General features: G+C 37.0%; 2 protein-coding genes across 10 annotated transcripts; both read left to right on the plus strand.

The window, feature by feature from the left end:
• Positions 1-7,620: 7,620 nt before the first annotated feature.
• LOC128865020 (protein rolling stone) lies at positions 7,621-28,708 on the plus strand. 5 transcript variants are annotated; one of them, XM_054104883.1, is made up of 5 exons: positions 7,621-7,896; positions 8,006-8,530; positions 24,585-24,945; positions 27,845-28,028; positions 28,172-28,708. In XM_054104883.1, exons 2-5 carry the CDS (start codon positions 8,429-8,431, stop codon positions 28,359-28,361), a joined length of 837 nt encoding a protein of 278 aa, XP_053960858.1. In that variant the 5' UTR covers positions 7,621-7,896; positions 8,006-8,428; the 3' UTR covers positions 28,362-28,708. The 5 variants fall into 5 exon arrangements, with proteins under 5 accessions (XP_053960858.1, XP_053960857.1, XP_053960855.1 ...); XM_054104882.1 differs by having other exon boundaries at positions 7,621-7,861; XM_054104880.1 differs by lacking the exons at positions 7,621-7,896; positions 8,006-8,530 and adding exons at positions 10,921-11,065; positions 11,229-11,722.
• A 23,262-nt stretch (positions 28,709-51,970) lies between these two features.
• On the plus strand, positions 51,971-115,720 carry LOC128862877 (protein rolling stone). 5 transcript variants are annotated; one of them, XM_054101659.1, is made up of 8 exons: positions 51,971-52,063; positions 52,448-52,646; positions 98,692-98,796; positions 98,851-98,964; positions 107,912-108,140; positions 108,237-108,356; positions 114,969-115,152; positions 115,215-115,720. In XM_054101659.1, the coding sequence occupies exons 3-8, from the start codon at positions 98,782-98,784 to the stop codon at positions 115,534-115,536; spliced, it is 984 nt and encodes a 327-aa protein (XP_053957634.1). In that variant the 5' UTR covers positions 51,971-52,063; positions 52,448-52,646; positions 98,692-98,781; the 3' UTR covers positions 115,537-115,720. The 5 variants fall into 5 exon arrangements, with proteins under 5 accessions (XP_053957634.1, XP_053957636.1, XP_053957633.1 ...); XM_054101661.1 differs by having other exon boundaries at positions 52,574-52,646; XM_054101658.1 differs by having other exon boundaries at positions 51,979-52,158; positions 52,445-52,646.
• The last annotated feature ends 28,459 nt before the right edge of the window (positions 115,721-144,179 follow it).

The raw sequence follows: 144,179 nt of genomic DNA on the forward strand, positions 1-144,179 counted from the left end.
AATGCTGACAAAAAAAACAATCAAAAAATATATATACATATATAAAATAATATCTTTCACTTGAAAAATTTGTAATAACACATTTGTTTTTTAATATAATGGCTTGGCTATAATAATGCTTTTTATTAAGAAATATCTAATTTCAATTCATTTCAATAATATCAATTTTTATGAAATTTAACAGGGGGCATTCAACAACAATTGATGGAAAAAGTTCTTTCTAATAGCGGCCCCCCTTCGGCAGACGATAGAAAACCTCCAAGTGTATTGCTGCCATGCTGTAGCTCGTCCTAAAAGAATCATCTGCCTTTCGGACTCGGCATAAAACTTTTAAACGTCTGTTGAACAAAATACAACACCATAAATTGGAGGGGAAGCTTAGATAGGGAAATATTTAGTATAATGCAACCTGTTTTGAAAAACAAGGATCTAGAAACTTTAAAACTGAAAACCGCACCCTCCGGAGTTTTTAAGTAATTTATTGTTAAAGTTCTGTAATTGAGCGAAAAGTTGGTGCTGCCAGACACCGCAAGCAGGATGTTTGTAAACCTGCAGTATTTTTTGCTTTTGTTTAGTATTGAGAAACATTAATGAAAATACATATAAACATTGATATTTATGGAAAAAGGCGTCGCAGGAGGAATAAAAAGCGCGCGATTGTCTGGCTTTTGTTTTACACGTATATAACTCTTCGAAACTTGAAAAGAATGATTTTAAAAGTTATTACAAAAAATAGTTAAGTAATTAAAAATAAAAAAGCACAGTTTATAAGTGTATTGCATTGCTTCAATAAGCTTTACAAATGGGTCTTTATTAAATAGAACTCTTTCTCGTCTGGGCGGCCTTCGGGCTCGTTTAAAAAAACCCTCATCAGTCCGGCTACGCCATCTATGATATTTTTGCGTAGAACTCCTTTCCGCGTTAAAACCATTAAGCGAAAAGTTAAAACGTCATATAGGTGTGTGGTGTAAAGGCGAAAATACAAACCAGGCCTCTGAAATTGCTAAGGGTGTTTATGGTACCGATACTGTAACAACTAATTACGTGCAATTTTGGTTTCGTCGATTCCGTCCAGGCATTTTTGCTGCTAAAAAAATGTCGATAAAATCACAGAAATAATCGAAGTTGACCGGCATGTTGGTCGTGGCATCGCCTAGGAGCTAAAGATCGACCATAAAACAGTTTTAACAGGCACGTATATCCAAGGGGTCGGGCTTAGTATAGTATATTGCGACATGGGTAATTTTAGGCTATGTATAATGACTCATTTAATGAAACTTTGTGGAGATATTAGGAGGTGATTCAGGAAGTACCTTCACAACTCCCAATATTCCGAAAATAATAGTTTTGCAATTATTTTCCTTTAAGGAGCCTTCGGGAACTTCACTATACTAGTAGTTTGGCACATTATAATAAAGGGTGGTTAAATTTCAATTGCCGATGTTGAATGTGAACCACACCCAAACGTCAAGTTTTTTTCTGCATTTCATTTGACATTTTTCAATTTGAGATATGGAAATATACACAATCAAGCAAAGCGTTAAAGTTATTCAGGCTTATTATGAAAACGGGCGTTCAAATCAAAATGCATATCACGCACTTCGTGATTCAGTGATGAGGCACATTTTCACCTCAGTGGATTCGTCAATAAGCAGAATTGCCGCATTTGGGCGAATGATAATCCAAGAGTGATTGCCAAAAAACCAATGCACCCACAAAGAGTGACTGTTTGGTGTGGTTTATGGGCCGGCGGCATCATTGGGCCGTATTTTTTCCAAAATGAGGCCGGTCAGGCAGTTACTGTGAATAGTGTTCGCTATCGTGAGATAATAATGAACTTTTTATGGCCCGAATTGGAAGATATGGATGTGGACGATATGTGGTTTCAACAGGACGAATTAATGGCTCCTTTGCGCGAAAAATTTGATGGCCGAATAATCTCGCGTCGCGCCGATGTCAATTGACCGCCGAGATCATGTGATTTGACACCGTTGGACTTCATTATTTGGAGTTATTTGAAAGAAAAGGTATTCGTCGATAAGCCAGCAATAATTCAAGAGCTAAAGGATGAGATAATTCGGCACATTAACGGCATAGAACCTCAATTATTCCTCAGCGTCATCGAAAATTTGGACCATCGGATGGAGGTGTGCCGCCGATATTTTGTTCCATACGTAATTCAGCTATACCAATATCATCATAATAAAGAGAAATGACAATAATTTCCTAAAAGAATTGTATTTTATTCAAAATCAACATCGGCCTTAAAAGTTAACCACCCTTTATAAAGCACAAGCCGCGTATCGTGGCTTTGCAAAATCTCGTGACTGACATTTGCGCCAAAAACGCGATTTGCCCACCGGAAGCTCCTGATACATTCATTCATAAAAAAATATTTTTCAAAAGTAGCCTAAAATGAGTTTTAGTTATATAAATAAAAGAGGGAACCATTCTGAAACAATATAGTTTTTAAGTTCTTCTGTAAAATTTATACATACTTGGGTGTGCATTATCTTCATGCGGTTTTTTGTATTTTAAGCGACGATATATACATAAGTATCTACATATAGTTGAATAGACAATAGATTTTAAATAATAAAATGTAAAATAGTTCTTAATAGAAAAAGGTGAGCGCATGCATAAATGTAATTAATGCATGGGTAATAAATATCAAATAAGTCATTAACAGTTTCTTATTATACTACGAATATGATATATGCATGAGCTAATTTACGCGATGACTTTTCACCCTGGGTTTTTTGCACATTTTTTTTTAAAGAAGTCTTCAAAAATTTCCGAGTCACCAGACACGATGACGCTTGTTGGCAGATTTCCTTTCATGTTTTTGATGTTTAAGCGGACAATTTCCTTTGGTCGTTCGTTCGCTGAGAGCGAGCCCAAAATGCACTTGCATAAAAATACGAAAAGAACATTTCCAACCAGTGTTAAAAGCCATCGTGTAAATTGGTAATACAGTGTGAGTTTTCTCGAAGAATGCTACTTCTTACGATCGCTACTCACACTTCATGCTTGCGTCTAAGTAGTATTTCAATTCAAATCTAACATGAATATTTTATAATTCACAATTTAAGCTTTAAGATTTACAATGAAACATTTTTAGGGCAACTGTGTTTTGGAAATACATAAAACTTGATATACAATTAATTGCTTTATATTGTAATTTTTGTCCTTGGGTGGTGAAATTTTTTAGTCGGTCTTGATACTTGTTAAAGAGTGAGAATTCGTTAAATGGCCCCGAAAAGTTTACTATCTTTACTTTTTTATTAAAATGCTGATAAAAGAAGAACATAGCAAAGGAAAAGTGCCCATCGCAGATTCCCGTACAATTCATTGTTTTGAGACTATTATTGATATGAAATATCGAGACTAATATATTAACTTCATTTTAAAAATTTTATGAGAACTTATCGAGTGTGGAAATAAGTTTCTGTCCTTTCTTAGCCAAAGTTACGAATTATTTAAATAATGCATCATATTATGAGAAGAAAGTGTCATTGGAAGCTATAACTTTACTTCATCTTTCAGGCAGCAATCGGATGCCTCTAACGAAAAATTCGAGTTCTTTTGACTTGATGCTCTCTTAAGAAGTGAACCGCACTCCTATAAGGGCTGACTGCATTGGTCAGAACAGATAGTAATCCGAAGGTGCAACGTCTGGGTAATTCGGCGGCTGGGGCAAGATTTCCCAATTCAGTCCCTCTAAATATTTCTGGACCGATTTAGCAACGTGTAGTCTGGCGTTGTCATGCATCAAAATCAGTTTGTCATGCCTACCGTTCCATTCCGACAGCTTTTCTTTTAGAGCTTGATTCAAACGCGTTAGCTGCAGTCGGTAACGATCGCCAGAGATGGTTTCAGATGGTTTAAGGAGTTCATAATAGATGACACCCTTCTGATCCCACCAGATGAACAACATAACCTTTGAAGCATGAGTTTTTTTTTTGGCGTCGATGGACCTGGTTCATCTGGCAGGCTTCAACATTTTCGACGCGTAGGGTTATTATAATAGATCAATTTTCCAACGCCAGTGACGATGCGATGGAGAAAACCTTTTCTTTTCTACCGTTCAAGAAGCATCTCACACGTCCCCAAACGTCTCTCGATATCTCTCTCCTTCAATTGATGTGGCACCCAGTTACCTGCTTTCTGGACAATCCTGTATAAACGTTTACCGACTGTTGATCTGTCAACATCCAACTCTTTAGATCAATCGTCAAGGGTTCGACATGAGTCTTAATCCAATAATTGTTATAGTTCAGTACCTTCGAATTTTTTCGGTGCCCCTTCGCGATCTTTATCACACACGTCGAAATTGCTACTTTGGAAGCGTCGAAACCACTCTTTACAAATTGTATTTGACGGAGCATGACTACCGTAAATATGGACCGACACGTTTCAGCTGCACTTTTCTTTAAAAGGTAAAAATGAAGCAGGACTTCCTGCAAATGCTGTTTTTTCGCGACGAATGTATACATTTTTGACGTCACATAAAGATATTTACACTTAAAACGAATATCAACTACTGACGTCGAGACCTCTCATATACACCATCAAATCACCAGTGAGTGAACACAAAAATAGTATTAGCAGCGACACCTCTTTTACGAGGACGGAAACTTATTTCTATACCCAATAATTCATTGAAAATAGATATTCAATTAAATTTCTAAAACATTCTGTTACTTTATCGTATGTTAGGTGGCCTAAAAGTGCGTGAAATATCATAAATGGAACCTTTTGACTATAGTTCTCTTGAGCAAATTTTCATCGACGATGTTTTTTATTACATCAAATTAAATACAGAAAATAAATGGAATTTAAATTAATTGAGTCAATTCAAATGAAACCTTATCTTTTCGATAAAAGCTTTAAAGAGTAGTATAGTAGTATATATTAGGGCGGGTCGATTTAAAAATCGCTCATTGCTCTGTGAAAATCGTATTCTAGAGATCAAAATGAGAAACTTTGCCGAAGGAACCATACCTCTAAAACGAATTCTGATGCCCCCCAATTTGGGTCGAACGAAAAATCCCACTTTGACCCATTTAGAGTGCTCCAATCGAGTCCAAATGTATGACCGACCCCCAACTAACTTTGGACGGCCGATCCACCCATGCCAGTGGCACACGCCCTGGAACTCACCTGGGGGGTTCTCCATACAATCATTTCAAAATATCACCATTTTTGGCCTTTACATGAGAAAAGAAACTAAAAAGTTCGACCCAAATTGGGGGACATCAGAATTCGTTTTAGAGGTATTGTTCGGTAAGTTTCGGCAAAGTTTCTTATTTTGATCCCTAGAATATGATTTTCACAGAGCAATGGGCGATTTTTTTGCCTCCCTACAAATCGACCCGGCCTAATGTATATTTATAAAAATGGGGGATCAGGCCCAAGATTTTGATTTATTAAATCATTTCTATCAAACCTAAAATTTGGGATCAAAATTCACATATTCAAAAATACATTCACTAAAAAATTGTAAGTTCTCCATTACCAGTGTCCTTTTCCAAATTGCTTTAACTAAAGTAGTAAAATTATTGTTAAGCCCAAAACTAAAAAAATTACATTTGCCGCAAACAAAAATAATTCATATCCCTATTAACAACTTTGAAAATAAAAACGCAAGTTATAAATTCTTGGATTAACATTTACAAGTAGATATCATTGGAAAGAAAATTATATAGAATTAAAGAAATCTTTGAATAGAAGATCTAATTTAATTTGCTACCTCTTTCGAAGAAGCCATATCCACATAAATGCTTTAAGGCGTTATACACCTTGTGTTGGGCTAAAAAATCAAAAAAAATTTTATGGCATATTCTAAAAGTACACCATTTTAAAAATACGAGTATAAATTCAAAAAATCATAAAGATCGGAGCACTAGAATGAAAGTTACAGACCGTGGAAGCGCGCGACCCTTCTTGGAACGAGAAGTGCACGCAAAACTTTAGACGCGATTATCTCGAAGTCGTGTTTTTCGAAAATTACTGTCGCGGTGATCATTATTTATCAAAAACTATTTGACCGATTTGCATAAACTTTTTTTTAATTATTCCGTTCAGATTCACTAAAAACATTTTACTACAATAATCATTTAATTTTTTTGATTTCAGTTGAGCTGCTCATGCGCTACTGTGATCACCGCAAGCCTCTTCAAAAAACAGCGTTTCGTGGGAGGGGCGATATCAACAATAACGAATAACATTTTTTAAAATAAAAACACCAAAATGTATTCTTCGAGAGTTACCCTTCAGTGTGATATATGCCTCATTTGAATAAAAGTTCTAAAGCATATTTAAAAAAAATTATGACAATCGCCCATTTTTTCAGGCGCACAAGGTATATAACCCCTTAATGCTCTTAACTAACACGCTGGAAATGGAGTTGGAAAGGCCACGCTCTTAGAAAACCGCTCACAGTATTCCAAGGATGGCATACATACGATTTATAAGTTAATATCCACATTAAAAATCGTCATCTAATAGAAACATACTTCTAGTGTTAAGTAAAGAACTTTGCATTCACAACTTCGCCTTTTTCCATACTTATATACATACATACATACTTATATACACACATAGATCACAAGCAAATTTTAAAAATGAGCTGACGGCCTTGCAGCCCTGCTCATGTACACTCTCTTAAATTTTTAATTTATTATAAGTTTAATAAATAAAAATAATATAATATTTAACACACGTTTGCATGAAGGGGCTTGTACTCACGGAGAAGCGAAGAGCACACTGGGCAGATGGGCGTATGCCTTCTGGTCAAGTGACTAAATGTAACGGGTGTTATTTTAGAGGAATACTTTTGTTTTAAGAAATACTCACAGAATTACAGTATCCAATATTTTTATTCCTTAGTATAATTTTATGCACTTAGTTTCTATAAATAATTTAAAAATCAATAAAAAAGGATGACGGCACCTGTAGGATCCGGTATAACTAGGAACTAAATGATCTTACTCTGAGCGAGACAGATGTGCGATTTGCTGACTGTACCGTCTGTGGGGCACTAAAATATGAAGAATGTGATTTACGTATAATTTACATACTTGTAGCGTTCATCATTAATGTTAATATTGGCTCCATCTCCAAGTTTTAAAAACGTAAAGCCAATGGCGCGCGCCAACCGGATAAGGAGCATGACCTTCGCAAGGCAAAATTTAAATTCATAATTATAAGGCACACGGAATATAAATTTTGTCATTAAATTTCCACGATTTGTTGTTGCGGTTGCCTTTGTTTTATAATTTGCCAGAGAATATTGAATAGATATATAGAAATCATGTGTTTACTTGGACAGCTTTTTTAAGGAAAGATTTCGCGTATCTATCTTCACACCCGTTCCATTGTTGTAGCTTGGTAGGGGGAAGCAATGGGAGACCATTTCGTGCTGATATTGGCATTGCGAAAGGCCAGAGGTTTTGACGATCACTGCAGTGTCGTTGTGCAATGCTGAAATGTGACACGAGACTAACTGTTGCGGATCGCACGAAAAATACACTGCACGAGGGGTAAAAGCTAAACGTAATTAGACACTAATAACAAATTGAGCCTACCACTATTACTGTAGTATTTTTCTCATTTTATGAGTTTTTTTCTTTGGATGTGCTTCTCTTTAATTAAATTAGAACACTACACCGTGATCAATTACATATAATAAAAAGTCAATATAAATATTTCGCATTTCACGTTCGAACAGTGATGCGATCGTTTAGCTCGTCTTGAAGAAGAACAGAAAGCAAGAAGATAAAGAGTCGTTCGGAGCTGTTGGTGCGCGCCGTGAATTGTTGGAATAGTGAACAACAGAAATTGTTGAGCTACAAAGCAAGTAAATTTTGTGAAATTATTAAATTTCAAATAAAAGTAAAATTAAAGAAAAGTTAAAAAAAAAATTATATAAAATTATTACATTGTGCATTTCTTGCGCTGTCTCATTTCCCTTATCAATTTTGAATTTTACATTATTTTGTAGATATTTATGCCAACTGTGCAAAAAATTCATTCTCGTTGGGCTCTTCAAAAATACTAGCCTCCTCGCCAGCTCAATAAACAAATGTGCTTTACAAGATCGTTGCGAATGTAAATTTCCTACATACATACAAACATATTTTTGTATACTGCTAAAATACAAACGGTTTATTTGGAAGTAGCCCAAAACGCTCAGTTCGACTCGCGTAGCTATCCCGTACCCGAGGAAAATTTTGCATTGTCTACGAATATTTTGACAACTCGGTGTAGTTTGGCTCGGTTGCTGCTCGCAGTTTATTATTGTTGTTAACGCAACGTAATACATACTACGTCATTGTTTGCGCGCCTCATTTGCGTTAACGCGTGCCTCTCAAGTGCGGTCAACAAAAATTAAGCAAAAGGAAAAAAGTTGTGCAATTAAATAAAAATGCGAATAAAGCAGAGTTTTGCCCGCAGCTTTTTGAATGAATTTAAATTGAGAAAATTTGGCTTCAACTACAACCATTTGGATCAGTTTTATCGATCACAGGTAAATATGTATACATACATGTGTGTTCACAGGTTTGATTTGCAATAAAATTTTCCTAACCTAGAGTAACAGAAAAACGTGTCTTTGGTTGAATTCCTCGCAAGAACATTAAAAACTAGAGTGATCGTGAAAATTTAGAACTTTTGTGAATACGAAATTGTTTTCAGTGTTCATGAGGTAAATTCCGTTGCAAATAGTATTGTGTGCTATTTTTGATTAGGAAAAATGCGTAAACAAATGCAAATGCTCCCAAAATAAGCGATAATTGCATTTAGTGTGTACTCGCTTGGCTAAAAAAAAAGTTTTGTGAAAAAGTTTAAAAAGGTGTATCTAATTTAAGCCAATATAGTAGTGCGCGCCAACCGGGCAAGGAATATAAATTTCGTAAGGCCAAATTTAAATTCGCAAGGCACACGGAATATTTGCCATTAAATTTCCACGATTTGTTGTTCTGGGGGTTGATTCTCGTTCTGTGTAAACGTGAAATTAAAAGAAACGTCAAAATGTTTTCATAAGAAAATTTTATTTCACTTACAATTTGTGTATGAAAAAATGACGAAAGAGATCCGTGGCAAGCGTGCAAGTGCGAGTATAGTTGCATGTTGTTTAAAAAATTCAAGAATTTGATAACATTTTAGGCCGTTTTTTTAACTTGCACAAAGCTTTAAGCTAGGATTTATATTTTTATTGATGTAGAATGAACTCTAATTTTATAAAAGTCAATATCAGGTTAATATCAAGTCGCATTCTTGATCTCCTTGTGTTTGCGACTAGATTTTTAAGTTGTTAAATTAAACTTCCTTTTTTATATTAAAAATTATTTTTTCTGTATTTATTTGAAAAACTGTCACAGCTTTTATGATGTTTTTTAAAACCGTTTTGCAGATTTTTATAGTTCAAAATCACTGTCAAGGTCTATTTTTCCGAACAGCTTTTCGGGTTGTGTACCACTTGTGTAACAACATCAAGAGGTACACCACAAATAGCAGGAGGAGCTCGGCCAAACACTCAAAAAGGGTGTACGTGCCAATTATATATATATTTCTGGTTATGTTCTAGCTTTAACATGAGGAAAATAGTTTGTGGGCGTATGCGTTTGTTGTTTGTAGTTTTTTAAGGGAGTGTCAACTAATATATTAACTTAAACAATTAACGAAAAAACAACTTTACACAAAAAATGTAGTAAATATTGTAAAACTGAGCACTGGACCACTTTGTGTGGGATCCACTGTATGCAACTGTGAATAATTAATGTTTATGATTAATATTTCTTACCAAAGAAAAAGAGATTATTTCAAGTATTTTTAATTGAAGCTTAAGCCTTTTTGTATAATTGAATTACATTTAAAAAATAGTTTCAAACAAATGTAGCTTATGAACAAACGGTTTTGCTAAAAACGAATGAAAAACATAAACGAATGTGAATAAATTTGTAATTGAATGTTATTGGTAAAATCGTCTTCCACTATTTGCAGAAGTTGCCTTTTTGCAATGTTCAAAACATCACGATTTCAAATAATTGTATTCCTGAAAGTCCTTTAAATAAACCTCATCGTTGATGGATTCCGTCCATCGCGAAGTGGCGTCTCAGTACTATCAACAAATTCCTATAAATATTAAATTATTTTCAAAATATGATTAAATTTACTAAAACTTGTTATCTTACCTTTCCTCATTACGAACTCTTTGCTCCAAATCAAGCAAAATAATTATTTGCGACATATTTTCTTTAAATTTACTCTTGCTTTAAACCAAATTTCATTTGTAATTTGAACATCACACTTGCAAAAGCTTGATGGTTACAATGGAAACGGAACATGAATGGCACAAACGAGAATCGCAAAATAATAGTTTGTGAAAAGACAGAGTGAAAAGTGTCTGTGAAAACGAAAATGAAAACTTTTTCTCACTTTACGTTTACACAGAACGAAAATTGACGCCCTGGCTGCCTTTGTATTACAATGCGCCAGAGTATACTGGATAGATATATCGAAATCATGTGTTTACTTGAACAACTTGTTTCAGGAAAGATTTCGCGTATCTATCTTCACACCCGTTCCATAGCTGTAGCTTGGTAGGGGGAAGCAATGGGAGACCATTTCGTGCTGATATTGGCATTGCGAAAGGCCAGAGGTTTAACGATCGCTGCAGCGTCGCTGTGCAATGCTGAAATGTGACACGAGACTATCTGTGCGGATCGCACGAAAAATACACTGCACGAGGGGTAAAAGCCAAACGTAATTAGACACTAATAACAAAATGAACCTACCACTATTACTGTAGTATTTTTCTCATTTTATTGAATACTTCAGAGTCTTTTTCATTGGATGTGCTTCTCTTTAATTAAAATAGAACACTAGACCGTGATCAATTACATATAATAAAAAGTCAATATAAATATTTCGCATTTCACGTTCGAACAGTGATGCGATCGTTTAGCTCGTCTTGAAGAAGAACAGAAAGCAAGAAGATAAAGAGTCGTTCGGAGCTGTTGGTGCGCGCCGTGAATTGTTGGAATAGTGAATAACAGAAATTGTTGAGTAAAATTTTGAGAAATAATAAAATTTTAATTAAAAGCAAATTCATAGAAAAGTTCAAAAAAAAAAAGACTATATAGATATATTAAAGTTATTACATTGCGCATTTCTTGTGTTGCCTCATTTCCCTTATCAATTTTGAATTTTACATTATTTTGTAGATATTTATGCCAACTGTGCAAAAAATTTATTCTCGTTGGGCTCTTCAAACATATTAGCCTTCTCGCCAGCTCAATAAACAAATGTGCTTTACAAGATCGTTGCGATTGTAAATTTGAAACATACATACAAATGTATTTTGAAAGTAACCAAAAGCGTTCGGCTTGTCTCGCGTAAATGTTCCGTACCCGAGGGAAATTTTGCATTAGCTACGAATATTTTGACAACTCAGTGCAGTTTGGCTCGGTTGCTGCTCGCAGTTTATTATTGTTGTTAACGCAACGTAATACATACTACGTCATTGTTCGCGCGCCTTATTTGCGTTAACGCGTGCCTCTCAAGTGCGGTCAACAAAAATTAAGCAAAAGGAAAAAAGTTGTGCAATTAAATAAAAATGCAAATGAAGCAGAGTTTCGCCCGCAGCTTTTTGAATGAATTTAAATTGAGAAAATTTGGCTTCAATTACAATTATTTGGATCAGTTTTATCGATCACAGGTAAAAATATATCCATGCGTTCATACATACATACGAGTATAAAATTTTCCTAACCTAGAGTAACAGAAAAAAACGTGTCTCTGTTTAAATTGATTGCAAAAACATTGAAATCTAGAGTGATCGTGAAAATTTAGAATTACTGTGCATACGAAAATATTTTCAGTATACGTGAGGTAAATTCCGTTACGAAATAGTATTCAGTGCTATTTTTGAGTAAGGAAAAGTTCTAAACGAATGCAATAATCCCAAATAAAAAAAAAGTTGTTTGACCTTTGTTGCATCAGAGTGAGCGGTAATAAATAAATAAACTTTATTGTGCGCGCATTCAACTCAAAATCAAAGTAAAATACATATCGACATATGTATTATATAATTAACAGTTATAACAAGAAATATTTGTATGAATCCTTTTTGGCAGGTAAAACAAACTGCATATTTGGAAATAAAATTACAGTTCTACTGTAATATCGAGTGGTTTTTTAAGAGATTGAGAAATTAAAATGATAAACAAAGCAGAAATGTTGTTGAAACAGATTTTTTTGTTGCTCTCTGGTCAAAATAATGAGACACGTATTTTTTTGTTCGCCCGAAACAATTTTTTTCCAAGATTTATTGGCAATATTGCTGTCAGTTGCTCATAACTTTGTCAAAAATGAACCGATTTTAATGATTCTGGGCTCAAAATGATCGTCGTTACTTGCACGAGCGACTTCATGTACATACAATAGCAAAAAAGTAGTTGAAAATTTTTTATTTTGCAAAAAAAAAAAGGTGCGTAATTTTTTCGAAATTCAATATTTCATAAAGTGTATTTTTATTTTTAACTTTTTCCAAATCAAGAGAACCCCTCAAACTTCAATTGAGCTGAATGCCCAGTTGCTAAAATCAGTTGTTTTTGAGAAAGGCATTTCTGAGTAAAAAACCTGTTTCGCAATGAAACCAACTGCACTCGTTATTATATCTGATGCGATAGAGACTATTTTCTTCTCGTACTAGACTCAGTATTCTTCTTTCCGATATGATTACATTATAGAAAATTTATTTGCGTTTATCATTTGATTGATAGGCCAGAGCTATTTTTAACTCGACTTATAGATCTAATGTCGAAAGAAGTATATTTTGTCAAGAGCCTACAGAGTTCATTTGTTTGGCACATACTGTCCTAAACAAGCTTATAATATTTTATAAACGTGACAATTTTTTTCGTGGGATTATAAATTAATTAAGGATATAGCTAAATTGAGATTGAAGTAGATGAAAAGCTTTGTTCACAGGGCAGCATACTTGACCTCGCCTGCAGAAACGTGATATTCACGGAATTTTCGGCACAAATTTTGAACAGACGGAGTAATTAATTACTACTTGATTACTTCTTGAATAAACAAAAAACAATAATTATATCAATAGGTTAATCAATTATATTTGTTGATGTCGTTTCGCCAAAAATCGCCTGGTCTGGTGTCAAAGAATTTGTTGAACCAGTTTTTAAGGACCTCTTTGTTATCGAAGGTAAGGCCCTTCATATGATTTAACAGGCGGCGGAAAAGATGGTAATCGGTCGGTGAAAGGTCCGGAGAATATGGCGGATGCTTAAGGATCTCCCATTCGAGCTCTTGGAGTGCAGCTTTGACGACTTGTGCAACATGGGCGTTGTCGTGAAGGAGTATGGTTTGACCATATCGATTAGGTCTTTTCAGTTGAATGTCCTCTTTCATGCGGTGTTGCTGGGCAATGTAGAGCTCCTTGTTAACCGTGTCATTCTTTTGGAGCATTTCCCAGTGCACCATGCTCCAAACACATATCACAATCTTCTTTGGATGAAGATCCGGCTTGACTCTCGGCTTTGGCGTGTCTCCTGGAGCTACCAACTCGTTTCTTTGCTTCATATGAAGGAGTATGGGCATCATTTCTCAACACCCGTGACGATTCGGTACAAAAAGCTTTGTTTATGACCGCGTGTTGTTTAATGGCGGGCGAGGTGCAGAGAAGCAATTTGAAGGTGACTTTCTGTGATTTTTCGTTGAGCTCGTGAGACACCTAGGCTCCGATTTTTTCGGTAAATCCCATTGAATGAAAGTGATTGAGAATCATTTTATGATCCCAGTTCATTGCTTTCGCCAATTCACGACTGGTTTGGCGACCGTTCTCCTTCAAAAGTGATTTGAGACGTTTTTCATCGAATTCAGAAAGTCTTCCGCTGCGGGACGTGTCATCGAAGTCAAAGTCACCATTTTTGAGCTTTGCAAACCATTTCCGTGCTGTAGGCCCGCCTATGACTTCTTCTCCATAAATGTCGCGGGATGCTTCGGCAGCTTTTTGACCTCGATGAAAAGCAAAGAAGGACTGGTGTCGAAAAAGCTGATTTTTGCCCCTCTGGGTATTCCATTTCAAAGTCTCAAAACTAATAAAAAATTAAATAACTTAAAAATACAATTAACATAGTTTTGTAGAGCAGAAAGGGTTCTATCGAATGAATACTTACCCTTTACCAAACAGTAAACAAATCGTTATAAAATAAAGAAAATATAAAAACGGTATGAACTTATTACTCAACCCAATATATATGTATGTACATATTATATGTATACTATTATAGTTATTTAGCTCACGGAGGATAAAATTGGTTTCATTCTTCACCCTTTAAAATTTGACTCTTCACTATGAAGGAAATAGTGCAGTTGATTTCATTTGCGGTTCCTTAAAAGGATGAGTGGAAGCATGTCACCATTGACTTTCCTTCTGTACGGATTTTTTCTTCTCCTTGATTATGATGGAGCTAACGATATTGCTCGACATCATTTTGCACAGACGTATTAGTTGTGTGGGGATACCAAATTCAGACATCGTGGCATTCATGGAGCTCTTTTAGTGCTATGGAAATCAACTTTAAAATCAACGAAGAGATGGTGTTTGTCGATTCTCTTTTCACGGGTTGTTTTCACAAACTTGGTGGATTGTGAATATTTGATAGATGGTGGATTTTCCAGGTCTAATGCCACACTGATACTCGTAAAGTCCAATCACTTGGTTGAAAATAGGTTTCAGCTTTTTGCACAGCCCGCTCGATGGAACTTTTTATGCGATGTTTACTATACCGTTGTAGTTGGCGCAGTTTGCAGTAGTACCCTTCTTGTAGATTGGGCAAAGCACACTTAAATTCCAATCGGCAGGCCTGATTTCATCCGACCATATTTTGCATAAGGTCCGATGCACAGACTTTTCAACTTTAATTCTACTAATTTGTTCTTAATTTTCTAAAATCTCACTTTTTAAAAGCCCAATAATTCAATTATTTTTTTAATTTATCAAACTCTACACTGATTTTCCTTTGGTTAATTTCAGGATCCACGTAATATTCTCCTCAGAATAGACAGAAAAACAAAAACGGTTTGCTTCAAAGTGTAAGGTTTAATTAAAATTATTTAAATCTTGCCATCTATGGTATTTCCATTAACTTTTCCAATTTAAGGCAAGTTCCAGGTAACTAAACGAATGCATCTACTGCTTAAGTTTACAATGTAAGCTGACAGTGAAATTCTCATGTAACGGTGCTCAGTGTCAGCGCATTTATGGGGATACCCTATTTCAATGGAAACGGAGTACATAACGCGGTATATTTTATTTGAATGTGAATATCTTGAACCAAAAGCATCGTAAAGCTATTTAGTAACGTAATTTTTCTTCTTACCTGCTCTCCTGGCAAGCTGCAGGTGTGTTTTTAGTGGCTATAAGGTGTTTTGGTTAGTGTATTGGTGTTTTTGCTTAAGTGCGTTGGTGCGATGAAGCGGGTTTTCGTTATACCATTTTTAATTTTTCATCCTTTAAATTTATCGTTTGGATATTGTAACTAAAATGCGAGTTATGGAATAAAATGCATTCGATGTGATAATAACTCCGCAGCGTTTCTCATATCTCTTCAGACAAACCTGGTGCGTAGGTTATATTCCTTAGCAAGGGAAATTACATATCTTCTTCTTCTCCTCAATTTTGTTTCAAGTCTTACATACACACGCACATGTCTTAGATAAATAAAAAATGCATATTGAAAAAAAAAACGCTTACTATTGCCAGAGAATCAGTGGGAATCAATTTCCAGCAACACTCTCCAAAGTGCAAGTAATGACGCTTTGGTTACTTTTCCTTTCTGAATATTCAAGTCGATGTACCCCTTGAAATATTTGAAACTAATTTCCTTCTTCACGGTTGTTTTGTTTACATTTGAGGCTACTTAAATTCAAGTATTTCAAAGTTCATACTTAATTAATACCTCATCCAAGTTTCCATAGAAAAACAGTTTATTTTTATCAAGTCTGTTGGGGACTGGGTTTTCTCAAATTTTATTTCAAATTATAGTTGGGGTAGAGCCATATTTTTGCTACGAAATTTGTATTCAAGGGCGGATGTTAACAAAATATTTACTGAATTTCAAGCAGGTTTTCGGAGAGGATACTCAACAATAGATAATCGTTTTAATCTGTGCTCAATTGTCCATCTAAACTTTAAGGCTAAGAAGACAAATTTCCATTTTGTCAAGTCAACATCTCAAGTATATTCGATACTATTCACGAGTTACATATGTTTTTTTATAACCTTGCATCGTATGACCTTTCGAGCCATATAATCGAAATTCAAAAACTTTTTTACAAAGATACAAAAAACCAGATTTGGCTGCAAGAAGAACTCTCCCCCTCACTTTTTGTTAAATCAAGGAGTTAGACAAGGTAGGCTGTTAAGACAGATCTTGTTTTCCTTGTAATAGGACTATGAATAAGTTCGTGCGGTTTTTTTTCGAAATTTGAAACTTTATTGACGTAAAATGGTTACAAATTTAATATTCAAAATATTGTCCATCGCTTACTACTACTTTTTCCCATCTTTCTGGCAATTCACGGATTCCCTTTGTGAAAAATTCGGTCGGTTTTGCCGCAATCCACGAATCGATCCATTTTTTGACTTCATCGTAATTACGGAAGTGCTGGTCAGCCAGGCCATGTTGCATCGATCGGAAGAGATAGTAATCGGATGGCGCAAGGTCTGGACTATACGGCGGGTGGGGTAGGACATCCCATTTGAGCGTTTCTAAGTATGTTTTGACCACTTGTGCAACATGTGGCCGAGCATTGTCATGTTGCAAAATAACTTTGTCGTGACTATCGGCGTATTGCGGCCGTTTTTCTCGCAGTGCTCGGCTCAAACGCATCAATTGTCGTCGGTAGACATCCCCCGTAATCGTTTCATTCGGTTTCAGTAGCTCATAATACACAACACCCAGCTGGTCCCACCAGATACACAGCATAACCTTCAGGCCATGAATATTCTGCGCCGACGTCGATGTTGAAGCATGGCCAGGGTATCCATACGTTGCCCGACGTTTTGGATTGTCGTAATGGACCCACTTTTCATCGCCAGTCACAATTCGATGCAAAAAACCCTTTCTTTTGTGCCGTTGAAGCAGTTGTTCGCATGCCATAAAACGGCGTTCAACGTCTCTTGGCTTCAATTCATACGGCACCCAATGGCCTACCTTTCGGATCATTCCCATGGCTTTTAAACGTTTGGAAATGGTTGATTGATCAACTCCCAAAGTTTTTGCAACCTCTTCTTGCGTTTGAGCCGGATCTTGATCGAGCAATTCCTCCAATTCGGTATCCATGAACTTTGGCGGCGCACCCTCGCGTTCTTCGTCTTCCAAGCCAAAATCACCACTTTTAAAGCGTGCAAACCACTTCTGGCACGTTCGCTCAGATAGAGCATGCTCACCATAAACTTCCACCAAGATACGATGACTTTCGGCTGCTTTTTTCTTCATATTAAAATAATGAAGAAGAATTCCCCGCAAAAACACATTATTTGGCACGAAATTCGACATTTTCAAGTGTGGTAAAAATATTGTTGTTTACGCTTCAAATAAAAAACTTATACTGACGTTTGTGCCTTACGACAGTAGCTCTCCAATGAATGTTTGGAAATGTGGATCGATGGAATAATAATCAAGTTACGCCATCTGTTGTAAAACCGCACGAACTTATTCATAGTCCTATTACTTAAATGACTTAAACGAATTCCTACCGTGTGGAATAAATGTGTCTAAATGTTGCATTAAACTTCTAATGTACGCTGAAGTCTTAGTGCTTCTTGTGGAGTCTCCGACCGACCTACAGGACCTATGGTCAATGCAATACGAGATTATAGCTTTCAATGGGGTTTTAAAGTTAATTTGCCTAAGTCCCCAGAATTCTCGCTTCATACTGTTGGAAGTTTGGAGAATGACTATGACTATTAATGAATATAAATATCTTGGCATATTGATTAACTACAAACTGTCTTACACGAAGTGGAATTAAAGCTTGCCGACTCTAAAACAGCAATAAATGCTACATGGCTAAAAAACTTATATGTATATAAATAACCCTCAGATTTCCATTTCTAAAAAAACTAAAATTTTTTAATGCGTTCTCAAGATCGATTCTGTTTTATGATGACCAGGTCTGGGGTGTAAAAAAATATGAGCCAGTAGAGAGACTTCTCTTAAAAAAACTGATCTTTTTACCTGCAAACACTTCCAATTACATGACCCACATTGAAACCAATCTATTTCCGCAATATTTGCATATTCTTAGAGCTCATATGTATTACGTTTTGCACTGTTTTTCTTTGCCAAGTGACAGACTTCACCATATCCCAGTGCGCCTTGGTGTACACTGGGCAAAAAAATGGAAAGATTTATCGCAAGCATTGAATATGGAGCCTCAAAATGTCTTTTCCTCTGCTTCCTTGAGGACTTATATTCCGGAGTTTATAAAAAAAATAAATGTCAAAGAATACTCGGTATTTTTAAACACAGTCAAAAAATCTACATCTCACGATTTGTATCCTGGTCTATCACTTACAAACATCAGCTATTTCAGTGGCGACTTGTCTGCTTATGCTATAAATTTGATATGTGGAGAGTTACTTAATCTGAACGCAATGCCTTTTAAAAAATTAACTTCTACCTCTTGTTCAATTTGTAATTTGGAAGTCCCAGAAAATATTCAGCATGTCATTGGTTCCTGTCCTGTCTACACAAAAATTACGTTGTGAACATTTTGGACATTGGATATCTTAAATATATGTAAACATGATTTTGAACGGTAGGGATTATAAAGCTCTGTACAAATTCGTATATAGCTGCCTCAAATAAAGGGAGCTTATTCTTAATTCGGCCGCCGTAGCCAAATGGGCTGGTGCGTGACTACTATGCGAAATTCGGAGTACGTTGGTTCGAATCTCCGTGAAACACCAAATGAAGAAAAAGTTTTTCCTAATAGCGGTCGCCCCTCGGCAGGCAATGGCAAATCTCCATATGTATTTCTGCCAAAAAAAAGTTCCTCATAAAACATATCTGCCGTTCGGAGTCGGCTTAAAACTGTAGGTCCTTCCATTTGTGGAACAACAACCAGATGAACGTCATAAAATGGGAGGAGGAGCTTGGCCAAACACCCAAAAAGGATGTAAGCGCCATGAATTATATTCTTAATGAATTCTCGTAATCTTGTTATTTGCTGTGTACTGATTAATTATTTAATTTATATATTTGTTTTTTAATTTTATTATTAGTTTTGTTTTTTTAAAATTGAACAAAAAAAATGACTATGTGCCAAAATAATATTTTTCTTTATAATACTCCCGACTGACAACTTTCGTCAAAGTCGTACGTTCTGTTATTTATTATTATGCCATTGTAAGTTAATATGAAATAAACAACACCAACAAATATACTACCTGTTACGTCGAAAGTCTATAAGTATTTTAATTTTGCTATGAAAATAAGTAATAGTTAAATACAGCGAACAGGCAATGGAATCTGTACACTCTGATTACAACGTGATGTGGAAAAATACAAAGTATTTTAAATGTCAGTCATTCAGAGTATGAGATTAACTTGTTACAATGTGCTTGTGAATATGATTGCATTCCCAGTTAATTAAAAAAAAAGATAATAATCATTAGTATTACGCTTTATTAAATAATTTTTTTAAATTTTAGTGTTTGTGTTATTACGTAAAAAAATAGTATCAGTAAAATGAAATATCAATAAAATAAACTTTAAACTAATATTGATTAGCCGGTCAATAGAGTATGGAATACGTCAGCGATACAAAAATCGACGTTTCCTGCAAAAATATTAGCAATAACAGGAAAATATTTCGAGGATGCTACAGAATCACACCCAATAAGAAAATGCCGCGCTAGAAGACTATCGAATTAAACTTGGTGAACCACATCGTGGGCAGTTCGACATGTATAAAGGGCATTGATAACTCAAACTAAAGGTGTGCGTAAATATTAACAAAATTAAACTTCACTCGCTGCTGTATTTGCTGAAGCTGATGACATTTCATGAAGCATGCATTCAATATCATCTCCGAAGAAATTTCCTCTGCCTTGTACATATTTAGTATTCCTTGTTACAAGATATTGGAGGTAATATCACGTGTCATTCAAGATCATATATCGTTTTTTTTTTTGGGAGTGAGATGGGCACTCAGGCCACTTTTGCATTGAAAATGCTTCAGAACATTCTGGTTTATGTAACTACATTTGAATTCCTTTTCAAATACTCATAAAATTTAATACTACCAAGGCTCTATTTGTATTCTAATGACTTTTCTGGAAATGTTGCAGCCCACTTTTGTTTGCAATAATAGACATCAACTCGTTTATTTGAGAATTTGTGAGGAAAGCCAAATTCCTAGGCTTTGCAATTTTGATATCGTCATTCTGGAAGTTTCTTCCATAGACTGAGAATCATTATCTTCTAATAAAAAAAATCGAGTCTGAGTCTAAGTTTACCTCCCAAGTCTTTTTGGAACTATGTAAAATCTAAGAAATCGTAAGTTGAGTAGTTTCATTATTTGAAGCTTCTTTTTTTAGCGTGTGTTACATTCTTCTTCTTCTACAGTCTTCTGAGGGGTCGCTCTAATTATGTTAACCATTCGGAAACTTCTAGGTGTTACTTCCCGGCTGTTGATTCTATTATTAACTTTGAAGCTCTTGTAGTTGATGGCTTTGGAGCTGGCGTAGTCGATGATATTTTGCACATCAAATTGGCTTTGCAGACTGATGCAAATGGCTTATAGTTCTAGCTACTTAAGAACTATTCGACCCTTGCAAACTCCTATTAGACCTTAAAAAAATAACTGGAGTGTCGAATATATCGATGCCCGAGAGGTAATCTTCCATTACCATTATCAGACCTATCCTCCTTTACGGAAATACGGTGGACGGCTCTCAACAAGACTACGATTAGAAACAGGCTTCAGAAAGTTCAACGTATGCCGCTTATATGTATTAGCGGCGCTCTTAGAACCTCTAATGCTCTGAAAGCTCTTTACTTCTTACCTCCCCTAGATATAGTTGGCAAACAGAATGCAGAATGCAGAACCACTGCTTGCCGCAATTTAGGCGTTGGACATTCGGTCATAATAAACCATACTTTAATAGGTTATTTAGTACTAGAATTCCAGCTAAACATGTGGGGGTTGACAAAGCTTAACGATAACGTTGCCTTTGTCTGCTGTAAGAAGCCAAAAGTAAGCGTTTCGGCTCGTCTGCCTAATAACTGTAGCGTAGGTATTTCTAGCAGAAATTGTAGCCGTTAAGAAAATAGTTGTCTGGTTATGCAAAAATTCGACTACCTTTAGAGAGGTCTTTATTCTGATAGCCAAGCGGCGATTAAATCACGTTGCTAACTAAAGGCCTATCGCCAAGTTGTCAACTGTAAATTTTATTTTGGGCCCTTGTTGGGCCTATCTTCGGGCCCGTTAAAATTTTAAGATATTGGTAGGGATATTTCAGAACTCAGAAAAGTAATTTTTCTTCATTATTAATTGAAAACCTTTATGTTTTTCTTTCACTTATATTCAGTAATATTTTTGGATTTTTCGGTTGTATACTTTTATTAGGTTGTATACTAGGGGCGCCAGTCCCCATGTCACGACATCCAGGTGTTTTTCAGATACCGTAAGTCCCGCGCTTAGTTTGTATTAATCTCGGCATTTCGTAAAATTTTAAATATCGCATTGAAAGAAGTCAAAATTTGTCTAATACAAATTTTATTACAATAAAATATTTCCAATTCTAAGAAACTTATTTTCATTTATATAGGGGAACATTATTTGAACTGAAAATTGCGTCACTAATACTTATCTAAAAATAAATTAATTCTTTTAGTTGAATGGAATAAGCTTTTGTTGCCTGCAATTTTATACAAGTCGAGCTAAAGCAGGTCTTAATTAGCAGTCCATGATTAGAAGACTCCACTTTAATTGCTTTACTGTAGTTACGTGCACATTTTGCATGCAATAATAGTATTTAATTTGGTTTTTTTTAAATACAACAATACATACGATTACTTATACAAGGTGGCACAAAATTAATCATCCAATTTTGTTTTTGAACAACTTTTTATTAAATGAAAAAAAAAATTATAGAGTAATGCAAATCTTTATTTTGATCTTTACACGCTGCATTTATTGTATATTAGTTTGAAGAAAAAGAAATCCATTATTTTGGCGTAAAATTCAAAACTTTATTTAAGATGTTTCGGATTATCCGATTAGGTCAAAAATGCACCGTTTTGTTGCATAATTTGCTGCTATTTTAAAGATAGCCCATCTCATAGAAGCCTTGTTCCTTATGGGCGACATATCGATTTTCTAGTAATCGATTTTCACAATCTTCTCTTGAGCCCACTTTCTTATCACTCAGGAAGTTTTGCAATGGGAGAAAAAGGTGGTATTCGTTATGTGCTAAGTCCGAACTACATATATGGCACATGCATTAAAACTTCCCAACCAAGCTCCCGGAGCTATTGGCGAGCCACTACAGATTTTGTCGTATGTGACCCATTTCTTATTCCCAGCCACCATTCATTTAAGAAATTGGTCGATTTCATTCCATTTGGTCAAGGCTTAGCAGATGGAAATTTGATCCATTAGGTTTTTGGTGTTAATTGGTGTGACCTCCAAACATAAAGCATTTTTCTGAATCCAGCTTTGCGCAAATAGTTTAACACTATATTATGGACGATTTTTAGCTCCTGGGCGATGCTACGGCTTCTAACATTCCGGTCAACTTCGACTATTTCTGTGATTTTGTCGACATTTTCAACACTTTTTTTAACATCAAAAATGCCTGAACGGAATCAACGAAATCAAAATTGCACGTAATTAGTTGTTACAGTATCGGTACCATAAACACCATTTACAATTTCAGCCTGGTTTGTATATATTTTCACCTTTATCAAAGAAAAACTGTAAAATGTGCCAAATTTTCTTTTTGTTGACTTCCGTTGTTAACACCCTATAACTCACAACTGAACGGAACAAATAAAAAACAGCAAAAGATTTTTTTAGTGTGAAATGTTACCTTGACAACGAGCATAAACTTGACTACAACCATCTACCGAGAAAATAATGGATATCTTTTTCGCTAAACTAAAGGGTTTTCCAAAAACATGTGTTATTTTGAATGACAGGGGCAATTTCGAGAGATGATTAACGATTTTTCATGGCCGGAATTGGATGGTATTAATCTGGACAACGTTTATTTTCAACAAGACGGCGCTACGTGCCAAACAGGCAACGAAACCATTGATCTTTTACGGGAAAAGCTTCCGAAACATGTTATCTCTCGAAGAAGTGATCTCAATTGGCCACCGAGAACTTGGGATTTAACACCTTGTGGCTTTTTTCTTTGGTGCCACGTGAAAGAGAAGGTATGCGCCAACAGCGTCAGGAAAAGGATATTGCCTTGTAAGCGTGGTCATGGTGGTCATTTGCCTCATGTTATTTTCCACTATTAACGGCATACCTTCCTAATTATATTGAAATAAACATCCGATCATTTATATTAAAAAATAGCATTTTTTCTGTCTAGTTCATAAGTGTCAAATATGATTGAAGTGTCAAAAATTATACTTCTTTCGATAGGGTGATTAATTTTTGAGCCAACTTGTATTTTTGTTTTATACAGTAGAATAAATGTGTTAAGTTCTTTTGTTTTTGTATATTTTTTAAAGGTTTCTTTAATGTTATTTTTATATTAATTTCAAGAGTACCTGTATTTCCATTCTATTTTAAAGTCCGCTGGCATACGCAGGAATTAGCAATAAATCCACAAAAATTAGTCTACCCGTTTATATTACAATATATTTGGCAGATTAGCTGCAAAATTGACAATCAGCTGTCAAGACTGGTTTGAAAGGTTTTTCTTTATAGAAATTGGTTTGGTGTAACATTCGTGTGTTTGGTTTGTTTAATTTTTTTTAACGATATGACATCAACAGCAAGTTATCGACCAAGATTCAGCGCTAGCGAGATGGTCATAGAGATGTATGTTATTTATGTCAGTTGCTTCATCTATTCACCACACGCTTACGGATGGCGAATAAAGGAGGACTACACATACATACATACATACATACATACATTCATGTATCAAATATAATGTTGTTAGCGAATTTGAAATCATTTAGGTCAAACTGCAGTTCAATAGGATAACTTTACAAAACATCTTAATAACATAAATATATATTAATTACCTATTCGCTTATGTTGCTTTTAATTTTGTATCTCAACTGATAGGTAACGATTTTTAACAGCGATCGCCACACGGCAAGCTAGTGAGGGTACTAGTATTTCTGCCATTAAAAAGCTTCTTATAAAACTTAAATGTCGCTCAGAGACGACATGAAACTGTCTCTCCACTTGTAGGACAATATCAAAAATATCACATATTTAATAATTATAATGCTTTAGAAATTATATACATGCATATGTAAGAGTGTGTAATTACTGTTTTTGCTTTTATTTTGCAGTGGCAAAGCAAAGAGCGTAGCGTCTACTTTTTGCTGTACAAATGGATTTGGGCGTGCTTCTTTATTTCTGTATTCACAGCATCCTTGGTTTTGCAATTATCAGGTGGCAAACTCTTTATCTTCTTGACAAACTGGGGCATAATTCTGTGCCTTTTGACACAGATAAGCGGTGCTGTACTCGCGACACGATGGCATTTCAATTCGGGCGGTGCACGCAGCGTGGTGATTGAGGCGCGCACTCTAAAAGAGCCACCGCGCACGCCGAAGCTGGTGCAGTTCTACTGGTGGTGTCATGGCGTAGGTTTGTCGTTGGCACTCATTATTACGACAGTTTATTGGATTTTCTTGCATGGGAAAATGAGTAAGTAATGACAAATGGCAAAAATCTATTAATTAGTTTATTATTAATTAGACTATTAAAATACTGCAGTAAAGAATTAGACAAAATTGAGAAAATTCCAGAGCTGCGTGTTTATAGAACAAAATATTGTGCTGAAATAAAACAAATTGAGACGACTTGCTTGTTCATCTGTTCACGATTCTTTCTATGATCTGTGAGCCAAGTCGGGTGTAGTTTGTTCTGTTTACAGCCAGTGAAAATCGTATCAATATTGATTGATATTACTTACCAATTGGACTAAAGGTTTCTTACAAGCCTCAATTTTCAAAAGAGACCTTTGCAACAAATTTCTTTGTACACCCAATGCCGTATCCTTACATACATACATACATACCTCATCGTTTTAAGGTTCAGGCAATCATTTCTCTTTTAGCCTCTCCCCAGGGCACGAATAGCGTAGAATATTCGTATTGGGTGTCCGGTGGCAGAGTTATGTTTTAAATTTCAATGTTTACGTGAAGCTCCAACTGAATATTTCATTCGTTCATGGGTGCAAAGGCTCGGAGCACACAGCCGAAGTTCGGTGGCAAACAGCCCATGGCCACGGCAGAGCCTGACATCGAGGAGAAATTAAAATAATGAAATAGTCGCAACAAGTTTTCCCAATAATCTAAATCAGTACGTGTACAAGAGAGCGGCTACCCTAAGACTTCGAAAAACTATTATGCATTAATATTCAGAAGGATATTGGACTTTATTCCTCCAAAATTTAAATCGTGCAGGCGCTTAAACCTAATGATTACAATTTTCGTAAGCATTCCTGTAGTGTTGAACCCTCACTTTCATGTAAATGGCAGTTTAGATAAGAAAAATTGCCGTTACTGGTCACCCAATGAACAGAACCCACTATTAAAACATAAACAGCCAAATCACAATCACAGAGTGACTGTTTAGTGTGTATTGTCAAGCATTGGAGTAATTCGAAAGTATTTTTAAGAAAAACGTCGGAAGCAAGCAATTTATGTGAACGTCGTCTCTTATCGGCGCATGCTGAACGATTACATACTTTCCGTTAATAATGAGAGAACATCCTTCCTTCAATACACACACATGGTTTCGGCAAGATGGCGCCATGTCGCACACGGCTAGAGATACCAAGGCGATACTGGATGATTTCTTCTCCAACAAACTGAAAAGTCGTTTCGGTGACATACCCTGGCGTCTGATCTCTCCATCTACAATCCGCGATTCGTAGGTATTTTGAGGAGATTGCAGTCTTGATTGAACCCAGTGGTGTGAGTGCCGATTCTGCAGGAATGTTATACATGATAGATCCACCTTTTGCCAGTTTGTCTGCTTTTTCGCTTTCTTCAATATTGCGATACCGCGAGACCCAGATTAAGGCAACGCTATGCTTTTCGCGCAAATTGGTAAGCTATTTCTACTTTATTCCACCAGGTTAGAGGTTGTTGTGGCCGAATCCAGTGCCTTGATTGCGGCTTGGCCATCTGAAAGAGTTGCGATATTGCCTTTATAAGAAAAGTCTGCGATTAGTAACCTACAAGCTTCCCCTAATGCCAATACTTCCATCTGGAAACACTTCAGGTATTAGGAAGACGCACAGATTTTTCAATTCTAAGTCTATGGGAATATATACATACCTACTCCAATGCCACAACTCATTTTTGAGCCATATATATAGACTGCATGATCGAAATTGTTTAGTGAAAGTCCCTTACTCCATTCCTCCTGAAATGGAAAGAGAATGGCAAAATTCCTAATGAATGTCACCGTTGGGACGATATAATCAGTCCTCCGTGAGATGTACTGAGTGAGTTAGTCGCAATTGTTGACTGGCCATAAGCTGACATGATGCACTCATGGTAGCTGTTTTCTTGATGTACAGATCTATTGGAATAACGTGTCTCAGTGCATTATGAGCCTCCCTAGGACATAATCTGATTGCACCGGCCGTTATTGCGCAGGTTGATCTTTCTATTCTAATAAGTAATTTGACGTTGTAATCTCTTCCTACGCAGCCGAATGGGTGGTTGCGTGACTACCATTCGGTTGTGCGTAAGTTTAAATCTTCGCGCATTAACATCAAATAATAGAACCAGTTTTTTCTAATAACGGTTGCCCCTCGGCAACCAATGGTAAACCACCGAGCGTATTTCTGCCATGAAAAAGCTCCTAATAGAAACCATTTGCCGTTCGAAGTCGACTTAAAACTGTAGGTCCCTCCATTTTTAGATCACAAACAGGAGGAGCTCAGCCAAACTCCTAACAGAAGTGCAGGCGCCAATTATTTATTTCATTTTTCATCTCTTCCTAGAGCTTTCCACCAATCTGCCGATCCGTGTGATAAAATTGGTCGTAGAACCGCTTTATACAACTTCTTCAATGTTCAGTTTCTAGCTAAGTTTGGAGTCCAAGATTACCCGTAAGTACTTTGCGCTGGGTGAACTTGAGAGAGTTTGCCCATTAATAAGTGGCATTACCGAATCTTACGGTAGTGGCAAACATCATGAGTTCTGTTTTACGCCCTTTGAATGATCCCTCTGATGGTGTGAGGACGCAGTCCTGATGCCATTATCACCACATCATCAGCTTACGCCATCACTTTTACCCCACCTCTATTAAGTTTAACCAAGAGTTTGCTCATCACACATAGGGAGGTGATATTTCGCAAAAATGGAGGCTCAAAAATTCATGCCGGTCTAGAAGTATTAATTGGAATCTTTTCCAGGTTCAAGCAAATATATCGTCTGCTAAATACATTTACAACTAAGTTGGCCTTATTGAATTGGCATAACAAAAGATTTAGTTTTTACCAGTAATTACATTAATCTTTATACAGAAGCGAAATCAGCATCAATATTACAACGCACATAGTAATGCTTTCTTTGTATTTTTTTAGACAAACCAATGCGTTATCCAGTGCTCAGTTTCGTTACACACTGCCTCAATTCAGTATTTATGCTGGTAGATTTTTTTGTCGTCGCATTTCCGGTGCGTGTACTACATGTCATCTATTGGATGCTACTGCCTATAATCTACTATCTGTTCACTGTAGTCTATTTTATCGCCGGCGGCTTGGATGAGTAAGTGCATAGGAGTTAATTAAACTTCAAACAAATATAAAAATAAGTATATAAATACTGACATAAAGTATGATTTATGTAAATTTGTATACCAGCTATTCACACCTAATTTGATTTTATTTTTCCATATTCCCTTTTTGTAGATATGGCAATCACTATGTGTATCCAATTTTGGACTGGACTACTCCCGCGCGCGCCATAACCACATTTGCTGGAGTTTTCGTTTTGTATGTGATCTATGCAATTATTTTGTTTGCGCTAAGTAAGTTCAAGCGGTACCTTTCACGAACCCTGAATGCAATGGATAGTCCACATGCCATCGGATTAATTTAAAATGCTTCTTTCAATGACTTGTATATGATTTTTATGCGACTTTTATATTATATGATTTCATGCGACTTGTATCATGCCACATCGTAGTATATGAATTTTTTATTAGAGATATATTCATACATATATTCATTACACCCTTACACGTAAACATGTATCTAGAATACATACATATATCATTGTCACGTGCATATAACTAGTAAGTATGTAATAATTTTATTTTAGTATTTTGGAACTAAAGAAAAAGACAATAGAACTTTATGAATTGGTAGTGCCTAAGAAAACTGAAGAAAGTGTCCTGAAAAATAATAGCTAGAATTGATTAATAAATAATGAGTGTTGAAAGCTTTTTTCTAGTAGTTTTATTATTGATTTATTGATAGTGGGCTGGTCAGTTTTACATATTAAAAAAAAAAAAAAATTCAGAAAGTTGTTGGTCTACAGCGCGCAGTGGGAAATTTTACAGATTGAGCTAAAATTAATTAATACAGTAGGTTCTGTTTTTATGCGGTAGATACGTTCCGCAAGAAACAGCATAAAAAAAACAGCATAAAAAAAGCTACTAGTTCTATAGTAAAACTATAGATACGTTTCAAATGCTAAAACCGCACAAATCTGAAATAATGTAATAAAATCGCATAAAAAAGGGCACTAGTCCCATATTATAACTATAGATACGTTCCATAGACCGCATGAATCTGAAATAATTAAATAAAATCGCATAAACAAAATATTGTATTTTTGAAAATTATATCTTTATTTAAGAAACGTCAGAATCGAAAAATAAATTTAAGTCAGAAATAGAATCAGACAATATCCACTTGTTGCGCGTTCGTTTAGGATTTGGCGTAAAATCACTTTCGTCACTTGAGGAAATGTACACGTCTGATCTAGATAATTATGCAGGCGGTTCCATACTTGTAGGGTTAGCATTTCTGATGTAATCTGTGATGAGTTTTTGCTTAGCTGGTTTAGAATCTTGTTTATATGTACAATTCCCGATAGGTCGACATGCATTTTGTAATTTAAAAAAAAACCGCACTATTTCAAAACCGCATAAAAAAAAGCCGCATAAAAACAGAACCTACTGTATTATATTTAAATAAAAATATTAATATTAAATAAAATCTACAAATGATGAAGCTTTTATTTAAAAGTTTGGGGTGAGTTTTTTGCACAACGACTAACGTTACACATCGCTGTCTATTGGTATACGAGGTGTGTTCAAAAAGTATCGCGAATTTTGTGTTTTTTCAAAAATTATTTATTTATTTATTAATATCTATTTTGTCCCCTTCTAAGTAATCCATCCCCATGAGATATTATACACTTGTGCCAACATGTCTTCCAATCTTAGAAACACTTCAAAAAATAATTTTTTTATCTTGTTCAGCTCCTCCTTCGATGCCGTCTTTATCTCGTCAATCGTAGCGTAGCGTCGTCCTTTCATGGGTCTCTTCAATTTCGGGAACAAGAAAAAGTCACAGGGGGCCAGATCTGGGGAATACGGTGGCTGTGGCCAATTTTTGTTTTTCCACAAATCCGGGCGTTTCTGGCGGATTGCTTCGCGCAAATTGCGCATAAATTGCAGGTAATATTTCTTATTGACCGTTTTACCCTGTGGCAAGAATTCATGATGCACAACGCCCCTACAATCGAAGAAAACGGTAAGCAAAACTTTTACATTCGGTCGAACTTGGCGCGCGGTCTTGGTTCGTGCGGCAGCTTCCATTGAGATGATTGAGCTTTGGTTTCCACGTCATAACCATAAACCCACGATTTGTCACCAGTTATGACCCTCTGAAGCAAATTTGGGTCGTCGCGGACAGAGTCCAACATCTCATTAGAAATGTTTATGCGATTCTGCTTTTGATCGAAATTGAGTAGTTTTGGTACGAATTTTGCGGCGCCCGTCTCATGCCCAAATCATTGAAAAAATCGAATGGCTGGAGCCAATTAACTTCACTTCATTAATTTTTTCGTCTGTTGTTGAAGTGCTGGGGCGTCCGGAACGCTTTTCGTCCCTCACATCTTCTCGGTGAGAGAATGAGTAACAACATATCGCCACAAAAAAATCCTAATTCGAATGTACATAAGCTGTGAAAATTCAAAATTCTCGATACTTTTTGAACACACCTCGTAGGCTGTAGCTTTTCTGTTTTTTTATTTTAGTGGGTTGAAAAATTCCTCTCGCCCAAAAGATGGCATTAATTCGTGATAATTTTCTTGAGACAATTTATTAGGATTTTCGATATGGTTTATCTAGACAAGAGCGCAATGATCAACTTACTTCGACTTTTGCCGTTGAATATCACTTTTAGCCACCATGAAACGCTGGCACAATGAGTTTCAACGTGGCCGTCAATTTTTGCAGGATGAATTTCTTGAAGGCCGTCCAAGAACGGTTGATATGCCAGAAACAATCTATTCTGTGCGTCAATTGATAACGCAAGGTCGTTATGTGACATGTAAAATAGAGACCTCCTTGGGCATTAACATACATTCAATGTTGCATGGACGTTTGGTCGTCAAGAAGATTTGTTCTCGTTGGATAGCGCATAATTTGCCAATTGCCCAAACAAAAACTCGTGCCGACGATGTATAAAAAAAAGTTTACGAAAAGGTGACGAATGTTGGATCTGCGCATATCAGCCGGAAACAAAACAACAATCGACAGTATGGCGATTCCAGGACGACCTTAATCCAATAAAAGTTGTTCGCGGGAGAAGCAGCTTAGAAGTACCTAATTACGTCGCAACTGTACCACTAAAAATAAAAAAAAATAAATAATTGACGCGTACACCCTTTTTGGGTGTTTGGCCGAGCTCCTCCTCCTATTTGTGGTGTGCGTCTTGATGTTGTTCCACAAATGGAGGGTCCTACAGTTTCAAGCCGATTCCGAACGGCAGATATTTTTATGAGGAGCTTTTTCATGGCAGAAATACACTCGGAGGTTTGCCATTGTCTGCCGAGGGGCGACCGCTATTAGAAAAATGTTTTTATTAATTTTGCTTTCACCGAGATTCGAACCAACGACCTCTCTGTGAATTCCGAATGGTAATCACGCACCAATCCATTCGGCTACGGCGGCCACCACTAGAGAAACTTAAAACAGTCAATTCTGAGTGGTACACAGCCATTTCTTTGTCAGAATTTTTCGAAGAATTGAGGAAAACCAACTGCGGGAGACGAATCATCCTTCACCAAGGCAATGCGAGCTCTCACGTATCGGCTTACACAAGAGAGTTTTTGAGCACTCAAAACATCAAATTACAGCCCTGATTGGGCACCTAATAATTTCTTTTCGTTCCCAAATATCAAAAATAAAATGCGGAGCTAACGTTTTGTCGACTTACGCAAAAGCCGTTGAAGCCTTCGAAGAACTCATTTTGGAGGTATCCACTTCTGAGCGGTAAAAGTGCTTTAAAAATTGGTTCAATCGAATGCAGAAGTTTATTGACTTTTAAGGAGAATATTTTGAAAAACAATAAAGTCATTTTCGTTGTAATTTTACTGTGTTTTAATTGTTGGCCACTAAATATATTGAACCGTATTACCGTATGACTTCTTTAAAGTGATGGTATGTATTATAGGATTGATAATGATAGTAATACAAGTAAGTTCATTAATTTCTTCGTCGTTTTTTTTCACTCTATATTTTTCTAGTGTGGTGTTCTCTGAAATTTCTGAAGCCAAGCTGCCAAGGCTTCTGTAGATAAAATATCTATTAATATTGGTAATTGTTGAAAGATATCTAATTTCTCTGCAGCTTAGAATGCGTACTGCTCATAAGCTGCGGCATTTATGCAGTTTGTATTTACATGATGTTCTTAAAATGTATAGCGCTAAATCTGCTTAAAACCTCTTCATTTAAGAAAACAAAATTATATATATATATATATAATTGGCGCGTACATCCTTTTTGGGTGTTTGGCCGAGCTCCTCCTCCTATTTGTGACGTGCGTCTTGATGTTGTTCCACAAATGGAGGGACCTACAGTTTGAAGTCGACTCCGAATGGTAGATATTTTTATGAGGAGCTTTTTTCATGGCAGAAATACACTTGAAGGTTTGCCATTGCCTGTCGAGGGGCGACCGCTATGAGAAAAATGTTTTTCTTAATTTTGGTGTTTCACCGAGATTCGAACCAACGTATTCTCTCTGAATTCCGAATGGTAGTCACGCATCAAGACATTCGGCTACGGCGGCCGCTAAATTTGCTAAGCTAAAATTGGGGTTTAGAAAATTGGTCTTGCTTTATTCCTATTATTTGTATTTCCCTAGCCAGGATTAGGGGTATGGACCAGAAGACGCGAGGCATTTTTTCCAAGTTTTTCGTGGACGTCACATTTTAATAGATCCCAAAAGTGTTTCTATCGTCCCGAGTCTGCCATCCTTTATTATGATTCTATAGGCTACGTGAGGGATACACTCAAAAAATCATGTAACGTGAATAAGCCAAGCTCGTACATATGTAAATATATGTGCTGAATGGCATATTTTGGAAAACCTGTAAATAATTCATTATTTTTGGTGATGGATCAGCTTCATCACATCAAACAAAATAAAGAGAGCACCAAATACTCATATTGTTTCAATATTGCAATACTTAGCAAAACACATGTACGTGTGAAAAAGATGACGCAAAATAAAGCACCCTGTCGAAAGAATTGTAATTTTTGCAAATCGTGCCCTACGTCAATCAAATTTGCCTCTTGTGAACTAGACAGCTGGACTATTGTACAAACAGATAAGCACGTAATCAAAATAAAGATTTCCTTCACTCAAAATCATTTGGTTTTAGTAGCTGTAAGTTATTGGGTATGGGAATACGTCTTCGTTCCTTCCGAATTATTTATACAATTAAATAATATATGATATTATGTGAAGTATGTGCCATTGGAAGCTAGAACTTTACTCCATCTTTCAGGCAGCATACGGATTTCTCTGACGAAAATTCGAGTTCTTTTGAGCCAGATTGTGATGCTCTCGTAAGAAGTGAACCGCTCTCCAATAAGGGCTGATTGCATTGATCGGAACAGATGGTAACCCGATTCCACTTCAGTTTCAAGCGGTTATTGCTGCTAACGGTGGACCAAGTAAATGCTGCAAAACCATAAAATATCTAAGATTCTAGGATCTAAAGTTTTCACACTAAAGAAAAATACGTATGTTTGTTCTCCCATAACATTGTTATTTTATGTTGAGGAACTTTTTTTCCGTTTTTTATTGTTTTTTTTTGTATCAACACAGTTTTCAATAAACTTTATGGACTTTCAAACTAACGGAAATAGGGGTTAATATAAACTTTTGTCCATCACTGTACATACTCTACTTTGTACGGAAGAAATTGCGTGAAACTATGATAATTTTTTTAAATTTGTGTTCAATATGCTTGAAATTTGTATTTAATTAAACAACAATAAAAAAACAAACAATAGACATTAAGCTGGCCAAATTGTAGACCTACTATTATTTTCACCGTAGTTGTATGTACAAAAATATATGTACAGGGCGAACGATATGAAGTGTTACCTATTCAAAACACCATAACTTTTTTGTGTGAAATTAGTTTTTATTGATTTCAAAGACAAAATTGTTCAAAAATGATTATAATTTTAACATATCGCACTTGTTACGTTAAAGCGCAACAACTCAAAATCTCAACATTTTCAGTAGAGACGAAAAACTGTTTCCGTAAATATTAATAATATATTACAAGGAAAAAAATATGTAATTGCACGAAAATATCATTAAATACAATATAACGGTTGTTTCATTCTTATTTGTTTAGTAGTTACGCTAAAATAAGAAATTTTTGAGTTGTTACTCTTTTCCTGAAATTTTTTTATACACTTAGTGGTGTTATTTTGAGTTGTCTCTGTTTAACTGAAAAAATAACACGTAACTTTAACAAACTTAAACAAACCGTTTGGTTGTAAACAGGGACAATTCAAAATGTTACACTTTATGTGACACAAATTTGTTCAAACACTTGGAGACAACTAAAAATGTTACTCTTTAGTTGAGACAAAAGAAGTCATTCTGAAAACAAAGAGAGAGTCATAACGGTTTTTTTAACGAACGACTATACAAACCACTGAACGATTTTTACAGTGGGTAGAGATGACCACTGTACATTGTTTTCTTGCAAAAAACTTAAATTTGGAAATTTTGAGTTGTTACGCTTTAACGTAACAAGTGCGATATATTCACTTTATGATATGACCACCTTTTGCCTTGACTATAGCCTTTAAACGGTGGAAAAATGAGTTGCATGCTGCACGAATGTGATCTTGAGGTATTTTGACCCATTTTCGTATAATCGCTTTTTTCAGCGCATCCATACTGGAATATTTCTTAGTCCTTACCTTGCTCTACAAAATGGACCAGATGGAGTAGTACATCAGACTTGCGTCTGGCGATTTCGAAAGCCATTGTGTGGACGAAATGAAGTGTGAACATGATTTTTTAACCATTCTTGGTTCACACGAGCTTTATGAGACGGTGCCAAGTCCTGTTGGAACGTCCATGGTCTACGACCGAAATATTTGCGTGTCCACGGTTCTAAAGCAGCTTCTAAAACATTTTCCCGATAATAAGTCGCATTCACTTTGACACCAGGCTCGATAAAAACGATTGGAGAGCGTCCATCAGCGGTCACTGCGACCCAAACCATTACTTGCGATGGGAAATCGCTTCGAGTGGCCATACGTAGGCTCAAATTCTCGTATGAGCATTCGGTCAAGTAAACACGATCGTTTTGAGTGTTTATGAACTGATCAATTGCGACATTTTTTTCATCAGAAAACACAATGTTAGGAAATTCGCCACGTTCGTGCAAGCGCAACAACTTCTTTGCTCTTTCGCACCGAACTTTTTTTGCTAGAGTGAAAGATCGTGTGCTTTTTGGAACTTGTAAGCCTTGACCTTGAGCCTTGAATGCTGTGTTGCGATATTTTCAGTTCTTTTGCCATTTTTTTCCCACTTCGACGTGGGATTCGTTCAAGTCGAGCCTTCACTTTCCGAACCATTTCTGGCGTTGTTGCGGTTTTTTTTTTTGGTCCACCTCCATGGCGTTTTGCAATGCTACCAGTATCATTGTAATGTTTTATAGTGCGATACACAAACATTTTATTTACTTTGAGGTGACTGAGGTCACGAACAATGGCTTGTTGTGATTTTCCAGCCAAATATAACGCAATCACACTATTACGTTTGCATTCCATCACAAAAAAAAAAAAAAAAAAATTAACAAAACTGAGACACAAATGCTTTTGATGGCTTATTGACAATATATTGAACAGTCATTAAAACAATTTTGACGTTGATGTCATGAGCTGTTTTACAGATACAAGCAGTGTGAAGTTGGTAACACTTCATATCGTTCACCCTGTATATATGTTTTATATTTAATAAATTGATTTAATGAGTTGTTAATTGTTATTCAAATATGAACGTCTTACTACATCATCAGAAATGTAATTTCTAGCACCGTTTCCGCTCGAGACTTCTCTTCATTATACTCATCCTTATTTTCAGCTATGATCTCAGTATCAACACCAATCTGGTCTTCAATTGCAACAAGCAGCGCAACAAGGACCGCAACAAGCAACGCGACAAACTCTAATAAAGAGAAGGATTTTTTATTGTCTTGCAGCTCTTATAGTGCGTAAATCTCTGCATCAATAAGCCAAAAAATACGAAAAATCTATTGCATAAACATGCGGAATTGTCTAATAAAAAGTAGTTTGAAAAATTAAAAAAATAGGGTGTTTTTTAATTTTTCTCAAAAAATATTTATTTATTTATCAATTTCTATTTTATCTCCCTCAAAGTAATCCCCCTCAGATATAATACACTTATGCCAGCGTTTTTTCCAATCCTTGAAGCAGATATCCGAACACATTTGGTATGTTCTTGAGCTCTCGCAGCGGTTCGGTTTTCATCTCCTCAATTGTAAAACGCCGTCCTTTTATGGATCTCTTCAATCTTGGGAACAGAAAAAAGTCGCAGGGGTCCAAACCTTGTGAATACGATGGCTGAGGCATGATAACGGTGTTGCTTTTGGCCAAATATTATCTCACAAGCAAAGATGAGTGAGCAGGTGCATTTTTTTCATATTGCTTCACTCGAACGGCGCATAATTTCAAGGTAATACATCTTATTTACCGTACGACCTTGTTCTAAGAACTCCTGATGCACTACGCCATGGTAAACAAGGAAAACAGTGAGCAAACCCTTAACATTTGATCGAACTGGGCGTGCTTTTTTTTGGTCTTGGCTCTCCTGGACTCTCTTATTGGGACGAATGGGCTTTTGTTTCGATGCCATATCCATATGCCCATGATTCGTCACCAGTTATGACCCTTTTAAGTAAATCTTCAACAATTCCTGAGCGATGCTCATGCGACGTTGTTTTTGGTAAAAATTCAACAATTTTGGAACAAACTACTTTGCCACATGCTTCATGCTCAAAATTTCCGAAAAGATTCCGTGGGATGAGCCAACCGATACGCCGACATCCTCAACAACTTCTTTAATTGTGATTCGATGATTCGCCATAGCACACCTCGTATGTACCTATAACCATAAGATCAAGTAAGTTTCCTTCTGCAGCCATCAAAGCCACGGTTAGCAAACGGGTTACTCTAACTCACAAGCGAACTTGGCAGGCTGAGAGAGGCTGCAGATGGGCAAAAATGATGTTACCTGTCATGTCCGACCGACTGTCGCAGTTCCTACTGTCACTAAGCAGAGGGGACTGTAGGCGGCTGGTTGGACTGAATACGTGCCACTTTCTATGGGCAAAGCACATGGAAAAGGTAGGCATCTCAGACAGTGCACTCTGCCCAGCATGTGGAGAGAGGGATGAGACAGCGGACCACTTTCTGTGCATCTGCCCGGCATTTGAATCAGGCTTGAGGTCTTTGGCAATGATGTGTTAAGAAGCGACCACCTTGGCTCCTTGGCACCACAAGATCTACTCAGATTTCTTCGGAGGTCGAGTAGATTTAAAGAAAATTACAAAGGGAATCCGAGTGCAGTACGAGGGATTTAATTGTGTCTGAATGCTGCACTTGCTAGTTTGTCCCGATAAAAAACAAAAAGTTTCCTTTGCAATACGATGGTCGGGCCAACTATAAAGATAAAGATCCTGTATATCCGGCAAATATGATTGTGAACTTGTTATTGTCAGAGGAACATTGAAAGTCTGTTTGCATTTAGACAAATTGTGGGCGAAAACAAATCGAAACAATCGGGAAGGTCTCGATAATTATATAATTCATTTCCAGCGAACCACAAAAACAGCAAATACAATTATTCCGAGTTTCTTCTTGTTCGGACGTATAGCATCATAGCTGTTCGCATTGGAATAAGCTCAAAGGCTTCTGATACTTCTAAAGTAGCGGCGAAAATCATTTTCAAAGTAGGATGGAGCAATTCGTTCAAATATATTCCAATATTACAGTCCACATCGTAATTAAGAACATAGTCTATCTACAAAAGATTTCCACAAATTACTGTTTCTTGCTACATATTTTGATTCGTTGAATGATTTGCGGGCCTTCTTACTGGCCAATTTAAGCCGGCCATTATATTTAGCGCCTGGTGGACTCCACTGCAAAGCTGAACGAGCTACTTAGTCCGGGTTTTTTCAAAGCTTGGGCTTGTTTTTGGCTTGAGACTTATCGACATCGATAACTATGGTTTGATAGCTGGAAATGGTAAACTGTATCGCCAGAACCACGCTTGGAAAATGTGGAAATATATTTTGAAAAAAAAAAAAATTAGTTCGTTCTCTATTTTTATCGAAATGAGGAAGGAGCTGCCATTACGGTGAATGGAGAGCGCTATCGAGCCTGTTGACTGAATTTTTTCCAAAAATTAGCCATTTTTGAATTTTCTATCATATTTTTTCCACAGTAGTTAGCTGTAACTACTCAGCAGTGTGATTTTTCCGATTTTGATAGCTTACTATTTGAGATTGATTGGGAAAGCATATTATCAAGCTCTGATACTTGATTCTATTACTAAAGGTTTGCTCAGTAAACAGCTTTCTCGTTCCCTCTAGAAATTTCGAGTAAAAGTTGAGAAAAAGTAAAATTTGTAATAGAACAGACATATCCACTGACATAGTTGCTATTTGATTTTTTCATAATCGCTGACATTTAAAATTCTGAATACGTGAATTTGAGTAAGTATTTTAGTAAATTCAAATTATTTTGTAAATAAGTTACAATTTTACATTGAATAGGTTGTTTCCGTGCTGATTGGAGCTTTTCCTGCCCAGTATAGCGACCCTTCCTTCGCAAGTGCGTCATACAGACACAAACACGTAAAGTTAAACCAGTGGTAAATAGGCTGTGTTACTATTTAACGAGTGATCCTTTTTGCTTAGAGGTCCAACTGCCCAACAACAGCGCCACTCGTGCTTTACAGCCCATATCATAATTGGTATGCATACTTATACTTATACTGCGTTATTTTTTTGTCGGGATTCTGCGTCTTGTCGGCTTTCTTTAGTTTAAAAGCTGTATGGTTTTATTATAAATTTAATATTTATATAATGATAAAATTAGCTTTAGTATTATAAATGAATGATAATACAAATAATTACGAGTTAATCAATAAAGCAAACGGAAAACAATCGGAAACATCAGTTATGTTCTTTTAAATTTTATTGTACAATATATGCCAACAAATAAAACCACTGAAGCATATTATTTGTCTACGCTAGATTATTTAACATTACTTATGGAGTTTATTTTAGTTTAAATATTTTATGGTCAACGAAAATTTTGCTCCGGTTATTGTGTAATTTAAGTGCAATGTTTGCACATGTGTACTTGGTAGTTGGAAAAGTAAAAAGGCTGATTAAGTTTTGTTACTAATGTAGTAAACCAAATATGATAAAAGTCAGTTGCAAATTGTGCCTTACCTGTAAAGCATGGGCCAAAGAAAACGTGGTCCGAGTCCGCAGTGTCGAGTTGAAGCCTGCTTCAAAACTTTTCTCGCTTCACTTCACTTTAGTGCATTTTGTATCTGATGAGAATCGGAAAAGGTTCAAATTATCGCAAAACGCTTTGCTTGTTGCTATTGAAAACATTTGCAGTTGGAATGAAATAAATAATAGTTCTTCCAAATTCGTCAATGTTTCAACCCAAATCGAGTAAATATTAATATAATTTAATTTAACAGGGCGGCCGCCGTAGCCGAATGGGTTGGTGCGTGACTACCATTCGGAATTCACAGAGAGAACGTTGGTTCGAACCTCGGAGAAACACCAAAATAAAGAAAAACACTTTTCTAATAGCGGTCGCCCCTCGGCAGGCAATGGCAAACCTCCGATTGTATTTCTGCCATGAAAAAGCTCCTCATAAAAAATATCTGCCGTTCGGAATCCGCTTAAAACTGTAGGTCTCTCCATTTGTGGAACAACTTCAAGACGCACACCACAAATAGGAGGAGGAGCTCGGCCAAACACCCAGAAAGTGTGTACGCGCCAATTATATATACATGTATATAATTTAACAGAAGATAGCCGAGTAGCACTTTTTGAAGTAGAAGTGGAGAAGCTTAAAAACAACGATGTGCCCATCGCTCTCAGCGCGGCCGTTCGTTGTACCGATGCTTGCACGGTGCTTTACCTTTAGCGCATTTGCGCACAGTTCAGCTCCCTATATATAAGAGAACGGAAAGCGTGGCAGCCATCATTATTTCCCATTTCGTTTGGGTTGGACCCCCTAAGTTTGCCATCAGTCTACTGAGTAGGGATGCCATCTGCTGCATGCTTTATTTGTGCCTCTTACGCCTAGGTACTTTTGAACCTTTTTTGTGATTAGCGTATTTCAGTTAGTTTGCATGCTAACTTCTAACGGGATGTGCTTCTTGTTTAGAAGTATTAGCTCCGTTTTCTCTGTGGCTAATTTGAGTCCACGTGAATCTAGCCACGTCTGTGTCTGTATCATAACTTGGTTAAGTTTTCTACGAGCTTCTTCAAAGTTTCGTGCTATGATGACAGCTGCATTATCGTCTGCGTATCCGATTAGAAAGGTACTATGGGGTATTTCTATATTGAATATCTTGTCATAACTACTGCTCCAAAAGTCGGGATCGAGAACTGATCCTCGTGCTGTCCCTGATGTGACTTCTATACAACGAGAACACTGGGACGAGTTTGCGTTGTCGTAAGTAATTCCTCATTATGCTCTATAAGTGTGTCGGAGTTTTGATCCTTAGCACTAAGGCGGCCAATATGTTCGCCCATCTTACGCTATATAAAGCGTTTATTGTATAAATTGTTATAAATAAATAAATTAATTTGGGTTCATTCTGGCTTGACTACTGTGTGTGGATGGTGGAGAAATTTATTGAAAATAATACATAATTACAAAAAATCATTTTTCTTACATCTTTGTTCACTTTGAATAATTTAATAACATATTTATGGTATTTTAATTATTGTTTTTTTTCGTATAAATTTATAGCTGTCATAGCTGTGTTTCATGCGGAATCAACAATACCGATTTCACGAATTTCGCAGTCGTGAAAGGATTTCGTGAACACGCCGAAATTGATAATAGCATTTTTATGACGTTACCCCGTTGGGATCTCCAACGGAATTAATCATAGGATTGCTAAATTTCGAATTTCAAGAACGACTAGGCTCACTTTATAGCCATTCGGGATCAAAAGGGTGTAATTAGTCTCTTCATAGGATATGCTCAAACTAAAGGGATCAGTTCATTCCATATAAAAAGTTCAAATATGGCTTTAGTCGCATGTTTCTTTGCGACTGATCCCGGACACATCTGGGGAAAGTCTCATTACACCGCGTTACACACATTCTGTCCTATGAACCAAATATATATTACTTTTTCGGAAAGGGGATAAAAAATAAAAATACACGTGTATCGGCGATTTTCATGTACATGTCACAATTTTTTTTTTTCGTATTTTATAACTTTAAACGAGCAACTAACTTTGTACGCATATCTGCATAGCCACACGATCTCAGGATTAGGTTAACGGATTTGAATGAAATTGGGCACACAGATAGTGTATCATATTTCTAGACTTTTCACCTAGGTGTTGCCACTGACAATGTTTCACAGGGTTGCCACCTGTTCGAAATTAAAAAAAAAATTGCATGAGATATGTCGATGTGGGTATCAAAAGAAAGGTATTTCACTCCGCATTACAATAGAGATATAAAACCCCGAATTTTTTTATTAATTTTATTATATTACAATTAAAAATGGTTACATTAAAAATTTTAATGCTTTTTAAGAAACTTAGGCCTTTTATTTTTGCGTTTGTAAGCATTTGTGTCAGTATCGCGACAAATAGACCAACAGTATTCGCCAAGCATATGCGTAATGTCTTGTCCTTTAAAGCGCTTTTCAATAGCCGCAATGTTCTGATGCAAGCCTTCGTAAAACAAATACCTGCATGAATCTTTGCGCCGCTCAGTTTCCGAAAAATATTGCGCAAACTTGCAATCGCCTCGCCCTCACGATCCAGTTTTTTAACGAAATTTGATACGACACCGAGCTTAATGTGTGGTGATGGCAAAATGATTTGAGATGGCTGCACTAATGGTAGATTTTCTATACTTTCTACGCCTACTTTGTAGCATGGTTGTAAAAGGTTAAAAATTGATCCAAAGTTTTTCACACAGGCGGACTACGAGCTCTATATTTTATACATAAAAAAAAAAAAATTCTGACGCCGATACACGTGTATTTTTATTTTTTCTCCCCTTTCCGAAAAAGTATATTTGGTTCATAGGACAGAAAAAAAGTTCGTTTTTGAAGCGTTTCGTCGAGGCTCATTGTCTTGTGATCTGTGATCGTGTTCAATCGACACGCCACTTTCAAGCGATGTCACAGCACCAGTCTAACGAATGAACACTTAAAATATCTCAGATATGAACATAAAATAAATACCTAAGAATTAATTAAAAATTAGGGAATTAAAACATTTCATTTCCATTATTTGGTTGCATTAGACATTACATTAATAAAATACATATGTAAGTATATAAACAAAAAAGATAAATTGAGTTGCCTTAAAATTACATATTTGAATACAATTTCAAGCTTTTATATAATATTTACATACTTAAAAATAAATTTTCATTTCATATCATTCAAATTCATTCTAATTTGACTTTTAGCTTTAATTCTAATAAACAAGTTAATTATAGCCAAAAGCAGAAATGAAAGTGAATTTAACTATTTTACAAGTTTAATTATTTAATATCCTCCCCATCTTTCAATTATTTATTCAATAAAATTCCCCTTTCCTTTTAATTTGCTACTAGATTCGTTGACAACACTATTTGCCTCAGATGCTTGAGCGAGTTATTCTCTTCATTCACTCAATGTTGAGCAAACTTGAAACATGTGATTGTGTGAGTTTTGGCCAGCTTTGAGCTCAAAGTAGACGTGCCATACCATAACGCCATACCCTCAACCGTAGTATTAACCATTACGATATTTATGTCATCAATTATTGGTGATATATCCATAAGCTGCTGATATTTACACATACTACTCCATTTGTACATTTCGGAGTGCAGAAACTAAAAAAATAATAACAACAATGCAGCAAATCACAAAGAAAGTGGCTATGGTTACGGCGAAAAACCAAAATTCAATTGGTCTCTATGGTTATGGTTATAACTACGGAATTATGGCATATCATCTCTAATCGATTACAGTACTGCCCATATGTTGGTTCGATCAGCAAATTTATGGCGTCATGGTTATTGCATCTTTCCTTTGGACTATAAATATCGTTAAGTTTAATACTACGGTAAGATATTGTATTAAGTCCAAAAATGTTCGACGGAGCAAGGCTAGCCTCAAACAGTAGGTTGCATATCTACTGGGTACCTGGTCACAAAGGCATTATGGGGAACGAAATGGTAGATGAGATAGCAAAAACTACTGTTAGACTACCTTTTGAGCAAGAGAACGACATACCAAAACCGCTAAATACAATACACAATGAAATGGACGACCACATGAAAAGGCGGATGGAAGCTAGGTGGACTAATCTGACCACATGCAAAACACAAAAGTCATGTGTAGAACTAACGACAAAAAACTGACTCAATTAGTACTTACGCTCTCGCGAAAGGACTGTAGAACTATCATAGGTATGCTAATCTATTGGATGCTCATGCGTACAAGATAGGGATTGCTAACACGGACAAATGAAATGCAGAAAGGATATTGAGGAAACTTTAGAACACTTTCTATGCGTTTCTCCGGCATTATTAAAAACGCGTTTAAAATGCCTGGGAGCCGCATTGTTTGAGGGTCTGGAGGACGTCTCAAAAGCGGATTTCTCAGCGCTGCTTAGATTCGCTGCTACTTTCGGTATTCATAGAGGTCGGTCTCCATCTGGTATCGCTAGGGACCAAAAGATCTATGCGTCGCTTGTTGCCAACCAGGCTAACCTAACCTAACCTAATACTAAGGTTAAGGTTATAGCGTTATGGTATGGTACCTCTATTACTTATTGTAAATGCGACTTATTAAGATTAATTTTAAAGAAGCTGTTCAGAAGTTGCAGAAAGAAACTTATAGTAATAAGAATAAGAGTTTAACCGAAGGAATATATTTTTTGAACACCATTGCATGCTTTTGTGCTACTCGTACTAATACATGATCAGCAGGGTTGCGTTTTCAAACGATTGTGTAATAATTCTCCTACTGTTGGTACAACTATTACTACCTTTTATAATATGAAAACTGCTTTAATAATAATGAAATTTTTATAATTTTCTAGAAAAATGTGTGAGTACATTTGTAGTATAAATAATTGCCTACAAAAATATTTAATATTTATAGAAATTGTAGCGTTTCGTTTAAATGTCATACCTTCTAACGAATGCCACAAATTTGATTCAATTATCTTTGTAGCTTTTAAAGCGAAGTAGACAAAAATTTACATAAACATTCTGTCAAAAAAGTACCGGGAATGGTTCAATAAAATGCAAAATAATTGTTCAATAATTTAAAACGCAAAATAAATTGTTTAAGTTAAATGCGTTTGATGAGATATTCATCAGTTCCTTCAGCGAATTCTATTTAATGACCTCTATCGAGTTTATGGTCAAAAAAGTGTTCACAATATGAGCCTTTTGAGACGGTGCGTTATCATGGTGCAAGATCCATCAGCTCTCTTTCCACAAATTGGGCCGTTTCCTACGCAAATTCTCTCTCACGCGTCGCATAACTTCCAAATAATATTCTTTATTTACCGTAGAACCAATTGGAATGAATTCCAAGTGCACAACACCATGATAATGAAAGAAAACGAGTAGCATGACTTTTACTTTTGACCGACTTTGACGTGGTTTTTTGTGTTTCTGCTCATGCGGATAGCGCCATTCAGATGTTTGTTGCCTGGTTTACATGTCAAACTCATATATGATGCGCTGCCACGTGCTTTTTCGACAACCCTTTGACCCCAGTACAATAGATGCAGGACTCAGAAAGTCTATGGGACTCCAAGTCATTCAATTCCCGAACTCATAGCTGTGTTTACCGGTCATTGAGCGATCAGCACACACGCGTGGAAGCTCTGGAGATCTTTCAGAGAAAGAGACTGTTGAGAAATTTCTATGTAAATGCCCAGGTTTGGCAGCTAGACGATTAAAGTCACTGAGTACTCCTTTCTTCGACAGCCTGGGACAGTGCGCCAATCTAAATATCGTCAATCTTCTCCATTATATCAACAGCTCTGGCTGCCTGTAGATATCTACTTGTTCTAAGTCTCATAATGGTATCAAAACGGAGCTTTGGTGCTACTTGGGGAGTCTCAGAGTGGGTTTTCAACCATTTCACTTATCTACCTACCTAAAGTTAGGAGTGGGCGGCGGGATAATCGAGAAGAACTGCTTCATCTGTAACTTGAATGGAATGAAACAATCCAGCACTTTCTAGGAACATGCCCCATATTAGAATGGTAACGACACGCAACTTTTGGGAAACACTTCCTAGTCCAATCAGCATCTTTACAAGTTCTGAACGGTATCGATGATCCAAATTGGAGAATTCTTACTAGCTTTGTTATTGGCGCTTTACGATATGGGCAATTTATTTTAGATGATTAATATTGATCTTTCATCCGGCAAACGACTTAATATGTCAATGCTGTATGTTGATTTTAAAAGTCAGAAGTGTTTTGTAATTTATTTCTATAAGTTATATAATTAATAAAAAATAGCTTATAATCTATCTATTTACAGCTCAAGATCAGTCACTAAATTTTTTATATTATTACCATGAACTATATGCTACCTGCTGCTGGGTTTGGAGCAACCATATAACTCTTAATTTCTGCACCGGATCGTAAAATAAAAATTAGAGTGTATCCTAATTGACATAATAAATCATCAACTTAATACAAAATATAAATCTCCTTTAACGGCACAGCAAATTGGATCGGGGTTTTACTGAAACATAATGTTTTATTTATCTTTAATACGAACAGGATGGTCTCCAAGTTAATGACTTGGTGTTGTTGCTTTGTATTATAATTCACTTTTGTATTAAGTGCTCTTTTGTTACTTAGCTATTAAATTCTAAAAAATTAGTAGTATTAACATTAACGTTTTATACCTTTTTACACTTTTAAAGCATTAACTATTCACAGTTACATGAATAAACCGCTTTAATCGCAATAATCTTGGTGGCTGGGTGATAATGCTGTAACACCAGATAATAACGACATAAAATTTGTGTTAAGGTGTATATAAATGTACATATGTAGATCCATCGCTGCAAGCGCAACATCCTATGCTGTACTTTGTACAGCTGTGAAATAAAATAAAAAACAAGAAATACGAGAAGCTAAATTGTCTGTGTAGCTACTTTACAATCATAATCATCGTCGCAATAGTTGACGTCGCTGATTGCTTGCCGCAAGACATATTTACATACTCACCGACAATCAAATCAAATATATTTCATAACTGCAATAGCTAAGCCTTGGCATACTGAGTTTTTCAGACCGTCTAAGTCAGTTTTGCATTTAATTTGCTTCAATATGTGTTGCAATTTGTCATAGTATTCACTCAACCGTACTATGTATTTTTTTAAAGATTAGATGCTCTGTGGATGGTATGAAAAAACCCTATGGTAATCCAACTGGCATCTATCTTCGCGCCATTGGTAGATTAGGTGGTAAGGTCCCGAAAGTGGCAGAATGTTAATTATGAATTAAATCATAATGTCGTGAATTTCGTTAATCTTCCTGTGAGCGAAGACCTGGGATATATTTTTTCAGTAAGTTTAGAACAAAATTTAATATTAGCTCTCATGCACCGGTGAACCAAACCCACTATCGTTTCTGTTCCTCCAAATGCCATGAATATGATGAACGCAATTGTCAATAGATGACTTAACTACAAATTTCTATTTTCAATAAGTCGCATTTATTTTTGATTGCACCTTGCACGTTATCAGGGTATAGTAGAATGTAATCTCAGAAGCAAATGTAACAACGTACGCTACCAAAACAAAAACACTGTTTTGCGCCTTCAAAGCAATAAGAAAATCGAGCCGGAACTATTTAAGGCGACTGATACACCACACGAAAAAATTATAAGACCAAATAATTTCGCATATGTTTATTGTTAGTTTAAGACTAGCAGTTTATATTATTAATATTTAAATTTTTAATGATGAATGTTTAAAAATTTCCTGAAATAAGCACCCATTTCACGAAACTTAAATTAATTATTCATTAAGAAAAGTAAAATCTATAGAACGAAAAATGTATAAGACCGATGTTATTATACATAGCAAAAATTAAATATTCGAAGCGTTTGCATATCTTCTTTTATTTTACAACGATTTATTTGCTATTTGGCAAAGGATAAGTATTCATTCGATAGAACTTTTCCTGCTCTACAAAACCATGCTAATTGCATTTTTGAGTTATTCTATTTTTTATTATATTTGAGGCATAGAAATGGAATTCTCAGGAGGCAAAAATCAACATTTTCGACCCCTGTCCTTCTTTCTTTTCATTGAAGTCAAAAGGCTGCCGAAGCAGCCCGCGACATTTGCGATGTTTATGGAGAAGGTGTCATAGGCGAGTCTACACTAGCACTAAAATGGTTTGCAAAGTTCAAAAACGGCGACTTTAACGTCAATGACACGTCCCGTAGCGGACGGCCTTCTGAATTCGCTGAAGAACGTCTCAAATCACTTTTGAAGGAGAAAGATCGCCAAACCAGTCGAGAATTGGCGAAACAGAATGAACTGCGATCTTAAAACGATTCTCAATCACCTTCATGAAAAATGGGAGCCTGGGTGCCTCACGAACTCAACGAAAAAAAAACAAAGAAAGTCGTCTTCGAATTGGGTGGCTAAAGGAGATACGTAAAAGCGGAGAGTTTACCGGATCTTCATCCAAAGAAGATCACGATATGTGTTTGGTGGGACTGGGAGGACATGGTGCACTGAGATATGCTCGAAAAGAATGCTGAATGCTGTCGTGTTATTTTCCTCTATTAATGGCATACCTTCCTCTTTATAATAAAATGAATCCGTTCATTTATATTAAAAAGTAGCATTTTTTTGAATATCAAAATAACACCTCTTACTGGAAAACTCTTTAATTGAAGGAAAGTAAAGATCTTGATATAAAAGGTGGCGCAAAATTAATTATCTAATTTTGTTTTCGGATTTATTTTGGCCTTTACGAGCTCCATTACTTGTCTGTTTATATACTGCAACTGTCTAGTTCACAAGTGTCAAATATGATTGACGTACAACGTCATTTGCAAAAATTATAAATTTTCCGATTGGGTAATGAATTTTACGGCACCTTTTGCAATTGGATTGCCTACATTGCGTTTGAGTATTGACTGAATCTCATTTCAGACTTCTGTTTCTTATCTTAGTTTAAGTTTTAATTACTAATTAGCCGGCATTGTTATGTTTGTTGCTGCTTTTTCCAACGAGCTGCTCAAATTGCGTATGATTACCATTAATGAGCTGCAAACATACCTGTAATTGCGTAAATGAAATCTTTGAGAGTAAATTCCGTGTGAGCGTAAATCTCAACATTTATTTACGCTCACTACAGGTTTGCTTGTAAATGCCTCCGTTTATTTAATAACTGTAAGGTGTTAAGAAGCAAAGGTACTCAGTGGGTGAATACCATAAAGCGAAATAAACTAACTACAGTGACGCTGCTATGTTAACCGCTCGGAAATTTTCCAAGCAATTCAAATGATGTCGATGTGATGCACAGATTCAGATTGAAAGAATGAAAATATATTACATTTATTTAATTAAATAAAATTTCAAAAATAGTTTATGTAGTTTAGTTTAAAAAAAAACACGTTTTCGTATTCATTGATCAGATTAATTAATTCAATACTTCAGCAACAACTTCTAAATATATAATAATACACTACAGACCAGCAGAGGGGCAGAAGTTTCATTGAGATAATGAATCGTTACATGGGTTAACATATTTAATGCCTAGTCGTGTAGTTCATAATGAGAAAAATAATATACATATCATCATTAATATAATAGAGCATACATTGAAACAACTTCAACATAATCTAAGTTAATATTTTTTTTAAATTTCATTTCACGCTTACTGAAAAACTGTAAATATGCTCCAAGCGTTATCACCTGGCGAATAGATGAAGCAACTGGTATAAATGAGCATATATATGTATGTTTATTGGTAGTACTGGGAAAGAGCTGCCCAAAATTACAATTGTTTGGAAGCAGTTAGTGAGTATTAGTAAGGCCGCCTTTGTACAGGGAAACGTTTGATGCAGCAACTCGTTACTTGCACACAGCACTAAAAGAGTATTCGCAATGTTGAAACAACAAAAGCCTTTCTGTATGATCGTGGTCCAATGAAACTCTCTTGGAAGGGAGTTGGTAGCATTGAAAATAGTGAGTTATGAGTACACTAGTTTATGAGGTATAGCTATACTCACTAGCGGTGAATCCTACTCGATAACTTTGTTGTAACATTCACATGCAAATTTTTCGTCAAACGAGCAGGGCCTAAATATAGCGAACAGAGAAGTGGCGAATCGAAAGTGCCCAATGATAGATTACAAGGTACGACATCCGTGAGCGTATTTTTGCTATGACGTAACAAGCGGCAAATAAGAAAGAGAACGGCGTAGTGGATAAATAAGCTCGTTTATAACCACCTTGAATATTAGCCATCTTGGAACTTTAAGCACTAGATTTAGTGCGTTTTTTGAGTGAAAAAAAAATTGAAATGCACTAAAATGATTTTAAGGGGGCAGCTCCCCAATTCACTGGGTGTGGCCAAAATCAGACTGTTAACCGACTCTTAGCGATGTTGAAAGAATCAGCTTATTTTACATGACAAGGGATGCGACAGCGATTTTTTTTGGGACAAAACGAAGAGTGTGTAGGTGATGTAAGAAAAATCAACACTGCCAGTGCTCATATTACTTCGCTGCCGTTTGAGCAACGACTGATTGGAAAAACGTGAGAGATCTGTTAACCAAGCCTGAGACATAATTTTATTTATAGGTAGCTTATCCCACAGCTTCTGCAATACAGTGATGACGTCAGTTTTGTTAAATTCGGCCAAAATCGTGTAAGCGATTATCGCGCCAATTAAGAAGAAGAGGAAGATGACGCCAATTGGTTGTCAAAATCACGAAGAGTAAAGTAGCGGTTTTGGGAAGACACCGCCTTTAGTTTCTGGACAGCGTGAACCTACTACAGACTGTGTTAACAGAGGTCTGCTAAAACAGAAATGTCAGATGAAGTCGTGAGTTTCATTGTAAAACATATCTGTCTCACCGAATTTCTTGCCATCACTGTCTTAACATTAGCTGCCATTCCGTAGTCTGATAACTCAAATTTCATTTCAACGCTTTATTTGCATAGGCGAAATTAGCAATCCGATTTGCTTGCCATTTTGTAAATGAAATGTTAAGACAGCAGGGTGAGCTCATGAGAAAACTGGTCAAAGTCAAAATAGAAATTAGACAGATGTTGAGAAACATTTACTTGCATTAGAAGGTGTAGATGGTATATAAGCGTAATGATATAAGAGCGTACAATTATTGGCGTATGCCGATGATATCGACATCATCGGCTTTAACAACCGCGCTGTTAGTTCTGCCTTCTCCAAACTGGATACAGAGGCAAAGCGAATGGGTCTGGTGGTGAACGAGGACAAAACGAAATACCTCCTGTCATCAAACAAACAGTCGGCGCACTCGGGTATCGGCACCCACGTCACTGTTGACAGTTATAATTTTGAGGTTGTAAAGGACTTCGTTTACTTAGGAACCGATAACAATGTCTGCCTTGAAATCCAACGTGCTACTTTGGACTAAGTAGACAATTGAGTAGACACTCTAAGTAGACACTCTACAAGACTCTCTCATGCCCGTCTTAATGTATGGCGCAGAAGCGTGGACGATGAGAACATCCGATGAAACTACGCTTGGAGTGTTTGAGAGAAAGATTCTGCGTAAGATTTTTGGACCTTTGCACGTTGGTAAACGGCGAATATCGCAGGCGATAGAACGATGAGCTGTATGAGCTTTACGACTACATAGACATAACGCAGCGAATAAAGATCCAGCGGCTACGTTGGCTGGGTCATGTCGTCCGAATAGATACAAACGTTCCGGCTCTGAAAGTATTCAATGCGTTACCAGCTGGTGGTAGTAGAGGAAGAGGAAGGCCTCCTCTGCGTTGGAAAGATTAGGTGGAGAAGGTCTTGGCTTCACTTGGTGTGTTCAATTGGCGCCGGTTAGCACAAGAAAAAAACGACTGGCGCCCTTTGTTGAACTCGACCAAAATCGCGTAAGCGGTTATTGCGCCAATTAAGAAGAAGAAGAAGGTGTAAATGTGGGTTAAACCAACCTACCATGTCAGCAACATGTGTTTCTGGTGAACTTCTACTCCACTTAACTTAGAAAACATGGAGAGCTGTAGGCTCGTACAACCAAGCTTTGTGATCTATAATACTTGTTAATAACAATAAAAATGAAAAGCAATAGAACGGTAAAATGAAAACAAATGCCCACTTATAACTTCAGCTCAATAACTGATTCTGTCCACGATGGAGAGAATAATAAGGTGGCGCCAATCGTGGTACCGTTACTTTGTTCTCAGCGAATTTTACAGAATCGCTGTGTGTGTGGCGTCGCACTTGTGCAATTTATTTGGTTTTTGTTTGTATCACTGCTTCTTCTTTTTTTTGTATTCTTGCTCGCATATTCACATCTCTCACATGCAACTGCGCCAATGTGACGTCACACACACTCTAATGGCTTTCAAATTCACTGCGAACGGGATAGCGGTTCACGGCTGTCGCCACCTTCTGTACTCTCTCCAGCGTACGCTGACACAGCTCAAATTACATGCCAAACCACAGTGGGTAAATAATGGATACTCAAACAACAAATACAGCATCGGTGTTCTTGTTTGCGGCTTAATATGTGGCCAGGTGGGATTGTTGCTGAGAGCGATATTTACGTTAATGTTGACAGAGTATAGAATCGCGTGTGTGTGTGTGCGATGGCTCCACTTTGCTGGGGAGCTGAGTGCGCGACTAGTTTTTGGCTCAGTTGAAACATCACAACGTTCACGAGTGGAGCGTTAGTGCGGATGTGCGGCTGCGCGTTGACAACATTGTTTGGCAGAAGTCAGTAAATTATTTATAGCGGATATTTCCGGCTAGAATTCATAAAACGAAAGAAAACAAATAAAAGAATTTTTATTTACGGCACTGTGCTGCAAGTATTGCTAGTTTTTGTGTAAAAAAATTGTGCAATCAAATATGTATATATGTATGTATGTAGGCGCCATCGCGAGTATATCCTGTGCGTAGTTTTGCTGCAATAACTTTGTTGCTGTGCAGTTTTTTTATATTCATCACTTTTCCTTTTTCGTTCGTTTTGTGTGTGCGATGAATATAAAACTTCGACGGTATAAAATAACATACATACATACATACATATAAAATTTAGTTCTTACTATTATTGTGGTGTTAATGTGCGTTGCTATTTTTTATGTTGCATATTAGTAGTTTGTGTACATTGTTGTTTGTATGAAACTGTTTTTTTATCGCAAATGCCGTGGCACTGTGTTTCGATCGGGGACGCATGCGTAACGTTTTGGCTTGGAACGTAAAATATTTTGGCGCAACCAAAAGCTATAACTACCGCACCTGCAAAGGCAACAACAGATACGATTCTGCGCTTGTGACTGAGTGTGGGTATTACAAGGTAATTGACCTAATTTGTGTTTGCTAGTGTTGTTATGGTTTTAAGATATTTCTTTGGTGATTAACCCAACGAATGCGTTTTCAACAGTTTGAGTTACTGTTATTATTTATGTTATGTTTAAACTTGTTTGATTTTGTCATTACACAAATAAGTTTAAAGAAAAAAGTGGTAAGCAGGCTTTAAAATAATTAAACAGACAAAGATATCCTTCATTACATAATCAATAGAAGAAGTAATATAAGAAAAGATCAAAGCTCATCAATATAAGCAAGCCACTCAAAAATATTTGAACCATTTTTTTGCGTGGTTCAACGAAGCATACACCGCGTTGAAGGATATAACTTCCTTTAGTGCAGAAATGTTAACATCGATGGAGACTGCCATCTGACATACAGACCAAAAAGTGGTTGTCTCTGAGACCAATTAAACTAGGGAACTGAGACTTGGCACGAATACATATATTGTATATAGTGTGCTTGTGGTGAAAAGTGGTAGGTATTGGAAAAGGAGGCGTGGTACCCCCTTACGAACGGAAAACTTCATATAGCTTTTCTCTGGAGCCGCTTATGTTAAGGTACTGCAATTTTCTACAATGAAATGAATTACGAATTGCGTATTTAAAGCAATAGGCATTAGAAAAGGGGGCGTGGCACCTCCTGCTCAAACTTAACCCTCATACCGTGTGTGCAAAATAAATGAATCAACATAAATTTTAAAACCTTACAAAAAACTTTATGCGTCGCTACCAGAGTTTGAAAAAAAAAAAATTAAAAATTTTATCACGTTGTATAATTCAATTGGAATTGGATAAAATCTACTACTTACAGTCAGAGTTATTATTGGTCGCATTTTCGACCACGGGCAATGCAATATATTATATATACCATAAGTACCATACAGTGATGACATTATACTAATTGTACTAAATTTATTTATTTTTTTCTGGAAAAATTATGTTGTATGATTTGATTAATAAAATTTACCACTGATCCTCGGACAAACAAATTATTTTCCTTATAAGGGCTAATAATTTCAAATTTCTCCTTCACACTAAGGTTTGATCCTCCTTCGTATTACATATTTATCCCGCTATAATTGAGCATAAAACCCTGCGCAAGCCAAACTAAATGAGTATATGAAAAAACCTCACAGTTCATCCGTAAAACCCCTTTTTCTCATTTGTTATATTTTGTCCGCATATGGTAAGTTGGCGGCCGCTGTAGCCGAATGGGTTGGTGAGAGACTACCATTCGGAAGACGTAGGTTCGAATCTCCCTGAAATAGCAAAATAAAGAAAAAGTCTTTTCCAATAGCTGTCGTCCCTCAATAGGCAATGGCAAGCCTCCGAGTGTTTTACTGCCATGAAAAATATCTGCCATTCGGAGTCGGCTTAAAACTGTAGGTCCCTCCATATGTGGAATAACATCAAGACGCACGTCACAAAATAAGAGGAGGAACTCGGCCAAACACCCAAAGCGGGTGTAAGCGCCAATCATATATACCTATGTATATATACGAGTATATATATGAGAACTTCACGTCCGTTCAACAGAGGTTTTTGCTTGATTTATTATGAAAAGAAATATTAATGTAATGCCGCGTCCGGCAGAGGGAAAGCCCACGTGAGAGAGAGAGAGAATAATATGTATTGATTTATACTTAAAACTTGGCATACGAAAAAATGTCCACCTAAGGGAGATCATTGATCGAGAATTTCACAGCATTGCTGATCGGAGGTGGCGAGTGGAAACTACTTGCGTTACGACCAGACAAATCTGGCCATCCTACAATCTGAAACAGACAAAAACCCTTATAAGTATTTCGAAACACGAACTAAGGCATATAATATCTCTTTTCACCGGCCACTGCCTTTTGGGCACTCATGCACGTCGGCTCGGGGTTCCTCAAAACGACCTGTGCATATACTGCAAGGACGAAGCTGAGGAAGTATCGAGCAGGCATTTGCTGTGCAGTTGTCCCGGCCTAGCTAGAAGTCAACACGCTCTTCTAGGCTATCCAACAATTGACAATCTTTCAGTACTCTCGGACTTGAAAATCGAATCTCTCATTAAATTCTCGAAACGAATTAATATCTTTGACCAAAATCTATAATAAAAATCTCGGTTAGGTAGGGAAATCATATAATATAATGAGCTCTAGGGCAACACAGCGGACCCAACTTGCGGTCTATGTGGTACTCCGATGCGGGGTCACCTTTAAACCAACCAGCCAACCAAGGGAGATCTCCATCTAATAGAGGTGTCCATTGGGAGAGGTTTCACTGTAAATTACCTTTAGCGATATGCAAGATAATAGCTTTTGGTTTCGACACAAAACGCTTACAATAGCAAATGTCCAAAGAATAGTTTGAATAATTGAAATTTACTTAATCTGCAAATATTTATTACATCCATTTGATCATCTATAGAATTCTCGATTCGAAATTCGATTGCTTACTATAGAATTCTTCGTACTTTTATATAACTTTACATAACCAAATAAATCCTTCAGATGACACTAGGTTTTATTAAAAAAAAAGAATACGCCAACTAAATAGTAAAGAAGATAAATATTTATTCCGATAATAAAATTTAAAATTATTGTAAGTATTTTGAAATTATATAAAAATCAATAGGTATGCATTCAAGTGGTAGAAAAGTGTACATACTCTATAAAAAAATTACTTGAATCTAATATAATTATAATAAATTTAAATGGCTTAGTTCTAGCTTCTAGTCGGGTCATCCTTTGCAAAGAAACAACCATTTTTTTTTTGTCATTTCGGATGTTACTTACTTTCATTCCCGGTTAAGCTCCTGTTTATTGCTATTAGTTCTTTTGCGTATCCGGCGTTCTAATTCGTCCCATAAATGTTCTGTAGGGTTGAGGTCCGGTGACTGCTGTGGCGAATAGAGTTGGTTCGGCACGTTATAAAGCAACTATTCACCTATTATATGGGATGTGTGCTTCGGATTGTCTAAATATGCAAACTGGCCCATAGCTGTTTCCACAAACTGCAATTTACCAATTTTTGCTGTATGACTGTATCTACTCTTCTCTCTTAAATACATACAAGTACGAGTATATATGTATTGGAATAAGGAATTGCTTCAGGGAATTTGCCAATGAAGTATTCAATTCCTACATACAAATATACGTACGCATATATGTATGTAGAAAATAATATAAGAATTGTATAGATTTTCCAACACTGATTTATTTATATAAAGTAAACAAGGAATATGGTTAGCTCATATTTAATTCGGATAAGTGCGTATGTATATAAATAGATGATACATATGACTTTTATCGGCGCAACCCGGCGCGCATTTAAAATAAAGGAAATATGACAGGTGTTCAATAGCCTAACATAAATATTGAGTTATAAAATAAATAATTTTGTATCGAAATTAAATCCGCAATTAAGAAAGTAGCTAAGAAAAACCCACAATTTGATATCTACTCTTCGCTCGCATTCAGCGAGTTTTTCTGAAATTCTTTTCACTGCAGAAATTAAGCACCTGTAGATACATATAAGTTAATAGCTGTATTTTCTTGCAATCTACAAAGCGAAAGACTCGACTTCAGTTGGTGTTTCCAAATGGCGCCGGCTAGTATGAGAAAGAAACGACTGGCGCGCTTTGTTAAACTCATCCAAAATCGCTTAGCGGTATCGTGCCAATCAAGAAGAAGATAATATTTTACATATAATTGTTAAAAACCGTATTTTGAATAAAAGTGGTGAAACCTGAAAGAATCTAAATGTTTAGATTTTTTATTCTAAAACAACATCTAGGCGCGTCTTTTGAAAAAACCTTTATTTGTACAGCAACCCTTTAATATTTTGTTATTTTACTTCATCATCATCATTTGTTATTTTACTTCAGACATCAATATTTTAAATCAACTCATGGATGAATTTGAGTGTACTAAATAATTTTCGTCCTTTATATTAAAATATAATATTTAAATTCGAAGGCAATGCATGCCAACTTGGCGTCCCATTTTAAGTGTGGCTAACTGTATATATGTATGTTTAAGTATGTGATTCTTCACTTATACATATATGTATTTGCCTATTCCTCATCCTCGTTTTAAATGTGCAAACCAGTATTTCTAGTAGCTAAAAAAAGTCTCAGCCACATCGAATTGGTTTTTAAGATATAATAGAAAATGTAAGCACAATTACCGCAAAATTTTTATATTTTCCATGGCATATAATAATAATATTTTATAGTTCGTTATTGCTGTAAATGACAGACTACAGTTTCAGTAACATTTGTTTGCAGCTTTTCGGATTTTTCGCTTATTACTGTAACTGCTACAAAAACGCGCTTCAACGTAACTTACTGATGCTATGATTATTTAGCAATTTTATGCTCGCTGTTTTTCTGCAAGTTGTATGCGTCATTCAACATAAAAAAAAGGAAAAAAAAAAAAACATTATTGAAAAATTAAGTTTAATATTTTTTTGTGGATTATATTGTCGGGTTTTGGCCGTGTGCACAGTCCCTCATATGCATCTATGTATGTAAGCTAATCACTTGCTCCGGGCTAAAATCCATTTCGCATGCGTATTTCTGTGAGACGAAATTTCTGGAAAAATTTCAGCAAAGCGGCAACGAGAAATATGTTAACATTTTCATATACAGGAATCCCTCGTATAACGCGATAGTTACGTTCCAGAAGGATTGCGCGTTATGTAATTCCGCGTTATCTAAAACATAGTTTTCATATAAATTTGGGGGTTATGTTCCAATAGGTTTTTTTTTTAATGAAATACATACAAAATAACAGATGCACATATATTTCAACTCAATACTAAAGTTCAGACTTTCTTATACAATTAAAAACACAAGATATGAATAATAATAATATACATATGTACATACATATTTCAAAATTCAAAATTTAAATAATTATGTGCACATTAAAAAATTTAAAAACAAACTAAAACAAATTAAAGGTTTATTAAAAACTTTATTGTTATTCTTCAAACTTCATATGGTAATTAATCTGCTTCACTGTCTTCAAAGATCTTTGCACGTGGGCGTTTTGGGGGAGCAATAGCTTCATCAGAAGATATTTCTTCAACATAGTTTTCGCTATTGGATAAGAAACTAGTTGTGGGCCCTTGTGGTTCTTCTACTGGTTTTATAATTGCAAAATCTGTTATCAGTTTTTGGTGGGTGGTTTTTTAAGCCCCTTTTCAATTTCGTAATAAGGTGCTAGATTAATATCTATTTCCCTTATTATTTTGCTGGATCTCTCCAGCGAAGGATCATTAGTTGTAAAGAGAGATTTCATTTTCTCAACCAAACTTAAACCCTCTCGTATGCGCTTCAGAGTGAAACTGGGAATTGATTCACAGATATCTTCTACCGAAGTGACGTCATCTTGTGCGAGATTTGAGACGGATGGAGATTCAGTTGTTAATTGAATTAGGTCTGTTTCGGTGAGGTCTGTACCTTCATTCATAATTTCATAAATGTCATCTTCGTTCATATCGTCAAATCCACTGAAACGTTGACCTATCGTTAATATACGGCTCACTTCCACATGTAATGGTGGCCCAGCATTATTTTTTGCAACAATCTCCGGTCATATGTTTTTCCATGAGCTATTTAGCGTGGACTTATATAAGCCTAAATTTCGCGTTGTACTGAAACCTAATTTTTCCAAATCGCGTTATATCGAAACCGCGTTGTATAAGACCGCGTTATACAAGGGATACCTGTATATTCATTTTTCTATACAAAGGTACATACATATAATTAACATGTATATACATACATATGTAAACGAGTATATCTCCCATCCGCCTAAGCTTTGATTTTGGGTCAGGTCAGTTTTGTTGTCTCGCATATTTACACACAGATATGTACAAACATGCCATGCTTAAAAGAGCTGCCAAATTATGATTTGTGGGTTTGGTTAAAACTACTATTACTACTAGGTCCAACAAACAAAACGAACGAACCAAAAGCTTAACCCTAAAATTTCACCAAAACAAACAAGTAAGTAATTTTGAATTTCAAATTGGCATCTTAAAGAGAAGATGGCATGCCATAATCAAATTTATGTTGGAAAAACATGGATTTCATACACACTATACCTACATACACACACGTACTTGTGTTTATTTAGCAAGCCATCATTAAATTTACTTTTAAATGGCTATAGTAAATGGGAGGGTTAACATTAAAAACGTAGATTTTAGTATTAAAGTACATACATATAAATATACAAATGTAGTGGTGTAATAGGCCAGGTTTTTCAAGGCCGTCTCCGGCGAATTTCCATAAGTTTCAAATGGCTTACCTGTGATTCATTAATTTTTAACGATTCACTAACTTTTAACGATTCGACAATTGTTATTTTTGTCTACATTTGCCGTTTGCACTAACGATTTTGCTATTCACAAGCTAATGTTAACTAACGGACAACAGCAGTATTTTTCTATTTATTCAAACAGATTGATAGTGGAATCGTTGTCAAATTAAATATTAAAATGAGCCGAGCAACTCGGTAAAAAATTTCTTTTACCGCTTCCCGCTCCACTTGGGTTATAGGAAACTTTACCCTTGCACAAAACATGGAACGGTTTAGCATCTGTCGGCTAACGGCCGACAGGCTCAGGGATATTCCCTATTGCCCACCTAAGGGTGGTTGATAATATCAAGTTGCAAATAATCGCAGTGTAGCTAGACTTGTAATATAAAGGTTAATTTTAGAAATAATTATCTTGATTACAAGATTTACCTGTTTTTCAGTCGAAATCGGTGTTATTCTGGGTATTATTCTAAGATGACTGTCAACCTGAGAAATTAGGTTCTCAGCCAAGTCTGGAGTTAACCGGAATAGTTTTTGGAATTCCCCAAACGTCAATCCATTGTTTGCGGGTTCAATATCTCCTCTCCAGGCGATAGGTTATAGGCCAAATACTCAAAGGCCATATTCGCGTCTTCCATTGTTTGTTAATGTAATTTAAAAATTTTAATTCAAACTAGTAGATCTAGTTTTCTCGTTTAATTAAACCACAACAAAACTGTTTTCACTTAGTTTGCGATAATCGACATGTTAACCAAACATCTGATTTTGTCTTATCGATTTTCGTTATGAATTTTACAATTCGCTAGTAAAATCGTTAAAATTGGGGTTAAAGAAAGATAACAATGCGAATATCGTTAAAATGTGTTAGTGAATTGCACTACTGGTTTCTCAATTTATTCAAATATCGAGTAGACAGATTGCTTAAACTTAAACTCTAATTGTACTAGAGTATATAATGGACGTTTGTAAAAGCTCTACTGATCAATAGATAGGTACACACAAATGTATACTATCCCTGGAAAGTTATGTTATAATGAATTGTTTAACAACAGAACAATGCCTTCAAATTGTGTAAATTTTATTTAAAAAAAAAAAAACTGTAAGTTGTAGAGTTGCCATTGCGGGGAATGACGAGCGCTATAGACCCATGCCGAATAAATTTTTGCTTCCGAAACTTTATCAGTTTAGACATCGACGACATTTGATTCCAACAAGACGGCGCAACTTGCTATACATCGCACTTAACAATCGATTTGTTGCAATACTCAAGCCACCATTGAGCCATACCTACAGCCATACAGCAAATTGCACTGATCAAATGGACTATATAACTCGTAGCCACGCCAGACATATGTCGGATATCATAAATGCCATGAAATTAACTATCAGATTAAATTAAAAAATTCTTTCCAACAATATTTCTGTTTTGTATTATATTAACATTTTAAGTTCTCAAGCTCTTAAAAAATTACCTCATATAATATAAGTTTCATATTTTTTTAACTCTGGGTAATTTTTGTTAGAAGTTTTCCATTCCCTTAATAGGATGTGGTAACCTCTACTTTAAGACAAGTTGCGCAGGATACACCGGGTATAAAAAAGCATGTTACTTCTAAGCCGTGGATCTTGGAAGCTACTTGGGAAATCATCTAGGAACGAAACCAGATGAAGATGAAACTCGACGAAACGATGAAAGTTTTTGGCCTGCAAATTTGCTAACGATGCGAAGTGGCTGCTGGAATGAACTATAGTGGGCAATTTAACCTAATCAAAGATTGTGTTAGGTTCCTTGTAACGGGGAACATTGGATCATTCTTTCCTTAGAGTAAGGATGTGGCAAAAAACACGCATGTAGTTGCGCTCCTGCTTACCCAAACAGTATACGAACTGGGCATCGATGTTGTTATACTTAGCGAGCAATATAGAAACAGGCACGAGGCGTCATGGGCCAGCAACGTAAATGGCAAGTGTGCCATATGGAGCTGCGGGAGTAACCCAACCCATCTGGGGAAACCAGTTGCAACAACCGGCTATGTGCGTGCCAAAATAGATAATATACACATATACAGCTGTTACATACCACCCAGTACAGATTTGTGCACCTTTGCCAGTATCATGGACGAACTGGTTAATGACGCTAAGCAAAGAAGCGCGGCACTCATAGCAGGTGACTTCAATGCGTGGGCAGCAGAGTGGGGATGTAAGAGAACAAACCCGAAAGGCAGGGAGCTTTTAAATGCACTAGCAGCGCTTGATTTTGTTCTACTCAACAGTGGTACGGAGAACACATTTAGCAAAAATGGTACTGGTTCCATCATAGACCTTTCTTTCATAAGCAGGGGACTAAGTAGAGCTACAAGATGGTACCTCAGCGACTGCTACACACATAGCGATCATAAGGCAATAGTCATTGCCATCGAAAAAGCTCAAGTAGGCACGATACCCTACAAACGGCAAAATGGGTGGAAAGCGAAAAGCTTCGACGAGAAGCTCTTTGAGATAGCCTTCGACAACACCGAGGTAATATGCACGGTTGAAACTGCAGCGTCGGAGATAAGGTCAGCCATCACCAAAGCATGCGATACCGCTATGGTCCGACAAGGAAGACACCAAACACGTAAGCCAGCATACTGGTGGAACGACGAGATTGCGGAGTTGCGAGCACAATGCAATCGGGCCAGAAGGCTATGTCAGCGCTCACGGAATGCAACCAACACTGTAGAACTCAGGCTCAACTACAAAAATAAGCGTAAAGCGCTTAAACTGGCCATTCGCGATAGCAAGCGCAATATGTTCAAAGAGCTATGTGACGACGTCAATAATAACCCATGGGGCTCAGCCTATAAAATAGTGCGGAACAAGATGAAACAGACGGTACAACCAACATGCCCAATTCTCTTGGACCAGATTGTACGAGAACTCTTCCCTCCGCAGCCTGACTTTGTGAGAAAGATAGATAGCGAACCAGCCACCAACATCCCGGCGGTAAATGTAGCCGAAGTGCTCAAACTAAGTAGCAAATTATCGTCTCGAAAAGCGCCTGGGCCAGATGGAATTCCAAACATTGCGTTGAAAAAAGCCGTGCTGCAAAACCCGTGCTTGTTTGCGAGAATTTTTAATGTGTACCTGCAAGAAGGCGTCTTTCCAAATATCTGGAAACTACAAAAATTGGTACTTGTACCAAAAAAACCAGGTGCTTGCGCTCCAAATGAATACCGTCCACTGTGTATGCTGGACTCCATTGGTAAGTTGTTTGAGCTTGTGATTAAAAACCGGCTGGAAATATATGTAGACGGATAGCTGTCAAGCTACCAGTTTGGCTTTAGGAGGAAGCGATCTACCACAGACGCGATAGAGGCCGTAAAAGTAATTGCGGAAAAGGCAATTGAAGGCAAGCGATGGTTAGGTGGTGCAAAAGAATATTGCCTAGTAATAACATTAGATGTCAAAAATGCGTTCAACAGTGCCAGATGGATAGACATACTACACGCCCTCCGCGCGATGCAAGTGCCTACCTATCTACAGCGTATCATATCCAGCTACCTGTCTGATAGGGTGTTACGTTACGGCAGCGACAGCGGAATTGTTGACTACCAGGTCACAGCTGGTGTGCCACAAGGATCCGTTCTAGGGCCCCTCCTGTGGAACATTATGTACGACGGCATTTTGCGACTAAAGGTACACAAGAGAGCAACATTCGTTGGCTTCGCGGACGATATATCAATCGTTGTAACCGCGAAAACGCTCGCGGAAATTGTAAATATTGCGCAACAAGCTATAGGCACGGCTCAAAGATGGCTAGGCGCGAATGGTTTAAAGCTAGCTACGCATAAAACAGAAGCCGTACTCATCAGCAGCCGAAAGAGAGTTGAAAAGGTCAAGATTAGAGTTGGGGACAGCATTATCGAGTCAAAGCCATACATAAAATACTTAGGCGTCTTGGTAGACCACCGAATTAGCTTCCGATACCACTTGGAATACGCTAGCAACAAAGCTGCGACTGCGACAGCAGCCCTGGCTAGAATAATGGCGAACATTGGAGGACCAAGGCAGCAGGCAAGACAGGTCCTGGCTGGAGTAGTGAGGTCTATCCTTTTATATGGCGCGACAGTTTGGCGCGATGCATTCCAACACGCTTCATACGTACGAAGTAGTAACTCCACGTACCGCTTGTGTGCTCTTAGAGTCTGCTCTGCCTTCAGGACAGTCTCAGAGGATGCGGCGCTCATCATAGCCGGTCTATGCCCACTCGACTTGATAGCGCAGGAGATGTATGAAATGAGACGTATGAGGAACAACCAAGCCCAATGCGATCAGCTGGCACTGAGAAAATCCATAAACCACCGCTGCGTGGACCAATGGCAGACGCGATGGGACAGTGCAAATAAAGGCAGGTGGACCCACCGTCTCATCCCCAACGTTGAAGCTTGGCTCCAGAGAAAGCACGGAGAAGTAGACTTCTATGTCTGCCAAATCCTAAGTGGCCATGGTTGCTTTAAAGCGTACCTTCACCGCTTTGGACACGAAGAAAGTCCATACTGCGAGCAGTGCACACCAGCAGTTGAGGAGGACGCAGAACATGTGCTTCTCACGTGTCCCCGCTTCAGAAGAGTAAGGGCTAAACTAGAAGGCAACCTTGGCAGCAGCATCACGCCCGAGAATTTAGTGCCACTGATGTTGATGAGCCAGGACAATTGGAGCAAAGTCCAAAACATGGCTGCTGAAATAATGCAGCAACTTCGAAATAGCGAGCAGGCAAGGAGGATGCGCGAACGTCAAATAAGAACGTGAAGCAGCACACCTATCCAGAGATGAAAACACAGGTAAACTGACGATACCACTATTAGAAACTAGCTTTTCTATGGTAACGAACAGGGACATGGGGGGAGGGGGCGTATAGATCCGACAGGGGTGGTTGTCTTCTGATATGACCTAACAGTGGTGGTAATAGGCAGATGCAGCTTGTGACATATTGCATCAGAACAGTAACTGACGTTGAGTGCAACGCTCAAACCGCCTCCCGACGAAATACTTGACGGTAGTACCGGGGGGATCGGTACTTTGACGGTAGGAGGTTTAGTTCGGGTTAAAGTCCCACACTGACGGGGTAAGGCTTTCGATGCTTCCTCCTCATAAAAAAAAAAAAATAAAAAAAAAAATAAAAAAAAAAAAAAAAAAAAATTAACGATTGTTGCATAATAATACATATGTATGTACATTCCCTTTTACTTGAAGTTAAAGTTTAAGGACTAATTTCTAAATATTAACATATCTTAAACCGTTTTACAGCATAGAGGAAATAAGTACATACATACATACATATTTTTTATAAAAATATTTTGATTTCCCATTTATTTGATTGAAAAAACAAACAGTGGAAAAAAGTTTTAGTTTTCAAACATAAAAAATGCTAAAGCTGCGATTCTACCTTACATTACGAGTATGTACATATGTATGCACTTGTATTTAGTATAAGTACAACATGTTTTTCGCTTCACTAAACTCACGAAAAACTTAAAACGAATTAACACGCAGAATATAAATTTATAGCAGCGTGTGAATATTTCATTTCATTTATTTATTTAAGCCTATGATTAAAAGAACCTTACAGACTGGATACATATATTTACTTAAAAGGAATTCTTGCATGTTAGAGCCAAAAAGCTATTATGAATAGTGGGACGCAAAACTTGTATGGAAAAGAAATCTTGGCATAGCAAAATCGAGGTTGAGTAGTCTATACTTACTTACTCAGTAAGAGCACTCGTAATAGGGGCAAAGTTATAGTAGTTTAATTTGAATGTTTAGACGTTAAATGGATATTAAAACCGTAAAGTTTTGTGAAGAAATAGGTTTGTATGAAATTTTTACGAAATGAGCCTACAGCGTTTTGAAAGAAAATGTATTTCTCAATGCCTTTTCATGGCAAAAATACACTTGGTGGTTTGCCATTGGGGGCGACCGCTATTAGAAAAAAACTTTTTGTGTGATTTTGCTACTTCATGCAAGAAGTGCCAACGTCCGCTCTTCGGCTTAAAACAGTAGGTGCCTCCATTTGTGGATCAACATCAAGACGCACGCCTCAAGGTTGTAGTCTGGTCAAATACTCATTTTTTATATGTAGATAATTTTTAGGATTTTTTTTTTAAGAAAATAAAATGCGATCACTTTGATTTTATAGTATGTTATTACTGACATCAAATATTATACAAAAACAATTTTTTTTAAATATTTTTTTGTAGTAGGGGGGGCACCAAAGTAAGCGTCTTAAAAAAAAGATAGGTGACTTGTCAACAGGATTTTGGCTCTTCAGGACATCTAAACGAAAAAGTTAAACTGACTATTATTCTGTATGCTTGTCATTCTGGCAGGTGTGACAATGGGAAAACTTTTTGGAGAAATAACGTATGAGAAAGGTAAGAGTCAAAAGTCTGCTATTTTGTTACTTTTCAAACAAATTTTTCCAGTATTTCACCAGACCAATACCTCAAATAGGATGATGACCAGAAGAGACATTGCATTTTTAAACTTCAAAGTTTGAAGTTTTAATGGGACACCCTTTTATACGTGTAGCGTGTTGTTAAGCGCTCGAAGGTTATTGGTTAATCACAGCCATTCGTCAGTTGTAAATAGATTTTTTGATTTGCATTCATATTTATATAATTTTTTCTATTGAATCATTGCTAATTGTATTTAATTTTCCGTATGCGAACATAATCATATTTTTAGTTAAATTATCAAGGGTGTCAGTTGAGAAAACGAAAACTCTTTAAAGCAGTGCTGGCCAAAACTCACACAATCACATACATATGTATATTAATTTTGCTAAACTTTGAGAGAATAGAGAGAAAAACTCGCTCAAGCATCTGAGGCAAATAGTGTTACCAACGAATCTGAGTAGTAAATTATAAAGAAAAGGAGAATTATTTGTTATGTAAATATTGTGAAAGATAGGGAATTATATTGAATAATTAATTTTCTAAAATAGTTATTGTAAATTCACTTTCATTTCTTGCTTAGATTTTTCATTAACATTTTTATTAGAATTAAAACTAACAGCCAAATTAAAAAGAAAATTGACTTTGAACGATGTAAATATAAAAGTTTGAAATTATATTAAACTATTCATTATTAAGGAAATTAGATTTATTATTTATATTTTATTGATGTAATATTTGTAATGAAGCCAAACAATGGAAATAAAATACATTAATTTCCTAATTATTAATTAATTCTCTCATACATACTTATTTCGAGTTCGTATCTACTAATTTTAAAGATATCGTGTAAGTCTCCGTTCGTGAGACTGGTGCTGCGACACGATTGTTTGATAATGACGGGTCAGTTGAACATGATCACAGATCACAAGGAAATAAGCGTCGGCATCACCGGCCCAAATTGTTTACGGAAAAACTGATTTGTGTACGGAAAAACGGAGATTGTGTTGATGATATACGAAAAAAATCAACGCAACTTCGTTGCCGTCTGAAAAACGACTGATTGGACGGGTGTATGAAGACGCGTGAAATGAGCGGGAAAAATTCCATTGCTGCGTCCTTGATGATGTAACAGCTGAAGTTACTCCCACAATTTTACTTCGGATGACCAAACCTGGCAATCTATCTTCGTAAAAATCATAGAATACAATATTGCGCCCATCAGAGAGGCGTGACATAACCCTGGTTCAGTAGCGTGCGAGAAATGTGCATAAGAAGAATAACTTTCTGTTAGCAGCTTCAAATTCACTGCTAGCAGAACAACATTGCGAGATTTGCATGCTGCCATTATTAAAAGTGTTTTATCCCAAGGATGATATATTACCAGATTAGACCTCCAGCTATAGTGAAAAACGGAATTGAGCGGGAGACTTCGGCTGCCGCATCACCGGGTACTCGGCAGCAGAATTCTGTTGATTTTTTTCGTATATCCCTTACACAGTCTCAGTTTTTCGTAAACAAACCGTTGTCGTAACTCTGTCAGCCAATCAGCTGATTTTTTCAAATTCGCTGAAAGCCGGTTAACGGTTTGATATTGGCGACTCCTTCTGAATTTTTTCTACTAAGGTTTTACCAAACTTCTATACCCTCTACCAGATGTGTCATAGCATCTATCGAATTTTGTTTTTGCCTTTGCTTTGATTTCTCATGAAAATTATATCGCTATATTCTCGTATTCAAATTCCGAAATCCAAAATGGAGAGAAATACTGCAACCTTCAGTTTGGAAATTAAAAAATGCAGATATATGTACAATATGTAGAAAACACTGCTTTTGACAGTTGATCTAACTTTCATGAAACCATTCCAGTCTACAGAGACTAAACGATTATCTGCAAAATAAATTTTATCTTTCACAATAAGTTCGAATAATTTTGAAACCGTGTATAATTTCGGTCTATAATTGGTAATATTTTTCTTAGTTTCACTTTTGAATACTGGATTAATAGTTTACAGGCATCTATGAACTTTCCCCGCCAAGGGGTTTGATGAAGATTAAAAAAGTGGATAGGCAATTGCAGAGCAGTTAAAAATATATGAGCCCGTCTACATCAGATTTTGATGATGCCTTGCGTTGCCGAATTCCATCTTGAATATCACAAAGAATTAAGTCTAACGAAGCAAGGTTAATTGAGGAATTTATGTTTAAGTGACACTCATAAACCAAATCTGAGATTACTTCAAAACTTGAGCGGAAGAAATCAGTAAAAAGGTTACTGGAAGTGAGAAACCGTTTCCGTTATAACCAAGGCAATGACCCGAAACACAAATTGGGAATTGTGCAATTATGGTTGATATGGAATTGGTTTCAATGTCATTGATTTTTGGGCAATTTTGGACTTAACCTTACGAAAAACGTAAGGATTAGTATTCTGAACGATTTAAAAACTGATCTGATCGAGGAAGGATATAAAATCACCTGCAAAAAAAAAAATGTTGGTCACAATGGAAAACCGTCTTTAAATATAATATGTTATTAAACAAAAGGGAGATTTGTAAACAATTTTCCTAATCTCCTGGCACTACTAAATAAGCTTTCAACTTAGTTTTTCACACACTTAAACTTTTGTAAAATTAATGAAATCAACACTTGTAACATAAATACGAAAATAAAGTTATTGTTTAAATAAAAAAAATGCATAGTTTTATGTTGAAACCGCGATGCCCTTAGCAGTGCAATAGTAATTCGCTGCAGCTCGTGGAAGACATTCCCTAACTAGTTCCATATTAGATAAAGTTCACGACAGTATATTGTAGATACTTACTATATATAAGAAAAAACTCACCAGTAGCTTACATAGCTTTCGCTGGTGCAGCGGTGTCATAGGCCGATAGGTTGAACAAATAATGCCTTGACATTCAGAAGCCTAATGTCGCATGCACTAAAAATATTTTAAAAGTTATTCATAGAAGAATATTCAAAAAATGCGAAGAAGCGATAGAAACTGACGATTCGGTTTAGAGAAGGACAGGTAACCCACAAGGCCTTGCTATACATTTTCGTTCTAGAAGATATATTCCTTTGTTTCAAAGCTCTCGACAACATTAAACATGATAAACTTATAGCAATTCTTCAGTCTATGAGAATAGATGACAAATAGATCCGTTGCATTAGAAATTTATACTGGCAACAAGCTGCTTATGTAAACATCGATGGTGATACCACCGAAGGAACGTCCATTTCACGAAGGGTGAGGCAGGGTTGTGTACACCTCTGCTGTTCAACATATAGTATAGTATACCACGAAAGGATTTTCCAAGATTCGATCATGTCAGTTGAACAAAGTGAATAGTGTTCTCATAAACAATATAAGGTATGCAGATGGCGGTACTCTTATAGCCGTTAGTTGAGCAGGACTACAAGAGCTAGTCGCTAAAGTTAATCAATGTAGCGAAGGGTTCGGAATACATATCAATAACAAAGAGAATGAAGTATATGATTATTAGTAGAAAAAAGTTTTACAGTTACACAAATATATATTTCAAGCATGCGGTCAGTGAAAGAGTAAACAGTTTTAAGTATCTGGGGTGTAACGTAAATGAAACCCAGAATTATACCACAGATATAAAATGCAGAAAATAGAAATAGCACGAAATGCTTTTTTCTAAATACTAATTGTACTAGCAGCCACGATCTCTGCCTTAAAACCAAAATACGATTTGTAAAAGCTATATTTGGTCGGTCTTCTCCATGCCATGGAAGCTTAGACCCTTAAGATGGCAGATATCAACAAGTTTGAAGCATTTGAATTGTGGATATATCGACGAGTTCTAAAATTATCGTGGATAGATCGTGTTACGAATAATAAGGTTCTACAGAGAATAAATTTAGGACGGAAGATATAAATAAGAAGATGCAGAAGCTGTAGTCAACTCAACATGTTAGTTTTAGAAGAACTACTACTGGTGCTAAGCCAGAAACTTGTCTCATTAGTTCCGGGTTTTCCTACAGGGTTAGTAGTTGATATATATGCAGATATGATACTTACACACGAATGTATGATAGCGATAGCACCTACAACAATTTCATGTACTGCATATACAATATATAAGTTGATATGGGAGCACACATGTTCAGCAAAATCAGCTTTATCTATCACTAGTAATTGGGTAAAGAGATGACATTGCAAGCGTCATTTAATTAGTAATTGCACACACATATGAGCTGGAACAGATAGCAGTTGCTTTGGTAATTAACTGATGCTAATGTTGATGTACTCGCTGCTCTCACACACACTTCAAAATTAAGATAATACTTAAGTAACTATAATCCACCATTTATTTTTAAAAGCTCCCCTTGTTCGCAGCAGTTTTGATTTGTTAGCTTGCTTTAAATTTTTTTGTTTTTGTATTTTATAATATTATACATATATAAATATAACAAACAGCAGTTGGGTAATTGGAAAACAGACGTTTATTACCACATGTGTATGAACGCATGCTTCTGTGATCAAATTGGATAATTACTTTGATGATTAATTTTACAATTTTTGCTAAGTTTTTCAAATCTGTGTACATTATCATTATTATTATTATTATTGGTCCATTATGTCTTGCGACCTCTCGTCTGTTTTTTTTCTTTTTGTGTTTTAGAGGTTGCACAAAGCATTGAAAGCCGAATTGTGGGACTTGCCTAACTAAAACCCCAAACCAGCTGCGCATCCCTTTGTCCGTGGAACTACTGTTAGATATTATTCCGCGGAGGGAGAGCGGCTAATTAGCTTTCTACGAAAAACGCTCCGCCCGATGCAACTTTATGATGATTTTAATTGCCATATTGCAAACAGGGGGCCAGTGTTATATTGGTTCAAACATAATATCCACCAGGTTGTTAACCTTAAGCGACTTTCCCACCATTCCTTTCAGTTTCAAACCGCAGACAGACAGACGCGGCACAATGTTCTACGTCTTCAATAACGTAATTTGCACGGAATGTACAGTAAGAGTCGTCTTCTTGCCCGAATTTAAGTAAGGAAAATTTAAAAATGCATGCTGTCAATATTTGGATAAGATGAAAATCCTCTTCCCGATGTCGTCTGTCTAACCAACTTCGTAGAGAAGGTGTTAGGCGATAAGTTCAACGTCTATCGATTCTGATCCTCTCCAAAATGTCTGTTGGACAAGCCCAGATAGGTGCACCGTCAAGAAGGACACTCGAGTTCACCATGAACCGAGATAACGTCGCTCCTATATTTGCAGCTTTCCCTACTGCATATTCAATATGTGGCTTAAATGTTAGCCTAGTATAAAACATAATGCCCAGATATTTATGGCTAGCTTATGAGACGGTTTTTGTGATATTCACGACCTCACGCACTTTTCTGCTGCTTATTAAAATTGTATCTGTTTTATGCTGAGTTAACGCAAGGCCTGCTTGCGCCTGTCACGGCTGGATCTGCGAAACTCCTACGTTTGCTATTTCTGCCGTTTGCTTATTTATGTGTTTGTCTATGTCTACAACAACTACAGTTGTACGCTCAAAGATTTGCAATCGCAGAATGTCATCGTACTTTACATTTCAGAGGAGTGGGCCTAGGACAGATCCTGTGCCGCCCCTCCATTTGATGTGTCAAACTCTGATGTGGTATATTGGAGCAATTTTCCTTATAATTTTTTTCCATATCGCTAATGGATTTAGCGTCGCACAACTCTCTTATGTACATATATAAACGTTCCCATCTTTGAAACAGTTTTTAAACTCAATCGCCGAGACGGGTCTAATTTCTTGCTGCGATTTGCCTGAATCTCTTCTATGGATTTGAAACTGTGTATTTTTTTTAGTAAATTGAATAATAGTCCGAAATCACTCAGAGCTAAATCACACAGTGCTTGTAAAAGTAGTGAATAATAAACGGACAAGGTTTAGGGCATCATTCGTCTGACATTCAAATGGAGTTGAAAATTATTCCGTCCTCTTTCACAATTCTAATAATAATAATCTTGCAAAATTCCAAACGGAAAATAAGCAACTCCGATTCGCTGAGGATTTCCAATCAGGTCGAGATTGCCTGCAAAGTGCGGAGAAGGAAATGGCAATGGATTGGTCACACACTTCGAAAAGACGACAACAACGTGGCTAAACAAGCGTTAAGGTGGAACCCGCTCCAACCTCGTTCTGTAAACCTCGTACAATCTGGCGAAGACCAACCGAATCCGAAATGGCAACTCGTACTCTTGATTTGGCATTCTTAACGCGCTATGCTCCACAAGGAGCTAAAGGAAAACATATATATATATATATATATATATATTGCAAAATTCCAAGCGGATAGCCAAGTTTGTGGCCTTAGTACGCGTTGTAAGGAAACCAATTCAAATCTTTTGTCTGCTAATAACTAAATGAACAGATGAATCCCTTGACGGTGTGAAAAAAATTATCTGGCAGCAGCTACAGCAGTTACCGAACTGCGGGATCTCGGTAGTTCCATGCTTTATAATAAGATTATACCTATGTATATATAATTGGCGCGTACACCCTTTTTGGGTGTTTGGGCGAGCTCCTCCTCCTATTTGTGGTGTGCGTCTTAATGTTGTTCCACAAATGGAAGGACCTACAATTTCAAGCCAACTCCGAACGGCAGATATTTTTATGAGGAGCTTTTTCATGGCAGAAATACACTCGGAGGTTTGCCATTGCCTGCCGAGGGGCGACCGCTTTATAATAAGATTAATAGTCTTAATATTCCCCCTTTGCTTAGAGGCCTACTGCCAAAAGATGTTGAAACTTTCTGGAAAATTACAGACTCCTGAACGTGATATCGGCGCGTATCCAAAAATAAAAACAAAAATTGGTTAATTGGAATAGAAGTTAGGATATGTTTATGAACACTCACCGGTTTTTTGTTTTGGCGACTTATTGGCCTGTTGTTCTTAATTTTAAAAATTTAAAGAAATTCGTTGGAGTTGCGCTAAGTATTGTTGAATTTATGAAAGTTTAAAATAAGTGGACTTGAGTCACCCTCAAATAAACGGCCCATACTAGTATATGTGGCATAAAAATTGGACAAAAAAGAAACAAGCATACATTTCAAATTGATCTTGAGTCTAAATTCAGCCGCGGCCTTGTGTTTAAGCCGGTGAAACAGCCGTTTATTAATAACTGACGTTTTATTACTAGTCATATAAAATATATATACAAAAGCCTATTTGGATAGGCTAGAATTAGGCTAGGGAACCAAAGATATTTGTGCTACTTCTGCACTCAGTAGAGTATCGAATGGAATAGCAAAGCAGTGATTTTTACGATTCCACTTAAACAAATGATAAAAAACAAGGTATTTTCTAATGGCGGTCGACTCGCAACAAGCAATGGGAAACCTCTGAGTGCATGTAAAAACTATTTGCCGCTCGGAGGCGGCATAAAACTGTAGGTGCCTCCATTTCAGGAAGACATCAAGACGCGCACCATAACTTCTACATATGTACAGACTCACATACATATACGAGTACCATGTAATCGATTGGTCTCTTATAGTAGATCAGCGGTATGTATGAAACCGACGGTTGAGGTCAAATTATGAATAGGCTAACATAAAAAAAACTCACGTACATGCACTTGTAATTATGAACCACGATTCACAGTGAACATTGTACAAATTTTGGTATCCACTCGTTTGTGAGTATGCGCGCATGAAAAATAAGTTATTACACGCAATATTACGCATTCATCGCAATACTTGCTTTGGTCCGTCAACTAACATGGGTTAAAAAGTATCGAGTACGTGCTATCTTTTCTGTAGCTTTTATTTTTGTGTTACTCAAATGTTTTGCAGGCTTTCAAGTTCAAGGTTGAATCAAAACAATTACGACTACGCACTCATACACGCAGTGAGATTTTATGTGAAGGCGCGTTCAAGTATCCGTAACTGCTCAAACTGTGCTTAATTTTTTATAATGCTGAGATTTTTTGTTATCATTTATGGTGGGAAGTATAGTAGATGTTTTTTTGTTGGGTTTTTGTTTTTGTATTTTCGAACCCATGCAGATTAGCGTATGAACAGTTTATCTAAATACCATGTTTTTAAGACAAAGCTCGGAGTCATTAACTTTTTGCAGTGCTAAGTGGAATATCTCTCTGTGGCTCCTTAATTAGACTCTAGATTTTCGACCATGGCCTACCGGCGCACTAATTAGTTATTACCGAGATAAAAGAAATGCACATACGGTTCAAATACTCTAAGTAACTCCCTTTGGGAGCAATGGATACATCCAAACAAAAATAAAACAAAAAAGCACATGTTTGGTGTTAAAATTTCATTTTTTTTATTAAACACTAACGATGTTGTCTAATGTTGAATGTAAATCGGAATGGGAAAAGTTATGCGTAGCTAATATATTTAAATAAAAATATTAATATTAAATAAAATCTACAAATGATGAAGCTTTTATTTAAAAGTTTGGGGTGAGTTTTTTCACAACGACTAACGTTACACATCGCTGTCTATTGGTATACGAGGTGTGTTCAAAAAGTATCGCGAATTTTGTGTTTTTTCAAAAATTATTTATTTATTTATTAATATCTATTTTGTCCCCTTCTAAGTAATCCATCCCCATGAGATATTATACACTTGTGCCAACATGTCTTCCAATCTTAGAAACACTTCAAAAAATAATTTTTTTATCTTGTTCAGCTCCTCCTTCGATGCCGTCTTTATCTCGTCAATCGTAGCGTAGCGTCGTCCTTTCATGGGTCTCTTCAATTTCGGGAACAAGAAAAAGTCACAGGTGGTCAGATCTGGGGAGTACGGTGGCTGTGGCCAATTTTTGTTTTTCCACAAATCCGGGCGTTTCTGGCGGATTGCTTCGCGCAAATTGCGCATAAATTGCAGGTAATATTTCTTATTGACCGTTTTACCCTGTGGCAAGAATTCATGATGCACAACGCCCCTACAATCGAAGAAAACGGTAAGCAAAACTTTTACATTCGGTCGAACTTGGCGCGCGGTCTTGGTTCGTGCGGCAGCTTCCATTGAGATGATTGAGCTTTGGTTTCCACGTCATAACCATAAACCCACGATTTGTCACCAGTTATGACCCTCTGAAGCAAATTTGGGTCGTCGCGGACAGAGTCCAACATCTCATTAGAAATGTTTATGCGATTCTGCTTTTGATCGAAATTGAGTAGTTTTGGTACGAATTTTGCGGCGCCCGTCTCATGCCCAAATCATTGAAAAAATCGAATGGCTGGAGCCAATCGATATGTCCTGGTGCTCAGCAACTTCTCTAACGGTGATTCAACGATTGGCCAATACCATTTTCTTCACTTCATTAATTTTTTCGTCTGTTGTTGAAGTGCTGGGGCGTCCGGAACGCTTTTCGTCCCTCACATCTTCTCGGTGAGAGAATGAGTAACAACATATCGCCACAAAAAAATCCTAATTCGAATGTACATAAGCTGCGAAAATTCAAAATTCTCGATACTTTTTGAACACACCTCGTAGGCTGTAGCTTTTCTGTTTTTTTATTTTAGTGGGTTGAAAAATTCCTCTCGCCCAAAAGATGGCATTAATTCGTGATAATTTTCTTGAGACAATTTATTAGGATTTTCGATATGGTTTATCTAGACAAGAGCGCAATGATCAACTTACTTCGACTTTTGCCGTTGAATATCACTTTTAGCCACCATGAAACGCTGGCACAATGAGTTTCAACGTGGCCGTCAATTTTTGCAGGATGAATTTCGTGAAGGCCGTCCAAGAACGGTTGATATGCCAGAAACAATCTATTCTGTGCGTCAATTGATAACGCAAGGTCGTTATGTGACATGTAAAATAGAGACCTCCTTGGGCATTAACATACATTCAATGTTGCATGGACGTTTGGTCGTCAAGAAGATTTGTTCTCGTTGGATAGCGCATAATTTGCCAATTGCCCAAACAAAAACTCGTGCCGACGATGTATAAAAAAAAGTTTACGAAAAGGTGACGAATGTTGGATCTGCGCATATCAGCCGGAAACAAAACAACAATCGACAGTATGGCGATTCCAGGACGACCTTAATCCAATAAAAGTTGTTCGCGGGAGAAGCAGCTTAGAAGTACCTAATTACGTCGCAACTGTACCACTAAAAATAAAAAAAAAAAATAAATAATTGGCGCGTACACTTCTGTTAGGTGTTTGGCCGAGCTCCTCCTCCTATTTGTGGTGTGCGCCTTGATGTTGTTCCACAAATGGAGGGACCTACAGTTTCAAGCCGACTCCGAATGGCAGATATTTTTATGAGGAGCTTTTTCATGGCTGAAATACACTCGGAGGTTTGCCATTGCCTGCCGAGGGGCGACCGCTATTAGAAAAATGTTTTTCTTAATTTTAGTGTTTTCACCGAGATTCGAACCGACGTTCTCTCTGTGAATTCCGAATGGTAGTCGCGCACCAACCCATTCGGCTACGGCGGCTGCCATTGATTACTATTACAAATATTAGTTCGACGGATCCGAGGAAGCCAAGCCTGGAGAACAGTTTGATCTGGTTTAAATTTGATGTGGATGCTACTAATTAAACATAACCTCGATATGCGCCAGTAGCGCTATCTCTCTGACTTTGCACGGACTTTTCAAACGACCATCGTAGATACTTTTAGAGCAGTAGTGTCCAAATCCATTCCTACTGCATTGCCTGTCACTTCATTGCGCTAGTGTTTCATGCCGGTGGAGAGCATCGAGCATATCTTTGTCATTGCCCCGCTCAGGCAATAACGAGACATTTCTATCTTAGCAAGCATTCTTTGAATGTCTAGCAAACTTAGAGTCAATCCCCTGGTTCTTAAAAGCAGGTTATTTGTTATCCCACATGGAAAGGACGGAATTAAAGCCAACTTACGAGATATTTCAATGGGACATTTAGACTAAGTGTGCCTTTCTGCACTCCGTGGAGAACAACAGCCACCGTAACCTAACTTAACCTAACCATAACTACGCAGAGGTTATATGGCAAGTTTGATAGGAAAACAACATTCTGATGGAGCTGGTGGCAATGTTCAACGCCATTGTGTACAGTTTCGCGGAGTTTACAATTTTATGTTTTTTATTTTTTTTAACATTTTTTTACCAACGTGCAGTAAGCGTGTAGCTTTGCCTAAGGTTTTATTTAAAAAAAAAGCAATAATATATCAATTAGTTAATCAACCAATTTGTTGGCGCCGTTTCTCCAAAAACCGACTGGTTTGGTGTCAAAAAACCCGATATTTAAGGACTTATTTGTTATCGAAGGTAACGCCCTCCATATGGTTTGACAGGGAGCGAAAAAGATGGTAATCGGCCGGTGAAAGGTCCGGAGAATATGGCGAATGCTGAAGGACCTCCCATTCGAGCTCTTGGAGAACGGATTTGACGACTTGTGCAACATGGGGCCTGGCGTTGTCGTGAAGGAGTATGATTTGACCATGGTCTTTTCAGTTGAATGGCCTCTTTCATACGGTGTAGCTGGGAAATGTAGAGCTCCTTGTTGACCGTGGCATTCTTTTCGAGCATTTCCCAGTGCACCATGCACCAAACACATATCACAAACTTCTTTGGATGAAGATCCGGTTTGACTCTCGACTTTGGCGTATCTCCAGGAGCTACCCACTCCTTTCTTTGCTTCATATAGTACAATAGATGTATGGGCACGATTCTGTAAAAAAAAGCGTTGTTTATGACCGCGTGTTGCTCGATGGCGGCCGAGATGCTGAGAAACAATTTGAAGGCGACTTTCTTTGTTTTTTTTTTCGTTGAGCTCGTGAGACACTCAGGCTCTGATTTTTTTCGATACATCTCATTGAATGAAGGTGATTGAGAATTGTTTTATGATACCAGTTCATTGTGTTTACCAATTCACGACTAGTTTGGCGATCGTTCTCCTTCAAAATTGATTTGAGACGATCTTCATCGAATTCAGAAAGTCTTCCGCTGCGGAACGTGTCATCGACGTTAAAGTCGCCATTTTTGAACTTTGCAAACCAGTTCCATGTTGTAGGCTCGCCTATGACACCTTCTCCATAAACGGCGCAAATGTCCCGGACTGCTTAGGCAGCTTTTTGGCCTCGATGAAGAGCAGGTGTCGAAAATGTAGATTTTTGTCTCTGAGTATTCAATTTCTAAGCTTGAAAACTAATAAAAAATAGAATAACTCAAAAATACAATTAACATGGTTTTGTAGAGCAGAAAGAATTCTCTCGAAAGAATATGACTTACCCTTTGCCAAACAACAAACAAATCGTTGTAATGTCAAAGAAAATATAAAAATGCCATGAAATTATTCCTCAGCCCAATAGATAATGTTATGGGTGTTCTGCAGATTTGCAGATATGTTGTTTACTCCAGGAAATTGTAGGGCTTCTTTCGTTTAAGCCTTGTCTTCCGATGGCTTAGGTCAGACAATACTGAAGCCTCGCTGTAGATTTGCTATTGAAGTCTACGCATGTGTGACTTAGCATACTTTTGTATTGTGGCGGCGACTAATTCGATGCCAAGACCGCGTTCAAGGTCGTGGATAGCGAATATGTCAACGAGCATTTACGGCGCACCTTACTACTTTACTCAGAATTCTTTGAATCTGCATTACATGCATTTATGCTCCATATATTACAACTTGTATGATAATTGGTTTGCTTTTTTCTTTTTTTAAATACTTTTCTTGCAAAATTTTATTGAATTAGAAGAAAAATGAGTGTTAACTTATATACGTTAATAAATAAATAAATTACTTCAAATCTTTGAGGAAGGCTCCCTGAAGGGCATCGTACGACAATCATATTTGACTCTTCTGAACATGACACACAGTCAAGCAAGGGAGCGTGTAAAGGTCAAAATAAAAATTTTCATCACTCAAAATCATTTGCATATTTATTTAAGCATAGTACTAAGTTCGCGTGAAAACACCACTTGACATGCCAGCAACATTTTTTTACACTCACAAATCACATTTCATTTAAAATTGAGCAAAAACTGACAGTTCGCTGGACAAGGCAACAAAATCGGGAGCACGGCGAATAGTTGTGGAGGAAACTAATTATAAAAAAAGAAAAACCAAAAAATATAAAGAAAAAATATTGAAAAGCCCCAAAAAAGTATTAATGAAATGTTATTTTACTTTGTTTTATTGTAACTAAATTCAATTAAGTTTGTTTTATTTTATTTGTAATTTATTTCTGCCTTTTGGGTATGTTATACCTGTATTAAATATAACATCTATGTATACATATATATTATCACTACATATTATAAAACAAAGTCGCTTTTTCTGTCCCTATGTCCCCTTATACGCTTAAATCTTTAAAACTACGCAATGGATTTTGATGCGGTTTTTTTTTAAAGATAGATTGATTGAAGAGGAAGGTTTATATCTATATAATGTGAAGAAATATATAAAGGGGGCGTGGCAATCGGTCAAAATGTGGCAAAAAAACATAATTTTTTTGTTTTCACGGCCATAAATCATAAACGAATGAACCAATTAAAATGAAACTTTCTTGAAGTTTAACTTTGAAATATTTACTTTCGTTCTGCATCAAAAAAAAAATAATTGATTTATTTGTTATTTAACCAAAATTGTTTAAACAAAAGCAGCTCTTTTTCCAAAAAAGCTGTTTGTGTGTGTGTTCGCTGTCACATATGTTTACATATGTTACTATGGTACTATGTATTGAATTCGCTTAAAATTAATTTTCTATATTCTATAGCACCAGTGATGAACTTAAATAAGTTATTATATCCAGAAGGGCCAACACCATTTAAAATGTCTATGATTTCATCTCGGTTTAAGCTAAATTTTCCAAAAAATCTTTGACGAATTCTTTTAAGTATCGGGCATTTTCCTAAAAAATGTGTGATGTCTTCTAATTCATTTAAGTTACATAAAGTGCAGTTTAAATCCCTTTGGCTTCCCAAGTATATTAAATCACATCTGGCTTTCATAATCCACATAATTTTATAGATTCCAGTATTATCGTTTAAATAGCTTCTGGCGTTGTTATGGTCTAATTCCTTATATAATCGGGTGCTTTGGTGTGCCCTTTCCCATAAAGTTCGAATATTCGAATCATGAAGATTTTCTATTATTGAAATTATATTTCTATTCCACTCTCTTTTATTTGAAGTGCCCCAGTTACATGTTATATTTAACTTTTGTGCTAGATTACTAATTTCTTCAACCCAAAATATCTGTTTTTCTAAAATCTTTTTTGATAGTATATGAGGCAATCTATTATCATCATATTCAAATAACGTTTTGAATATATATTTTAAGTGAAGCTGCAGTGTATACAAATGAAAACTTGGAACATTTGTCTCCAAGAGAATGCAATAAGATGGCGTATTACTCGGGAGATGAAGTACCCTTTTTAAAAAATAAAGTTGAATTTTGTCTACTTCTTCAAACAACGAGTTTCCCCATACCTGAGCAGCATAACTCTGGATTGCTCTAGTCACCGCTAAAAACAGTTTCCATTTTGCCGACAACTTAATTTTATTTTTACTAAGGAAAGTGCACCAAGTTGCATTTATGCTATTTTTCGCTAGAACATTTCTATTTTCTATATGTTGCTTGAAACTGAGTTTTGATGTTAGCTTTACACCCAAGTAATTATATTCTTTCGTTATTGGTATAACTTCGCCGTGAAAAAACCACTTTTCTTTTTCTGCTATTCTACCGCCTCTCCGAAAGATCATTATGGCTGACTTAGATAAGTTTACTTGCATATTCCACTTTTCGCAGTATTTTTCTAAGTTGCTTATCATTTTTTGAAGAGCACAAACCTCATCTGCCAATATGACGATATCGTCAGCATATAATAGCAAACGAATATTTAACTCATCTATAAAGAGTCCCCCCTCCAAACAGTCGTGCAGGTCATTCAAGTAAAGAGCAAAGAGCAAAGGTGAAAGCACCTTGCAAAGGGCACCCTTGCTTTACTCCTGAATTTTTCACTCATTTCATCTCCTACTTTTACTATCGAACATGTGTTTCTGTAATAACTTTCAATAAAGTTTGCCATTTTGGTGGAGATTCCTATTTCATGAAGCTTGTATAGCAATAGTTGTCTAGGGACAGTATCAAAAGCGGCTTTAAAGTCCACAAAAAACGCGTACACTTTTTTCTTCTCCCTGAACTTAATATGGACTATTGCTGCTAGGTTATATATGTTATCTACAGTTGAATGTCGCTTTCTGAAACCTGCTTGAAATTCTGTTATAATATTTTTATTTTCTACCCAGCTTGTGAGTCGCTCATTTAAAATGCCCATCATTATCTTTGCAACACAATTCATGAATGAGATACCTCTATAATTGGAGGGAGATTTCCTATCGCCTTTTTTAAAGAGCGGATATATCAGACTTGTTTCGAAACATTCAGATACTTGGCCCATATTATATAGCCTATTAAAAACGTTTGCCAACTCAACAAGAAACCGGTCATCGGCATTTTTAAAAAACTCATATGGAACCTTGTCTGAGCCCGGAGCTTTTCCACATTTCGTTTTATGTAACATTAATCTGATTTCATCTATTGAGATTGGTCTGTCTAGACAATCATCCCTTACTAAATTTGCCACATATTGTATACATGGTGCACAGCGAGTTGGATTTAATAATGTTTGAAAATAGTGCATGAATATTGCTGGCGATACCTCTAGACAAGATTCTGTAACTGAACACCGAAGGACGTTGACCATCTTCCACCAATCCTTACTGTTATTAACCTCATTTATTCTGAGTTCAAGATTGTCATAGTAATTCTTCTTGCTCTCTTCACACAGTTTCTTGTATTTTCTATTTGCCTGAATATATTTCTTTTTATCACTTCCACCCAAAGTTTTATTATAAATTCTCAGTTGTTTTAATGACATCTTTCTAGCTGACTGACATTTCCAGGTAAACCATTCCGATTTTTTTCTTAATCTTTCTTTATTTCGCCTCTGTGAAGTTGATATTCTAATTAATATATTTCAGTTAAATCTTCAAGATCTAGCTCTTTTTTTACATATTTCTTTTTCTGTAGGTTGCTAATAAGTTTCTTGTTATACAATTCTGCTCGTAATTCATCCCAAACAATTTTTGGTAACAAGTTCGTCTTGCATATTGAAGCTGATTTTCTTGCAGGCAATTGCATTTTTAAAATAATAGGCATGTGATCAGACCATGTTTTATTGTCCACTATAAAATCAGACGCATGTTTCAATATGTCCCTAGATATTGCACATATATCATTTACAGATTCACCTATATTACTAACATAAGTAAATTTTCCCTCAACATCACTACTTAACATGCCATTCAACACTATTAGACCATTATTTATACAGAACTCTATGAACTGCCTTCCACCTCTATTGATTTTTTTGTCTCTTGAATTCCTATCTGTTTTTCCTCCTACAATATCATTTAGTAAGATTTCGTCCATATTTACTTGTAAGTCTCCAATTCGTACATTAAGGTCACCGATTACAACACCATTTACAAAATCATTTTGAACAAAACTTTCTTTTACAATTTCGAAATCATGTATCCAGTTATTACCCTTCAAATATAATGGAATCAAGTTTACAGTTTTTTCAGCCACACAAAATTCGATTACGTCTAAACAGTCTAAACACTTAAACGAATATCTGACATCAACATTTTCTAGGTCTTTTTTAATGCCATAAAGGAGTCCACCACTTGCCCGTCCATAATGACTACGTCGTACTGCTGATCTCCAAAACAGAGTAAACCCCTTGAAGAATTTAAAATATTTTTCAAAATTTCCGTTTCAACATGCGTTTCTAACAAGATGAAAACATCAAACGAACAAATGTAATCAAAAAAATCTTTATATAACGTTTTGTTTGCTAAGCCGTTAATGTTATACGACACAATTTTAATATTAGTTAATTGATTACGATTTTCTAAAAGTTCATCACTGCTGGTTATTATATTACATTTAATTTTGCGGTTACTTTAGTACAATTCTTTAGTTTTTTGAATTTATTTTCTCTAACAAAGAGTGATAGGTAATATCAATTTTTGACACGCTTATACCAAAGTAGTGAATAAGAATTTTCTCTGCCGGCTGTCCCTCACACATAAGTAATTTGTTATTATTGTATGACATCCATTTGCCGTCAATATTCATGCTATCATTCCTTACGAATATCTTATGTGTTCTACTTAAGGTCAAGAGCTTTTGTTTTAACTGCAATAGCACTTTTCTATTTTGTTGCCTTTCAGAGCTAAGGTCCTTTTCAATATATATATCCGAACCTCGCAACATTCTAGCGTTTTTAAGGATATCTCCTGCCATTTCCACAGTTTCAAACTCTGCTATTATATTGCACTTATTATCTTTATCGTATAATGAACGTGCCTCTCTTATTTTAATGTGATGCAGACTAAGCTTATCTTCGCATAATTTTTGAACAGCTAGTGTTGGTTTTTCATCTTTTGTAACGCCTTTAAAATTTAATTATGTACATACATACAATTTTACAGCGAAAAAAACGCTATTTTCAGGTTCTATATTAGTAAATCGCACATAATTAAAATACAGTTTTTGAATAGTTTTTATTGATTCGGAGCGCCTTTAGTTTGCTATCAATTCCATACAATAACATTTTTTGTCATTTACTTTTTACGACAACTAATAGCTTATTTTCGAAGCGATTTCAACAAATGGGTACAACATTAATCCTTATCCAATTAAATACCTTAAATACATTGTTGTTTTCATATAGATCTATGTATATGGCTCTTTACAGAATATAATTAAAAACAATATTTTTCAAGATATTACAACAGTAATTAATAATTGAGATCTACCGGAAAAATTGCGTTAGCTGTTGCGTCATCCGGCATTGCCGCTTCTCTTTTGGAAAGAGGCCGAACCACACACTCTACAATGAAGCACCCGCTGAAAATCGCCACCGATGATGATCGCGTCTGTAGTGTTTCTAGACAGAGCAATACAGGAAAATTGATGCGTGACTGCTCATTAATAGTCTGGGACGAAGCTACCATGTCAAACAAGACGTCTGTGGAAGCACTGGATAGGACAATGCGCGATTTGCGCAACAAAAATGCACCTATGGGTGGATGTACAATTCTGTTCTCAGGAGATTTCCGTCAAATCCTACCAGTTGTGACTCGAGGAACACGTGCTGACGAAATAAATGCTTCGCTAAAAAGATCCCACCTTTAGTCGTATGTCAATAAATTAGAGCTTAAAACTAATATGAGGATTTCGTCATCTTCACGTGAGAACAGGCTATTTCCAGAGATACTGCTAAAAGTTGGCAATGGAGAATTAACACAAAGTGAGGGAAGGATTAACCTAGAAAACCTTTGTGTTTTGATAGACAACATCCAAGAGTTAGTCAACAATGTCTATCCAGACATTGATAACATAAGTTATAAGACAATATCTTGGTTTAAAGAAAGAGCTATTCTGTCACCAACTAACGAACAAGTAGATAAAGTAAATAACTTGATTATTTCAAAGATTGATGCGCCGACGAAAATATACTACTCGGTCGATACTGTTCTCGATTTGGAAGAAGCTGTTCAATTTCCTACAGAATTTCTAAATTCTTTGAAACCGTCTGGACTCCCTCCTCACAAAATGGAGCTGAAAATAGGTTGTCCTGTTATTTTATTAAGAAACCTAAGTCCACCTAAACTTTGCAATGGCACGCGTTTGATGGTAAAATCACTGAAAACTTTCATAATAGAGTGCACAATACTCACAGGATGTGGTACCAGAGAAGATGTATTGATTCCCCGAATCCCTCTGATACCATCGGATCTACCATTCCAATTTAAACGCTTACAATTTCCGGTAAAGACATCTTTTGCAATGACCATTAATAAATCTCAGGGTCAAACCTTCAACGTTGCAGGCTTAGATTTGAGTGTTGACTGTTTTTCACATGGCCAACTGTATGTCGCTCTTTCAAGAGTAACCTCTAGAGAAAACATGTTTGTATTGTCTAATGACAAGAAGGCTATGAACGTTGTATATAAAGACATTCTGTAATATAGTAATTGTTGTAAAAATAAAATAAATATTTACATATGTAAAAATGCAAAAAGTTAATATGCAAAAATGTAGGGTATGAATTTAGATATCCCAAAGATAGCAGGGAATCTTCATGCTATAAAGAAAGGAGAATTGTTTTACTCCAAATTTAACGCGTGCGGGCCACGGGCAATAATGAATAAGCCAAAACTATTGGATCGATTTTAATCATTTTTTCAGTGAGTGACATAGGGTATATATTTTATACCCGTGCGAAGCTGGGCGGGTTGCTAGTATATTATATATAAAAATTAAGCCAAAAAAGTGTGCGTTTGTTCGGAGTAATCTCAGCAACGCGTGTAAGGAACACAATGAAAGTTTCACACATTGTAGGTGTTGCTTTGGCAAAGGTTTCTGTCAAGTTTGGTTGAAATCCGATAACGCGTGTGTGTGCGGTGCGTCGGTTAAGTGAGTGTGTTCTTGCTGTTTGCCGCACGTGTTTTTTGTACCGCACATAGCATTCATTAGAATTGAATACATTTTGGTCGTGTGTGTCTGGGCCGATTATTATGAAATTTGGTATACCTATATATATATTTTTCCACGGTGAAGCTTAGTATAATATGCTTATTGATTCCACTCGCCACCAGGTGGCTCTGCCGAACTCCAAAACGAGGACCCGGGTAACCCTAGGATGTGTTTTTACATTGTGGGTATCAAATCAAAGCTACTGATGAGTGCTTTAATACAGAGTATTTTTTAGATCTCTGAGTGACCAGGGTCTCGAGATATAGCCGAAAAGGTGGACCAAGGTACCCTTGGATGTGTTTGTACAATATGGGTATCAGATGGAAGCTGTTGATGAAAGCTTTTAAGTGAAGTAATTTTTACTGCCCGTTTCCGGGATAAAGAAAGGAGATGGAGCTGGAGATCGAAGAGGAAAAGGAATAGCTACAGGAAGAGGAAGAGAAAGAGGAAGACCACTTGTTATTAAAAATTAAAAAAAATTTAAAATGTTACATATACGCTTATTATACAAACGTTAGTCTGAAGTCAGTTATAGTGAAAAATTCATTGTATCATTGCCGGCGTGATTGGTGATCGTTTCCTTAATTTTTTGCAGAAAGGTTATGCTAATATGAGATATTATCTATATCATTCACATATTTACGTATTACCTGTATACTCACAAATATACGGTTGAAGCAAATATATATCAGTTTTTTTACTTCGCCTGGAAAAGTTTATATAAATTTAAGAAGAGTAAATAGAACTTATTTTATATCAAACTTCACGCAAAAAAGTCATTTGCACCTGAACACATAGCTGGGTTAAAGCAGAGGGGAATAGAACAGTTATCTTCTCCTTCTCCACTTTTTCGTACACGACGAAGTGTATGTATCATGCGATTGATGTTGTTGTTTATGTGTAAAGGGGAGCGCATCTATGCAAATACAGAACGGAACAACGGCGCGCTCAAACTTTCTTTCTGATCTGATTTTCTAGCAAACAACAAGTGAGTATTTTTTCTCCAGAGAAAACCACGTTTAATTAATTAATCTAGATTTTTTTAAAGACGACCAGCGGAACGGGCGGGTTTTCGCTAGTATCGAAATAAAAGAAAACATTAATGAACTAAAACCGCCGCAAGCTGCTTCTTTGATTGATTCCATGCTGGTGGTTTGCCGGATGCTCGCAAAACTACCCAAATGCTGGTAAATGTAGTAAAGTCTGTTAAAAAGAATTACATATCATTGTGTTTAAAAACAATTTTCTTACCAAAATTTGCCAATTGCTTCTGGGGCGATACTCATAAATTTGTTTGCTTACATTGGTTCAATTTTCATTTAGATACTGCTTCTCTTTGCCAATCAATGTTACTAGCAACATTTCATGACAAGCCAAAATGTTGTTGGCGAAATTTCACGGCTGTGAAGTTGATACTAGCTTTTAAAGTGAAAAGGGTATTAAAAAACAAAGTTGGAGGGGTTAATTTTACGCCACATTTTAGTTATATATTTATAAACGATTCGAGGAAATAAAATTGTTTTTTTATTTTTATCTTTGGATTTTATTTTTCAAAATTTTGTTTTTAGATCTTTTCCTAGAACGATTGTTGTTAAAAGTAGTAAAAAATATAATTAAATGAAGAAATTATATGCAAGCCTTTAATAAGCCATTAAACATTAAATATTTAAAAGGCATATCAGTTGACTGAAAGCAACTCATATCATCTTAATCATCGTAGAAGCAATGCGGAAACAGTCCCGGGGTGGAGGGAAAAATCCAAAAGAAGAGGAGGGATATTTTTAGTGGAATCACCACACACGCAGTAGCGACGGTTATTATAAAAAAACAAAAAAAGAAACAAAAATCATCGCAGAATGATGGATTTCCAAATTTTTAAGCTCATAACCGCTTTGTGTTTTGTTATAGCGTTTTTATATTCGTCTCAAGATTGACTACATTCCATTTATTCGTAAAATAGATATAAATAAAAAAAACTTAATATACATACATTAGAATGCGGTAGAAGCTTATTTGGAGTGTGACTAGTACGCGTTTGCTGCAATGTAAACATGAAGTTTTCGAATTATTTAAGCGTACGAAAAATCGTACATGATAGTCTAAATATGGATTTATGCCTAGGAGGAAGTGTTCAATAACGATTAACATTTCGCTTAGGATCATTGGCAACTTTTGGTTTTGTCATTCAAAAATGTGAAATAAGTTGGTTAATAGTAACACATGGACTAAAAAGTCCCGAGCCTAACTAGTTTTATTGCATTCACCTCTTTTTCAGTTAGTACTAACCTTAAAAAGGCAGCTGTTGATATTCATGATATTCTATTTATCGTTTCGTGAGTGAATGTGCTAATAGTGAGGCTACTTTTGTCACTTTCAAAACAAAGAATTTCGTGTTTTAATTGCATACTACTTCTTGCTGGGAAAAAATACCGTTCAAGCGAAGCAATGAATTGAAAAATGTTATGGGGACTCCGCTTTAACAAGAATAAAACGATGGTTTGCTGACTTCAAATGTGGTTGTAGAGACACCGATGATGCACCACGCAGTGGACGTCCAAATGATGCGGCAACACCAGAAAACATCAAAAAAATCCACAAAATTGTTTTAAATGATCAAAAAGTGAAGTTGCTTGAGTTAGCTGATAACGTAAAAATTTCGAAAGAATGTGTGGCCTTTATATTGCATGAGCATTTCACTTTGAGAAAGCTCTGTTCAAGGAGGGTGCCGCGTTTGCTCACTCTTGACCAAAAACAAGAACGTGTTGATGATTCTGAGCAATGGGAAAACTACATGAATTGAACTTCGATTTACTCCCACATCCACTGTACTCGTATTCGCCAGATTTGTCTCCCAGCAACTACTGGCTGTTCGCACACCTAAAAAATGATCGCCGGTAAGAAATTTCGCTCGAATGAAGTGGTTATTTCTGAAACTGAGATCTATTTTGAGGCAAAAGATAAATCGTTCTACGAAAGTGGTATTGAAATGTCAGAGCTAATTTTTAATAAAAAAATCGTGTTTTCTTTATTAGGCCCGAAACTTTTCAGCCCATATATTATTGTGGTAAAAATATAAATGACGCGTTCATCCTTTGTTAAGAGCTTTTCTTTGAATGGAGTGGTACAGTTTAATATCGCCTCTGAACGGATGGATGGTTTTTATAAGTAGGCTTTTCATGACAGAAATGCTTTCAGAGGGGTTTGCCATTGCAACAATTTCTACCGTCGATATTGTTTCATAATTATATTAACATATATAAATATTAATTTAAAGTTTGATCAAAAATAGGGAAAACGATGAGAAAACATATCCTCAAAAAGGGCTAGATTTGTGCAAAAAGTTATCGCCCCGAAAGCCTTAAAATTATACAGTTCGATAAGATTTTCTTTTCCTATGTGAGACTAGCTGTCATTGTCAAGTGTTTTTGCGTGTTTTTACCTCAACATTTCTCAAAAACTTGCCATTTAAGCATTGATACTTACACTATATGTATTAACTACGAACGTAAGTTCCAAATAAAAAAAACAAAACAGTTTTTAATAAGACCTGTTCTACATACATGCGTTATTCGTTGTCATTTGTTGAAAAACTCGTTTCATTTAGTTCCACAGTATTAGTTTGTATTTATCTAATCCCATTTGCCTTGCTCCGGCTAACTTTTTCTCTGTTCAAAGCTCAAATAAATCTTATATTTTGATCGTTTGCAAATTTTTAGTATTTTTTTGAAAGCCCTGCCAGGACTTAAGCTTTTCTGGGAGGATTTTTTTTTTTAATATGACAGTAAGCTTATGAGAGGGTTATGCTACAGATGTTAGTAAGAGTTTGTGGGTAACTATAAAGAAAATGAAGAATAGTAATAAGAGAGTAATAAAAAGAGGGTGGTGTGTGAGGTCACATATAGTCACATACATTCAATAATACATAATACATTTTTGAATCATAATGATAACTATAAGTTGTGAGTATTGGTGCGAATCGCATGGTCCTTCGGTTAATCCCCCAAAAAGTACCTTAGTGTTTTTCATTAGGAAACGCAATATGGAAGGCCTGTGACTACCCACATTGAAAGGGGTAACACTGCAACTGTCTGTGGTTAAATATTTAGGAGTAATCCTAGATAGTAAGCTTACCTGGAAGAAGCACGTCGAGCAGAAGGTCTCTCGAACACTAAAAGTCTTCTGGCAGTGTAAGAGAACCTTTGGCAAGACATGAGGTCTAAGACCGGCGATAGTACACTAGCTGTACATCACCCTGATTAGACCCATTATTACATACTCTTCTATGGTATGGTGGAATGCCACAATGGTTAATTCCAGAGTAAAACCCCTAAACAGACTACAGAGAAGTGTGTGCTTGGGTATCACAGGTGCCATGAGTACGACATCTGCTGATACCCTTAATGCCATTCTGAACTGTCAACCTCTAGACCTTCAAATTCGAAAGGTAGCAATGAAGGCGGCGTACAGGCCACTGTCAGATATATCACCAGTTGTCGGAACGGTGCGCACTGTTCTTGATGCCGGTGGACAAGCGGGTGCCTGTCGTTGGCTTCAGTAGGAAGTATGATGCTTTTATCCCAGAGAGATCAATGGTTAAGTCCAGATAACCTATTAACGGGATATCAGCACACTTTCTACACCGACGGATCCAAAACCAGTGATGGAAGCGCATCTGGATGGTACTTAGACGAAGACACTAAGTACTCCTATGCCACAGGACAGATGGCCACGGTATTCCTTACGAAAATCTATGTCATCTTGAATGTGGCGTACTGTCTAATTGAGAAAAAGTGGCGGGGCAACAGTATTGGAATTTGTAGTGACAGTCAAGCCGCACTGACAGGCCTTGCTAACCCTCGCTGCTCTTCAAAGTTAGTCGGTGAATGTAAGACAAAACTGAACAGTGTTGCAAAACTCAACAAAGTTTGTCTTATTTGGGTGCCTGGACCTTGTGGTATTACAGGGAACGAGTTAGCTGATAAATTGGCAAATGAAGGCTCTGCAAGTATTCCACTAGGCCCTGAAACCTTTTAAGGTATCAATTCCGCATCGATTCAACTATGGATTGACGACTTCATGAGGTCTACCCACAGAGGTCTTTGGTTTGAGTTGAACTCCTGCACAGTAGCCAAGTGCCTTGTCAAATAACCAAACAGAAAAACAGCGACCTTTCTCCAAAACTCAGCAGAAAGGACCTGAGAGTACTGATGGGTGTAATCACAGGGCACAACGTCTGTGGTCTGCATATGGCTACCATGGGGGTCGTAGACAGCCCGATATGCCTACCCTACGGTAAAGAATTCAGCGGGATAGAGGAATGAAAAAACGGATAATAAAGGAACTAATCCAATGAACTATCAACTAACATACTTCCATCATCGTTGAGGTAATTTGTTTCAAGTAGTGAACTCATTCTTAAAAAGTTGTACAACTTTACACTCGAATATATCGAATTACATTTCCTTGAAAGAGTTACTCCAAGCGCATCACTGAAATAGGAAAGGCTCCGTCTTTAGTTCCTTAACACGAAATCACATTTTCACGGTGACGTCACATGTTATTGGCCACCATTCTGACTTGTGCAGTTCTTTGTAAAAAGTGCAGGCAAAATAAATAAAAGAATTGACTTATAAAATTTACGTAAGTGTGTATAAATAAAATTAGAATTTAAATATTCAGTGCTTTAAAAGCCGTAGAAGATGGCGTACACCTCCGCTTGGAGGATGCTTGGAAAGCTACCCATCGGCAAAGAACGATTTGCTTTGGGGCCATATATACTAGCGCCTATGCCTTCTGGGGTTTTCAAGCCATTTGTATATCAGTGCAGTGTACACTCTTGGAGTTTCCTTTCAAATGCAGATGTACTCCAGTTTACTTTAACGTCGAGTTTAATTCTAAACTTTTTCTAAAATTTAACGACTTAAGTGATACATTCCTGGGTAGCTGTGCAAATGGGAGCTGCCGACTCAGCGATTCCATGTTCTGCGATGACATCACTTTTCCCTTAACGAGACCTGCCCTAGTAATACGTACGTTTGGTTGATTGCTGAATAACTATGTGAGGCGGTGCCAACTCGAGCACTACCTTCAGCGCTGCTGTCGAGCAGGTTCGTATCGCCCCGTGATGCAAACCACTGAAACTTAGTCAGTGCTGCCCGCTCTGCGGGTCTCTCGATACCCAAGCAAAAACTTCATATGTCATCATTAGCCTTATTATGATGAACATCCATCGCAGAACTCTTGGGCTCAACCCCAAGAGGTTCTTGCTAAACGTTTGCAGACCATAAGAGCATCTGTTGATTGGACATGGAAGCGTTAGCCTGCCTTTTCCAGTAAATCTTGGCATCCAGGACAAGGCCAAAATAATTAACTTCGCCTACCAATCCAATTGTCACTGACAGCAAACACAAAATATATTCAGCGGAACTGACCAACTCAGTGTAGTGCCTTTTTCATCATGCTAATGATCGATTTGGAACTGAAACATCATTCTATCGCCATTTTTTAATTTTTCGCTGCATTAGAAATACTCAATGTACCAGCTTTACGCGTACAATTTCGCAGCACTGAAAAGCTATTTATCCAGAAACATTACGTTCACCGAAATTACGTCCACCAATAGGCGTTAAGAATTGTATGTGAAAAATAGGATTCACCCAAACCAAAAAAATGAATTTATAAGAAGTTTCAAAAGACGCGAATAGATTTCACTATTTTTATTCAAAATAAGGTCTTTAACATTTATTTTTGAAAAATGACAGCAGCAATATTCTCAACTGAACGTCCAGTTTTGGCCTGCCAGTCCTTGAAACCTCTGAATTGTCAACTCATTCGTATGATTATTTTCACCAAAAATTCACGAATTTTGCGATATGTTGTTGTTAAAGTACGACCATTTTTATAATAAGTCAATTATTTTAACCTTTTGCTCTATAGTGTAATATTTTATTTCTGTCTACTTGACAAATGCCAAAATGTCATAAAACATCTGTACCGTGTATAAATTATTCACTACTGACATCTAGGCATCACTTTTGAATGACCCTATCATATTTGTTTGACCCAGGCCTAAGCCAATTTTTAACATTGCTCCTTCAATAAAATGCTGAAGGCATTGTTGCTAGTGCTGGAAGAAATATGTAATATATTTATTTATAAGTATATTTCATTATATTAAATAAATAACTAAGACCATAAATACAATTCTTTTTTTCACATTAATTCAGAGCATTTTGCGCTCATTCATACACACTCATACACTTCTGTATAAGTGTCTATAACACTTGGCAAACAATGCACTCTGGAGCCTGAGGGCAGATTAGCTCAACTGAACTTTGTCACCGAAACTTAAACTGCATAAAAAATAACAACAAAGTAATCTCAACCCAACAACTTTGCGTAGCATTTAATTCACCTTTGGTGTAAAGGTGTAATGTCAGGCTGCACATCTTACATTTGTTTTGTAATTTGTTATAAATACAAGGAAAACCGTATATTAGTAATTTTATTCAATACAGCCAAAGGTATAGGCACTTGCAAATGGTAAAATGTATTGATTTCAAAGAGAAAGTATATTCCGATCTGCCTTGTTTAGCAAATCTCAGTGTTGCCTAAAAAAAACTTTCACCAACAGAGAAAAAGGGGATATTTCCCAACATTTTGTGATAATTTATAAAAAAAATAACAAATATTTTTATCAAACATCTTATCATTGAAAGTGAAATAACCTAATACAAAAGTTATTCAGTTACATTTTTGAAGTGAAACTTCTTAAGCGTCGATGGATGAGCGAAAATGGAGAGTAAAATTTCAAGGCAATGAAACGTTTTCGTTCCGCGAGAGGGAAAAACACTTAGATACACTTTAGGCTATTTTTCCTGAGTTTTTCCTTGTGGTTTCTAATTTCTAGTGAGAAATAACACTTGGCGCTTGTTTGTTGGTGCAAACTTGTAGGAAATATATTTTTGATGCCTACTTTTTGGCGTTATATTTCCTTGGTGCCTACTGTTTGGGACGTTTTTTAGTCCCAATTTTTTTGGCGTTTTTTTGGTGCCTACTTTTTTGCGCTTATTCCCGTTTCCTGGCTAGTACTTGTGCGTACTATAAAATGCTATCCATTCCGGCCTCGGGTTTATTGGTATTGCCTTGTGATAATTTGTGCCGTTGCTGTTTTCCTGGAATCGCTGCGTTTAAGCGGATGATACGCGTTGTTGCCACGGTTTGTGTGCTGCGTTTACCTACACCGGTCGACCCTTCTCCGTTTTTTGTAAATTTTGTCTATTTGTATTCTCTGCATTGTTGTGAATTTATTTAAATATGTATTCTCTCTCTCTCTCTCTCTCATTCTCTCTCGGGTCTCTCCCTCTTTCTTTGTTTGCCTTGAAAGTCTCACTTCTGTTATGTGTACTACGCTACACGCACTTGTTTTGTTTTTTTAATTTTATACAGCTACTCTTTTGTCTAAGATATCAACATCTTGCTGTAATTCTGTTTGGTCAACGATGTCTTGATTTACCGCATACAAATATTTGTGATCTCTGCACTCGCTTTACGTTCCCAATTTGACTTATCTCGGTTGTATAGAAAAAAACGATTTCGGGAATCCTGTGCTTGAGCTTATGAGAACTTTGTTTTCGTCTCATGAACTCGTTCAGCTACATTTTAATAGTATTATCATCCACGTCATTTATTGCCATGAGCTATTGCGCTGCTTGTTTCTGAAATCTTGACATAAAATAATAATCCCGATAGGTTAGGATAGATTTTCGTGACAGTCCGCTTAGAGTAGCCAGCTCACTTAGATCATGTAGGCCCATTGTGCTATCACTGTGTGCCACGGGAACCTTACTGGCTATTTTTTATGGAACCAATTAGACTCTCTTATGAAGCGTAGACTAGGTTTTAACTCAACACCGTAAGAGGGGGCAATTACAATTATACTATACTTGTCAGAATAAAGGTAACTGCAAAATTAGGCAACACAATAATAAGCAGACAGTTCTACAGAAGTACTCCCAGAGGACCCCTCCCTCTCCCTTCTCCTCTGGATTTTGGCAGTGAACTCCTTGCTGCTGGCCCTAAAGAGAGGCGGGTTGCCACGTCACAGCTTACGCTGACGATGTGGTAATCGCGGTTAAAGGCAAGTACCCAAACACGCTCATGAATATTCTGCATTCTAACATGGCACGCTTAGTAACTGTACAGAGAGTAGGGGACTCGGAATAAACCGCGATAAAACTGAACTAATTCCCTTTACCATGAAACATAGACTGCCTACAGTCTCCCCGCTTTCAAAGGTGTGGTGATTCCTTTGAAAGAGAATGTTAAATGCTTTGGACTCATATTAGACAGGAAACTTACGTGGAAATGTAATATTGATAATTGGGTACAAAAGGTCAACATTGCATTGCATAATGCAGAAAAGCGGTCGAAATCAAATGGGGATTAACACCTCGTATCGCACACTAGCTTTACACTTCGGTAGTTTGGCTTATTTTACTATATGGAATACTTTTGTGGAGGCCATCAACTCAAGAGGCAAGTTATAAAACCACTGAGCAAGGTCCAAAGAACTGGATTTTTATGCGTCACCGGCGCTCTAAGCACCACCCCACCATGGAGAAGAGAGGAAATAAATTTCCACACGGATGGATCGAAGCTAGAAAATAAAGTAGGCTATGGAGTTTTTTTTAAAGAATTAGGATTAGAACTATCTGCCCAACTTACTGACTACTGTGGCGTCTATTAGGTAGAAGTCTTAGCCATAAAAGTTGTAACTGTGTACTTTAACACACATGCCGCAACAAAAACTACGATAAATACCTTCTCGGATAGCCAGGCGGCTATCCAAGGTCAGCCTTATATGGGTTACGACACATAGAGACATTGAAGGAAATTGCAAGCCCGATGAGCTAGTCCGAAGGGGTACTAATGTTCCACTGCTTGAAAACAGAGGCAATATTGCAATTCCTATGGCAACTTGCAAATTAAGGATACAAATATTATTCTCCAGGAGGTCAATAGGTCCTGGAGAGGAGAAAATACTTATGTTACAACCAGGCTAATTTGGCCGCAATTAGATAAGAAAGGATAATCAGGAAAATTGCTCAACCTCGCAAGAGAAAACATCTCGAAGGTCATGGCTTGTGTCACCGGTCATCAGCTATTAGGTAGTCACTCTTCTAGGCTAGGAATATTTTCGCATGAGTACTGCAGAAGTTGTAGACTCGAGGAAGAAGAAGAAACAATCATTCCAATAAGTGAAATATATTTAAATTTAAGTTTTTATAAATTATTTAATTTAATCTTTTATTTTTTATATCACAGAATTTTCCAATATGGACCTGAATTTTACTTTTTGTTGGTTTTGAAGCTTGAAATTTACTTGAATTAATGCATTTCTTAATTATTAAGTTTTTTATGCTTTCAAAGTGTTTATGTACTTTTTGTACCATACAGTTTCTCGTATGCAATTGAATTAAATATACATCTTTACTTTGAAACAATCAATAACCTTGGCTTTGTAATCACATGGAGGATTGAAAATTTGATTTACTACTTGATTTTGCTACCCAGAATTGGATACCTCCAAAACAGGCTGTTTAAATGCTTCAGCAGCTTCTTCATATTTTGAAAACGCTCACTGCGCATTTTATTTTTGATTTTCGGGAGCAAAAATAAATCATAAGGTGCCAAATCAGGACTGTAAGGTGAATGACCCATTAATTCGATCTTTTGGGTGAAAAACTTAAAAGCTTTTTTGTGTGGGTCGTTACGTGAGAGCACGCATTGTCTTGGTGAAGAATCAAATAGTTATCGGCGGGTGTTTTCTGTACACGGAATTGACCATTTTCAGTTTTTTGGTGGTATAGTTGCTGTCGCCCCTCGGCAGGCAATGGCAAACCTCCCAGTGTATTTCTGCCATGAAAAAGCCCCTCATAAAAATATATGCCGTTCGGAGTCAGCTTGAAACTGGGACCATTTGTGGAACAAAATCAAGACACACGCCACAAATAGGAGGAGGAGCTCCGCCAAATACCCAAAAAGGGTGTACGCGCCAATTGTATATATACCTATATATAGTTTCGATATGACCACAATTTCTGAAAAAAAAAAACAGTCCTAATAGTCACCTTTGAGGCACTTATTCCGCGTTTAACTTTTGTTGGATTAAGGTCGTCTTGGAGCACTCATACTGTCGATTGCTATTTGGTTTCAAGATTTTTCACCCGTTACAATTTCATAGACGTACTTTGAACCACCTGAACCACTGCGGATGAATTTCCTCAAAATTTCTTAACACTTTTTGGGCAATTGTTAAATTATGCGATATACAACGAGAACAAATATTCTTGAAGACCAAATGTTCATGCAATATTGAATGTATACTGCTCTCATTAATGCCCAAGGATGCCTCTATTTCACGATATGTCACATGACGATCTTGCGTTATCGATTGGCGCCCAGGATCGATGGTTTCTGGCATATCAGTAATTTTTGGATGGTCTTTATGAAATTAATTCTGCACCGATCGACAGCCACGTTGGAGCTCGTTGTATCAGCGTTTGGCAGTGTTTGCTAACTGCGGCGCTTCAACGCGAAAAGACCAAGCACTATAATTTGATCAATGAACACCTGTATCGATAATCCACGTCGAAACCTATAGTAAATCATTGCAAGAAAATATGTACGATTTAATTCTATCTTTTGGGTAAAATGAATTTTTCAACTCACTGGAAAAAGAACAAATAAAGCTCGTAAGTGAAAATTTTCTATGTAAGTTTATGCTAAAAATACCAAACTTTCTGATAAAAATATCGAAATACAGTTCATAACACGTAGTGTTGCAAAGGCGAAAAATATAAAAGGCCGCCCCCCTGGCGGCCGCCGTAGCCGAATGAGTTGGTGCGTGATTACCATTCGGAATTCACAGAGAGAACGTTCGAATCTCGGTGAAACACCAAAATTAATAAAAACATTTTTCTAATAGCAGTTGCCCCTCGGCAGGCAATGACAAACCTCCGAGTGGATTTCTGCCATGGAAAAGCTCTTCATAAAAATATCTGACTTTCGGAATCGGCTTGAAACTGTAGGCCCCTCCATTTGTGGAACAACATCAAGACGCACACACAAATAGGAGGAGGAGCTCGGCCAAAGACCCAAAAAGGGTGTACGCGCCAATTATATATATATATATAGCCCTCGTATTACTCTTTGTCCAGAGAGTTTGAACAAAAACCACGCCCACGTGCCATATAACATGAATGATGCAAAATTACTAAAATTTGTTGCAAATAATGAATCCTAAAAATAAATACGGCGCAGACTTTGAAGAACAAGAGGGACCACGCCCGTTTGTGGGCAAATGTATGTATCTCGAAATAGGCTTAATAAAACTCTCTCAAGATATATATATATGTAGGTTCATTTAACTCCTATCATAGGGCGTCAAAATCCGATCTTAGTTCTAATACAATAGCCAAAGATCGTTGACAGTTGGTTTGTTTGTGAAATCCGAGGCAATGTAGTTAATGAATCGTTAACGAGTTAAATATCGGTCAAGTAGATTGCTGGCATGGCTGTTCTAGCTTGTCAATAGAATACAATCAGCACCTCCAAGCAGGTGTTTTACTTCTTTTGGTCCACGAGTGGTATTTTATTTCCCCTCCCACCTTACATATAGGCAGAGCATTCCCCGATCCGCCAACTGAGGACGCGTGCAATGGGAGACAAGCAACTGTGCACCTCATTTTGAACCGCTTAATTATTATTGAAACCCTTTTTATGCGATTCTCTATGTATGTGTAAAAAATCAAAAAAATCTAAATATTCGTTCATCCCACTTTCTATGCTAGCACAAATTTAATTTTACTGAAGTGCGCGGAGGTATATAAATTTCTGGCTGGACCGAGTTCAGCTAACCTTGTTTGTTTTTGTCATTAAGTTTACAGTGGCACACAAGGCACTTAAAAAAAATACGCACACACAGTAATGCAGAAATTAACAAACTTCTTGAAAGGGAAAGAAACGGGAAAAGGCGTTTAAAGAAAACCCGACCAAGCGACCTAATATGATAAATGCTAAAAAACCATAAATATGTAAAAAAATAATTAAAAATAGTTGTAAAATGTAATCATGTAAAGTGAAACTTGTATTGTATTATTGTATATTATTTAATTGCTATTATTTCGTTTATTTTAATTTTATCGCTTTTGACACTGGCCATTAAGCGATGTATATAAATCCTGTCCAAATTGTTAAACAACATACTTAATGTCAAAGGACAGATGTATAAAATAAATGGGGAATATAATATAAAAAAAAACAAAAGGTTACAAAAGTTTCCGCCATTATTAAACTATAAAATTATTTACTTTGTTTTCAGTTTTTGATATTTAGAATAAAACAGTATATTTTTTCGTTTCCACTTGAAAACTAGTAATTTTCACAACTTTCGTGTAGTTTAAGCTACTTTGAGTCATAAGGTAGGACAGACCCCTGTCACGAAAATGTTTAACAGGAAACTTAGGTTAACAGTATGTGGATTTTTTTCGTTTGATTTTTTTTTTTTATAAAAAAAACAAGCAAGTTTTATATAATTGTTGTTATTTAAGGGTCACAAACGCAGTCACGAGTGTATGCTATTTTTAAATTTGTTTACGCTCAGTTGAAAAAATGTCAATGTATTATTTACTAATTTTTCTTTTTCTTTTAAAATTACAGTTTCACACATGTCTGATAACGGCGTGAAAACACTTGGGGCCGTAGATCAGATAGTCTCTATTCTCTACATTTGAAGTGAAGTAAACTTGAATGACGTTGGAAGTGGTTCGAATGACTGTGTATTTTAGAATTACATACTAATTGTATGAGATATTTTAGGCCAATAGCGAAATGAGCCGTTTGCATGAAATAGTACATCCTGTCAAAAAGGAATTTCGTCGGGATAAGTGCGGATTCGATCACACGCCGGCGGATGATTTTGTAAAGTCACAAGTAAGTAAAAGATTCTCGCGTAACTGGTAGATTAAAATATTTTTCAAAACCTTCTACAGAAACAGTTTAAATTACATTAGTGTCGGTGGTCCATATAGCAACACATTTATTCATTGGCAGCTCCTTCTTTTTTGAATCGAAGAGAGCCCCTTCACTGTTGACCAACTTAAGGAAAAATTGAAAACTTATTTCTAAAGTCAAGTTGGCCCTGCACAGTTCGTTTATTGAAAAAAGACTTTCGCCAAAATAAAGTACCCACCGCGTCTGCAGAATGGAAGTTTGCGCCAAAAGTTTACGAAACTAGTTTGGTTGTGGACAGATCTGACGTTCCATGAATATGGCTGCTGTGACAAAAACTGTGTACCTCAATTCAGGACATCATTCAGCCGTTGATCTCAGCAGCTCAAAATTTCACATTATAACAAGAAATTCACATGAAAATCTCAGGTTATTCGCTTTCAAGGTCCACTTGCCTCAGTAATCCCAGACAAGCGACCATGCTTTAGTTATCGCTTCTTATTTAGGGCCCTACATCTGCTCATGGACTAGAATTTGGTAAAAAGATGCATGTTCATCTTACCATTCGCGTGTAGTGCAAATTTTGAAATGTAGAAATTTGAAGCATTGCTTTTGACGATCTCTGTTTTAAGCAGAATGGCAAACTTTGCCAGACAACACTTGCAACAGTCGATATTTTTCGCGCTAAATTGTCTATGCCAATTGGCCGCCTCGTGACTGCGAGACATTGTGCATGCTATCCAAAAATGCAGGTCTTTAAAGTGAAAATCACCGAGCTATTTATGAAATAGAGCCAGAAACCGAAATGACGTTTATTCCATTCTTACACGAATTTTTTTCATTTCAGGTATATTTTATGGTTTGCCTTGAATAAATAGGAAAATACAATATTAATAGGTCTATTTATAAGTTCGTGCGGTTTTACAACAGATGGCGTAACTTGATTATTATTCCATCGATCCACATTTCCAAACATTCATTGGAGAGCTACTGTCGTAAGGCACAAACGTCAGTATAAGTTTTTTATTTGAAGCGTAAACAACAATATTTTTACCACACTTGAAAATGTCGAATTTCGTGCCAAATAATGTGTTTTTGCGGGGAATTCTTCTTCATTATTTTAATATGAAGAAAAAAGCAGCCGAAAGTCATCGTATCTTGGTGGAAGTTTATGGTGAGCATGCTCTATCTGAGCGAACGTGCCAGAAGTGGTTTGCACGCTTTAAAAGTGGTGATTTTGGCTTGGAAGACGAAGAACGCGAGGGTGCGCCGCCAAAGTTCATGGATACCGAATTGGAGGAATTGCTCGATCAAGATCCGGCTCAAACGCAAGAAGAGGTTGCAAAAACTTTGGGAGTTGATCAATCAACCATTTCCAAACGTTTAAAAGCCATGGGAATGATCCGAAAGGTAGGCCATTGGGTGCCGTATGAATTGAAGCCAAGAGACGTTGAACGCCGTTTTATGGCATGCGAACAACTGCTTCAACGGCACAAAAGAAAGGGTTTTTTGCATCGAATTGTGACTGGCGATGAAAAGTGGGTCCATTACGACAATCCAAAACGTCGGGCAACGTATGGATACCCTGGCCATGCTTCAACATCGACGTCGGCGCAGAATATTCATGGCCTGAAGGTTATGCTGTGTATCTGGTGGGACCAGCTGGGTGTTGTGTATTATGAGCTACTGAAACCGAATGAAACGATTACGGGGGATGTCTACCGACGACAATTGATGCGTTTGAGCCGAGCACTGCGAGAAAAACGGCCGCAATACGCCGATAGACACGACAAAGTTATTTTGCAACATGACAATGCTCGGCCACATGTTGCACAAGTGGTCAAAACATACTTAGAAACGCTCAAATGGGATGTCCTACCCCACCCGCCGTATAGTCCAGACCTTGCGCCATCCGATTACTATCTCTTCCGATCGATGCAACATGGCCTGGCTGACCAGCACTTCCGTAATTACGATGAAGTCAAAAAATGGATCGATTCGTGGATTGCGGCAAAACCGACCGAATTTTTCACAAAGGGAATCCGTGAATTGCCAGAAAGATGGGAAAAAGTAGTAGTAAGCGATGGACAATATTTTGAATATTAAATTTGTAACCATTTTACGTCAATAAAGTTTCAAATTTCGAAAAAAACCGCACGAACTTATTCATAGTCATAACCTTTTCTTTGTTTTCTAATTAATTTCACACATCTATTATCGGAGAGATTCCCAATTGCATGATAAAGTTCCAAAAGAATACGTTTTAGATGTCGGATTATGGTAAAGGAGTCTGTTGAGTAAAAGCTCTGCTAGCCAAGGCTTAGATTTTACTTACATTAGGTTAAGTAGAGCTGACTGATCTATAAAAAGATCTCACTTAGACCTCTAGGGTCCAATGTGTTGCCAGTGCTATGTATCTGGAGTCGAAGATATCCCGAGTTTTAACAAGCCGTTCAGCCTATCCTATCCTAAGGATGAGAAATATGTTGATTCTTGACACTTTTGTCTAGTCCTACAAGGAGCAGGTATCTCAAAGTACCCCTGACTAATCCCATTTTGGTTGCATTATATGGGGTCAGACAGTAGCCCGTCAGTATTCCAACCAATATTTTGCAGCTTTCCTAGGCAGAATAAAGTTTGCAGTTTTCGTATTCCAAGTCCTTAGTATTATATAATTTTAGCAGTATTGTACGAGGTTGAGTGTTCCCATATCGACTGCGTTCCCAGAGCTGGTTCCTCATGTAGTTCCGTCTTCAGAAAGCAGAGTGATGGATATATGTCTGACGGTGTCAATCTTGGCAAGCGAATAACTGCCTAAGCGAACTCATCGGTTCTCTCATTTTCTTTTATTCCTCTGTGCCCTGGTATCTAGTAAATAGTGAACTGCCCATTTCCGCAGAGTTTATCCATTTTGGATATACACCGTTGAACACATTTTGAGTTAGTGAGAGGAGTCATAATTGCTTTAATAGCCGCTTGGGTATGAATGAAAATGTTTGTCGGAGTACTAAGATTTTCCCAAGTTTCACATAAACTTAGAGGTTGTTACTCAGCGCGTCATTACGATTCACCGGCGACATTATCCGTGGCCAATGCTTACAGTTTACGTAATATACAAAACTGAGAAATCTAAAACTTACAGCTCTCTACGTTTTCTAAGTTGCGTGGAGCTTAGGCTAACCAGAAACACGTGCTGCTGATATGGTAGGTTGGCCAAAGCTATGTATGTAAAATGATGTCTAAGTCTTGGCCAAAAGAGCTCTAATACAAATAACACTTACATAAATACATATGACGTTTTTAAAGCTATTTTTTTTCTAAAGATGATACTGATACGCATTGCTTATTTTTTACACAAAAGACGCCAAGGTTCATTCATATAAGATGGTGTTATTTGAACAGCTGGTTTTTGTTTCTGTCTCTCGCTTTAATAGTTTGAATGTCAAAGTAATTTTATTTACATTTTGATTGAAATACGTGGAACCAAGGCGTATCTATGTATACAAGGTGGTATTATTAGAACAGCTGGTTCCTTCTTCTATCATTTGCCTTCAACTTGCAACATTAGTAGAAGGGAACGGCGATAAGTTTTATATACATTCAATTCGAATAGCTACAAATAAGATTGTTCAAAAACATCTCCATCACATTGAGTATCAAACGCAAGACAAAGTGCACCATCCCACTATATAATGAGGTAACCGAATTCGGTGGCCACATTGCAATGAGTTTTGCCCGCGAGGAAATTTGTTTTTACAATTTCTCTTTTCTCAATTGACAAACTTTGTCTGCTTTTTACGAGGTCTGCCTAAGACAAATCATACTTCACCAAGACAATTCGAGATCTCACGTATCGGCTCACATAAAAGAGTTTTCGAGCGCTCCAAAGATCGAATTAATGTGCCTTGATTTGGCCCCCAATGATTTGTTTTGTCCCAAAACATCAAAAATAAAATGCGAAGTCAACGTTTTCCAAAGGCGGAAGAAGCTATTTGAAGCCTCTAAGCAGCTCATTTTGGACGAGTCTACTTCTGAGTGACAAAAGTGCTTTAAAAAGTGGTTCAGCGAATGCAGAAGTGTATTGACTTCCAAGGAGAGTATTTTGAAAAGCAATAAGAAGATTTTCATTATTACTTTACTGTGCTTTCATTATTGAGCGGAAAATATAAAAGACATCCCTTGTACTTTATTGTTGTCTAGAGCAGCTCAATTGGCCTTGGCCAAGGATGATAGATTTACCAGGTTTGCTCCTTAACTAAGTCGAAAAAGAAAGTTGTGAGGGGAACTTCAGCTGTCACGCCACTTGGGAGATTCAGCCGTATTCTGCATGATCATTTCACCTGTATTCACACACTCGTGCAATCAATAGTTTTTCAGATAGCAACGGAGATTCATGGGTGAGTTTTTTTCGTATATCACCCCATGAGTTTTTTTCATATATCATCCCAAGTGACGTCAGCCCATCAGCTGATTCTGTCAAATTCCCTCAGAGCCGAATAACGGTCTACTAAAGAGCACACCTCGACTACGGATCACTGGTCTAGAGAATTTCAGCAACAACCAAATATACGCCATTGTTGTTTTTGCTCTACTGCTGCTATGCTGTAGATGTAGCTTTATTCAAATCACTAAAATGCAAAAAAAAAGTTCGTACTTGTAAATTTTTTTATACAATAGTTATCGCCTTATATGAACCCACCTTGGAAGACACGCACGCAATTGGTAGATTCAGTGTCGATCTGTTGGCGTCCAAACACTTAACATAAGTGCTTACGATACCAAGTTATTATAAGTATTGTATTAATTTTAAAATAGTTGTTTTAGTTGGTACCAGTAAATAAATAGTGAAGTAAATATGATTACAATTCTAAGTTTCACTCAGCTATTGACACGCAATATTTTCTGAAGTACTGCACAAATTCTACCGTAGATCTCAACAAGCGAATGGCGATTCGCGCTGATCATATTTTACAGCATCCAATATAAAATTAATTTAATCTTTCATGGGAGCTGCATCAGCAGAGCGGAGTTTGTTGGCGAAAAATTAATATTCCGAATTTGTTTTTGAATACATTTTTTCCTAAACAATTTTTTTCGCTAAATAAATCATTCAATATTGGTTTTTGGATGACTTTTTTAATAAATAAAAAAGATGATTTTGAGTGGTGGAAATCTTTATTTTGACCTTCACGCGCTCTATTGCCTGTATGTTTGTACAGGGTGGGCCATATAGCGTTTGCTTTTTGAACCACGTATTTTGTTGAGAATGGTAACACAAATGACATATCAAATGTGTTCATAATTTACTTAAAGGTTTGACATTTACGAAATGGGACGCTATACGCTTGAACAAAATTGGGAAATATTCAAAACCTATTTCCAAAGTGGTGAGTCTTCTTCTTCTTTTCTGATTCACATCGGTGGCTACGTTAAAAAGCAAAACTGTCGGATTTGGGGCTCAGAAAATAGAGAAGCAAATGCATCCACAACGAGTCACTGTTTGGTGCGGTTTTTGGTCTGACGGCATCATCGGGCCATTTTTTTTCGAAAATGAGCGAGGAGCCGCGGTCACAGTAAATGGCGAGCGTTACCGTGACATGCTCAACGAGTTGTTTCCAAAAGTTGAAGAGGATGACATGGACGACATTTGATTTCAACAGGACGGTGCAACTTGTCACACTGCCAAAATTACACTCGAACTTTTGGCTACCGTTTTTGAAAACCGAATAATCAGCCGAAATTCCGATATCAATGGGCCGTCTCGGAGCTGTGATTTAAGCCCGTTGGACTATTTACTGTAAAGCCAGTCGTGGCAGTCATGTGAACGATGTTATTTTTCATTCATAAATGACAATGTTCAATGTTCAAAATAAAAAAAAAACAGTTTCAAAAAATATTGATTAGTTTTTTTTATAGCCGATTCAAAAAGCACATTTTACATGGCCCACCCTATATATTGCAGCTGTCTAGTTCGCAAGTGTCAAATACGATTGCAGTAGGTGTCCTTTTGCAAAAATTAGGTGTCCAATAGGAGAATTAATCTTGCGCCACCCTGTATTTTAGCCTGTCTTGCGCCTGTTTATGTATCTTTTATACTGTATTTACCATATGTGAAGGAAATAGATGCTCAAATACCATAGTATTCCACCCGCAATTTCTCAACAAATTATATGTACATCTGGGCGGCCGCCGTAGTCGAATGGGTTGGTGCGTGACTACCATTCGGGAGTGCGTAGATTCGAATCTTCGTGGAGGAATATCAAATAATAGAAGAAGATTTTTCCAATAGCGGTCGCCCCTTGGCAGGCAATGGCAAACCTCCGAGTGTATTTCTGCCATGAAAAAGCTCCTCACAAAAATATCTGCCGTTCGGAGTCGGCTTGAAACTCAAGAATGATAGAAAGAAGATTGCGCCCATCAGAGCGTACGTGACGTCACGTTTGCTGAGTTGTGCAGTACTGCCAACCATTTGCTCTTCGCAATAAATTTATTGCTTTTTTATACCGAAAATGCGACAATTTTTAAGTTTGGTGTTTGTTTCTTTTTGTTTTTAATTTAAGGCTAGCAAAACTTTAGGTTAAAAAAAAAGTGTACTATTATACAAAAGAAGTTTAAAAAAGGCCACTCTGAGAAGATTTTAGTGCTAATGAAAATTTGTTTACTCTTATAAAATTTGATAATTTGAAAGTGCAAATTTAATTTTTGGCTCCATTTAAGGTTGTGCAAAAATATTAAATGCTCCTCTCTCAACTCTTCTTAAGATTGAAAACCTTTTTACACATTTTAAAAAGCCTTTGAATTTATTGAATGCGAATTAAAAGCATAGAGGTGGAATCGTTTCTTCGGGTCATCATTCCTTAGTGAGACATAGGACATTAAGAGTTATATTCATTGTAAAAATAAACAAGAAAATACCAGAAAATACTAAGGAAACCATACTGACATTTTTACAAAAAGAGTACCTTATCTAGTTGCATAACTTCAAATATAGCAAATAAGTCGTTCCCTTAACAAAAGAGTCTCGCTTAACAAAAAAAAATCATAAATTAAATTGTACATAAGCATAACACATTTATTTAAAAAAAACGCACATTCTACAGACAATTTGTCACGCATACAAAGTTCTTTAAGTAACACAATAAAAATTTCGTGTTTTATTTTCTTTAAATGGGCATTTAGTGCGTTTTTATATGCAAAGCTAGGCAACTCTGCAGTAGCGAGAGAGAGATTTGACTGCCGAAAGCAGAAGAACACCAACAACACCGGCAATCGCGGGCAATGCCACCAGATGTTAAAAAAAAGTAAAGCTAAATAAAACTGAGTGAATTATTATGAGTAATTATTTAAATATTTATTAAAAAATGTATATTTTACAAAATTATAAACATGACATTTTAATTAGAACAGCTAGAAAAATGTCATGAAGAAAGAACTAAAACTCCGAGACAAAAAATAATAAAAATAACAAAAAAAAAAAATGCTAAATCAAGTTACGAAAATGGTAATCTGGCCATACTGGAGCCAAAATCACGTAACTAGTTGTCAAATTCGCTGAGCGCAAAGTAACGGGACCACGATGGGCGCCATCTCATTATTCTTTGCATCATGCTTGAAACTGTAGGTGCCTCCATTTGTGGGACAACATCAAGGCGCACACCACAAATAGGAGGAGGAGCTCGGCCAAACAAATAAAAAAAGTGTACGCGCCAATAATTTGTTTTATGCGTGTATGTGCCTCTCAGTGGTAAGGACGGCATGACTTCATTTCATTTTAAGAATGGGTAAACTTTGCCATTTGAGCAGTTTAGCCCTATTTAAAAAAAGTTTATTTACCCTGATTACTAAGGGGCTTTTATGTAAAAGGTGATATTTCTTTGCGATTTACGGTCAATCATTCTCATTTGATCCAAAAGAACGTCTTCAGTAAATCGGTCTTTTTTCAATATCGGAAAAGTATATTCCTTATTTGTTATTTGGGAATTACGCACACACAATTTTACAATACCGCTAGGTAATTTGTCCATCATCCTACTAAATATACTGCCCTTAATACATACATACAAAATTACTTTCAAGGTTAATACAAAATTTTAAAAAAAGTTCCCAGTGTTCGAATAGAATTTCAAGGCATATGTTGAAAATCCCAAACTTGAAAAGCCAGAAGTGGTATTTGCAGCCGTGCGAAGAAAAACAAACGAGGCACTGCCTACTTACAGCTGGTCAATATTTGTCTCTGATATCATATTTTATTAAAACGCATGACTGCAAGGTGCTTGCCATATCAACGTACATTGCCCACCTAGACACGAGTCGAAATCGCCTTCAATGTGGCATTGCTACCTAGCTTGCCTCAATTAGGGTCATCGTATATACAAAACAAAAATAAGAGGGTTGGCTATAGTACGAAGGCCTGGAAGGAAATCTGCGTACAGCAGTGTTTGTGTGAAGAATTTTAAAACACGACAGATGCATCCATTATGACCCCAAATGTTTTGGGAGGTGTGGCTGCCACAGTCATCACTTGCCTTAAGTAATGCAACGTTGTCTTGATCACCTTGAGAATGGCCGTTGTGAATTCAGTTCGTTCCGTTGGTGTCGGCTTGAATTAGTTATGCCATATGTAAACGTATCAATATGTGTGTATGTGCGAAGGAAAGACTAAACCATCGCATGATCCAACCAATACCACATTTCCGCAACTATTTACGCAATAGCGCAATAGCGAATAAATAAAAGCTACTTCGTGGCCATCAGTTGACGCTTGACCGCATTATTAATTAAATAGCCATTAACAATGTACAATAAATTACACAGCTACACCCTTTCCTAGGAATTTTGTGTATTCGTTGCAACTTTTCAAGTACTACTTTGTTTTTATTTTAATTCATTTGTTTCTCATTTTATACTTTTATATTGTTATCCTTTACAGTGGCAGAGTCGCACCAAAAGTGTTGCATATTTAATTTATCGTTGGCTTATTGCGCTGTTTTTCACCGCCGTCGTCATAGATTCGATGCTCGAGAAAGAGGAGGGTTCATCGACGAACTTTTGGCTGTACTTTATTTACCTGACAAACTGGGGGGTCATGCTATGTATGTTTACAAATATATTGGGTGCAATATTAGTGACCACATGGCACTTTCATCCCGAGTACGCGGGTGGGTAAAAACTCATTTTCAATTTATTAAATACTCATAAAAGTAACTTTACTATAAATGTATATAATTTGTACTATAATATGTTTTCTTTTGTAGATAAACTACTGAATCTGGAGTCACTGACTAGTCCATTCGTTATTTATTGGAGCATGCACATAATTTCTCTAGTCCTTTCAATAGTGATAACCGTAATTTATTGGAGCGTTCTTTATAATGGTAAATAACAGCTTATGTAGAATTGTAAAGGGTCTTTCTTTTTATTACGGCTCTTAACAATTATCTGTGACAAATGACAAATTACATCATTAAATGAGAAATGGCATCACCGTTTACAGGTAAACTTCGCCAAACAGTTGATTCACGAACGCCTAATCATTGAGAGCGTCGAGATATCGATGTTGAAGGTTTATCAGAAACTCTTTGCGCTACAACAGCAATACTCTCAATAGAACGCCCAGTTTTAAGTCTCCCAGTCCCTTTACTACTAGGTGCGCAGCTAAGTTCCCGTTGTTTGTCAATAGATGCCGCCAGCAGTGAGTGCTAGTCGATTGTAACATAACCTAAGCATCATAAATCAAGCTTAGTCATATGATAAACAAACTGCTCGATACATTAGTGATTTTGTTTTGGTATCATATACTTTTGGTTTTGTGAAAATGTCCGATTTTTTGCCAATAATCATCATTTGCGGGAAGTGTTGATTTTCCTCTTTCATTCGAAAAAAAGGCGGCTGAAGCGCATCGAGAGCTACAAAAAGTTTATGGATATGCTGCTTTAAGTGAAACAACGTGCCGAGATTGGTTCCGTCGCTTCAAACACAGTGATTTTAATGTTGACGACCGTCCGCATGAAGGAAGGCCAAAAACCTTCGAAAATGCTGAATTGGATGCATTTCCGTGTGAAACGCAAGAAGCGCTTGCTTCAGTACTAGGAGTTACCCAACAATCCATTTCCAAGTGATTGCAAGCTTTTTTTGGAATGATTCAGAAACAGGGGACTTGGGTTCTTTATGAATTAAAACCAAGGGATGTTGAACGTCGTTTTTTCGCCTGTGAACAACTGCTCCAGCGGTAAAAAAGGAAGGGGTTTCTTCATCGCATCGTGACGGGTGAGGTAAAAGAGATTCATTGCAGCAATCGAAAGATGAGAAAATCATGAGCTGCGAAGGTTATGCTATGTATTTGGTGGGGCCAAGTTGGTGTTAATTATTAAAACCCACCTGGAAACACTGAAATGGGTGATCCTACCCCACCCGCCATATTCTCCAGATATTGCGCCGTCCGAGTATCACCTGTTCTGATCGATGGCACATGCTCTAGCTGACCAGCAGCAAAATGGCTTGATCCGTGGATAGCCTCAAAAGATGTACAGTTTTACCAGTTACAGTTTAGTCACCAGCGATGGGTAATAGTTGCAATGATTCACTTGGAACCATTTTTTTCAGAATGAAGTTGTATTTTCATCAAAAAAAAAAAAAAAAAAAAAACAGCGAGAACTTAGTGGCGCACTTAATATCTTCAAAAGAAACAGTTTCTTGAAATTTTTGAAAATTTGTTCACCAAGCTTTGAATTGTCGACTCGTTCGGACGATTATTTTCACACAAAAAATAACGAATATCGCGATAAGCTGCTCTTAAAGATCGACCATTTTCATAATAAATTTAATTAAAATTCTACATTTGTCGACTTGACAGTTATCAAGGATGCCATAAAAAGAGTACCGTCTAGGAATTATTCGGTACTGACATTTAGGTGTTACTTCTGAAAGACCCTTTACAAGGTGGCGCAAAACTACTCACCTTATTGAAGATTTTGCATATGGCACCATACGTCAATCAGTAAACAAACATACAAGCAATGAAGCGCGTAAAGGTCAAAATAAATATTTCCACCACACAAAATCACTTTTTTATTTAGTAAAAATGTTATTCAAGAATAAAATTGTATAATTAATTTTGCGTTACCTTAAATGTATATAGTTTTAAGCCATTTAAGTTTTAATTTATTGTTAAAAATATTTTGATTTATGTCAAAAACTTCCAATCTTGCAGACATTAGGAATAGCCATTACTTATAATTGTTATCAATATAGTACATACCATATATAATAAATGAAATTGCAGATAAGCCTGCCAGGAAAGGCTCGACAGAACCGGTTTCAGTTGCCCCATCTCAGACATCGGGTACCCTTGATGGTTGTTAAAGGGAAACTGCACAATTACTTGCTTAAAAAAGCGAAAGACAGATGGAATTCTATCATATCGTTAAATTAAATTTTCAAACTCCTAGCCATTCAGAGTTACCGGTCACTGGGTGATCGGAACTCATGCGGAGAAGGTTGGACTTCCGTACAACCCCCATTGCAGAAGCTGTGCAAATCTGGCTACTGAACACATTTTTTTGCTAATCTCCAGGTCTGGCGGCTTGGCGCTTGATGTTCCTTAGTGTGCTTTTTGGGGATAGCCTGAAACAGTTCTCCAGTCTGGATCCCGTTTCTCTCCTCTACTACATAAACAGTACTGGATGATTGTAGATGGTTTTTCTTGCTTTAAATTGTGAAAATTTTCGCTGCTAGGGGTCTATATTATGGTATCGAAACGGCACTCTAGTTCTACTTATAATGCACCCGAGGTACTCTTGAAATGTAACCTACCTAGATATCTTTCGTTAGGTGTTTGGGCGAGTTTCTAGAACAAGTCGTGTTTTGAGCCTTCATATGGTTTTCATAAGGTTTTTTGTTTTTTTGACAACTCCTGGCTGAAAAAGTCGTTTCGAGATAAATGAGTTTAAAGTTTTAGGTACAGCAGCGCGCGAACCGTTCTCTACTTAGTTAATGGATAATTTTAATTCTTAATTTAATTATTTAAATTTCTAGACCACCGGGTCCTCTTAGAAACTCATTTCCCGGCTACGACGGCCTGCTTTTTAAGCACCCGTGAAGTCAATCCTAGCTGAGCCTACGTTCAGCGGAAACTGAATTGTGTTACTGTAGGATAGTGTAGCTCTAATAATTGCGCAAATGGCTGAGTCATAACAAAAATTCGCTTTGTTGCATATTGTGGGGAAGCGCTCATTCACCGATGAAGTCTCTATAACATCCCAAATCCGATGGTCTGCCACAATCAACAAAGTAGAAGTGCCTTCCCCATTAAAGCACCAAACATTTCAAGTTCATTAAAGTTCTTAAAACATAAGCAGTGGTAAAACACTATCCCGTATTTAATTTTCGACCTCCGCCATGACTTTAAAGCCACATTCAACCGTAAAGATGACATTTAAAAATTAAAATTAATTTTTTATACAATAAATGTTTTCATCTCAGCAAATCAGTTAGTATCGATTTTCGAACTCGCCTTCAAACGGCTTCAAATTTTTATCATTCGTAATTTGTTGGACGGATACTATACATTAGGGTGCCTCGGCCAAAACAGTTCCACCGGAATTATAAATAAAATATGTGCAATTTGAAGATTTCTGCCAAAATATGATCAATCAATATTAAATGAGCTGGACCGATTTGACAATGAAACAAGTTTTTAAAAATATATTTTCCAAAAAATTACGTCAAATGATACAAGAGTTCAAGCTTCAAAAATGTATCAACAGAATCAAGATAATGAGATTTTTGGAGATACTTTCAAATCGATCCAACTCATTTAATAATTTTCGAAATATTTTGGTGGCAGTCTTAAAAATAATATATTTTAAAATTCCAACGGAAAACAGTACCAATTTTGGCACAGAAGCAATAAGATTGATAATGTTACATTTTTGCTGGCTCAAACCCCTTTTCCTTATCGCCATTTATGTCGTCCCTGTTTACTCACTTGTCCAAAGTCTGTGGGTCTGTGCCGGCTATTTCAGAATATTGATATTCTCTATACTGATCCAGTTTAAAACATGTTTTCAAGGTTTTTTAAGGTCATTGTCATATTGGAATCGGCATGTTCCACTCAGCGTAGGGAAGTGTCAAATTTATATTATTTATTAGATGGAAAGGGACGATGCCATACCCGGAATAGGCACCTCTTACTTTTAAGTTCGGTCTGCATGCTTAAAATTCCCTTGAGAGTAGCAGGGATCTTATTTTTAGGTCGACAAACTATTCACATTCCCTCCGAGTTTCTCAAGTTAAACTTTGGTTCATCAGAAAATAGGACGCACTCACCAGCTGACATGTCCACGAGCAAATTTTAGGAGAGCTCAGTGCTTTTTCTCGAAATTTAATGGCTGCTTGGTCGCCCTATAACATTTTAATCGAGCTGCGCATGCTCTTCTTTGAACTGTGCGACTGCTTACAGTTAAGTTACAGTAGGATTTGCCGGAATATTTTTTCCATTTCTCTTACTAGTCTGTGGCTTCTTCAAGTGCGGTACTTTGTAGTCGTCCGCCGCATCGACGGCTCCGGACTTTTTAATTTGTTGAAAATGAAATTTACCTTTACTGTTGATTTGGGTAAGCAAAACTTTTCCGAAATACAATATCTGTGTGTCCACATTTTAGTAAAATGAATTTGCCGTCTCAAATGAAAGAAATGTAGATGATGCAAGTTCTACATAACTTATAATCATTATCATGGACGGACAGACGGACATTTAGTATAAATAGATAAAAAAGTGCATGTTGTTTTATCTGACTTCAAAAAGATTATGTCGGATCTAAATGAGTTGGACAGCAGTGCGAGTTTGGGTGAGTTTTATTAAGTCGTTATCGAAATACACGCATTTATCTAAAAGTAAGCTTACTACAGCTAAATCGGTTTATCTCATAATTCTAAGCATTTCAGTAAGTGCGGAACAAAATTAATCACCCTATTGGAAGATATTATAATTTTAGCAAATGAACTATAAGTAGATAGCTGCAGTATACAAACAGACAAGCAGTGGAGCGCTACACCCTGCAAGACCGTGAAATAATTTTGTGGATTTTTGAGAAATAATCGGCCGATGTTGGCGCAGCATGAATACCGACGTGGATTTCCTAATCGTGTCGCACCAACTGGACAGATATTCCGGCACTTAGCTGCTCGACACGAACAGACTGCAATCACATAAGACCTTGCAGGGCATGACCGCCACTGGATTGCTTGTTCGGCTGTGGCTGCCTATGTTTCTGAGAACGAAGAAACATCAACCAGACGACGGTCCACGCAATTAGACATCATCAGACGGACCCTATAGTGAATTTTAGTGAAATACTTACAAATGTAGTACAAAATGTTCGAATGAAATGTGAAAATCGTATTCTAGGGATCAAAATAAGAAACTTTGCCGAAGGAATCATACCTCTAAAACGAATTCTGACTATCTCGGTTCTTTATGCTGTTAAACATAACTGATATGTATACACAAATGCGCGTATAAAAAGTATGAAGTCATTTGTAATTTTATTCATAATATATAAAGGGTGATTTTTTAGCTATTATCTTTTTAAACAGTTGGTTTAAAAAGCTGACGCACGTTTCGTGTTTTGTTTCACTGTCAAACATCTTCAGTTTGGCCTATAATTTGACTATGAATCGTCTTACAAACGAACAACGCTTGCAAATCTTTGAATTTTATTATAAAAATGCGTGGTCTGTTAAGAAAGTTTATCGCGCGCTTCTTCCATTTTATGGTCAGTTTAATCGAGCCACTGAAGCGGCTATTCGAGCTATTGTGACTAAATTTAGAACCAAATTTACATTATTGGACATCAAACCACCAACACCAACACGCTTACGTAGAGTGCGAACTGAAGAAAATATCGCAGCTGTATCGGCCAGTGTTAATGATGACCATCAATTATCGATTCGTCGCCGTTCACAGCAATTGGGCTTCTGTTACTCAACAATGTGGAAAATTTTGCGAAAGGATTTAGGTGTCAAGCCTTTCAAAATACGGCTGGTGCAAGAATTGAAGCCAAACGACCTACCGCAATGCAGAATTTTTGGTGAATGGGCTCTTCGAAAGTTGGCCGAAGATCCACTTTTTTATCGAAAAATTGTGTTCAACGACAAGGCTCCTTTTTGGATCAATAGGTACGTAAATAAGCAGAATTGTCGATTTTGGAGTGAAGATCAGCCAGAAGAATTTTAAGAGCTACCAATGTATCCAGAAAAGGTCACAGTTTGGTGCGGTTTATGGGCTGGAGGTATCATTGGACCGTACTTTTTCAAAGATGCTGCAAATCGTAACTTAACTGTGAATGGTGAGCGCTACGGTGAAATGATATCCAACTTTGCAAGAGCTTGACGTGCATGACATGTGGTTTCAGCAAGACGGTGCCACATGCCACACAACACGCGTAACAATGCACTTGTTGAGAAGCGAGTTCGGTGAACATTTTACTTCACGTTCGGGAGCTGTCAATTGGCCACCCAGATCGTGCGATATTACGCCTTTAGATTATTTTGTGTGGGGCTACGTTAAAGCTCATGCCTATTCAGACAAGCCTGCTTCAATTAACGTACTAGAAGACAACATTAAAACATTTATATGTGAAACATTGGAAAGAGTATTCAAAAATTGGACTAAGCGGATGGACCATTTGAAGCGCAGTCGCGGTCAACATTTGCTTGAAATAATGTTCAAACATTAAATTATTGTATATGGACTGTACTATCGATTTAAATAAATATTTCATGCATTTTTCTGATTTTTACGTGTGTTTTTTTTTTGAAAAACGTTCCTATAGATCTTAAAAAATCACCCTTTATATGTATATATACAGGAAGCTGATATTTTAGATATTCTATAGTATAAATAATATTTTGTTTGAAATTGTTCTTAGTGTATCACTGCGATAAATTTTCCAATTTATTTACATTACACTCTTAACTATTTTCAGCTGCAGAGAGTTCATTAAACGCCACCAATGTGCTGACACACGCCTTCAATTCCATTTTCATGTTCATAGATTTGCTGATTGTGGCGCATCCACTACGGCTGCTACACATGTTTTTGCCAGTATTATTTGGTCTAATTTTTGCCATATTCTCTGTAATATATCAGAAATGCGGCGGCTTGAACAGGTGATTAATTTATTTATAAATTTTACGCAATTCGTACATTTTTCTGACCAATTAAATTATAGGAGAGGTAAACCTTATATTTATCACGTGATCGATTGGCGTCAACCGTTGAGCGCGACCTTTGTAGTGGCTGGTGTACTGCTACTTACCTGCTGCATCTACATTGTGCTCTTCACCATCTACAAGTTGCGCACTTTACTCTACAGACGTATCAACAAAGCATGCTACTATTTCCCAACAACAATGCCGAACACTGTGAGTGCAAGTGTAGAAAAGTCAGCAAATGGCACTTTACCTAAAACGGTTAAAGGCACCGGTATTCAACACTCACCCTCGGGCATCTCAATGGTATTGGGCAATTTCAATGCCGACTGGCTATCATAATCAGGTGTTTACGACAAGCAACGAGAAGTTGGATAAGTATTAAGTGGTGATTGGGGGGAAATAGGGGAATTTAGTGCAAATATCTACATACGAGTATGTTGTAGTAAATAAAAGTAGTTAAACACTGTTTTATTTGTACATAATTGGCATTTAAATAAAACTAGCGGTAGTGTAAAAATCTAAACTTAATTTTAATTAATTAAACTGTCTTAAAATGTACTAAATGCATATCAAAAATGGGGAGAGTAGCACTAGTTTTTAAGGAGAAATGGGACTTCTCAGAGGGAACTGGGGCTTTCTCCAACATAAACCACCGAAGTAGCGGTAACGTAAGTTTTTCTGATATTTCGCGAAAATATATCAACTGAATCTTAAAGAAATTATCGATAATGACGTTGACCTGCATGTTAGTAGTCGTAGCATCGCCCTGGAGCAAATATCGACCATAAAACCATTTTAAACCATTTGCGCAAAAATAATGCATTTAATATATTAATAGGTAACCCATTTGAGCCAAACGTTGGCTGAAAACGAAATCGTGTACTGCCATCTATCAAACGACGGCAAAACAACTTACAGACTGATTTATGGGTTAGTTTGGATTTGGCAGCTATTGGAGTAGGCCATGTTTCGTGATTTTGGCTAAGATGGAAGAAGAGAAGTGTCGTTTGGTAATTCGTGTTTTGTTTTTTGATGGGGGAAAATTTACGCCTCAGAAACTAATCAAAAATCAAAACAATGGATTTCTCCCGGAGGCGAAAACAGTGCCATCGGCCGGAAAGGTCATGGCGACGATTTTTTGGGATACGAACCGCCGTTCTCCTCATGAATTTTTTTGACAAAGAAAAAACGATCACTGGACAATACTACAATAAGTTATTGAGCGCTTTCAAAAAAATTGTAGGTGTCACAGCCGCATTAGCCGGAAAAAGAGGTGCTGTTTCAGGACGATAACTCACCAGCACACTCATGCGGAGTTGTCACCGCCAAACTGCATGAATTGCGTTATAAATTGCTGCCGCACCTTTCGTAATCACCCAATCTGGCTCCCTGCGACTTTTTCTTGTTCCCTTACATGAAGAAATGGCTCGCGGAAAAAAATTTGTTCAAAGGTGTATTTTGGAGAGTTCTACAAATCCTATTTTTGAAGGGGTTAAAAAATGGCAGGAGCGTTGGGAGCAGTGTATCTTTCTGAAATACACTGTTCATGTTGAAAATTAAAAAAAATGGTGTATTCATTTCTAACACGGGTACTTATTGAACCCTCTTCGTGTGTGATCGTAGTGTATGTAGATTCTGTGTGAAATGTGTGAAAAGTATTTGGCGGCAAAAAAAAATTATTTTTTTTTTTAAGAAACGTAGAAGTCTCTCCCCAAAAGTGCGCCCTATAAGAGATGGATTTTTATTTTATTTGAAATGCAGATTCGAAGATTATTAATACCTGTAAATTTCAGATTTAAGTGTTTCGCATAAGAAAGTTTGTATGTAAGCAGCACGCCCAGATATTTATATTCATTAACAATCTCGATATTCTCGTAGCCCAACTTCGAATTATAAGAAGAAGGAATTCTGTTACACTCTCTAAACATCATGCACATCGACTTGACCAAATTTACTTTAAGGCCCACATATCCTGCAAGTTACTGGGGCTTTGCTCGGCAAAAAGAACTAAGTCATCGGTGTACAGTAAAATTTTGATATTAAGATTAACCACTTTCCCACCAGGTAGGAAATCGTTTAAATCATTTTAAATGCAGAGAGAACCAGGTTGGGTTTAGGGAAGGAGATCGCCATGGAGCCAAATGCGATTTCAAGTGTCTTCAGTTTAAATATTTCTATCATGTGGGTTGAAAGGCCATAAGATGCTAGTTTTTAAAAAAGTACACCTCGCGAGATAGTATCGAATGCATATGAGAAGTCAACAAAACAAGCAAAAGTTTTCTTCTTATCCGTGAAGTTTAGATGCACAATTCCAGATGGCTAAAAAGATGATCTATTTTTGAGTATCCGAAAATCTGAAAACATGAATTTCAAATGTTATAAACCATAATTATAAAGATGTATAAAAAATATTACAATCGTTGGATATACAAAAGTGTAACAAAAACATGTAAAATAACCAAAAAATTAACACATTTTGTATAGCTTAGAAAAACACTTATTTTTGTAAAATATCAGAAATTAAAAAGACCAAAATTTAATTCTCTCCGTCTCCTGACTTAAGAAGGTAAAAACTCATTGTCCCACGACGCATTATCGAACCCATTTATTATTTACTCATCTTAAAATGAGAGAGTTTCGCATCTAATCATCTATGTCCCAGTGGTGTGGCAGCCAAAGTTACTCACACAAATTCACTTGGGACTACCAAACCTTGTAATATATCATCCTTGCAGTTACATATATAGAAAATAAAACGAAATATCCAATAAACTAATGTACCAAAAATTGCAATTATACTTTTAAAAACGCAAGAGGATATCAAATCTTTATGGAGCAACCATTTAAGTGAAAGATTTTAAAAAGCATTGGGTATGGGAATAAGTTTCCGTTCTTTCTTAGCCAAGGTTGGTTGGTTGGTTTGATTGGTTGGTGATTCTTCCAGAATCCAACTAGCGCTTCCGCACCATTTTGTTGCCACATCATAGTTACCAACTTGTTTACCAGTGATTTACGGCATAACTATATCCAGTCTGTGCGGTTTAAGAACCTTATTAGGTTGTTGACATCTGAGCCAGACAGTTGTTCGAGACTCTCGAACTGCGGTTTGCCCAGGGTTAACATTCTGCCCTTCCATAGGGCAGCGCATTCACAGAGGAAGTTCAAGATTGCTTCCTTTTCCTCCGATTGTTTACAACTGTGACAGTACCTATATGTTGTGGGGATGCCCATTTTGGCTGCTTGTTCTCCGACAGACCAAAAGCCTGTTATGACTGCCGTTAGTCTCCAGTCGTCCCGTCGTTACATGTTTAGCAATATTGACGATTGTTTGAGGTTGTAGGTAGGCCATAACATTCCGCTGATTTTGCATTTTGTCTGCTCTCTCCATTCACAATCCGCGATTCGAAGGTATTTTAGGGAAATTGTTAACTGAGTTTGAAGCAATAGTAGACTGGCATGACCATACGTTTTTTCTTTCCAGCGACCTGCTTCGTTTAACCTAAATGCACTTATGGTTGCCGTCTTCTTGATGTGTAGGTCTATTATAATAACGTGTATCAGTGCGTTGAGAGCCTCCCTAGGACATGATCTGATTGCACCGACCGTTATTGCACAGGCTGATCTTTGTATTCTGCCGAGTAATTTAGCCAAGTTACGAATTATTTAAACAATTAAATAACACATGATATTATGTGAAGAATGTGTCATTCGAAGCTAAAACTTTACTTCATCTTTCAGGCAGCAATCGGATCCCTCTGACGAAAAATTCGAGTTCTTTTGACTTCATCGATTCATTGAGTCAGCTTGCGATGCTCTCATAAGAAGTGAACCGCTCTCCAATAAGGGTTGACTGCATTGATCGGAACAGATGGTAATCCGAAGGTGCAATGTCTGGGGAATATGGCGGGTGGGGCAACGTGTGGTCTGGCATTGTCATGCAGCAAAATCAGTTGTCATGTCTACCGTTCCATTCCGGCCGCTTTTCTTTGAGAGCTTGGTTCAAACGCCAGTGATGGTTTCAGGTGGTTTAAGGAGTTCATAATAGATGACACCCTTCTGTTCTTCTGATCCCACCAGATGCACAACATAACCTTTGAAGCATGAATATTTTTTTCGCTGTCGATGGGCCTGCTTCACCTGGCAGGCTCCAACATTTGCGGCGCTTTATAATATATCTATTTTCCATCGCCAGTGTCGATGCAATGCAGAAAACTTTTTCTTTTCTACCGTTCAAGAAGAATCTCACACGTCACCAAACGTCTCTCGATAACTCTCTCCTTCAATTGATGTGGCACCCAATTACCTGCTTTGTGGGCCATTTCCATCGCGAGAAAATGTTTACCGACGGTTGATCTGCCAGTGACCTCAAACATTCAATAATTGCTGTACTCGTAGTTGAGTATCTTCGAATTTTTTCAGTGCATCGAAACCACTCTTTACAAATTGTATTTGACGGGGCGTGACTACCGTAAATATTGATCAATATATAACTCGTTTCAGCTGCACTTTTCTTTAAAAGATAATAATGAAGCATGACTTCCCGCAAATGCGGTTTTTTCGGGACGAACGGAGACAATTTTGACATCAGATAAAAAAGGATCTTTGCAGTTCAAACGAATGTCAACTACGCCGATCGAGACCTTCGCGATATACACCTTCAAAGTATATTACTAGAGCGAACACAAAAATATTTAGTATCAGCAGTGACACCTCTTTTACAAAAGCGGAAACTTATCCCTGTACCCAATATTAAAAAAAAAAAAAATTGGTATGACAATGCTTTAATATGGAAAATGCATACTAATAAAACAAAACGACTTCATTTGTATGTAAATTCTATATTTTTATAAAAATTATAAAAGTATTTCTGCATTTTAGTTTACCGAAGCATTACCGCAGTTTTCCAAGCATTTCCAACAAAGGGATTAGAAAAATACCTAATGTCTATTTTTAAGTTTTTCTCACTTTTAATATATAAGGTAACCCTATAAATTTTATTTTTTAATAAATTTATATTTCTCAGAGAAATAAGGATAAATTAATAAATTCGGTCTAAAGACTTCTTATTGTGATTTGACTAATGCCGAACTAAAAATGTCAAAATGACTGCAACTTTGTGCGATGGCTAATGTCTGTGTGCGTAATATATGTATATATACATAAATAAAGTTACAAAAACTTTAAAATCAATACGTACGTACGGACGCACGTAATGAACTATTAAGTCAATAAGTGCTTGTGGTAATTTTAAAAGAGCGGTCGATAACAAAAGTGTAAAAGAACTGCCACCGCCACTGATATGTACAATGTGCATATATATGTACTTACATCCATACATTGTTTACCGATTTTTACGACATATTCACATTTTGAGTAGCCTCATAAAACGTTTACACCTTCAATAAATAGTAAGGTATAGTGCTTGTACTTCTGTAAAATATGGGTATTGCAATAAGGCGAATTTTCTCGAATTTATTGGCAATGGGCTCAATTTTAAAATGGAGGGTGAAATGTACCTCATACCAAGGCGGCAGCTTATGCAATGGGAAGCTTTTGATGTGGCATGTTGATTTACTTGCTTTACTACCTTTAGTGATATGGACGTGTGTAAACTCATGAAACGTGTGAAGAGAAGCCAACGGGTTGCAACTTGCTAGAGTGAAGTTTATGTACATTCCTGGTCACAATAACATTGAATTTGAATTGCCCCGAAGATGAATTAGCAAGAATGCCAATAAATTCTCCAAGCACGAGAGTCGTATGCCTTGATCAGGAAATTTAACCAAAGTATTAGTGGATTATTATTTCTTTGAGTCTCGCACGGACGTAAAAAAGATGGACTACGTACAAGGTGGCGCAAAATTAATCGCCCCATCGGAAGAATCTTTGTAAATGGCGTTGTACGTCAATCATATTTGGCATTTGTCAGCTGCAGTTTACAAACATTAAGAGTGATCAGATTGTAGGTACTTTCTCCAATAGAGTTTTTTTTTTGACAGATTGATGCGTGTAATTACTGTCAAACTAAATACATAATTTTTTTTTAGTATTCATTGACAATTCATCATTGGCCTCAACAAAGTTTACAAATCGTACAATTGTGTTACGAAAATCGGCCCCTGGCGTGAGTGAATGACGAACGGTATCGGACCATGATAAACGACTTTTTGATGCCGGAAATTGAAACATTACTTTAGTTATTCACGAGATACCGACCTAAGTACTCCAGCGAGTCAATCAAATTTGAATTCGTGAATTGGTGGCGACATTTGTAAGAGTTAGGTTAGGCTAGGTAGTGATGGTTGCCCAGAGAGTGGGCCCACTTGGACGAAGAAGTTTGGTTCATCCTTTGTGATACCATTGCAAGAGGGTGAAGGAAAAAAGGGGAGAAAGGGAAGGGATGGGGAAGGTTGAGTGTTTGTGGACTACGAACGGTGACTAGTCTGCGGTTGTGTTAACCGATTTATGTTGCTGATGAAGTTCATCAGATTTTTGTTTTCAATACTTGCTATATAAGCAGGCGCAGAAAAGAAGTGAGAACCAAGATGCTTGAATCTTAGTCCCGCGAGAGCTGGGCAGCTCAGGAACAGGTGCTGAGATGATTCCACCTCATCCTCCATACAGCTGGCGCAAAAAAGACTCGAAGTAATTCCGAGTCTCACGGCATGTATAGCCCGCGGACAGTGCCCCATGAGGATGCCCACGAAATTCGAGAGATGGGATTTTGTCATCCTCAGAATATCCCTCGAACGCCTCCTATCCAAACGTGGCCAGGTCGCAAAACCTTACACGTTCGTGTACTTGCCTAGCGCTCGCTGAGTTGGTGCAAAGCCCATCCTTCCAGGAGTAGAGCGCAGGTTGTCAAGGGGATCCCGATGCTCTCCTTTCGCGGGCACACTACCTCACAGGTCCTTTGTCTGGCCAGCTCGGCGGCTTCGCAGTTTCCAATAATGTCACTGTAACCATTTGAAAGGGATTATCTCTAAAAAATAAATATCATGAATGATTCTACACAAAAATAATAAAGATTGCCCAATCAATTTGAATTTTCTTTGTTTTATTTCAATTTAAAATCTGATACATCTAAATTGATCACCATTTGCAAGCAATGAAGCGCGTAGAGGTCAAAATAAATATTTCCATCACTCAAAACATATTTTTATTTTAGTAAAAAAGTTATTCTAAAACGAAATTGACAAACAGATGATTAATTTTGTGCCACTTTGTAGAATTTAGACAGTAAGAATGGAAAACGGTATTGCTGAGTCATTTAAAAGGCATTCATTAATGGTCAGTGTGTACCCAATTCTAAGGCAATCAACTGTTTTTACTTGATTCGTTGGATGGATATACCGATGGATCTGATCGACTTTATCTCAACTGATCAAGGGCCATCCATTTATCTTATCATAAACGCTGTGCGATCAATTATCTTAAATCGATGAACAATTGTTTCACTCATTGTACCTCAACGCTGTCAGACAAAATATTCTAATTTATGGGACTTATTTATTTTGTCTTAACTCCTTTTAAACTGTATTAACTCCGTTTTAGAAAGTGTAAGGAGAGAGCCACCGCAATGTTTGAGACCGATTTCAAAATTAAAAACTTCGTGAAAACGTTGAAAACCCTTACATGTAGAATTTCTTAGATGAGATTGAAATATTTATCTTCTAAAGAAGACAATAATCTTAACCAGAACCATTGATGGACATGGCGAAACTCATTCCCTAATGTTGATCTTTCTCTGTAGCGGAAATCTGGAAGTTTAGAGTACAATTATGTAACTAAAATTTAGTTTTAGAATAACTAAAAAAATGTTCTTATTTTAATTGTATCTGCGTTTTTTTTTTGTTTTTAATTTCAAAGAAAGAATTAAAAAGTTTTGAATGTTGTATTCTTTCTATTGTTCACCATCAATCTTATATATTTATTTATTTATTTAATTAATTAATTAATAGTCTAAAAAATGCAGTATTTCTTACAGACTATGAAACCAGATTAATTCTAAATAAATTAATCAAATTAAAATTTAACTCATAATTAACTAGTTTCAATTGTAATGAGTGAAAGAGATAACATTTCTTATAATTTACAGAGGAAGGTTATTAGGTTATTAGATAATACTTATTAGATAATACTAGTTCAACAATTCATTTAGTATAAATTTGAAGTGGTTCTTTGTGGAAGCAAAACCCAGGTATTATGATTTGAAAGCGAATTAAGTTCTGCCAGAGTTCTAAAAATCGGAATATTGGAAGCATAATTATGTAGTTCTTACTATCCCTAACCAGAAAAAATCGTGATTCCGTAAACTTTGCTGAGGAATATTGAAATTGATTTTCTCGAGTAGCGATGGGGAGTCAATAACCGCATTTATCAAATCGAAAAGGAAAGTAATTGAGAGAATAGTCCTTCTAATATCTAGTGATTCTAGATTAATGAGCAAGCACCGACTTTTATAGGATGGAATTGGATCAGTGAAATTTAAAGAACGCAAAGCATAACGCACAAAAGCTTTCTGGACACGTTCAAGCCTACTAATATGACAAGCATAATATGGTCTCCAAATAAAGACGGCGTATTCCAACTTCGAACTCTCCAGAGACGTACTCGTATAACAACTTTAGAGTATATGGATCAACAAAGTCCGAAAAAAACGTCGAATAAACGCAAGTACGGAATAATGCTTTGAAATGGTGTGATTTAAATGTTTTTGAAAAGAGAATTTAGAATCAAATACCACACCAAGATCAGTAACTTCTCTTCGATTGGATAAACTAGAACCACAAATGTGGTTGAAAGTGGGTATAAGAGAACAAGATTTAGAATAAGAAATATAAAAAACTTGCTTATATTTAAATCTAACTTATATCTTTTACACCAAGCAACAACGTTATCTAAATCAGATTGGAGATTTAAAGAGTCCAATCCCCGAGTTTAAAGTTGCAATCCCCGAGTATATCTTTAAATTATCGACAAACAAGAGAAAATTTGCGTTATTAAAACAACTAGTCATTAATAAAAAGTATAAAAAGTAGGAGACCCAGTACTCTTCCCTGAGGTACACCAGAGGACCCAATAAAAGAAAAAGATGACGCTCCATCATCATCAACAACACGTTTTCGAGAGGAGAGATAGGATTTAATAATTTAAAAGAGTGGAATGGAATCCTATAGCACTCAATTTGGAAATTAAAACCCTGTAATTAACCGTATTAAATGTATTTGAAAAGTCTGTGTAAACAGCATCAACTTGAGTTTTTTTTTTAAACGATGATATACAATATTCAGTGAACACAGCAAGATTTGAAACAGTAGATCTTTCTTTCATGAAGCCGTGAAATATAACGAATAACTGCGAAATAATTTTTCTTTCACTATTAATTCAAATAAACTTGAAACCGCAGATCATTTGGCAATTGGTCTATAATTAGCAATATTGGTTTTATTTTCACTTTTGAATACTGGATTGATGGTTGTTACTTTCCAGACATCTATGAATTCTCCTCGTTCAAGGGATTTGTTAAACATTAAGAAAGGGGGATAGGCGATTGCAGAGCAGTTTTTAAGAAGATACGAAGATAGCCCATCTACATCAGATTTTGTTGATGTTTTGAGTTGCCGAATTCCATCTTCAATATCAGAAAGCGTAAAAGTTACCGAGCCAGTATTCATTGAGGAATTCATGTTCGAGTGAAACTCATGAATTAAATCAGAGTCTACTTAAAAATTTGAACAAAAAAAATCTGCAAACAGATTGACTGCATCTATAGAAGTATATGCTTCAGTTTCGTTATAGAAGACAACAGAAGGAATACTTGAGCTTGATTTCCTGGATTTAACATATCGCCAGAAGGAACTAGGATTTAATTTTATGTCCGATTCGAACTTGAGAATATATAATAATTTCGCTTTAAATCCCTATCCAAAGATTTAAGTTCTCTAGAGAAATGTAGATATTTATCTTTATCTGTGATAGAATGAGAAAATTTAAACTTTTTGAAATATTTACAATATTTCACAAATTTTTTAGTTTTCTCAGTTCCTTGGTATGCCACGGTACTCTATATGTGTATATATACATACAGTCTATCTAACAAAAGCGTGATCTGCAAAAATACTCGTTTTCCATTTTGTTAGGTTTGTCAGAAATCTAGAAAGCGTACGTTGTTTTTGCAAAATGAGTTGCACGTATGGAAAACGATTTGAAGCAGTGTTGTATGTACACACCTTAAAGGTCCAAAAATGTCAGGTGCATCTGCAGCAAAATATTTGAAGAAGTCGAATGATATGAAATAACGAAGTTAAAAAAGTTGACGACTTCGCTGGATGTGACCCCAAAAAATATCTCTCCAAAGCAAGGTCAGAAGATCATCGATTTGTTTGTGACACAGCCAAATGTGTGAAGTTAAAGCAGTTTTAAGGAGAAGTGGTGTTAATGTATCTAAAGACACATTTCGGGGATGTTTACGTGCAGAAGACCTCAAATTCCAGATCACACTCAAAAAACGTTGCACTCATTATCACACTTTGAAAAACTATCATATAATCCTTGCATGGGCTAAGGAAAATTCAGAACGGAATCGAGCAAATGTAATATTCACGGATGAATACTCTGTTTGGGCGAATAATTTAATATTGATTTACTGCTGATAATCGGCAACTTCAACGAACTGTTAAGGATCATTTTGGGGCTGCTTCTCCGGAAAAAAGGTTTGTGTTTACCGCCAATATGAATGCAATTTTGTTAAATAAAATAATAATAATAAATAAAGCAAGTTTCTAAGTTATGGCGGCCACGCTTCTATTAGACAGACTGTATATAATTATAGTATAAATATAATTGGCGCTCACACTCTTTATTGGCTGTTTGACCGGCTCCTGCACTTATTTGTGCTGTGCCTCTTATTATTATTCTACAAATGGAAAGATCTACAGGTTGATTCTGACTCTAAACGGCAGATGCTTTATGAGGATCTTTTTTATGCACAAATGCATTCGGAGGTTTGCCATTGCTTGCCGAGTGGCGACCGCTATTAGAAAAAAAACCATTTCTATCATTTGGTGTTTCGTGCCTAGGATTTTGAAACGGTGCATTTCCTAGTAGTAGTCACGCACCACCCATTCGGCTACGACGGGGTATAAATATTAATAAAATCATTCTATTTGATAACTGCCTTAAGAAAACTTTTTATCGCGAATTATTATGCTCAGTGATTAATTAATTAATTAATTGTTCATTGGATTTTTTAATACAAATTTCTTAATAAAAATATTACTCCAAAAAATCTTTTCTATTTTCTTTTAATTTCATTTGAATACTTTCCGTGGTATGGGCATTGTTATTATTGTTCTTCGTAAGCCAGTTAGCAACAAGATATTTTTCTATTCTAAATATATGTATCTATTTTTACAACATGTGCCAGGATAAAAGCGACAAGTAAAAACTAACCACATTTCATTGCCACAAAAGTTCGGAGCGCGAGTAGCCCTAAGACATCTATATTATAATAATAATAATAACCACATTTCTTTGCATAGTATTTTATTTAATGGCTTTGCAAACAATGTGAAAATAAAAATATAATATGCATCGACTCTATTTTCGGCTGCTGGCAGCCAAAACAGCTGGCAGCCATGCTACATAATTAAAATTTTAATAAGCTTATTACCCCTAGCTTATTTCAACATAGTGAAGTAAACAAACGTCTAGCAAGTATTAGTTCGGAACTTCGTAATACCTATTCGTCAATTAATTATTTGTATTTTGTTTGAACTCGGAAAAGAATTTGTGTTTGTTTCAAATTGACTTCGAAATTGGCTTTAAGGACCATTATAGGGAGGATGATTTCGCTTTCTCGAATCTTTCCAAGTTTTAAAATCCATCTTAGATGTAGTCTGCATGCGCATCCATCAGAATGGGCTTGTCAATGATTTCGTACATCCAGATTGCAAACCTGTATTGCTACACGTGGAGTTTTGGTAAATCCAACTAATTTGGAGCTAGAGAAATACACTCGACGGTTTGCCACTGCTTGCGGCCGCTAGTAAGGAAATCTTTTTTCTGCCATTTGGTGTTTTGTGCACGAATATTCGAATCTGTGCACTTCCTAACGGTACACACTTGAATCCAGTCGGTTACGACGGCCTCGACTAATTCTTTTGATAATTTTGACTTTTTATCAGCATTTTTTTAGTTTTATAAATCATTAATATATATTATTTATCCATTTATTTATTGCGATCTGTTTAATAACATTTAACAATATTTATACTTAAAACTAAGATACCCTACAAGACATGCATGGAAAGCAACCATTCCACAATTTATGGTTTTTAGCACAGGTTGACTTCCTCTTCAATCTGTTAAAGAAAATGGGATTGGTGGTAATTTCTGTAGTTAGTGGGCTTGGGTGCGATGGAAGTGTGTGATGAGGCATGCTTTTTCATTTCTTCAGCTATTGTGGGAACTTTGAGATCACGGTGAATTTGGACATTTGCGATATCTATATAGGTATATAAAAATTCAGCCGTTTTTCGCGTTGTGATGAACTTTACGGAGAATGGCTCAACCGATTTTAACCAAACTTTGCCACATTGAAGAGACATATGTGAAATTTTAAGAATCGGATACCAGGGTCTCGAGAAATAGGCCAAAACGTGGACCCGGGTAGCCCTAGGGTGTGTTTGTACAATATGGGTAGCAAATGGAAGCTGTTGCAGATTTGTATAGTATAGAGTATTTTTCATACCGTTCCGTGACTGGGGTCTCGAGATATAGGACAAAACGTGGACCCTGGTAACCTTTGGTTGTGTATGTACAATATGGGTATCAAATGAAAGCTGTTGATAAGTGCTTTAATACGGGGTAATTTTCATACCTATTGATGACTAGGGTCTCTAAATATATGCCAAAACGTGGACCCGCCGTGTCTTTGCACCGAATTAAACCAAACTTACGCACATTGTTAAGTAAGTATTGAAAATGGGTTTCGTAAAGTTTGGTTGTAATTCGGAGCACTGGCAACGGGTACAGCGTTCTTTTGAACCAGCCATAATGTCGTTTACTTTTTTAACGCTTGGGGCGGAACTGAACTGTCAAGTTGACAGTGTGAGTTACAATGTGTCAATATTTCTTTCTGATTTGGACGCCAAAAGGAGAAGACGTAAGTGCAAAGTGTAAACATTTTTTGTGAATTTTTTTGGAGTGGATTTTGGAACAGTGAATAATTTCTTACGAAATTAGAGAATTTAATGTGAAATCCGAATGTTCAAATGAAATTATGTTTTATGGATTTATTTTTTCGGTTCACATGCGATAAGCTACGATACACCATGAGTGAAAAAAATGGTAAAAAAAATGAAAAAACAAAAGAAATTGTTAAAGGATGCAAAAGAAGAGCACGAAAAATGCGTAACTTTGATGAAAAAATTAATAGTCTTATCATGCAAATTGTCAACAATTTTCAGAAGAAGAGATGATTTAAGAAAATCACAACAAAATAAAATAATCCTGACCATGTGGACTTGGGCTTTTAAACACATATGCATCGAAAATATAATCCACAAAATCGAAAAAAAACATGTTTTAAAATCTCAGAATACCATAATTACAATCATGTTTATTACAGTACAAATGCCAAGATAATCTCACGTAATCATATTGGTCGTTCGACAAATAATAATAGGCGCATGAGAAATGCCCGGAATAACGCAACATCAGAAGAACGTCAAGAACAAAATGAAGTAGTCAAACGATTGATGAATAATGTTATCCAAGCAACTATTTTAATTGGCAAATTCAAGAATGAAGACGTTCTAATACCAAGAATTCCAATGATTCCATTTGAATTGTCATTTGAATTCAAGCGTTTGCAACTGCCCATTCGTTTAGCATTTGCAATAACTATCAATAAAACACAAGGGCAAACTATAGAAATATTATATGCGGGATGAATTTAGAAGAACCAGTATTCACCCATGGTCAACTATACGTTGGCTGTTCACGTGTTGGGAAGCCAACAACATTATATATTTACTCAAAAACAAATAGACAAACAAAAAATATTGTTTATGCTAAAGCGCTTGAATAAAGAATGAAGAATTAAATAATATGAAAACCATATCTTTTCTGTTCTAAACCATATCTATTCTATTTGGCTCCAAGGACAAACAATTTTTTGAGCAGGGAATTAAAAATTTGCCTAAACGTTGGGAAGACATTGTAAATAATGAAGGAAAATATATTATTGATTAAAAAAAAATACTTTAAACATATTTTTTATTAATTTTAAAACTACCTTTAAAAAACGCACGAACCTATGGACTGACCTTATATATATATATATATATATATATATATATATATATTATATATAATTGGCGCGTACACCCTTTTTGGGTGTTTGGCCGAGCTCCTCCGCCTATTTGTGGTGTGCATCTTGGTGTTGTTCCACTAATGGAGGGCCCTACAGTTTCAAGCCGACTTCGACCGGCAGATATTTTTATGAGGAGCTTTTTCATGGCAGAAATACACTCGGAGATTTGCCATTGCCTGCCTATGGGCGACCGCTATGAGAAAAATGTTTTTCTTAATTTTGGTGTTTCACCGAGATTCGAACGTACGTTCTCTCGGTGAATTCCGAATGGTAATCACGCAGCAATCTAGTCGGCTACGGCGGCCGCCATTTGGCATTAATACTTCATGAATATTTCGCCAAAAACCCCACTTATATTGTTTCGCAACCGTCTTATTCACCTGACTTAGCTCTGTGTGGTTTTTTGCTATTCGCAAGCTCAAAAATCCACTCCGGAGACACCGCTTTGAAGCTCTTGATTTAGTGTGAATCGCTGCGTGCTTTGAAAGCGTTATCGGGTAACATCTTTTTGACAGTCTTCAAGGAACGGAAAAAAACGTTGACATAAATGCATTGCATCAGAGAGGGGTTGCATTGAAGGGATATTTATTTGGACGAAAAAATAAAAAATTTTATTTTATGACCGAATTCACCTCACAACACAGTAATATATTTGTTGACAAGTTCGTAAACTGTGTAAGGGCGACTGTTTACATATGCATAGTATACGATTCTGCTTTCACACTGCTAAACTCTAAGATATGGTTAACAATCTGCGAAATCGTACTAGTTCTGACCCAGTTTAGGTTTTCCCTGAAGCGTTAGTAAAGAAATTGATAAATAAATATTTAGCTTATAACTGACTTTTAACTGATATTTGACTTAAATACAGTTTTATTGCTTTTCATACATTCTAATCTTACCCCCAACCTAACCGTTTTAGAATCTACGCTTTACTCTACCACTTAACCACTTAGCCAATAAAAAACAATACGAAGAAAAAACTACCTGAGGACTACACTTGGGATATTCCGGTAGTTTTGGTGTTTGTGCTTACCTTTACATGTTCGCTTGATTACGATTCGTCGCATGTGCTTGCATGACAATGAATTTTGTTGTTTTAGCACTGGAAGGCTTATTAGTAATAGAGAAAGTTGAGGGTGGCCGCTTCCAGTCAAGGACGCAACTAACTCATAAAATGGATAGCAGTGAATGTACATCTGTATATTTGTATTTATAATGAATGTATAAAATAGAGGAAAATTCCAGTCTGGAAAATAAAAACATTCAATCAACACAATTACTTCCAGTCTGAATATTTAAGCATCATACTTACAATCGTTACGAGTTATGATATGTAAGAACGTGCTTATGGGTTTACATACGAGTATATGCATACACACATACATATGCACAACGTGAACAGCTTGCCGGTTATTGCTGGTTCAGTGGTATTGGTTCACGCACTGATTGTTGGTGAGTGTCAATGTCGTCCAATGTCCTGTCAATGGTTATCATAAGTATACGCGTATATACCACACGGCATGAGGTCAATTACAATTACAAGCATACATACAAGCAATGGTAGTCAGGGAATTTGGCTTGAATCTTTGTTCAGCTGGACAAATCTCACGCGATATATGTATATATGTGCACACTACGCTTAGTTAGAAATCGAGTTTTTTCTCAACTTAACATAAATTAGTTTAAAGGTTCAAGTAAATATCAACAAAAATTATAGCTTTATGAAATCGGAGAATTAGCTTTGTGCTATCGTTTAATTAATACTCCTAATTAAAATCGATGCAGTTTTTAATGTTTGATAGGAAGAAAACAAAGTTTTTATATATAGTACATGCAGGGTGTACACGATAATTGCGGATATGCATATTTGAGACTATATCTTTCCGAAATCATTATTTCTCTTTTCAGATAAGACATAGAGAGCCACGATTTAATTCAAGAAATGAAGAGGCATTCAGTTATAGTCGCTGTACGTGCAAATCACACCAATTAAGAAAACTCTAACTTTCTTAAGTGCCCCCGTTCATTCGTTCATAAGATTCGCCGTAAATTGGAAGTATCAGACGGCGGAGAATCTGTTGCAAAACGCAAAACACATGAGGAACGTTCTGTCGCTATTCGATCAGCAGAATTTATTCTACAAGTGCAAGCGATCATTGGCGAGGGCCCTTCAAACTCAATGAGGGTCTTTGCGAGGGAGATTTATGTTTCTGAAGAGCTCATCCGTCGGATTGCCCATGAAGATCTCTGCTAAAAGTCCTACGTTATGCGCATAAGGCATTTTTTGTCGGAGCAAACACGATAACAGCGAATTATCCGATCCAAACGTCTTCCAAACAAAATTAAACACCCTGAAGCCGCTAAGATGTTATGGTGTTTTCTGACGAAAAATATTTTGTATAAACCCGAAACACCAACAGCAGAATTGACCAGAATGATAGGAGGATATGTTCCAATCCTATAGTACAATCCATGTGCACGAAGTTTCCAGTAACTGTTATAGTTTTAGGTGTTGTAAGCAACAATGGACATGATATGCCACCACACTTCTTCACTCAAGAATTTTGAGTGAATTCTGCTGCATATATCGAGGTTCTAGAGGCAATAGTGAAACCCTGGATCGATAAGGTACGCGATGACAGCCCATACATCTTTCAGCAATACTCTGCTCCTTCACACAAAGCGATGGGGACACAAGATTGGATGGCCGAAAATTTCCATGACATACGAGTATAACACCGAACATATGCCCGTCTAACTTCCCAAGCCTTAATCCCTAGATTACTACGAATGAGACCTAGTTGAAAGTGAAACCAGTAAGAATCATCAAACCCTAATTTCTTCCTTGAAGGCTGCAAGTAATACCTTTATGGTCAATATGAATAAGGAGGATTTGATTCTGGCATACAGGTACAATCGTTTCAACATCTGGATCGAGGAGGTACTTGCAGCCAATGTAAATTTTATTGAATGATTTTATAAATATATAATAAGTTAATGTTGAGAATAAAGTTCGTGAAATTTCATAAAATTTTGTTACAAATAAAAACATATTAAATAGTTTTACTCTCAAGTTGTTCTCGAATTCCGTACGCACCCTGTACAATTTGTAATTGGCGCGTACATCCTTTGTTAGTTGTTTGGCTGGCACACTTTGTGGTATGCGTCTTGGAGGGCCTTATAGTCTTATGCCGCCTTTAAATAACAGATGGTTTTTTTAAAATGACCTTTTTCATGGCACAAATACACCCGGAGGTTCGCATTGACGGCTGTTAGAAAAAGTCTTTCCAATAATTTTGGTATCTCATGCACACAGTGAGTTTCGAATCCGGGTTTAACCGATTGGTAGGCCGCACAACTCATTCGTCTATGCTGACCCACTCTTACATCATAAGAATTAGCGTTTATATGATAGTTTCATAGGCGCTTTCCACTTGTGATTTATTATGTATTCACATTACTAAAGATTGATCGTCTTTTCATTATGACCTTAGCTCCCTTAACTTTACTAGGTTGTTCAATAAGTTTTGAGGTTCGATTAGAGAAATACAATTTTAAGGTTTGAAATACACTTTATTATTCAGTATAGTTTCAGGGGTGAAGTGTACGTTGCTTCTCGGGGGAATGCACACAGAGGCGTATGGCAGTTGTGCCAGTAGCCTAAAGACCGACCATTGTGGTAGAATGCCACTCCTGCACGAGGTGCCCCTGCTTTTAACCAAAAATGGCGGATCTAGAGAGGCATAACTCGAAAAAACCCGTAATCCTAGGTGTAATTCGAACCGTGCCTATAGGATGAATGGCACTACGTAAGTGTGTCTTATAACGGTGACCTCCAGATATCGGGCGCCCTCTGGTTGTAATTAGCCTTACCGCGACACCGGGGCACTGTCGTGGCTCGACCTTCCCTTCCCCTTCACTCGTGGGACCACATGGCAGAGTCAAACAATTTATTAAAAAAGGCAGAAGTGCCTAATATAAACCAGGTCGATAACGACCTTTCGGTAAATAGTGCCGAATTACCAACAACATCGCAGGCAGCTAAGGGCAAACAATGCCCTCCAACTGTCAGCGAAAGTACCGATATGGAAGTTGACGACATGGCCCTGGGGCCAGATGGCAAAGCTTCTACCATATCACCAGAGGAAGAGGAGAAACTATTATCTTCTCCCACTCGTGACGCAGGAAGAAAGGACGAAGACAAGGTGCGGCTTTGCGGTGCCGCCAGAAAGCGCCTAAAGTACTTCCTAAGAAAAGGTCACAGCATTGACGAGGCAAGAGAGTTGGCTCAAAAACCAGCTGATCTGAAGCGACAACGCTCCAGCAGCACCACGCCAAAGCAAAGCTCCCCTAAACGTGCCAATTTACAGGGGAGCCCTAGCGTTGGACAAAAGGCAGAAGAGCCTACCGAAACGGAAGGACCAAAGGCAGCAGTGCCTAATCCAGAAGTCAAGGTAGACTCAACAAAAATGTCTTACAAAGACGCGGCGTGTAGCACGAAGTTGGGAATAATTCCTCCTGACTATCCCACTACAGTATGGTCGACGGAAAGACTAACGGCCATACAACATGCTATCCTGGAGGCGATAAGGAAAAAGCAGACTGGCGCTGCAAAGCCCAAATTTAATAGCTGCACCTTTCGCCCAGGATATATAGTTATATCATGCGGCTGCGATGATACGGCTAATTGGCTAAAGGAAGTAGTTCCTAAGCTGAAGCCGTGGAAAGATGCACAGCTGAAGATTGTGCAGGAGGCGGACATACCGCGCCCACAAATCTTCGTTGGTCACTTTCCAGAATTGGACAGCCCCTCAACTGAGGATATCATTAGCCTCCTTGACGGCCAAAACGAGGGCCTCAACACCAATGACTGGCGGGTGCTCAACAGAGTGCGCAAGGGCACTGTGGTAGAAATTACCATTGCTATTGACCCAATCTCCGCAGAAGTCATAAAGACTTCCAATAACTGGTTGAACTACGGGTTCGGTAAAACCCAACTTCGGCCAAAATCTAAAGGCCCGATTGATCCGCCTAAGGTTACCGAACAGGACCCTGACCCCTCGGCGAAACAAAGCTCTGAGAAAGCGGGAACTTTGACTCCAACGGCTTCAATAGCCCAGGACGATAAGGCCAGCTGCTCCAGACACGAGCCAGAAAAGCCAACAACATCCGGCACATGGCGCCATAACGTGGCTGAGGGTATCCGCATGCGACCCCCGCTGCAGGCTGATAAAAAAGCGCACAGCCACAAGAAGGATCGAAGGGGGGATCAGATGTCCGCTGAGGAAGCAGTCCTGCTGAAAAGCAACCGAGGCAAGAAAAAGGCAGCCATTGCCAAACGAAGGATCACTAGATGACCTGGCCTAAGCAAAAACCCTACAACACCAGAAGGCAACTCGGATGCCTTCAAATAAATCTCCATCACGCAAAAGCAGCCTCGGACGTGCTTACGAGGAGATTTAACCAAGAACTCTTGGATGTAGCTTTCATTCAAGAACCATGGGTACGTAAAGGAGTCATTCAGGGACTCCAGAGCGCAAACGGTAAGTTGATATATGCTGCCAACAAAGACCGTCCCAGAGCGGCGTTGATAATAAATAATCAACTAACCTTTATCCCAATATCACAGTTCATTACAGAAGACCTGGTGGCGATTTGGGTAAAAGTGCCAACGAGCAAAGGTGAGCATGAGGTAGTACTTGCCTCCGCCTACCTTCCAGGAGATGAGGTCACTGCTCCAACAAGGGAGGTTATAGCCCTGGTGGAATATTGTCAGCAAAAACGTCTCCGGTGGATCCTCTGCTGTGATGCAAATGCGCACCACACAGCGTGGGGAAGCACAAACATCAATCCAAGAGGTGAGTACCTTATTGAATTTCTACTTAGGTATAATATATCTATCCTAAACCGAGGCAACGAACCTACATTCATTAATGCAATCAGAGGTGAAGTCCTTGACATCACTCTCTCTAGCCATAATGTTTTGTCCGAAGTCTCAAATTGGCATGTGTCAGAGGAAACATCTATGTCGGATCACAGACATATTAGATTCGATATAGGTGCAACCAAACCACAAATGACAATTTACAGAAACCCCAGAAAAACTAACTGGGACTACTTTCACTTCTATTTAGAACAAAGTGTTAACTGCTCTAAGCGTCACATTCAGCTTATATCTGAGCTTGAGTTCGAATCGAACGAACTACATTCAAACATAATATCTGCGTTTCACGAAAGTTGCCCAGTAAAAGTGAAAAAGCCACAAAGAAATGTTCCTTGGTGGAATAGTACACTTTCCAACCTGCGTAAAGAAACAAGAACCCTATGGAATAGAGCTAAAGCAATGGGGGACTGGTCCTCCTACTCAACAGCCCTAACCAACTACAATAAAGAATTGAGGAAATCTAAAAGGGCTACTTGGAGGAATCACTGTGAAAAGATTTGTAGTCTTCCGGATGCTATTCGTATCCAAAAAGCCCTACTAAAAGATCACTCAAACGGCATTAGTACCCTGAAAAAGCCAGACGGAAGCTACACAAAGAATCCAGAGGAAACCAGTCAACTTCTGCTGGACACTCACTTCCCTGGATCACTTGTGCTAGACGAGATCTCTGTACCGGCAGAAGCCACTACATCTGCGGGTGCTGAGAACTTAAAACTAGCAAACAAGCTATTCCATGAAAAGCGGGTACAATGGGCGATATCAACATTCAGCCCATACAAATCTCCTGGTCCTGATGGGATATTCCCCTGTCTTTTACAGCAGGGTGCACACCATATTATCCCTAATTTGACCAGACTATACAAAGCAAGCTTACTGCTAGGGTATTTGCCTACAAAATGGGCTGAGGTTAAGGTCGTATTTATTCCAAAGGTAGGGAAAAAACCCGAACAATTGCCTAAATCATACAGACCAATTAGTCTCAGCTCATTTTTCCTCAAAACAATGGAAAAGATAGTTGATCAGTATATTAGGGAATACAATCTAGCTAAATTCCCACTGCATCGACTTCAATTTGCCTATCAACAGGGAAAATCCACTGAGACTGCAATACACAGCCTGGTAACAGTTATTGAAAAGGCTATTGAGTCCAAACAGATAGCTCTATGTGCATTTATTGACATATCAGGAGCTTTTGATAACACCTCCTATGAGGCAATCTATAATGCCCTATATCTAAAGGAGGTACCTGAACCCATCACTAGATGGATAATATTCATGCTGAAATCTAGGACGATCAGCACCGAACTAGGAGGAACAATCAAATCTATTAAAGCCACAAGAGGTTGCCCTCAAGGTGGCGTACTCTCTCCTCTTCTGTGGACTCTAGTCATAGATGAACTTCTCCACAAACTGAATAACCTAGGATTTCACACTCAGGGTTACGCTGATGACCTAGTAGTTTATGTATTAGGCTGGCATGAGGAAACCATTTCGGATCGCATGCAACAAGCCCTTACACTAATAAACAAATGGTGCACGGAAAAAGGGCTCTCCATCAACCCATCCAAAACAACACTTGTACCATTTACTAGGAGAAGGAACATAAATCTCAAATGTCCGACCCTTAACAGAACAACACTTGAACTCTCGACAGAAGCGAACTATCTTGGCGTTAGTCTTGACAAAACGCTTACGTGGAACTCCCATATTGAGAGAGTTACTTCAAAAGCCACAAGGGCATTCTTTGCCTGTACAAGGCTTTTTGGTAAGACATGGGGACTAAGCCCTAGAATGACCTTCTGGACATTCACCACAGTTGTAAAACCCATAGTCACTTATGCATCCTTAGCATGGTGGCCCAAGGTCAAGCAAAGAAAGGCGGCAAACGAATTAAGCAAACTGCATCGCCTGGTATGTGTTGGTATTACAGGGGCTATGAAAACGTGTCCCACGGATGCATTGGGTGTGCTCCTGAACATACCACCGCTTCCAATTCTAATTGAAAGGGAAGCTCGCTCGAGTGCCTTAAGACTAAAAGGTATATCTGAACTTAAAAGTGGGGATATGAAAGGACATTTAAAGATCTTAGAAGACTTCCTACATAGTCCCATTCTTCATAGGGATGATATACTATCACCCAAACCAATACTCTTCAGGAACTTCCAAGTTATAATCAATGAACGAACAGACTGGAGAACTAACTCTATCACCTTCAAACCTGGCTCCCAGCTATGGTTTACTGATGGGTCCAAATTGGAAAATGGTAGAACAGGGGCAGGAATCAATGGGCCCAAATTCAAAAAATCGATTCCGATGGGATCCTACCCAACTATATTCCAGGCAGAAATACATGCCATTGAAATATGTGTGAGAGAATGCCTTAGAAGGAAAATGAGAGGTACTCACATCTACATACTTTCAGATAGCCAAGCGGCTTTAAAAGCCCTTCTATCAACAACCATCACCTCTAAACTGGTAAACGATTGCCTAAACCTCCTAAACACGTTAGGAAACCTCAACACAGTAACACTATGTTGGATTCCGGGACATGAAGGACATGAGGGAAATGAAATGGCTGACGACCTTGCAAAACAAGGAGCAAATATGCAACTTACTGGTCCTGAGCCTTTCTGTGGACTGACAAAAGGCCACATTAATGAATTCCTTAGGAAATGGGAGGAAAGAAAACTTGCCGCACATTGGCTAAACTGTGCCGGTCAGCGTCAAGCCAAACTATTCCTAAGTCCCAACAAAGGAATATCTGACAAACTTCTCTCACTAAACAGAGTAGATCTGCGTCTTTTAACCGGATACCTTACAGGTCACTGCAGCCTGAGGTACCATCTAAACAATATTGGTCTATCCGAGACCAATGTCTGCCGCTTTTGCGAAATGGACATAGAAAGCTCAGAACATTTGCTTTGTGAATGTCCTGCGTTGGGCAGACAAAGACTTCACCACCTTGGTGGTATCGTAGTATCTCCATGCAATCTTTGGAACAACAAACCCAAAACTGTGCTAAAATTTCTAAAAAGCCTAAAACTCTAGGGTTACAAAATAGGCCTTTCACAATAGATCAGCTCTGGTCGCAGTGCGTAATGGCCTTCTAATAATAATAATAATAATAGTTTCCCTACAACAGTTTATGAAGTTCATCGCTGAAGTGAGAATCTGGATGAGCTGCAAAATACGCTTCCCTAGCTGTTATGACCTCATTATTTAATGATAAACGCTTTCCATGTATGAATTTTTTTAGGTATGAAAACAGCTGGAAGAGGCCAAATCTGGTGTATGCGGTGGATGCCCTAACAATTCGAACTTTCTGTCATGGATTTTAGCCATTTTCAATATGCACTTGTGTATACGACACTGTCACTGATGAAAAAGCATTGTTTGGTTTTACAAACTCGATCTTTTATCACAATTTTTTTCGTTCAGCTGGTCTAAAAGGTTACAATAATATTTAGTATCTATTGTTTTACAAGTAATCCACAAGTAAAATCCCTTTCGGGCCCAAACACTGATGCTAAGACCTTTTTGACTGATTTCCGGACATGACTTAGTTTTGGAGCCGAAGAACCAGGCTCACGCCACTCTTTAGCTTCTTCTTTTGATTTATGATCGTGATAATGGACGTAAGTCTATTCTATAGGAATGAATTGATACACATTATCCGCTTTATCCTTTCGAAAATATTCTAGGTGTTGGGGAGAATCTTGCATTCGAATGTGTTTTTGTTCCATTGATAGCAAATGCCTCACCCATTGTGCAATCAACTTATTGAAACCCAATACTTGCGTCAAAATATTGCTTACACTACCCAAAGTGATGCTTCTACTTAATCACTTTCAATCGCTCCACGATTTTCCAACGCGATGTTTTGTATTTTTTCACCGATTTCTGGGATTGTTGATGTGTTTATACGTCCTTGACGTGGATCATCTTCAAAGCTTGGACGACCACGTTTAAATTCAGCAATCTATCTTTTTACGGTACTAATTGATGGCGAAAAGTCTTTATACACTTTCAACATTCGTTAATGAATTTCCTTTGCCTTTAAATCTTCCAAAATCAAAGAAAAAAAAACTGATAACTGATTTCTTCCATTCTAGAAAATACTGTGACACGTCGAAACTAAATGGCTTGTTAACAAAGAATAAATTGACAGATTGAAATGAAAGGTATGTTAAGTTCATATGAAGAGTGTACCAACATAAAAAAAATTAGGCTAGTAGCAACGCCCTCTCTTATCGAACCGCAAAACTTATTGAACAACCTAGCATAACTTAACGAAATAGGGCACAATATTAAAAGTCAATAATCAGTACATTTGCACGTATATAAATATATAACGCAGTTCGTAAGGTGTTGAAAAGATTAGTTTACTTTGTTATTACTCACGCACTGCTAGTCATCAGGGAACACTGGTTCGTAAACTGTGCGCCGCGACACCCCAGGGAGAGAGTGAGACGATAGGTATGCACGAAAAAAATTTATATTCTTAACAAACCGCTGCAGGGAAACGAAAATCATGACTGAATTGTTTTCAATGCATGTTATTACTGTGAGAAAGAAAAATATACGGAAGGAAAGGCTTGTTATAAAATTTTGAAAGGCTTGTTATAAAATCGATTCATGATCTGGGGCTAACTCTGCATAGGTGGTGTTAGTCCAATTTTGAATATTATTTTAACTATTGCTACGTCGTATTTGCGCGAATTTGGCTTTTCTGCAAGCCAAAATACAGATCACAATCAATTTAATGATACTATTTTTCATTCATAAATGACAATGTTCAATCAAAATAAAAAAAAAAATTTGAAAAAATATTGATTAGTTTTTTTTTTATAGCCGATTCAAAAAGCAAATTTTACATGGCCCACCCTATAGTTTCGGTAGCTTTAAATTAAAAACAAAAAGAAACAAACATCAAATTTAAAAATTTTCGCATTTTGGGTATAAAAAAACACTAAATTTTTGGCGAAGAGCAAATGGTTGGCAACACTACACAACTTGGTAAAAGTGACGTCATGCACTCTCTGATGGGCGCAATCTTGTTTCTATCATTCTTGGGTTGCCTTCACTTTATTTCTCTTACAATAGTATAAGAAAGAATGAATTTGATTTCTTCGTTCAGGTGAGCCCACTCTCTGCGCAAGCATTCTAACCTAGCCCACTTATTTTTCGTTATCTGCAGAGGATATTTGGAGAAAAATTCTTGCCCACATACCAAAAAATGTATGGCAAAAATATCTTTCTTGATAATTATATAAGTATGAACACCTATTAAAAACCTTGTAACAGTTTAATTCTAATAATAATACGCCACTATTGTGGCGTATACATTTCCTGCGGCATATCAGGATCTTTACAGGCAGGCACCTCGTCGAAACTAACTTTGCCAAGAAATTAAATACTTTTTCGAAATTCACTTTTCATCACCTCTATCCCCAGAAAAAATGTCTCAGTAAACACCTGTCAACCAACATTCATGGACAATACTTAAGTCCCGTCACCAACCCGGAAGGATGTGGCCGATGGTTTCACAAAGTTGAAGGCAAGTTAAGCGATTAACTTGTGATGACGAAATTAAAAAAATACACCCATCTCGTTTCACCTATAAAATTATATCGAACATGCAGTAAAATAATGGCAGGTGAAATCGGAAAAGAAGAATGGGAACTCACCAACTGTAAAACTATGAATGAAAAAATATTTGATAATAAATGTATATATGTCTAGTATATACATACACATATATTGTATAAAAAATGTTGTATAACGTAGTACGTTTTCTAGTGCATACATATAATTGTATGGTCACGAAAGCCGCCTATCGATACCAGCCAAATGGTAACAAAATCAAAACACCTGCACCTTTGTGTCATGTCAGTGAGAGCACGCAATTCCAATAACAAGAACAAAGTAGCAAAAAGTAATATGTTCATATGCGTGTATGTATATTTGTATGGTTAAGCACGCTAGAAAATAATAAATATAATACAAATGTACCTAATAAAGTATAACAGAAAAACTCTGTTGACTGCCAGGAGTGTCAATAAAATAAGAAGGGAGAACTACCTTGTAGCAGGACAATAGCCTGTATTTGGGTTGAATAAACAGAGAACGAAATGGTGAGTATTGCCAAAGAGAAAACCGGAGATCTCACAGGTTTTCCATTTTGTTAGCGGCTAAGTATTTTACTGGAATTCTGGTTTCGTTTTGGGTTCACTACTGGACGGAGGCTAAATTGAAAAAGTGAGAGCGATTTGAAACTTCAATAATTCATGAACAATACATTGGCTGGAGACTATTGCTTGTATTTTTATTATGATATTTTGTATGGAAACTCATTTCTGTGTTGCACTATGGCGAGTGAGTGGTTTAATAAATATCAAACGCTAATTTTCAGGAGTATAGAAATTTTATTAATTTTTGCTATCCCATAACAAAATTTGGCATTCTGCCACAGTAGATATCCGGTGTCCGGTGGCAGAATTAGATATTAAAAGCTAAATTAAAATGTAATTTTTAATGACGAAAGTTTATTTCAATAACTCTTACAAAGAAGAAAAAGCGCATTTAATTTTTTTTTTTTTATTATTTCTTCTAAATGTTGACCGTTACGTCGGATACACTCTTGGAATCTGTCCTCAATTGTTCAAATTATTTCACTGCTTGACTATGCACACCCGACAGTCTCTTTGGGACAGTGAAGTGGTTGCTGATCTTTTAATAGTAATTTTTCTTATTTACACCTCCATTTAAATGCAAATGGGCTTCATCATTCCAAAAACTTCAAAAGATAGTGTTTATCGTACGAAATCGCTCTAGCACTGTTTCATTTATACGCAATTTATACGCAAGTTGTAATCGGTTGGCTGAAGCACTTGCGCAATTTGCTCCTAATTCTACCACCGGGCCCCATGTACCTAACTTAAAGAGACAGATATCGCTGAAAGACTAGATTTCAGAATCGCTTCTTGAATAAGAGCGTGACTGTTTGCCCATTGCCTCGGCTAAACTAGTTTGGACGAACAACATTGATTTCCCGCACGAGGACGGGCGCGCACACTTTGCGCAAACTTCAATAGTGGTTGAGCGTGAAACCTTCTCTTTCGAATGCAGCCATTTAGATGATAAAATGTTAACTCTAACAATAGAGTCACACAATAAACCGGTTCATTCAATAGAAAACTAATAGTCGGCTATCGTACCGGAACGACCCGAATTTATATCCGGCCAAAGACTGTCACTTCAGCAGAATGCCCAATATGTGTATGGGGAATGTTTATGCTGCTACAACAACAACAACAGCTGGCTATCGGCTAAGCGCTTTGCGGACTCTGTGGCCTCCGTACAATTTCTGCAGACGCTTCCTTCGCCATGCAGGACTAACCGCGGTAAATATTTTGGCAAAACAAAGGAAGAGTGTATATTAAAGGCTGTCCGAGTATGACGGTAGAGCAAGGCGTAAATTGCAGCAAAAGAAAGGCACTGGTTAGCCCGGTGGAACGATCACCAAACAGTAGATGAACACTTGAGTTAATACCTATCCTTACGACGTAGTTAGGAAGGAGCTTACGACGTGGTTAGAAAGGAACTATGGGAAAACAAACTAGAAAAAGCCTCCTTAGATTTGACTCATAACACCACTTTTTAGCTGAAGGCTGCAATTAATTCCGTTAAGATCAATATTACTAAGGAGGATTTGATCCGGGCATGCAATCGCTTCTGTAACCCCATCGAGGAGATTATTGCAACTAATGAAAATTTTATTAAAAGGTTTTATACTCATAGATATATAATACCTTAATATGGTGTAGAAAATTCGTTGAACTTTAAATTTAAAATCTAAATTCATAAAATTTTGTTCAAAATATAAACTAATTTGTTTTACTCTCAAGTTGGCCTCAAATCCGCAACTGAGAAGTAGAGCTCTCTCTCCAAGGACTAAACTGCCACTCTACAAAATGCTCATCATTTCCGTCCTAATATATGGCGCAGAAGCATGGACGATGTCAACAGCTGATGAAAAAGTTTTGGTAGCCTTCGAGAGAAAAATTCTACATAAGATTTTTGGCCCCCTCCGCGTTAGTGAGGAGTACCGCTTAAGGTGGAATAGAGAGTTGAATGAACTATATAGGGACATGGATATAGTTAAGCGTGTAAAAATACAGCGGTTAGGCTGGCTTGGCCATGCTACCCGTATGAAAGAAGACGCTCCAGCAAGGGGAATTTACGACACGGTACCCCAAAAAAGAACGCGAGGAAGAGAAAACCACATCTCCGTTGGAAAGGCCAAGTACTGCAAGACCTGTCTTCACTCGAGATTTCCTACTGGCACCAACGAGCGCAGGAACAGAAACAGCTGGCGCGCCATTTTGGATTCGGCCAAAACCGACACACGGTTGTAGTGCCACATATTTAGGTAAGTAAGTATTAGCATCACTTAAAGTCAATTGAGTAATTTAAAATTTCATTAATTTCCCGCTCAGCATCAAAATATGTTTCTAATGATATACGAGTATAGTTACTTATACCTCATTTCTGAATTTCTCTCCTGACAGCGATCTATAACCACATTCTACAAAAAAGTACATCGTGGAAAACGGACCTCAAGTGATATTACCCGTTAATCAAGACAATTATTTT

Source organism: Anastrepha ludens, chromosome 5 (assembly GCF_028408465.1).
Source record: "Anastrepha ludens isolate Willacy chromosome 5, idAnaLude1.1, whole genome shotgun sequence".
Lineage (NCBI taxonomy): Eukaryota > Metazoa > Arthropoda > Insecta > Diptera > Tephritidae > Anastrepha > Anastrepha ludens.

Excerpts from the sequence above, each read along its gene's own strand:
- LOC128865020 (XM_054104883.1), top strand. The coding sequence starts at position 8,429 with ATGCGAATAAAGCAGAGTTTTGCCCGCAGCTTTTTGAATGAATTTAAA. Across the intron at positions 8,531-24,584 it reads ATCAGTTTTATCGATCACAG|TGGCAAAGCAAAGAGCGTAG; the intron begins GTAAATATGTAT and ends TTTATTTTGCAG. Across the intron at positions 24,946-27,844 it reads TTTCTTGCATGGGAAAATGA|ACAAACCAATGCGTTATCCA; the intron begins GTAAGTAATGAC and ends GTATTTTTTTAG.
- LOC128862877 (XM_054101659.1), top strand. Across the intron at positions 108,141-108,236 it reads CTTTCATCCCGAGTACGCGG|ATAAACTACTGAATCTGGAG; the intron begins GTGGGTAAAAAC and ends TTTCTTTTGTAG. Across the intron at positions 108,357-114,968 it reads TTGGAGCGTTCTTTATAATG|CTGCAGAGAGTTCATTAAAC; the intron begins GTAAATAACAGC and ends AACTATTTTCAG.